The sequence below is a fragment of the Panthera leo genome, chromosome B3 (assembly GCF_018350215.1).
Source record: "Panthera leo isolate Ple1 chromosome B3, P.leo_Ple1_pat1.1, whole genome shotgun sequence".
NCBI classification, from domain to species: Eukaryota; Metazoa; Chordata; class Mammalia; order Carnivora; family Felidae; genus Panthera; species Panthera leo.
This window is the reverse complement of record NC_056684.1, coordinates 86,975,642-87,119,820: the sequence shown is the minus strand read 5'-3', so window position 1 is coordinate 87,119,820 and position 144,179 is coordinate 86,975,642. Positions and strand designations below refer to the sequence as shown.

General features: G+C 37.0%; 2 protein-coding genes and 1 long non-coding RNA gene across 3 annotated transcripts; all 3 read left to right on the top strand.

The window, feature by feature from the left end:
* The first annotated feature begins 24,502 nt into the window (after positions 1-24,502).
* LOC122222633 lies at positions 24,503-79,238 on the top strand. Its single transcript, XM_042943203.1, has 4 exons — positions 24,503-24,529; positions 39,159-39,431; positions 45,587-45,730; positions 79,026-79,238. Exons 2-4 carry the CDS (start codon positions 39,162-39,164, stop codon positions 79,236-79,238), a joined length of 627 nt encoding a protein of 208 aa, XP_042799137.1. The 5' UTR covers positions 24,503-24,529; positions 39,159-39,161.
* A 6,648-nt stretch (positions 79,239-85,886) lies between these two features.
* LOC122221307 lies at positions 85,887-97,154 on the top strand. Its single transcript, XR_006203152.1, has 3 exons — positions 85,887-85,981; positions 95,656-95,734; positions 97,084-97,154. It is a non-coding gene; the product is annotated as an uncharacterized LOC122221307 (long non-coding RNA).
* A 42,698-nt stretch (positions 97,155-139,852) lies between these two features.
* On the top strand, positions 139,853-142,144 carry CLEC14A (C-type lectin domain containing 14A). The gene has a single exon (XM_042943021.1). It carries the CDS (start codon positions 140,123-140,125, stop codon positions 141,713-141,715), a length of 1,593 nt encoding a protein of 530 aa, XP_042798955.1. The 5' UTR covers positions 139,853-140,122; the 3' UTR covers positions 141,716-142,144.
* Positions 142,145-144,179: the final 2,035 nt, after the last annotated feature.

Sequence of the window (144,179 nt, the reverse complement as noted above, 5' to 3'; positions counted from 1 at the left end):
GCACTCTATTTTATGGAATTGGTACAATGGAGTTGAAAAAGGAATCTGGCATAACTAATTTATGAAATAAACATTCTAATATTAAGATCAAAGTTCTAAGTGGTTTAAATTTACAAAAGTAATTAATCAAACGAACAAATATAGTATACACATACAAACTTAAAAATTTAATGGCATTTCTTTATATAATCTTCAAGAGGGTTTTGTTACATGTATATACACAATGCAATAAAAATCAGACTCCTAATTTTAAGGACTCTGGATATTTATTTAAGTGTTCTTATCACTTGTAATTCACTTTGAAAATATGCCAAACTCCATCAAATCCTCTAAAATTAAGACCATGAAGTAATAAATAAAAATCAAATCACTTTGTGAAATTGTATTATATGGGTATAATTGGATACACCTAGCTGCCTCATACTGATACTTAATAAACATTTTTTCAACTGCAATATAATTATCAGTCCTCACTGAACTATGTATGCAAAATTGATGAAACAGTTGAGCCTTAATGAACAGAGATATTTGCATTTCATTACTAGGTTGTATAATTCTGCTCATAAACTTTATGAAATATTTTTAATGTTCAATTCATTTCAGATGAAAGTAAAAAAAAAAATTTAAATATATATATCCTGAAGTCTTTTATTCCTCAGTAATGTCCTTTTACTAATATTCTTTCATTTCAATAAAATGGATTGAACCAGGATAAGATTATAACTTTAAAGTTCCATAACTTTATGAATTACTCTCTAAGGTCCATGAAATGTTTATCAGTCAGTTGGATCAGGGCAACACTTTACAATATGCACATCTTTAAGTAACTTTAAGGGTAGTGGGCCTTAACTATTTTGATTGGTATTAACTAATCTAATAAAGACTGATATTATTTACCACTCTGGGTCTTACCGTTCCATGACAGTATTGCTGAATATTGAAATATTAACAATGACTACTACTGTTATTATTAATACTACTAATATTATTTTAATATTTTTTTGTTGTCATTGAATTTTTTTCTGTTGTTACTTTGATTTTTTATTTCAGGGACAACTCAAACCTCCTGTTTGTTCTCATGATGCTCTCCAAGGAAGAGAAGTGTCAAGACACTCTCATTAGACCTTATTTCCTAGGAATGGAATTCCTTCTCTAGATTAAAGGTCAGCACATTTTTAATGAAATCCCCTTTCTTTTTCTACTCCTGAAGAGAAGTAGGTAATCTCTATTTTGGGGTAATTCCTAATCCTAAATAGGTCAGCCTAGGCAAGCAGAGTTTTAGAAACTAGGACAAGTTTTATTTCTCAGTCCTTTGTCTTTTGATAGTAGAAGGCATGCTTTCAGTGGATCTTTTCTTGTTTTGGAGACATAAGCTGCCAAGTAGGGATAGCACTGAAAGGAGCAGACATCCAACCTCATCATGCCTTAAGTGTTGTTACCATTGAAAAAAGTGAGTCTTCCTCTAAGTCTGAACACAGTCAGAACACCTTTCATTGGAATATGAGGCTCAGCTTCTAATTGGTCATCTAATATTTATTTGCCTTGTTCTGTTGGATAATGTCTTATTCTCTCAGGAACATGATAGAGCTTTTCTTTCTATCTTACTTAAAGTACCCAACCTCCCTTTCTCTCTATATCCTTGTATTGCTGTACTTCCTTCATAACACTTATTACATCTAGAAGTTATATATGTATGTGTATATATGTTCTTTTATCTATCTCCCATAATTGAACATATCCTATGTGAGATCAAGAACTTTGTTGTGTCTCAGTCACATGGAACAGAATGGGAACTCAATAAATACTCATTGAACAAGAGGTACACCCTACGATGACTCCCAATGAGTCATGCCTTTGTGTAATTGCCTCTCCTTGAGTGTAGACAGATCTTGTGATTTTCTTTTATGCAATAGAATATGGAAAAGATGAAAGGAGTTTTTAGATTTAGTTAAGGTCTCAAATCAGTTGACTATGAGGTACAAGAAAGATTATCCTGGATGGATCTGACTTAATGAGGTGAAGTTCTTAAAAATTTCTAAGCCTTATTAACATCACTATTTAATAGCACCCTGTTTCATTACTCTACCCCAGGTATTTATGGATGTAAAACAAGGAAACAAGATTAACAAGCTTTCTTTATACACGCATTTACACTTTTAATTTTTAAGATTTAATTTATGGTTATTGTAAACTTCTTCAAAAAGTGACCATCTAATTAGTGTGGTAAAACTTTTGAACAAGATTGAAAGACACTTTCTCTCTTTTAAATTAATTAATTTATTTTAATGTTTATTTTTGAGAGAGAGAGAGAGAGAGAGAAAGCATGAGTGGGGTAGGGGCAGAGAGAGTGGGAGACACAGAACTTGAAGCAGACTCCAGACTCCAAGTGCTGTCACCACAGAGCCCCATGCAGGGCTCAAACTCACAAACTGTGAGATCATAACCTGAGCCGAAGTCAGATACTTAACTGACTGAGCCACCCAGGCTCCCTGAAAAACAGTTTCAAAGCTACATATGAGCAAATGCAAGAGTAGAGAGCAAACTGAATTGATGATGAGTGATTGGACAGATTTAAAGTAGAAATAAAAGTTAAAGGATAACAATTTTACCTTTTTCCCCAAGTCTTATTATCTCTGCAGAATTATTACTACTTACATTCTATCTTGTGTATGTACTGTATATAATTTGTTTTCATGCTATATAATGTACACTTTCATTGAAACTTTTGGCCATAGATGCTATGTATATGAAGATGACTCCAAATACTTTTTTCTATCCCAGATCTCTTTCCTGATCTCTAGTCTCATAGACATAACTCTTTGCAGGACTCATATCCTTGGGTATTCTATACTTCCTGATGGTCTCAGAAAGACCTTTTTCTAGTATTAATCTGCTCATGCCCAAATCCTTTAGTGCCTGCAAGACTATCCATCTATTATGTGTTGTTTTGTAATGTTTCAATCTTATCTCACATTTCTCTATCCTATACTCCAGCTGCATTTAACCTCTTGCAGATCTAGCCTGCACCAGGCAATTTTATCCCTTGTCTTGTGTCAATCCTTATACATGGAAATAACCTCTGTCTACTTAGTTCAAGTATGGCTTCCTCTGTGATGACTTGTAGAAGTGATATCATTTTGATGATCCACCCACATCTTCCACAAATGTGTATACTAATGGCTGTCACCATAGGCTTCATGTCTATGTATTTAACTTGATTTTAAATGCCTTTGGAGTAGAAACTGTGTCTGGACATCTCTGTAAGCTCAGCACATACCACCATATACATGATAAGTTCTCATTAAATATATGACAAATGAATGATTGAACAAGGAAGGTGCGCCTTCCTTTTTGAAGGAGTTTGAAACAGTTACCTGTGTTTGTCAAAAACATTTTTTAACTAAAATATATTTCCACTCTTAAGTAGACTGTTTCAGTCATTCTAGAAAAACATCTGGGGTAGTCAAATGAATACATGTGTACCTTGGACTCCAACAGCCTCTTTCCTGGTTACATATCATAGGGACATTCACACACAGGCCTATGAGGAGACATGTAGAATCTTCATTAGTCTTATGAAGAACTTCCAGTCCATTAGTCTTCCAGGACTTGGAAGCCATATAGTTGTCCATTGCTAGGGGAATGCATAAGGAGCATAATGTTAAATGCTCATTATGGATATGATGTTAAGCACATTATGGATAATTATGCAACATTCGGAAACAATGGATGTATGTCCAGAAATATATCTATATCTTTTAAAATATAGTGCTGAGTTAAAAAGTAATACTCAGAATGGTTTCTACAGACTGATATTGTTTATTTAAATTAAAATGCATGCATAAAACAAGACTCACAATAATGCATACATGTAAAGGGTATACAACAAACATATAGAGTATCTTCCTGTGAGAGGAAGAGAAAGGGGAAGGTGAGGGAATGCAATGGATTAAATAAATCAATAATTCAAATTGGAGAAACAGACTAATAAGTGTAGTACATCATGAAATGAGGATTATGATTAACTCAATATTCTGAACGTTAGGTACCTCTACTCACAAACATAAAAAGAAAACTTAGAAAATAGGAAAGTAGTATAAAGGAAAACTTACATTGCTATTTGAAAATATAAATGGCCTAGGGGTGCCTGGATAGCTCAGTCAGTTAAGTGTCTGATTCTTGGTTTCGGCTCTGGTCTCGATCTCATGATTTTGTGAGTTCAGGCTCTGCCATCAGGCTTTGTGATGACAATGTGGAGCCTGCTTGGGATTCTCTCTCTCCCTCTCTCTCTCTGCCCCTCCCCCACTCACACTGTCTCTGTCTCTCTCAAAATAAAGAGATAAACTTTGATAAAAATATATATAAATGACCTAAATAAAATCATCTGGAATATATAACATTATAAAAATTGACCTAAGTGGAAATGGAAGTCAAGAAAGAATGTCAGTAACCTTAGAAAACATTGAAGTGTCAGGGAATTAGCTGTAAAAATGACTCATAAGGTCTTTTGTGTAAGTTCTAGCAAATCTTTGGGGACTAGATAATTCACATACTCATTAAATGATGCTACAGAATAGAAAAATGTAGAAATCTTCCAAAATCATGTTTCCTCACTTTATACAACACTGATCTTAAAATCTAACAATGATGGGACAAAAAGAAAAACAAATGCTGCAGTAGAGACTATGACTCCATTTTTAATGTCTGACAGATGATGGCTTTTGGGCCCTGTCCCTTCCTTTCTGCTGTTGCCTCCTGTCTGGGCAAGCTGATAAGAAACTGGAGCTCTTCCTCCCCTGGCACTGAAGAAGTTCAATCCAGGCAAACCCTGACCCAGGCCCCACACCCTAATGGCAATAAGAACCAAAGCCGCCTGTGCCTTCCTTCACTCGAGTCATTTTGGATCTGCTTTGGTGCCTGCCTTCCTCTCCCCAAAAAAGGCCCCTTATATGAGTCATAAATCTTTTCATACCTTCTTTATCTGTACCAGTTTGAGGTCAGGGATTGATCATACGCTTTGAAGGGCAACTACAAAACAGTTGGCATTGTGAGGTCTTTCTTGTCTTGTTTTTGGCTTGCTGATGGCCTGTCCTGCCTGCTGATGAGCATGGAGATTGAGCTGCTGCCTGCTGGCTAGCATATGTTTTGAGTTGTATTGCTCTGTGCTGGTAAGCTTGCATTCTGTTGTATTGTGAGTTGTGCTGTGCTGTGATGAATTTGCTGAGTCCTACCAAACATCTGTTACAAACATAATGAATCAAGTTGGAAGTTTTGATAAGTATTTGGGGACAGGAGTATGGGATTTGACGCCTTCTTTAAAGTGGCCCTGGGTTGTGTGTTTTAACCTGGACCTATTTATATGTATCATTTACAGCATAAACCATGGCTGACTCTAGATTCAGGGGAGTAACTCTTACCCTGTCACCACTGATTGTGTGTCTCAACTAGGCATTGACCCCTGTGCAATGTATGGACCCTTTAGTTGGTTACTTGTGTGGGGAAGAGTAGTCACTATATTGCATGCCCAGATCCACATTCCTAACTTCAGAGGGCTCAGTAGGACTCTTAAATGCCTTAAAATGCCTCTGCTGCTGCTGCCCATGCCTCTGTTGCCATAAAGATCTTAATCCTCAAGGTTATAGGGGAAGAAATCCCATGGCATCCAATGGCATGGACCATCATTTTATTGGGTAACTACAAACTGATAAAAACTGTAGATTTAATTGAATACCAAACCTTATCAACACATCAAGTGGTTAAAACTCACCTTAATTTCAAGGTCCCTCAACCCAAAAAAATAACATTCACTTTGGGAGAGGCCCTAAGCCCAATGTTACTGCTTTGGTTTATTTTGGATAGAGACATAATAAATACTGTCAAGATAGAGAGGACTCCCCTCTCCTCCAGTATATACAGCAACCAAAAACTAAAACAAAACAAAATAAAACAAAATGATCTCTCTATGCAGTGGGAAGAAACAGGAACTGTAGCAGGGGTCTGTGATTTGACCTAATTGGAAATTCATTACTAAAAGAATTTAGGCAAAATAAATGATAAAAAGGGTACCCACTGGCTGTAGTGTCTCTATAATATAGGTTCTAAATTAACTTTAACATCTGCTGAGATGCACTAATTGACCAACTTTTGTGGCCTAAATTGATACTGGGGTTTGAGTAGTAGTTATGCCTATTAAATTTAAACTCTTTTAGGGGAGTTACTGAATATAAAATGGAGGACATACAGTTATGCCTCATCTTTACAGAATTATTATCTTGCCTAAATTTCTCATGGTCAGAGTGTCCAGTGCCCTAAAATATCCATAGTGGGCATGGATGTTCTGGCCCAAAAAGTTATAAAATAAAATTAAGCCTTTGACACTTAAAATTTGCTTGATAAAATGCAACTCCTTGGACTACCCCTTCCCACACTCCCAGGTTAAATAGTTAATTACAGTTAAGTAGTTAAATACAGTCCTGTATTTAAGCAAGACCTACAGAAATTAAAACCCACCACACAGGACCTACTGAGGGAAGGGGTCATCATTCCTATTGCCTGATTTTGCTAATGCTAATTCTGATAAAAGTGAATGGCACCTAACAGTGGATCACCTCAAGCAGCTCATTTCAGTGTACTAAGAACAGATTATGTAATGGGGGAAAATAGTTAGATCTCTATCTCACATTCTGCACCAAAATAAATTCAAAGTGAAGTAAAGAGTTTATTATAAAAATGAAGTGATGAAAGTTCTAGAAGATCATGTAGTCTTGTTTTGAGGAAAGACTTTCTTAGGAGGACACTAAACCAGAGACTGTAAAGGAGAGAAATGTTGGATTTGCATACCTAAATAAAATGTCCTTATAAGATAATAAAATATAAACCAAATTAAGAGAAAGATTAAAAACCTGAGAACATTTGTGATATATATAGTGTATATGACAAAAAAAAAAACTAGTCTCTGTTACTTATAAAGCCTCTTTACAAAGTAATTATACAAAAATAGAAAAATATAGACAAATCACATTGGAGAAAAAAATGCAAATAGCATTAAGGATATAACAATATCTATTTTTAACTAATAAAAGTATAAATTAAAATAACAATGTGATAGTATTTTTATTCTATCAAATTGGTAAGTACAGAGAATTTGGAACACATAGCATTGGCCTTGGTGCCGGCAGATGGGAACTTTGATATGTACCTGATGACAGCATAAATTTATATGCCCTTCTTAAAGTCTATCTATTAGTCTAAGTTCTCTAGAGAAACAAAACTAATAGGATGAATATCTATATATAAAAAGAGGTTTATTATAAAACAATTGGCTCCCAAGATTATAAAGGCTGATAAATCTAAAGATCTGTAAAGGCAAGCTGGAGACCCAGGAGAACTGATGATATAGTTCCGCTCAGAAGGCTGGCAGGCCTTTGGCCCAGGGAGAGCTTATTTCAGTTCAAGTCTGAAGGCATGAAAAAGCCAGTTTCAGCTTGATGTTTCAGTCCCAGCTTGAAGGCAGTCAGCCATAAGGAGTTCCCTCTTATTCAGGCAATGGCCAACATTTTTGTTCTATTCAGGCCTTAAACTGATTGGATGAGGCCCCATTAGAGAGGCAATCTATTTTACTAAGTCTCTTTATTTAAATGTTAAGCTCATCCAAAAACACCCTCACAGAAACACCCAGAATTTTGTTTGATCAAATATCTGGGCCCACTGTGGCCCAGTTAAGTAAGTTGACCCATAAAGTTAAATGTGTGTGTGTGTGTGTGTGTGTGTGTGTGTGTGTGTGCGTGCGCACGTGCGTGTGTGTATAATGTATTTATATATAAATGTGTGCATAGTTTGAACCACGAAATCTACTTGTAAGAATTTATTTTAAGGAAATAATTAATAATAAATGCAAAAAACTAGTTCAACATACTACTATTTATAATAAAAAATTGGAAAATATAAAAAATAAGGTTGAAAAGTATATGCAGCATAATATAATTTTTATTAAAAATACATATACATAGGATTATGTCCAAAAGTAGGTATACATTACCTGTTAATATTGTTCTTCTCTCTTTTTTAGACTTAGAGGTAATTTTCTTTCTTAAATCAATCTTTATTTCTGCTTAACTGTTTTCTGATTATTATTAAACAAATATGAACTAGATGCATAAAAAAATATTTTTAAATTCTTTTTTTATTTTAACGTTTATTTTTGAGACAGAGTGAGACAGAGCATGAACAGGGGAGGGTCGGAGAGAGAGGGAGACACAGAATATGAAACAGGCTCCAGGCTCTGAGCGGTCAGCACAGACCCCGACACGGGGCTCGAACTCACAGACCGTGAGATCATAACCCGAGCCAGAGTCGGACGCCCAACTGACTGAGCCACCCAGGCGCCCCTAAAATATTTTTAAAAAATCGATTAACTGTCACCTTTTGATGTATCTATATTTACACAACAAATTGGGTAAGTATGGTGTTTGTTCACTGCTTTGTTCCTGTTACTATTTTAATTACACATTACATTTTGCCATACTATTTAAACCATTTGAAAGCATAGTTTTAAATATCTGCACAATGCTTCATTATTTGTATGAAGCATACTCCATTTAGTCATATTCTATTGTTAAACAATGGAAGTATTTATAATAGTGAAAAATTGGAGCCACTTGTGTATATATTTTGATCCATAGTTCTGAATATCTTCTTAGGACAGATCTCTAAAAGTGGGACTAGTTAATCAGTTTAAATTATTGAGGTTTTTTTTTTTTTAATGTTTATTTGTTTTGAGAGAGAGAGTGAGAGAGAGCGAGTGAGCCAGGGACAGGCAGAGAGAGGAAGAGAGAGAATCTCAGGCAGGCTCCGTCCGCACTGTCAGCACAGCCTGATCTAGGGCTCAATCTCATGAACTGCAAGATCATGACCTGAGCCGAAATCAAGAGTCAGATGCTTAACCAACTGAGCCACCCAGGTGGCCCCAAATTTTTGACGTTTTTGATACATATTGTAAAATTGTCTCAACCAAGATGAATGAACTTTTCTCCTGCCTTCTACCAAAAATGCTGAGTTCATCACATCTGAGGTAAATATGACTTAAACAAAGAAACACAAAATTTTTGTCAATTTGGCAAAATATAGTATTACATTCGGTTTTTATAATTTTCACATCTTTGTTCTAATTATGTAGTATGCGAGGCTGAATGTTTTTCAAATTTATTAACCATACATATAACCTGTTTTTTCATTTTTTCAAGTTTTTATTTAAATTCCAGTGAACATACAGTGTAATACCTTCTGTGTGTTTATTCCCTTGATTTTTCTGTTTATATAAGGTAGGAGAGGGGAATCCCATTCAGTAGGACTCTTTACATTGTAACAATTTAATCCTTCAAATATTTGTAGCTAATGCTTGTTCCCAATTTGTGGTTTGTGAGTATTCCTTCAAAAATAACTAATATTTACTTAGAGTACACTACCTGCCAAGAATTAGATGCTTTGATATGATTTCATTAGGTTTCATAATCACTTTAGGCTTAAATGTTATTATCCCCACTTTGTAAATAAAGAAAGTAAGGTATAGAGATGGTGTTTTGTCTGATGCCACAGACCCTGGCATTTTACCGCCTAGATATAATCCTGGCCCCACAAATTGAGAAGCTGTTGGCTTCCCATTGTCCCAAGATCTCAGAGTGGGTGGACAACAGGAAAGAGCCACATACAGGTGTATCTGGGCACATGATACCAATAATAATGGTATCACCATGTTGAATTTAATCTGCTTCAAAGATCTGCATCTCCATTGAGTTTGCTGTAACCCTGTGCTAAAACAAATTGAGGTTGCTATCATTTGGACATGTTTTCTTAGGTCTTTACTCATTATGCACTTGGAAAAGGCTATGAATATTTACATACCTCAGAGTTAGTAGTATACCAAATAAATCCTCGGGCCCTTCTTGCTTTCACTTGCTCAAGTTTTGAAATTTTAAAATAGTATTTGTAGTTCATTTTGTGACTTTAATGCATGATTTGCATTGATTTATCTCCATCAGAGTAGGGCATAAATTTGCCTGTGTACTCACCACACAGAATTAGCAAATTAAAAAATGATCGTAGTTCATCATTGATCAAGTAAAACACTTGATCGTAGTTGCCACAAGTATACATATTTTCAGTAAGGAGTTGAAATCCATTTTATTATTGCTTTCCAGGGCTAGTCTCCCATCTCTATGAGCAGCCAATTATTAAGAATTTTGTGTGTCTCTTTCTGGGGTTCACTTTTCATTTTCTATTATGAAAATAAATATATGTCTTAAACATATGTGTATATATATATATGCTATATATCAGCATATCTATCTTTGATGCCTTTTATAGTTATGATGTATAGAATTTTATGTTTTTAAAAATTAAATCAATGCCAAAGCAACTGCATGTTTTGTTAAATGCAAGGTATGTTTTGAATGTACCCATATTTCTCATATGTCTTATTTATTCATTTAAGAAAATGGCTATCAGTTATTAAATAAATCTACCCTAACTTATTTATTACCATGATGAGCATTTAGGATTTTTTCACTTTTTTTTCATTATTACAAAAAGACTGTATATGTAGCAGTTCTTCAACTTATTTTGTCTCAAGATGCTTTTACACCCAAATAATATTCAGAGCCCAAACACCTTTTGTTTAGTTTGTTACATCTACCAATATTCATTGTATGAAACTGATAAATTAGAAAATATGGAATTGACACTTGAACAATGCAGGGTTTAGGGGAGCCAATGTTTGTGCACAAACCTCTCGTGGTTTGTGGATTCAAGCCCTGGGTCAGGCTATGTGCTGACAGTGTTCAGCCTGCTTGGGATTCTCTCTCTCTCTCCTCCTCCTGCCTCCCCAAAATAAATAAACTCAAAAAAAAGAAGTTATTGACATAATTACAATTATTATTTTTTGCTGCCAAGTATAATTTAGATTCAAAATCTATTCATTGCTTTCTTTGCACACCATTCCTCCTTGTATCTTGTGTTTCCCTTCTTTCTTTCAATTTTATTATTTATTTATTTATTTATTTATTTATTTATTTTTTATTTTTTTATTTAGAGAAAGAGAGAGAGTGTGTGTGTGTGCATGGGAGTACCAAGGGGCAGAGAGAAAGGGAGAGAGAGAATCCCAAATAGTCTCTGCTTTGTCCGTGCAGAGACTCAATTCAGGGCATTTCTGAGATCATGACCTGAGCCGAAATCAAGAGTGGATGCTTAACTGACTGAGCCATCCAGGCACCCTTTGTGTTTCCCTTCTTGGTTCAATTTTCTTTTTGTAGGTCCTACTTTAACAGTTCTTTCTGTTGGTGTTGTGAGTAATAACCTCATTGTTTGACCAAGAAAATCTTGTTTCCACACTAACTTTTGCCTTGTATTTTATATGGGCAGAATTTTAAGTTGATTTTCATTCCTTTGTTCATATTTTTTCTTTCTGGAGTTTTACAATATTTTTCTCTTCAATTTTTGTAATTCCTGGTGTCCCTATAATTTGTTTTTAAAATTTTTTTTTAATGTTTATTCATTTTTGAGAGACAGAGACAGAGAGCAAGAAGGGGTCTTGCTTCTTCCTCAGAGAGAGAGGGAGACACAGAATCCAAAGCAGGCTCCAGGCTCTGAGCTGTCAGCACAGAACCCAATGCAGGGCTTGAATGCACAAGCTGTGAGATCATGACCTGAGCCGAAGTCAGACGCTTAACGGACTAAGCCACCCAGGCACCCCAACCCTATAATTTGTTTTTGTTTTTTTTAATTTGTTTAAATTAACATGGGGTTTTTTGTTGGTTTTTTTAATTTTGTTCAGGACTTCTTGTATCTCATCAATTTACCCTTTTTCAAGTCTGAAATGTTGTCAGCCACTGAATATTACCTTTCTCCTATTCTTTCTATTCTCATTCTTGATTTCCTATTAGATGTATGTTCAAACTTTTCATCTTAGCATCTATTTCTTATAATTACTTCTTTATATTTTTTATTTCTTTAGATTATCCTCAGTGGTTTATTTATATCTAGATTCTGTTCGACCATTTTTTCTCTTCACTCTTATCTAATATACTGTCAAAATTATCCTTTTTTTTTAGTTTAGGTATTTTTTTTCAAAACAGTTTAATTGAGATATAATTCACACACCATCCTTTTCCCTTCTCAAAGTACAGGTTTAGTGATTTTTAGTATACTCATAAAATTGTACAATATCGTTACTATCTACTCTTAGAACACTTCATTACACCAAAAAGAAACATACCCATTTGCAGTCACTCCCTGTATCTTCCCTCGCCCTCCCCAGGGAACCATTAATTCACCATTTGCCTCTACAGATTTGTTTCTTCTGGGTTATTTCATATAAATGGAATCTTACATACATGGTCTGTTGTGACTGGCTACTTTCACTTAGATTAATGGGGTTTTTAAAAAGTTTTTTTTAATGTTTTTATTTATTTTTGAGAGAGAGACAGAGCAAGTGGGGTAGGGGCAGAGATAGAGAGGGAGACACAGAATCCGAAGCAGGCTCCAGGCTCTAAGCTGTCAGCACAGAGCCCAATGCAGGGCTCGAACTCACAAGCTGTGAGATCATGACCTGAGCCAAAGTTGGACACTCAACCGACTGAGCCACCCAGGCGCCCCTCACTTAGTTTAATGTTTTTAAGATTCATGCATGCCATAACCTTACGAGTACTGCATTTCTTTCTATTGCAAATAATATTCCATCGTGTGGATAAGCCATGTTTTGTTTATGCATTCTCAGTCGATGAACATTTGGATTATTTGCACTTTTTGGCTGTCTTAAACAATGCTGCTATGAACATTAATGTACAAGTAGTTTGTGTGTATGTATGTTTTCATTTCTCTTGGGTATATACTTAGGCATAAAACTGCTTGACTATGGGGTAAACCTATGCTCGATATTTGGACGAATTCCAAACTGTTTTCCACAGTGGCTGTATCATTTTAAATTCATATCAGTAATGAGTGAGGTTTCTAATTTCTCAATACTCAGTACTTACTGGTGTCTTTTGCTTGGAACTATCCTAATGTGTATGTGAAGTGGCATCTCATTGTGATTTTGATTTGCATTTCCCTAGTGATAAAAGATACTGAGCATCATTTCATGTGCTAATTGCCCATCTTTATATGTTCCTTGGAGCAATGCCTAAACAAACCATTTGCCCATTTTTAATTGTATAATTTATCTTTCTATTGTTGAGTTGGTAATTCTTTATATATTATGGATAAAAAAATCTTTGTTAGATATATGATTTGAAAATATCTCTCCAATTGTGTGGGTTATCTTTTTACTCTCTTGATGGTATCCTTTGAAGCACAGAAGTTTTTAATACTGATGAAGTGCAATTTATTTTTTCGTTTGTCGTTTGTACTTTTGGTGTCATATCTAAGAAATCTTACCTATTCCAAAGTTATAAAGACTTAATCCTGTGTTTTTTCTAATATTTTGATAGTTGTAGCTTTTATACTTAGAAATATGATGTATTTTTAGTTAACTTTTATATATGATATGAGGTAGGGATCCAAGTTCATTCTTTTGCATGTGGATATATTTATTAGTCCACATCTTGCTTAAATATATACAAATAGTGGGGCATGATTACACTTACCTAGGATTTATATGTACTTGACACGGGAGAAATAGTTTTCCATGTTAGCCCAATTGCTACTGTGACTCAAAGAAATTCTAAAAACACTGTCTAATATCATGGGAGGTTGTACCAAAATGACAGAACTTATCCATGTGCTAGTATTGGATGTAGCAATCTCAATGATCACAAACCCATTCACTAGAATGATATTTATTAAGTGGATGAATGGTTTTATGTTTAAAATAAATAATACAAAGACTGTAATTTCAATGGTCATTACAAATATTAGCTTTTATGACTTAAAAACATTTTTTTAATGTTTATTTTTGAGAGAGAGAGGCAGAGTGAGAGCAAGGGAGGGGCAGAGAGGGAGGCACATAATTCGAAGCAGGCTCCAGGCTCTGCGCTGTCAGCACAGAGCCCAGTGCAGGGCTCCAACCCATGAACCGTGAGATCATGACCTGAGACAAAGTAAGACACTTAACCAACTGACCCACCGAGGAGCCCCATAGCTTTTATGACTTTAAAACTTGAGTCTAATGAAAGAAAACTGTTTTAAGTCAACTCCTTGCCTGTGCAGAATGAGAACTAATATTCATAAAGATAATCTCTTTATTGTACATGTACCTATTATTTTCTGAATCTTTTCCCTCCTTTTTGATGAGATATAATCAACATACAGCACTGTATAAGTTTAATGATTTGCCTTACATTGTAAAATGATTACCACAGTAGGTTTGGTTAACATCCATCATCTCACATAGATACAAATATTTTCTGAAACTTAAAGGTAAATTTTTTTCTGAAATTTTGATTGAGTTTTACATTGACAAGGGATCTTAAAACTTATAAGTCCTGATACCTTTCTTTCAAGGATCAGAAAACCAAGGTCAAGAGTGCTTAAGTGACTTGTTCAAAGGCATATAACCAGTTAATGAGAGACCACACAGTGAACCCAAATGTGCTGACTTTTTTTGAGATCAGTGCTTTCCCCACTCACATGGTATTCTTCTTCAGAAAATAAGAATAATATAAGCTTGGAGTATACCTGTTGGTTTATGATTGGCCTAGGGAATGCTCACACAGCTGTACTGGAAATAAATTATGAAGGGGCACAAAGACGATCATAAAAATGATCAATGAGGATCCCATAAATGATGAAATCATAAATGAGTACCTAAGAAATTTGATTTTATTTGATATTCTTCCTCTACTACTTATACTTGAGTTTTCTCTTTAAAATTGCCTTCCATAGGCCTAGAAATAAAAAACTGTGTAGGTAGATATTGGATTCCATGTATCTTAATGTCCTCCTCACATTCCTGGAGGCTAATGTGTGAAAAGTGTAGGTTGAACATCTGCCTTTCTTTCAGTTAAATAGCACCTTTTTAGGACAAAATTTAGAATGAAAGGGGTTACTTTCTATTGAGGATTTATTTATCTTGAAATTAATAGAATCTGAAAGAAGCTGTTAGTAAAATTTTGTAGGTGGAAGATGGGTGAGGAAGAGTCTAGAAAACCGGCTACTGAAAATAGAAATGTGTTTTTATAGCTTTGTTGTTCAAAGGTGTTTTTATTTTTGTGTGTATGTTTTTTTTTAATTTTACTGACACATATAGTGAGAAACTAATTAGTAATGTATTGGTGAAAAAAGGTTCAGTTTTGTTCAGAAATGAATAGAAGGAATGTCTACTTATATTACTAGAAACATTTCTTTCTGTTTAATTGCATTATATAGTGATGGGTTTAAATTGCAAGGAAAGAAAATACATCTATGTTGTCCTGAGAATAACTGAATTCTTTTAGTTATTGTCGCTTTTTTTTTAAATCCAAAAGTAATGAACCATCCATATTTTTTTCAAATAAAAACTTAGGACATGTAACCTATACTTTTTTGCATAAAATAAGAACCATAAAAATTTACCTTTGTTTTACAGATTTTTTCCCAAGGAACTTATTGTACCAATCTTCACAAAATCCTTAGGCAAAGAGAATCAGTAATCTATAAGGAAGACGTAGAAATAGCAGGGAAAATTTGGCATCTTTTAAAATACTAAATACTAAAATACTAAATACTAAATAGAGGTAGGTGTTCTGCATTTTATCCTATTTATATGGCAAGGACTGGTTTAGAATTAAGGTAATGCTTCTTGTCTTTTTATCCATTCATTCATTCATTTCAAAATAAGCGCCAACCGGGTATTGGACTATGTGTTTACAGGCACTGGGCAAAGCATCAGTGATATCAAGATAAAAGACAAAACATTTCTGCCCTCAAATTATTCACAGTCTAATGGAGAACAAAGAAAGTTAGATGGATGACTACAGTATAACATAAGTAAACTTTGGAGAATAAAAAACAAATAGAGGGCATCATGTACAGACTAGAAGATTAAAGAAGATGGAAAACCCTCAGTACAGAGTCTAACTCACTGCATTGTCTACCAGTTCCAAGTCATTTTTTAAGATCCTCCAGAGACTTTACCTAGAAGACATCATAAGGTCCAAGATCACGATGTTCTCATTTCATGACTGTTTTTGCACTAGTATTTCACTCATGGCTAAGATGCAGAGTGTAAGGGGGAGAACATGGACCTGGGAGTGATCATTCCAGGGTACAAATCAGGGTTTACCCATTCAATGACATTATGACTTTAGAAAAATGACTGCACTTCTCTGGATCTGTGTTTCCTAATTTTTAAAATGGCAATAATAATGAGGTAATTTGTATGTTTAAATGGGGCAACATTTAATGTGTTGATACAGTTCCTGGCATTTAACAAATGTTTTAAATCCATGAACATTCATTAACATCCATTACTTTAAAATTTTTTTTAATGTTTTATTTTTGAGAGACAGAGAAAGACAGCATGAGTGGGGGAGGAGCAGAGAGAGAGGGAGACACAGAATCCAAAGCAGGCTCCAGGTTCCGAGCTGTCAGCACAGAGCCCGACACAGGGCTCAAACCCACAAACTGTGAGATCATGACATGAGCTGAAGTTGGATGTCCAACCAACTGAGCCACCCAGGCGCCCCTACCATCCATTACTTTTAAAAATAATTCCATAACCAAAATTATTAATAGTAAAATTTTAAACTTTAAACAAATTTAAATAATGTAGTTCTGTTGAGCATTGTTTTAAAGTCGATATGACACCCATGATGGTAAGGGAATTTCTCAAGTAACAAATAGGCTTTATTTTAAAAATTAATGTGTATGTCCATTATTTGGATGTCATAATGACATTTTCACACATAAGCTATTAATCAACATAACCATAATCAAACACTTATTCAATATTATTTTTGTGTCGTGTTTCAGTTTAGAGCACAAAAGCCTACTTAACCCACAATATAAGTGAAAGGGAAGATATTCCTTCCGTTTGCTTCTTCACACATGGCAACTTAAATCACTTGGTGCAGAGGAATTAATGGCCACTTTTACCACTTGTATCCACTCTGGCAAGAGTATTGGCATCGTGGTTTTTGCGTGGTGTGATGCACACAAAAAAGGTACACAAATATATGTACACTGAGCACTTTCACCATACATAACATTTTATTAGTTTTTATATTGGTTCTTTATAATGACTTGGTAATTGGTGTAGTGAATTATCAATAATTTAAGAAATGGTCTGATTTTGTGCCAGTACCATACTGTCTTGGTAATTACACTTTTGTAATACACCTTGAAGTCTAGAATTGTGATGCCTCCAGCTTTGGATTTCTTTTTCAACATTACTTTGGTTATTCGGGGTCTTTTCTGGTTCCATACAAATCTTAGGATGGTTTGTTCTAGCTGTGTGAAAAATGCTGGTGTTATTTTGATAGGTATTTTATTGAATGTGTAGATTGTTTTGGATAGTATAGACTTTTTCACAATATTTATTCTTCTAATCCATGAGCATGGAATGTTTTTCCATTTCTTTGTGTCTTCATCAATTTCTTTCATAAGCTTTTTATAGTTTTTAGCATACAGATCTTTTACTCTTTTGTTAGGTTTATTCCTAGGTATCTTATGGTTTTGGTGCAATTGTAAATGGGATGGATTCCTTGATTTCTCTTTCTCCTGCTTTCATTATTGGTGTATAGAAATACAACCAATTTCTGTATGATGATTTTATATCCTCTGGGTTTGCTGAATTCACATATCAGTTCTAGCAGTTTTTTGGTGGACTCTCTCAGGTATCAATGTCTTGATTCAAACTTTTGTGAGATATTGCTTGAGAGTTTATAAGTTACCCAAATTGTATCTCTCCCAAACCTCTTCTTCTTTTTTTTTACTATTTATTTATTTATTTACTTACTTACTTACTTACTTACTTACTTATTAAATTTGGTTGTTTTTAATTTAATTCAGTACTTTGGCTGTTGATTTTTTTTAAACTTAATCCTTTTTTTAATTAACTTATTTGTTATTTTTTTAAAATCCACATCTAAATTAGTTAGCATATAGTGCAACAATGATTTCAGGAGTAGATTCCTTAGTGCCCCTTACCCATTTAGCCCATCCACCCTCCCACAACCCCTCCAGTAACCCTCAGTTTGTTCTCCATATTTATGAGTCTCTTCTGTTTTGTCCCCCTCCCTGTTTTTATATTATTTTTGTTTCCCTTCCCTTATGTTCATCTGTTTTGTCTCTTAAAGTCCTCATATGAGTGAAGTCATAGGATTTTTGTCTTTCTCTGACTAATTTCACTTAACATAATACCCTCCAGTTCCATCCACGTAGTTGCAAATGGCAAGATTTCATTCTTTTTGATTGCCAAGTAGTACTCCATTGTATATATATACCATATCTTCTTTATCCATTCATCCATTGATGGACATTTGGGTTCTTTCCATACTTTGGCTATTGCAGATAGTGCTGCTATAAACATCGGGGTGCATGTGTCCCTTTGAAACAGCACACCTGTATCTCTTGGATAAATGCCTAGTAGTGCAATTGCTGAGTCTTAGGGTAGTTCTATTTTTATTTTTTTGAGGAACCTCCATACTGTTTTCCAGAGTGGCTGTGCCAGCTTGCATTGCCACCAACAATGCAAAAGAAATCCTCTTTCTCCACATCCTCACCAACATCTGTTGTTGTCTGAATTGTTTATGTTAGCCATTCTGACAGGTGTAAGCTGGTATCCCATTGTGGTTTTGATTTGTATTTCCCTGATGATGAGTGATGTTGAGCATTTTTTCATGTAACGGTTGGCCATCTGGATGTATTCTTTGGAGAAGTATCTATTCATGTCTTTTGCCCATTTCTTCACTGGATTATTTGTTTTTGGATGTTGAGTTTGATAAGTTCTTTGTAGATTTTGAATACTAATCCTTTATCTGATATGTCATTTGCAAATATCTTCTCCCATTCTGCCGGTTGCCTTTTAGTTTTGTTGACTGTTTCCTTCACTGTGCAGAAGCTTTTTATTTTGATGAGGTCCCAGCAGTTCATTTTTGTTTTTGTTCCCCTTGCCTCTGGAGACATGTTGAATAACAAGTTGCTGCGGCCAAGGTCAAAGAGGTTTTTGCCTGCATTCTCCTCGAGGATTTCGATGGCTTCCTGTCTTACGTTTAGGTCTTTCATCCATTTTGAGTTTATTTTTGTGTATGGTATAAGAAAGTGGTCCAGGTTTATTCTTCTGCATGTCGCTGTCCAGTTTTCCTAGCACCACTTGCTGAAGAGACTGTCCTTATTGCATTGGATATTCTTTCCTACTTTGTCAAAGATTAGTTGGCCATACGTTTGTGGGTCCATTTCTGGGTTCTCTATTCTGTTCCATTGATCTGGGTGTCTGTTCTTTTCTGGATGATTACTGCTTTGTAGTGTAGCTTGAAGTCCGGGATTGTGATGCCTCCTGCTTTGATTTTCTTTTTCAAGATTGCTTTCGCTATTCGGGGTCTTTTCTGGTTCCTTACAAATTTTAGGATTGTTTGTTCTAGCTCTGTGAAGAATGCTGGTGTTATTTTGATAGGGATTGCATTGAACATGTAGATTGCTTTGGGTAGTATCGACATTTTAACAATATTTGTTCTTCCTATCCAGGAGCATGGATCTTTTTCCATTTTTTTGTCTTCTTCAATTTCTTGCATAAGCTTTCTATAGTTTTCAGCGTATAGATTTTTCACCTCTTTGGTTAGATTTATTCCTAGGTATTTTATGGTTTTCAGTGCAACTGTAAATGGGATCTATTCCTTGATTTCTCTTTCTGTTGTTTCATTGTTGGCGTATAGGAATGCAACTGATTTCTGTGCATTGATTTTATATTCTGCAACTTTGCTGAATTCATGAATCGGTTCCAGCAGTTTTTTGGTGGAATTTTTTGGGTTTTCCATATACAGTATCATATCATCTGCGAAGAGTGAAAGTTTGACCTCCTCCTGGCTGATTTGGATGCCTTTTATTTCTTTGTTTTGTCTGATTGCAGAAGCTAAGACTTCCAATACTATATTGAATAACAGCAGCAAGAGTGGACATTCCTGTCTTGTTCCTGACCTTAGGGGGAAAGCTCTCAGTTTTTCCCAATTGAGGATGATATTAGCATTGGGTTGCTCATATATGGCTTTTATGATCCCAAGGTATGCTCCTTCTATCCCTACTTTCTTGAGGGTTTTTATCAAGAAAGGATGGTGTATTTTGTCAAATGCTTTCTCTGCATCTATTGAGAGAATCACATGGTTCTTGTCCTTTCTTTTATTGATGTGATGAATCATGTACATTGTTTTGCAGATATTGAATGAACCCTACATCCCAGGTATAAATCCTACTCGGTTGTGGTGAATAATTCTTTTAATGTATTGTTGTATCCAGTTGCCTAATACCTTGTTGAGGATTTTTGCATCCATGTTCATCATGGAAATTGGTCTATAGTTCTCTTTTTCAGTGGGGTGTCTGGTTTTGGAATCAAGGTAATACTGGCTTCATAGAGTTTGGGAGTTTTCCTTCCCTTTCTATTTTTTGGAAGAGCTTCAAGAGAATAGGTGTTAACTCTTCCTTAAGTGTTTGGTAGAATTCCCCTGGAAAGCCATCTGGCCCTGGACTCTGGTTTTTTGGCACATTTTTGATTACTAATTTGATTTCCTTACTGGTTATGGGTCTGTTCAAATGTTCTATTTCTTCCTGTTTCAGTTTTGGTAGTGTATATGTTTCTAGGAATTTGTCCATTTCTTCCAGATTGCCCATTTTATTGGCATATAATTGATCATAATATTCTCTTATTATTGTTTTATTTCTGCTGTGTTGTGGTCTCTCCTCTTTCATTCTTGATTTTATTTATTTGGGTCCTTTACTTTTTTCTTTTTGATCAAACTGGCTAGTGGTTTATCAATTTTGTTAATTCTTTCAAAGAACCAGCTTCTGGTTTCATTGATATCTTCTACTGTTTTTGTTTTGTTTTTTTGTTTGTTTTGATAACATTAATTTCTGCTCTACTCTTTATTATTTCCTGTCTTCTGCTGATTTTGGGTTTTATTTGCTGTTCTTTTTCCAGCTCCTTAAGGCATAAGGTTAGGTTGTGTATCTGAGATCTTTCTTCCTTCTTTAGAAAGGCCTGGATTGCTATATACTTTCCTCTTATGACCACCTTTGCTGCGTTCTAGAGGTTTTGGGTTGTGGTGTTATCATTTTCATTGGCTACCATGTATTTTTTAATTTCCTCTTTAACTTCTTGGTTAGCCCATTCATTCTTTAGTAGGATGTTCTTTAGTCTCCAAGTATTTGTTACCTTTCCAAATTTTTTCTTGTGGTTGATTTCGAGTTTCGTAGGATTGTGGTCTGAAAAGATGCACGGTATGATCTGAATCTTTTTGTACTTACTTAGGGCACATTTGTGTCCCAGTATGTGGTCTATTCTGAACAACATTCCATGTGCACTGGAGAAGAATGTATATCCTGCTGCTTTCGGATGAAATGTTCTGAATCTATCTGTTAAGTCCATCTGGTCCAGTGTGTCATTCAAAGCCGTTGTTTCTTCGTTGTTTCTTTGGTAGATGATCTGTCTATTGCTGTGAGTGGCGTGTTGAAGTCTCCTACTATTATGGTATTATTGTCAATGAGTTTCTTTATGTTTGTGATTAATTGATGTATATATTTGGGTGCTTTTTGGTGCATAGACCCCTTGACTATGATATAATGTCCTTCTGCATCTCTTGATACAGTCTTTATTTTAGAGTCTAGATTGTCTGATATAAGTATGGTTACTCCAGCTTTCTTTTGTTGACCATTAGCATAATAGATGGTTCTCCATCCCCTTATTTTCAATCTGAAGGTGTCTTTAGGTCTAAAGTGGGTGTCTTGTAAACAGCATATAGATGGATCTTGTTTTCTTATCCATTCTGTTACCCTATGTCTTTTGATTGCAGCATTGAGCCCATTGACATTTAGAGTGAGTACTGAAAGATATGAATTTATTGCCATTATTGGCAATATTGGCATTATTGGCCATTATTGCCATTATTGGCAACTCCAACTTGTAGAGTTGGAGTTTCTGGTGGTGTTCTCTGGTCCTTTCTAATCTTGGTTGCTTTTGATATATATATATATTTTCATCTTTTCAGGGAGTCCCCCTTAAAATTTCTTGCAGTGCTGGTTTAGTGGTCACAGACTCCTTTAATTTTTGTTTGTCTGGGAAACTTTTTATCTCTCCTTCTATTTTGAATGACAGCTTGCTGGATAAAGAATTCTTGGCTGCATATTTTTCTGATTCAGCACATTGAATATATCTTGTCACTCTTTTCTGGCCTGCCACATTTCTGTGGATAGGTCTGCTACAAACCTGATCTGTCTTCCCTTGTATGTTAAGGAGTTTTTTTCCTTTGCTGCTTTCATGATTCTCTTCTTGCCTGAGTAGTTTGTGAATTTGACCATGATATGCCTTGTTGATGGTTGGTTTTTGTTGAATCTAATGGGAGTCCTCTGTGCTTCCTGGATTTTGATGTCTGTGTCTTTCCCCAGGTTAGGAAAGATTTTCGCTATGATTTGCTCACACAATACCCTTCTACCCCTATTTCTCTCTCTTCCTCTTCTGGGACCCCTATGATTCTGATGTTGTTCCTTTTTAATGAATCACTGATTTCTCTAATTTTTAAATCATGTTCCTTTGCCTTTATCTCCCTCTTTTCTTCTGCTTCAATATAAGTTTTTCCTCTATATTGCTGATTCTCTGTCTGCCTCATCCATCCTTGCTGCTGCAGCATCCCTTCGTGATTGCAGCTCAGTTATAGTATTTTTATTTCATCCTGACTAGTTTTTATTTCTTTTGTCTCCGCAGAAATGGATTCTAATCTATTTTCAACTCCCACTAGTATTCTTATTATCATGATTCTAAATTCTGGTTCAGACATCTTGCTTGTATCTGTGTGGTTAAATCCCTGGCTGTTGTTTCTTCATGCTCTTTCTTTTGGGGTGAATTCCTTAGGTTCATCATTTTGAAGGGAGAAAAGAATTAATCAGGTAGAAAAAATTAAAATTAAAAAAATTAAAATTAAAAAATATAAAAATTAAAAACACACACACACAAAATCAAATAAATGATGCTAGATCCTAGGTGTGTTTTGGTCTGGGTGTTGAAAGTGGCTTGATAGTTTATATAGAAAAAAGGGGAAAGAAAAAAAAGGAAATCATTTGAAAATTTGAAAAAATGAATATGCTGAAGCAGACTAAAATGAAATGATAGAAGTAAGCTAGAATTTGAAAACATTTACACAAAAGTAAAAATATTGTAGAAAAAAAATAAAAATATTTTTAATAAAAATTAAAAGTAAAAATGAATTTTTTCTCTTTCTGTATTGAAGGAAAAGAAACAAAAAAGAGAAAAAAGAAAAAAGGAAATCGTTTGAAAATTTGAAAAAATGAATACACTGATGTAGACTAAATTAAAACGATGGAAGTAAAATAGAATTTGAATAAAATTACACAAAAGTAAAAAATATAGTAAAAAAATTAAAGAAAAATATTTTTAATAAAAATTAGAAATAAAAATGAATTTTTCTCTTTCTGTATTCAAGGAAAAGAAAAGAAATAGAAAGAAAGAAAAAACAAAAAGGAAAAAAAGAAAGAATGAAAATTGAATAGCTGGACCTGCTAACAGACTGAAATACGACTGAAATTACTTTGTTTTCCCCCTAGAACTCAGACTATGAAGCGCTTTATAATCCATAAACTAAGCAGGCAGTGAGACTTCTGTTCTTGAAGAGCGAGGTTGGCCCATTTGGGCGGGGCTCAGTGTAACGGCTTTGTTCTCCACTAGATGGCGCTGCTAGCCTACTGGGGTGGAGTGTTGTGGTGCTTTTAGGTGCCCATGCGCATGTGTGGGAGCGGTGAAAATGGTGTCACCCAGCTACCCAGTCTCTAGTATGAGAACTCTGTTCTCTGAGATCAGCAATCGCACACCTTTTGTCTTCAGCTTTCATCCACTCCTGATTTTGCACTGTCTGTGACCAAGCCCCAGGCAGTACCTCTCTCTCAAGTTTTGTCTCAGATGCAGCTGTTTTCCCTGGTCTCTTACTTCTGAAGGACTGCGGCTTTGACCCGTTTTGCCCCTCTGCGGGAGAGTCTCACCAAGCAATGGCCAAATGCCGGCTGCACCTAGGAAAGTTCACAGGACTGTGCTGCTGCCAATGTCCAGAGACTGCAGCCAGGTGCCAGCCCACCCCAGAAAAAGTTCACGAGATAGTGGAGCAGCAGCGTTTCAGGGATTATGGAAAATCACAACACACATCTGGCACCAGGCTTCACCTTTGATGACCTTGTTCCAGCACCAGCAAATGTGGTTGTTCTCTGCGGTCTGCTGGACCCAGGTTGCCTCACAGCTTCTACCAAATGTCCTTCCAGCAGTGGAACCGCTTCTCCCTGTGTGGCCTGAGAACCTCCCAGACCCCACTCTGCTCCTGGGGATTCGCCCTTCCCACCAGAGCACCTCCAGGTATTGAACTGTGGAGTTGCAGACTTTGCACTCCCCTCGTTTACAGTCTTAATGTAATTTAAACCCTCTCCTTTCTCCTTTCTCCCTTCTTTAGTTCAGTCCCTACGGCTGTTTCCAATTTTCCACTTTCTCTCCAGCTGCTTTTGGGGAGGGGTGCTTTTCTTGTGTTCTCCCCACCGTCTCTGTCCTCTCTTGGCCTGCAAAAGCATCTCCCTACCCTCTGCAGCTTTTAGCTCCCCAAGTTCACCTCTCTGTGCCATGTACCTGCTGAATTCTATGGTTCAGGTTGTGCAGGTTGTTGTGTTAATCCTCAGATCAGTTTTCTAGGTGTGCAGGATGGTTTAGTGTTGGTCTGGCTGTATTTCATGGGCGCAAGACACAAAAGAGTTCCACGCTGTTCTGCCATCTTGGCTCCCTTCTCCCTTCCAAACCTCATCTAAATGCTGAGAAGCCAAACAAAAGTATTAATATTTACTGTAGGCATTACATTAGTTTTCGGTCAGTTTTATGATATGGTTTGTTTAGTTACATATACATGGGCAGATATAAATACAGATATACTGAGGGCCTTTGTATAATTTTCATATATAGATATAACTATTACATCTTATTTTCATGCCATTTAATATGACTGGAAATACAATTTTACCATTAAAGTGAGCATCTAGTTGTATTTTTGTTGTTTTGACCACTATGAATTTTCTTTATTACTTTGATTTATTAGATGGCATATTCTCCTTCCTATTATGACATTATTCTTCTGGAAACTTATGACCTCCTTCAGGGCAACCTGTCATATGCTGTGATTTCTACACAAACACTGTAATGAAATATGGGACCCTTCTGAAAAGTATCTGTAATAAAAATAGGAAATTATGTTTTTGAAATATTAGTAGTTAAAAAATATTAAAATTATAGTTTTTGGAAACATAGGATGCTGACATTTGAGAGAAAATAATTAACCAACATGTTCTATGGAAGTCATTGTTAAAATAATGAAGAACAGATACACTGAAAAGACCATTTTGTGTGAAAGTCCTGCCTATATGCATTCCTATTTCTTGTAATGCACTGAACATCAGATGGTTATAAATGATAAAAATTTCTCATCAGAAAAACAGGTGAGCTTAGAGACCTGTTACATGTATTCTACACTACATGTGAGCCTGGGAATGTGAGGCTACATAAAGGTGACTGGTACTGCCCATTTGAATGGGGTTTGGGGGTCACATGCCTCAGGTTCTATCACCTGCAGAGTATTTGTTGAGGCACAGATTTCTGTGTTTCCCATGGCATTGTTTTTGTCACTTCTTTGGGTGACACATGAAGGTACATATTTGCTTCTGGATTTACTACAGTAAGGCTACTACTAAGGGCAGGGGATGACCTCAAAGATGGCTTTAAAATCTTGAGGCAAGTCTAAGAAATTTCTCTCCAGAGAAGTTTCATGTTTATCCTCTACAGAAGCAGTAATAAATTTTTGCCTTTCCCCTATCGAGTTGCCTTATCTATACTGACTTATCATATTTACCGTTCCAATCATACAAATATCATTAAATGGCCCAGTACATTTCATTGGAAAGAGGTTTCCTCTCTGACAGTTTTTGTTGTTGTTGTTGTTGTTGTTGTTTATAGCTGTAGGAAATGCCCCTGCAAAGAGTTGTAATTCACAGTTCATGTATATGCATACAGCATTGGAGCATGTTTTAATGGGGCATGGGTTGCACTTCCTTAGTTAGGAACCTTGAACTGTGAGCTCCAAACATGGCACTGATAAAAGATTTGCGAGGTTCCATCCAAAGAGAAGTGTAAATCAGTCAGGTGAGTTTCTATGGAGGGTGAATGGATATATGAAAGGTTTAAATCTTTTCCTGACTGACTATAGAAGCTGTAAATAAAACACCTGGGATATATTAGTTGGGACCAATTCATTTTCCCTCAGCAGCTCTGTGAGAGGCCAGTGCGTAGGGAGGAGAAGAGGAGAAGAGGAGGAGAGGAAGAGATGTGGTACCACAAAGGGATTGCAAAGTTTGTCAGCGCCATATTGCTATGATTTTCATTGAGTGTATTTTTCCAAATTTAAGGACCATTCTGTTATGCAAAACTATAAACAAAAATTAAAAGGGGCAACCAAAAGGATACTTGCCTTAAATAAAACTCAACTACTAAGAGTTTTTCACATATGTGTACAGGAACCAGACAGATAATATAAATGCATGAAGCTGCACACGTGGGGACTATGGTGAACTAAAGTGCAGAGCACAGTTTCCATCTAAAAGTGGCAGCCGCTATCCAGTTCCAGGTGACTGTTGGCTCATAGTCCTGTGGGCCAGGTTGCCAAGTTTGCTGATTTTTTAAAAAGATGTCTTAATGTTTATTTTTGGGAGAGACAGAGACTGTGAGGTGGGGAGAGGCAGAGAGAGAAGGAAATACAGAATCCGAAGCAGTCTCCAGGCTCTGAGCTGTCAGCACAGAGCCTGGCCCAAGGCTTGAACTCATGAACTGTGAGATCATGACCTGAGCTGAAGTCAGATGCTTCACTGACTGAGCCACCCAGGTGCTCCTTTTCTTTAAAAAATTTTTTTTAAATCGGGTTTGCTGACTTTTTAAAGGAACTGAGGAACTTTTTGTTTTCCTGTGAAGTCAACCAATTTTAAAGAGAGGGTCACCACATTTTTAAGTGTGTAGACAAAACATGTCTATGGGTCACCAACTTCTCCGCTCTGAGTTATCTTGAGAAATGTCAAATATTGCCATGTGTATCAGTAAGGATACATTGATCTGCAAACTGATGAATGGCAGGGATGTCAACGGTTCCCTTAACCAATCCAGGGTTGATTGAGTGGCTCAGTGATGTCTTCTACAAGTCAGGCTGTTCCCGTCCTCTGTTCTTCCATTTTCAGCATTTGGCTTTTTATCCTTTGGGCTGTTGCCTCAAGGCTGAAACATTCCCTAGCATCTCATCTTGGCACACCCACATCCGAACAGGTGAGAAAAGAGTTTTCCTGCCATGCCCTCCTTCCTTTAGCAAGGAGGAAGCGTTTTGTTCTCAGAACACCCCGACAGACTAGCTCTCATCTCTAGTCAAGTCTTCAATCCCATGCAAAAGAAGCTGGGAAAGTTGGCCTTTTCGACCTTAAAGTAGAAGGTGGGCAAGATGAAAGTAGGCTGAGAATGGGTGCTGGGAGGGCAACCAGGCTGGTATCTGTTGTATCATGTGGTCGTTATTGATTTGTATTTCTTCCAGTTGTACTCCTGTAGCTGTTAGGACTCATACACTGAATGGCATCAATAAATTTTTCCTTCAGAGAAAGGGAATGTCACTGCTGAGGAAAAGTCACGACTGCAAGATTCTAGAAATTCTTGATGGAAAAGGTCATGGTCACAGCATCCTTGCTGATGTCATTTTATTATGATGGACTGAATTAACTAGGAGGTGGAATCATAACAAAAATGTTTCAAAAGTCTTGAGGGCAATCTGTTAATTTTATCTTTAAAAAGTAAGTGAGTGTTCTAAATATGCACCTTACCTCTGTGGGTTTTTTCCATAAAAACCCTGTTCTTGGCCTAACCATGAGAAAAAAACAGACAAATTCAAATTAAGGACATTCAGAAAAACAAAAACAAAAATAAAGAAAAACCAAAAAGTTCCTCAAAACTATCAAGGTCAGCAAGGACAAGGAAATTCGGAGAAACCATCATAACCAAGAGGAGCCTAAGGAAGCATTATGACTAAGTACAATGTGATATCCTGGATGTAATCCTGGAAAATAAAAAGGACTATTGGGGGGAAACTAGAGAAATCTGGATAAAATATCAAACTTAATTAATTGCAATATGCCAATGTTTTCTTAGATTTAAAAAATGTACTGTGGGAACATAAGATGATAACAACAGAATAAAATAGGTAAAGGGCATGTGGAAATTCTCTGTGAAATCTTTGCAATGTTTCTTAAGTTTTGTAGGAAAAAAACCAGTATGTTTTTCCTCCCAGTTTCCCAATAGAGCTCAATTGTCAGCATCTCTAATGAAAGAGTCTGGCATCAGCTTCATTCTGAGGAAAACTTTTGATCAATGAGTGTTTATGTTTTAGGTCATATTTATTGGTAACTAGTATTTTAGGGCAGCAACTTCTATTATCTGTCTAGATTATTTCATTTTAAGAAGTTTTATTGATATTTTTCTTTCCTACATCTCACTGTATTTTGAATTCCCATAAATCCCTTCAGTGGCTCTGTTCTTTTCAAGCCCAGATAACACACCCTGAATTTTAACTAGTTTGCCTCTTTTTCCTGGGACCTCAGTCCCATTCCCTTGCTCTCCTGATTTGCTTGATAGATTTCAATGATGGTCCAGAAAAGCAAACCCTTTTCCATGATCAGTGTATTTGGAAGCTTATTTGAACAGTAACTTTGGATTCTTGCCTAGAATTCTTAGCTTTCTCTCTCTGGTGTTGAACAAAACAACAGATACTGAAGGAATTACACATTGTGAATCAGTAGGGTAAACTGGAGCTCTAAATAACAAGGCAGCATCAAGATAAGAGGATGACCTGATATTTGAGGAAAAAAAGAATCAATAACCAAGTGAGGGAAGAGGACCTAGGTGCAGAATTAAATACAGCACTTAAGTATTCTGAAGGACTTCGAGTTTTAAAATCTCAATTTCTCCTTTGCCTATGTATTTCATCATTTCTATCTCTCTGAAGGGACATTTCTTATTTTCATCTAATAGGCATAAGTGTACGTCATTGAAATGTGTGGGTAGTCACGGACCTCAGAGTGTAATTAATAGAAATTACTCCTACAGGCTCCTGAGCCCTACATTTTCTTTCAAAGGATACTTTCCAAATGGAAAGACATCACATAAAGAAATCATAGATAAAGCTTTTGGATTTTTAATCAGTATAATCAGATCCAACAAATCTTTTTTCTTTCTTTCTGTCATGCAAAGAAAACAGTGAATGTGTGTTTAGAAGGCACTTTTTCTAAGTTCCCCAAACTGATAAAAATTCTGATTCTGTTGCTCCCTTCTTTCTGGACCACATTGTCAGAGACCACATTTTTACTGTTCTCTTTCCCTTCTGTAGATATAGCTCCTGTTGAAGTAACGAGATCCTCAAGGGAAAGAGTCTTTCTCACATGTTGCATATTAGGAGACTAGAGTATTTTAAACTGCATGGATTCCTTTTCCAGTGCAAGCTTGTGTTGTAATTCTTTGAGGCTACCAAGAAAAGGGCTTTCAAAAGAGTATCTCTTAGGAAAAGCCTATGGGTGGTTAATGATGGGAAACACTGTACACCGTTCTCATTAGCTATAGTGAGTCTTTTGATCTGAGACACATGCACAGACACTTAATATGTTTTGATTCTCTGTGTACTGCACATGCCATTTAGTCGTAGCTTGGAAATTTCTAATCTTTTTGACTATTACTTTGACTTTTTGACCTTTTAAAAATATAATATTGTTTCCTAATAGCAGAAAAACTAGTGGTCTTATGGCCTGTGGAAGAAACATATAAATGAAAGAATCTTTGAGAAGGCAATTTAGCAGGATATATTGAAATTTTTAGAAGTATATACTTTTTGACTCAACAACTTTATATGTAGGAATTTATCCTGAAAAATAATTAAGGGTGTATGTAATATTTAACCATGGGAAAAATGTTTCTAATGGGGTTTATAATAATAAAATGTTGGGCAATCCCTATCAAAATAACACCAGCATTCTTCACAGAGCTAGAAAAAACAATCCTAAAATTTGTATGGAACCAGAAAACACCCCAAATAGCCAAAATGACCTTGAAAGAGAAAACCAAAGCTAGAGGCATCACAATCCTGGACTTCAAGACATTACAAAGCTATAATCATCAAGACAGTATGATACTGGCACAAAAACAGACACTCAGATCAATGGAACAGAATAGAAAACCCAGAAATGGACCCATAAACGTATGGCCAACTAACCTTTGACAAAGCAGGAAAGAATATCCAATGGAATAAAGACAGTCTCTTCAGCAATGGTGTTAGGAAAACTGGACAGAGACATGCAGAAAAATGAAACTGGACCTCTTTCTTACACTGCACACAAAAATAAACTCAAAATGGATGAAAGACCTAAATGTAAGACAGGAAGCCATCCAAATCCTTGAGGAGAAAGCAGGAAAAAACCTCTTTGACCTTAGCCACAGCAACTTCTTACTCAACATGTCTCTGGAGGTAAGGGAAACAAAAGCAAAAATAAACTATTGGGACCTCATCAAAATAAAAAGCTTCTGCACAGAGAAGGAAACAATTAACAAAACTAAAAGGCAACCGGCAGAATGGGAGAAGATTTTTGCAAACGACATGTCAGATAAAGGATTAGTATTCAAAATCTACAAAGAACTTATCAAACTCAACACCCAAAAAACAAATAATCCAGTGAAGACATGGGCAAAAGACATGAATAGACACTTCTCCAAAGAAGACATCCAAATGGCCAACTGACACTTGAAAAAATGCTCAATATCACTCATCATCAGGGAAATACAAATCAAAACCACAATGAGATATCACCTCACACCTGTCAGAATGGCTAACATTAACTACTCAGATAACAACAGATGTCAGTGAGGATGTGGAGAAAGAGGATCTCTTTTGCACTGCTGGTGGGAATGCAAACTGGTGCAGCCACTCTGGAAAACAGTATGGAGGTTCCTCAAAAAACTAAAAATAGAACTACCCAAGACCCAGCAATAGCACCACTAGATATTTATCCAAGGGATACAGATGTGCTGTTTGGAAGGGACACAGGCACCCCAATGTTTATAGCAGTGCTATCGACAATACCCAAAGTATGGAAAGAGCCCAAATGTCCATTGATGGATGAATGGATAAAGAAGATGTGGTATATATATACAATGGAGTATTACTCGGCAATCAAAAAGAATGAAATCTTGCCATTTGCAACTACGTGGATGGAACTGGAGGGTATTATGCTAAACAAAATTAGTCGGAGAAAGACAAATACCATATGACTTCACTCATATGAGGACTTTAAGATACAAAACAGATGAACGCATGGGAAGGGAAGCAAGAATAATGTAAAAACATGGAGGGGGACAAAACATAAGAGACTCTTAAATATGAAGAACAAACAGAGGATTGCTGGAGGGGTTGTGGGAGAGGGGATGGGCTAAATGGGTAAAGGGCATTAAGAAATCTACTCCTGAAATCACTGTTGCACTAGATGCTAACTTGGATGTAAATTTAAAAAATTAATTAGTTAATTAAAAAATAATAAAATATTGGGACAATTTAAATTTTCAATAATAAGGAAACGTTTATAGAATAGAACAAAGTAGTGCTCCTTGTTTTGAAATGATTTGTAAGTTGGATATCTGTTTACATAAAAATATACTCATAGTATATCAACTATGTATGCAGATAAAAACGGCAATATACTGTAATGCATATAATTTCTTTAATCTGAATAAAACAATTAAACGATATGAAATTTCAGTATTCTTTTAATGTAACTGAGAAAATGCAATAGCACTATTGAGTATATTCTTTAGCACTCACCATAGTTTTTGAAAAAGGGTGGTTTGTATTTGTAGGTGATATAACTTATTAACGCTATTGCTTGGGCTCACATTCCATTCATGGATTTCTTGCAATAATTCAATGATCCCTCTAGGGGTCTGAAGTTCTCAGGTTATGAGCTGCTCATTTATTTTAGAAATTGCTGCAGTTCTTATTTCAAGTATCTTGGTTTAATTAATTCATACATATCTCTTAGCTATAAATTCATTTTTAGTATTAAGTTTCCTCCTTTTATGTGGGCAGGCAGGAACCATTGTTTTGCTGGCCTGAAATAGCTGATTCTTCTTAGACTTGCTTGCTTACTCTTTTTCTTCTAGCTGTGGCTCTTAAAATGTGAAGAATACTTCAAGGTCCAGTTTAAGCTCTACCTTCTCCATAAAGTCTTCCCTGATTACACATTCCCTGAATATCCCTTATTAGATGTTATGCTTCTTAAAAGCAAGGGCTGAGCTGTAAACTTCTTTTTATTTTTCACCCTCACATCTATCACAGTATCTTGTACACATTGATTGTTCAATACGTATTGTTTGAATTAATTATTCTATAATGTCAGTGATATAGGAAACCTAAGTGATCAATTTAAAGCAAACCCTTGAAGAGGAGTGTAGTGAATTATAACACTAAGAGTATCAAAATACAGTTGCTGCTACAAAAATGTAATTTTTAAAGTGCAGCATTTTACAGATGCCTTAATTTGAAAAAATCTTTGGGGTTTCCCTGCAGATTGAGGTAGTATTCTGTCTTTTGGGCATTAATTAATTGGCTATTTAGAATGATTTATTCTGCAAGGACCTTATCTTTATAAAGGGTTATGTATTTTTCTTTAAGAAAATAGAGGGGAGTCCTTCAACATTTAATAAAACTATATGCTGTTATTACTTACAGAAGGTCCACTGACTAACTTTACAAACTTTGTTCCAAAATTCTCTATTTCTTATAGCTTCTAGGCTAAAATTACTCATGTCTGAGACCTACTTTTGTATTCATCCACCAAAAATGAAAGTTTTAAAAAAATGGAGTGGTAGAAGCTAGCTCCTTAATCACAAAAGTCCGAAAAATGTGTCCCGATACTACTCTGATTTCCTTTTTTTAAAAAAATAACAGATGCTTAATCACATTTAATTAAGAGAATCCTTTTTGTCTCTCTAAATCCTTTCATCTCCTGCTTTCCTATCTCACACTTATTCTGTCATTTTTAATTTTGTGTTCTTGCCAATAATGTGCAGTTTCCTTATCCACCAATGTCATCTCCCCATTTCCTTCAGGAGAGCACAGCCCAATCCAAGTCTCTCGCTAATAACACCATCTGAACAACCTATTATGAGATTCTTAATTTGGCAGACAGGCTGCATTATTTATGCAGAGCTGATAAGGCACAGAACACATGGTTGAGTTTCCTCAGGAATTTCACTATTTAACACCTCCACAAGGCTGCATCTGAACATAGTTTGTTCTGTTTGTTTCTGAGCTTTCTTTATTCCACTAAAATTTTCAAAAATGGTACAAATAAATGGAAAGCCATTAATATGTTTGTAGCTTTCAAGCATTTAGTATATTCTGTAGGTTCAAGTAATGCAATCAGGTGCTTATGGGTTCATGTCCAATTTTTCTTACAAATCTTTCTTACTCAGAACTAAAAATGAAACAATAATCCATCCCATTTTCCCCCTCTGATCTTTCTGTTCCCTATAGATTGTCCAGGAAAGCTTGAATTCCAAAGATCGTAGACTCTTCATAAGTCATGACTCTTGTATCATTTGTTTGGAAACAGATTTGTCTTAGAATGACCATGATAAGCAAATTATGCTTTAGTATTATTCCCAGAACAATTTTTTTTCTGCAGGGTTTACCAAATCCTGTGAAACAATGGCTGCATCTCTTCCCGTTTTATTTATTTAAACCATTTTTTTAATGTTTATTTATTTTTGAGAGAGAGAGAGCACACGCACAAGTTGGGGAGGGGCAGAGAGAGAGACACACATAGAATCTGAAGCAGGCTCCATGATCTGAGCTGTCAGCACAGAGAGCCTGATGTGGGGTTCCAGCTCACAAACTGTGAGATCATGACCTGAGCTGAAGTCAGACACTTAACTGACTGAGCCACCCAGGCACACCTGTTCCCATTTTAAATGTATGAATTTTAACATTGTATCTTTTAATATAACATGGATATGATATGTTTGATTTTCTTACAAAATATACTTTTTTCTTAGTATGATAATGACCATTTTGCCATTATGTACATGAATCTAATTTTCAATATTGTTATAGTTGATCATTCTGTTGAAGAAGCTATAACCTCCCCAATATAAATGCTTACATTGATACATGGCTTTGTTTAAAACTCTTTTGTTAAGACAAATTTAATTGTGAACTTTCCCATATTAAGATGCTATAATCATTTATCATATTTTTGTGATATTTAAGTTTTTCCTGGTTGAAAGTTAAGCATCTTCTAAAAAAATTTATTTCAGACCATGTAGGTACAATTCATGATGTTTGTGCTAAGAATTATTAGGTTGAATTCTAATAAAATTTAGGCACTGGGAAAATCCAATATTCACCATGAATTTGCTCCCTACTTTTTTAGATGGGGTTGAGAACATCACAAATGGTCTAAGCTAAGGTAATTGTGTTTGATAGTAGTTTTTTCCTCAGGGACAATGATATGAGAAAGCTGAGAATTGCATTCCTTTGGTTGGAAAGGGAGAAATGAAAGAATATATATACTTTATACTGTTACAGCTACATGGTTAATATACTAACAAGATACAACTTGATTCCAGTCCTAATAGGCCTGGAATGATTTTATGATTATATATATAAAATATATGTGAAGGCATTTAATTTCTTTTTCTGTTTAATGTTTAATAAAATATTTCAGACTAATAAAATGATATCCATCCATTTGTTTCCCAAATTTAACAAATTTTAACTGTTTTTATATTTTCATATGATCTCTCTCAAAATAAATGTTTATAGGTACACCTAAATCTAATTTTTTCATCTATTTTAGTTCCCCTGAGGAGATAATCACTATTTAGAAGTTGGGGTGTCATTCCCATGTATATTTTTAAATTTTCTTTAATTTTATTTATTTTGAGAGAGAGAGAGACACAGAGAGAGAGAGAGGTAAGGAGGGACAGAGAGAAAGGGAAGGAGAGAGAATCCCAAGCAGGCTCTGCATTGTCAGTGTGGAGCCCAATGTGGGGCTTGAACTCAACAACTGTGAGATCATGACCTGAGCTGAAATCAAGAGTTGCCCACTTAACCAACTGAGTCACTCAGGCACCTTATATCTTTAATTTTTTAAAATGTTTATTTATTTATTTTGAGAGAGAGCGAGCACACGCATAAACAGGGAAGGAGCAGAAAGTGAGGGAAAGAGAGAATCCCAATTAGGCTCCGTGCTGCCAGCACAGAGCCTGACAAAGGGCTAAATCCCAGGAATAGTGAAATCATGACCTGAGCTGACATCAAGAGTCAGACACTTCACTCACTGAGCCACCCAGACACCCCCCCCATATATATGTTAATACTTTTTCTATTTGTGTTGGCATACTGAAATAATACATACTATTGCTGTGTGCTTTACATATAGTATTCTATATGTGTCTCTTTTTAAATTTTATTGATTTTTTTTACTTCACTTATGTTTTTGAAATTTATCTACACTGATATATTTTAGCTACCATATAGTATTCCAACATGTGAATAAACTCTAATGTATTCCTTACAGATGGGTTATTTCCTTTTTTATTTTTCAGTACTGCAGCAAACAGTTTTGTTCAGACTGATTTAGAGACATTAAGAGCATCAGGGATAGAGAATTTTACTTCAAGAGACAGTGCTATCTGCAGAAAAATTAAACACTATTCTCTGCACACCTGCTTCTGTTTGAATCTCCTACTATAATTTCATCCCATGTATACCTTGGTTCATTATGTCCATATTAAGCTTTGTCTGCTTAAGATGAAGACCATACATTTTTCAATTAAGTGCTGTATTGCTACTCTAAGCACTTAGAATGATAACCATGAAAAATGACTTTTCTAAAAGCTAATGCTTTAGAGGCACTGTAGAAAGGCATTTACTAAGTTAAATTCACTGCTTAGGTAACTTGTGTTTTTATATATCTGTACTTTTCCTAGCTTATTTTATGACTTATAGTGTTGGAAAGAGTGAAGAAGACATTTTTTTCTCTCCTGTTTTAGTTGTGATTTTCTGATATTATGTTGCACCAGTAAAATTTGTTTCTATTTCTTATGATCTGTGATAAAGCAAAGGCATTACATGGTTTACTTAAAATAGAAAGCTATTTGCTTGTGAAGTTCATTTAAAGGGCTTAGAAAAATAAATTAGCTTGAGGTGGTTTTATACCATTTAATTATGGTTGATCCTAACAAGAACAAAAATTAAACTAAACAAATTCTCATTGGATAAATTTAAAATATCTTCAATCCAACTATATTCTCATATATTAGAACATTTTTAAAAATGCATTCCATCTGACCATCATACTGCTGACTGCTGCTGGTATGAGAAGGGCTGCTACAAACCCCAGGAGGATAGACACTGCCCACCCCTTGAGCTCAGAGAGAACACCTCTCTACCCTCATAAGAGCATGGTCCTGGGGTGGCAGCACGCTGTTATTGTTTTACCACTAACCTCTGAACGGCCACTGTGAAAGTTGTGAGTGAGTACAGTTGTCAGCAATGGGGAAGGCTAGCTATAAATGAGAATTTCTCCCCATAAATCTGGCCTTTGAGTGGATGACACGGAACGTTTTGGAAGCCTGTGAATCTGCTACAGACACTCTATCTTTTCCTCTGCGTTTCAGAATGTACTTTTAAGAAGAATGGGAACAGGAGACATTTGGCAGTGTATCCTTAGTTATGTAAAAAGTGGAAAAGTCATTGATGACCTCAGTCCAATCTGAAAGGATAGTTCTTTTAAGACAAATTTTTAATTAAAGGCAATCACTTCTGCCATATGGGAAGATATTCTTTAAGCTGTGGTGCATGTAACCCCTACGGGGCTAAGACGTTATATGGCATAAAATAAATACCACGAGGAAGGAAGGTGCCTGATACTGAGGCACCAACTGGCAAGTTTCCTCTATCCATGGATAACAGTACTGGATTAACTGTGATTTTTAGATTTTAGGAGAGAAGACTCACTGATTAAATCTGTGTTTTCCTAGAAAATACCTAAAGCATAGGGATTCTTCAAAAATGTTCTGGATGTCACCCACTCCCTCCAAAAGGCAAACTAGCTACAAATCCATTGATTTATTAGAATCCCAGTATAATAGGAATTAATTCTTTTATTGCAATATTATTGTATCCAAGCAAAGAATACTTAGTAGGGTGAGACCAATGACTGCCCTCTGGGCAGTGTTTTTTTTATAAAAGCCTTCTTAAGCATATTTTATAAAAAGATTTTTAAGAAACAATATATTGGAATAAAACATGAATACATGTTTAGTTACTAAAATATCTACAGTTTAAATTTTCATGCATATACCATATATAAAATCCCTGCATCAAGACCAATATCACAGCCTTTAGAATAAGTATTACTCTTGCTGATAAGACCAAGTTCAATAGAAGTCATCTGTCATCTTCAAGTATCTTAATTACTCAGCCTCGCTGAGTCTTCAAGGCTTAAGGCTGGATATGTTCTGCCCTCCTGACTTGACAGATGAGCTTTGTTTCTCAGTTTTGCCTCACTTCTGATCATCATAGCAAGAAGTCATGACTGTCAAAGTCCAATTAGTTGTCAGAGTTAAAAAAACTCACCTTGATGGTACCAGGTAAAATCACCCTAGTGAGGACTAAATGAGTAAACATCCATAAATTGCTTAAAACTGCCTGACACTAAGTAAATGTTAGCTATTATTAGAATTATTTGATATTCTGAATGATTCACAAAACAATGAGTCAAATCAATGAAATACATTTTAATAGGAATGTGGGAAAAAATATTCCCCAAACCAATCCTACTACCTCAGAGTGGGTGGGATAACTTTGTAATCCTGGACAACCAATGACTTGGAAATGTTTTTCTTCCTTAAGCTTTAAAACTATGTATGAACTGTTCTGGATACCAAAAAAAAAAAAAAAAAAAACAAAAACAAAAAAACCCAAATGTATTTGTTTGTTCATCCCCACAATGGCTGGCAATCTGTGAGTAGCTAGTGAAGATGTCTTTTGGTTTTGGAAGTTGTAGGAAAATGGGAGTTTCTAGCCCAGCAGTTTTATTTCAGAGAGTCGGTTCGATTTGCACGTGTAAAAATAGTCCTTCTTCTATTGAATCCCAGAGGGGCTTGATTTCAGCAGTACCAGCAGCTCCATAGAAGTGCATAGAGGAGAGATTGTTCTAAGAAATGAGCTGTCTGAAAATGTCACAACATTCTACTGCAGCATGGTCATTTGCTGACTATTTTTCATGTTATATCTAGCCTTCTTAATACCAAGGGTCTTTTTAAAATGCCAAAGATACTCCTCCAAAAATACACATGAATCAGTCATTTGCATTTGCTCATAAAGTTCTTTTGCCTTTTCGAAGAGCACTGGGTTGGAGACAAGGACATTTCTATCTTTTCACTGAGAACCACTTACTCAGAACACCATATAGTTTCCCTAATTTATTAATGTGAGTGCATCATGGAGCACTGCTCCCTCCATACTTTGAGCAACTGAAAATCTATTAAGCCTTAAATATCAGTCATTCTACTCCTTGATATTTTATACAATATGTGGAAGAATATTGTTCTTATCTACTAATACATTCCTGTGGTCAGCCATATACAGTGTTAAATGGGCGTCCATTTTCACTTCAGCTGGTCATTGACTTTCCATGCTTCCCTTAGTTGACTTTTACTAGAGAAAGACTTTATCCCCCATCTCAGTTTTAATCGTCAGTACCACAGCTTTTTTTTTTTTTTATCACCCACCTTGCCCTCTTACCTCTAATTGTTACATTCTTCCTTCTTTCTCAAACTGACTTCTTTCTTGCTTTTTCTCTCCCTTATCTCCTAGTTTATGATTCTTCATTTCTCCATCACAAAAGGCTGCTGCTTTGTGGACCTGGAGAAGAGGAGTTTACCTTCTATTTGTGACTATTCACTGGGCATAACACATTGGGTACAGATCTTCATGGCTGTGGCTTTACTTCCTGAGCATTCAAGACCCTTTGGGGATGTTGCTTCAGGACAAAGCAGTCCTGAAAGCTTGTGTGTTGCACAGGACTGGTGTCGGGATCTCTGCTACTGGGAGCAGAGGTGGTGCAGAGGCTGGAACTTACAGAATTTGGTAAGGTAACAGGCAGATCAGGAGCTGGGATTCCCAGGGTTCAGTCTGAGCTGCACGTATTGACAACTACTTAAATCGAGAGTGAAATGAGGGGAAGTGTGGGATTGAGACTACTTGGGATCTGTGGGCATCCTAGAGCCCCCAGCTGTCAGTAGACTACAGAGTCAGGCAAGTGTCCCACAATTTAAGGGCTTGCTTGTGGAACTATCCCCTCATTCAAGACCTAAGATGAATCTTGCTTTGGGGTAGGCCTCAGTGGCATAGGGATTGCAAGCACAGATAGACTGCCTGTGGGACTGACACTCCTCCCTGTGACATCTTCTGAAATATAAGATCCTGGGCCATGTGTCACCCACACCACAATGGTACAGTGTCAGCAGAGCAAAGCTCAGCATCTTCCTGAGTTCTGGTCCTGAGAAGTGGTCACAGCTCCCTAAAGAGGGCTGGAAGTGACCAATGAATTTTCACTTTCTTCTCACCCATGTTATTCCATACACGTTAACTAGTAAAGCATACTTTGCTGATAGAGCAGGGGAATGATAAAAGTGACACTTACAAAATTTGATTACAAAGACCACACAAAAATTTACTGAATTATGGCCATTCACAAAAGTAAATGCTAAATCTTAAATGTTTAAAATTAAATGGCCACTTGATTTCAGGGATACATCTATGGTAGGAAATGAGACAGATCTGGCCTTTGAAAATAATAATTCAAATTTATGTGTGATTGTACTGTGTCTTTGTATAGTAACTTATAATGTACAGACAGCAAGACTTCTAGAATTCTGTCTCTATACTGAAAGAAGAAGGAAGTGAGACCATTTTTATTTTATTCTTCATCATTTCTGCAGGGTTTTTTTTTCTAGATGGTTCATTTTTCTCAGAGCCCATAATTTTCATTAGGAAAAATGCTTACCTTGGGGAGGTATAAACTCCACACTGAATCTTATGAGACTCTTTTCCTGGGCATAGAATGTTTAAAATGAGCTCAGAAGAGGGATGAGTATTTTGCATTTTACTGCCTTATGCTCTGCATTTCAAGAATAATCCAACTATCTAAAGTACCCCTTGCTACTCACAGTGTCCTTGAATACCACTGAATGTATCATCACTTTTCTAATACCTGTAGCTGAGAAGAAATCTAACAATCATGAGGCTGTAAAACGTAAGTACTCCCCATAGTAATAGTAAGATAAATGCAGATTCATATTAGTAATACTGCCCTAGAGGTAGAACTCTGCTGGAGCTTATCGTGTGGTTAATGAAAGATGCAGTCAGACAAATTACACTCCGTATTTTTATTCCCATCAATGTAATTCTTCTTTTTGTTATGCGTTTCCATGAGAGGTCATGTGGCACCACTGCTGCCCCATGGCCCACCCTGCCCATCCTCTTCCTCATGAACAGGAGCACAGGCAGCCCAGCCCAAAGAACCCAAGGCTAATGGAGCAGTGCTGCTGCCTTGGAGACAGAGAAGTTGACTGTCAGATCACTGTCAGGCTTCTATTTTTCTTTTTTTTCTGGATGTTTATTTTTATTTATTTTTTGAGAGGGTTGGGGAGAAGGGCAGAGAGAGAGAGAGGGAGAGAGAGAATCCCAAGCAGACCCCACACTCAGCACGGAGCCCAACGTGGGGCTCAATCTCACAACCGTGAGATCATGACCTTCTCCGAAATCAAGTCAGATGCTTAACCGACTGAGCCACCCAGGTGCCCCAGGCTTCTTCTGTTTTCCTAAGTCAACCACAAGCATAATGTAGTTCTTGAATCTAGAAATATTGTGGAGCCCTAGTGAGTGGGAAGGCACAGAGATGAGGTCTCGCTGGTCTTTACCTTTGGCTCAATTGTGGGAAGAAAGAAGTCTAAATTTCCCAAAAGAGCATTAGTAGCGAAAGTGGAGAAAAATAGAACATGAGCTTCAATAGATTAATGACAAGCCAAATTCATATCACTAGAAGAATGGAGAGCAGGTCATGGTGTATTCATACAATAGAACATTACTTGGCCCTTAAAAGGAATAAACCATTGATACACACATCAACATGGATGAATTTCACAGATTTCATATGAAGCAAAAGAAGACAAACATAATAATGGTCAAACATAGGCTTTAAGATCTAGAAATCCAAAGATAGATTCCAAGCCTTAGTGTACAACCAGCTTGTGAAACACTGATTTTTGGAGGGGCTTATTTTCATCATCTATAAAAGGAGAAAATTAGATGATACTATTTTCACTTTTTTTGTGATTCTAAAATCCAGAAAATTTAGTCATTTGTAGTCTGCCTGAAAAAAACATTGATCAAGTTTTCCATTCTTTATAATGTGTGAGTTATAATCTCTAACAAGCTTCCAGTTTTAACACAGTGGTTTTTAAACCATCGTGTAGAATTGCTACATAACCTAAAAATGAAGAGTACAGGCTTTTAGTGAATAAGATCACTTGAATAAGATCAAGTCACATCAGAATCACCAATATATTTTATTACTCATTTATTATTAATCATTTCCTCTTCCACTCTAATAATAGCAAAGTTTTTCTTATGGTGTATTTAGTTATTAATTCAGCTAATATGTATTGAATGCCTACCTTGGAACTGTATGCAGGCTCATAAATCTGCTTTATTATTGGTTAGGAAATTGACTTTTATATCTGGTTTCTTGTTAATGAGGCAAGACACATGTGAAAGGTGTGTACTTTTTATGAGTGAACTTAAAGTACCCTCTGATTAATATAATTTCTCTACAAGCTGAATTTTCTTTCCTCCAGTGAGGTCTCTGTTCATAGAAACTGAGACTTGTGGAAAATACAGACCTTAAAGAAGAGAACATGGTAGCAAATATCCCTAAGGATTTTAACGATTTATAGGCAATACACAAAGTCCTCTTTAAAGCCATAATTCAGGTACAGGTTATGGCTACTTGGAAGAATTCTATTTATTTTCTAAAGGAAATTTGCTTCATTCCAACAGGATTCCACTGTTGCCCAGGGGGTCTGAAAAATCGTGGATTTTAGTGCTGCTACTATTGTGTTCTGTAAAACTTAGAGACATGGTCACACTTTGGTTTTCTCACTGCTAGGCAGAGTAGAGCGCACCAATCCCAACATTTCTATATTTGTCAAATTCTAGAAGCTAATCGTCACACAAGGCAACAAATAGAAATCACCATTCTAAATCTCAGGCTAGTTGAACAGAGAAATTTCTCTGCAAGTCAGAAGTCTTTGTTCTGATCTTTGAGTCCCACTTAGAGCTATCTGAGGGTAATGGGACAGTCCTCTTTATTCCTAGTGAAGACAATTGTGACACATAATGAGAAGATCAGAGTTCTCTATTCCTAGAAAGGATTAATTTTTAGGGGAGGCTTCTGAGTCCTTTTCAGAATATTGAAAAGACCTTTGGTGGGAACCTCTTTCTCTATTAGAAGTACACCCTGAGACATCTGGAGGCCTCTTCTAAAGATTTGACTAGAATTAGTGATTCCTTATTTTATTCATGTGAAGTTTCGCCTCCTTCTGTCTGCATGTCATATGCCAGGCTGGCTGTTTCATAAGGGCAGAGACCTCTTCTTACACTCTGTTTTTCTTATCTTCGCCCACAGCTTATACGTCACTGGTGGCTACTAAACATTTGATTAACTGACATTTCCTGCTAACATTTGTGTTTCCTCTAAGTACGAAAAAACTTTACTTGGCATCTTTCTTAAGGATTTCTCACAATAAGGAAAAAACTTATTAAGTATTTTCTTTGGAAATATTTAAGTAAGGATGGAGAGCTTCATGTCTGAAATAATAAGGGTCAAGCCCTCCTTGGATTGGAGAGGATCACAGTGAAATAGATGGATATTTGTTCTGAATCCTCCCACCTTCCCATAATCTCACCCTTCTTCTGATGATTTTGAAGTTCCTCTTTGTAGAAGTGCAGTATATTTCCCATCGCACTGAGTTTGTGAGTTCCTTTGGCCGACACACTGTGGATAGGAATGCCAGTGTGCCAGTTCTGAGGGGGTTCTTAAGAAGCAGTGCAGTGTTTCTGCTCACCCCTCTGGCACCCCTGCCATTGCATGAGAATGGCCCTCAGACAGTGTGCTAGTCCCAGAGCAATGAGAAAGTGTGACGCAGAGGTGCCCCAGTGGCCTGCAGACCAGCAACTGTGATTGTGTTTGCTTATTGTTGTCTGCTGCTGTGTTTTGAGAGTCGTTTATAGCTGAGCATTATGGTGAGAAATGCTGACTGATTCAGGCAAAAAACACAGAAGGCAATGTTATCTCCTAAGGTTCATCGTAACAGAAATTCTTCTCAGATATGATAAACAGGTCAAGCTGATGAAGAACTTTCTAGCGTGTAATAAAGGCATTTGCACTATGCCGTGGTGTTAAGTATTAATTTTCATTTAAGAGTAAGTGGTTGTTTGACCCCTTTTGAGATCTCCTAATTGTTTAGTTCACTCAAAACCAGCAGACAAGGATCCGTGTGTATTTAAGACATACACATTCCGTTCTATTTTCCTATGAAGATACAAAACTGTATAGTCCGTTTTTGTAGACTGTAGATATATGTCTCAGAATTCTCTGTGGGCAATCTAACCATTCTTACTGCAGGATAGCCACAGTACTCAAAGGAGACACATGCAAATAAAATGAATAAAACCTAAAAAGACTTCCCTCTCTTTGGGGCGCTATAGAAAAATATGTGTGTGTGAGAAAGAAAGAGGGGACAGACCGATTTTTAACAGAAGGATACACACAAAGTTCAGCACAATTTAAGAAATATTTCTGGGCAACGAGGCTGCAGAGGCAAAGAAGAATGTAGAAGAAATTGAATAGAAATCATTGACAATCAACAATACACGGACAGGAAAGAAAGAAAAGATGATAGAAGTTGCGAGTAGCTGACTCCCAGTACAGAGACAGCCCAGAAGCTTTCATTCTCTCAAGGCCAAAGGCAGGAAACAAATCAACTTATTTATGCGGAGGAAAAACATCTAAAGGGTCAAATGTGCTTTGATATCCACTTGAAAGAATAAGTGAAGGAAAGGATAAGGTGAAGCATGGGAGAGGCAGAGACATAGAGTACTACAAGGGAGGCATACTGATGGGGAGGGAGAGATGGAACTAAGATAGAGGATGTACACCATGTTCCCTATCTCAGCAAGAAGGACAGTCATTCAGCAGTTTTTATACAGGCAGGGAAGATTACAGAGTCCTGCAGATAAGGGCAAGGGGGAAAAGGTCTTGGTGGGCAGAGGTGAGGACTAGTCAGAGAGCAGGCAAGATGTAAATAGATGTTCAAAGCTTTATAAGAATGGAGGACAAATAAAAAAGGAAGAAAAGCAAAAACAAATGAAGCACAAAACTTTGTTGTTAATAGAAACAATAAAAATATTAACAATTGTGAAGAGTTTGAACTTTTATTTTCCCAGACAGAAGTTTAGTTTTTGAATCTTTAAGGAACATGTATGATACCCTCTTCAAAGGACAACTGTGTTTCTTTTCTTTTCTTTTCTTTTTTAAATTTTTAATTATTTATTTTGAGAGAGAGAGCTTGTGTGATTGGGAGAGTGGCAGAGAGAGAGACAGAGAGAGAGAATCCCAAGCAGGTTCCACACTCAACATAGAGCCTGACACAGGGCTCAATCTCTCAACTGTGAGATCATGACCTTAGCAGAAATCAAGAGTGGGATGCTTAACTGGCTGAGCCACCCAGGCACCCTGTTTCTTTTTTTTAAAAATTTTTGTCTTTTTGACATGTAATAATTGTTACATTTAAAAGAATTTTTGTATCTATACATGCACACTCACACACACACACACACACACACTCACACACACACACGTGAATTACAAAGAGCAATAACAAAATGAATAACCACAGACACACCATCTAGAACAAAGTACTGAAATGTCATAATTATTATGCATATACCAATGTGCTGTGCCCCTTTCCTTTCCCTATGGCTCCCTCTTCCCAGATAATCTTTATCTTGAATTTTCATGTTACTGTTCTGCACAATGTGTAACCAATGAGAGCTTGCAAAGTTCTAGACTTCCCTACCAAGTTGAGTTGAATATATTGAAAAACTTGTTTTCATTTTTTAAATATCATGAAAAAATAAAAATTCTGAGCCAACTCAATATTTTCACATTTCTCAACCAGCTACTCTCATGTGGTCTGTCGAATTCTCCTCACCTCCCGGCCTCCCGAGTGTCAGCAAGTCCTGTTGCCATGGCTGTTCTATTCACGTCAGCAGAAAAGGAGTCCACATTCCAGTGGCCTGACTGGCAGTGCTCAACTTTTCAGGTGAGATTTCCCCCCTCTCCGTCACCCACAGAAAGTGGCCTTGAGAGTCAAGAATATTTCATAATGAAAACAAAATGAAGGCTATTTGTTAAATAGGGCTTCTACTGGAAAAAAGGATGTTTTGCTACTTCTTGTAATATATTTGCCATCCTGTATATGAACACAAGCAGATCCACAGCCCCTTTGTGCCTGGCTATCTGCATTGACTTTGTAAGATGTGCAGATACCTGCATTTAAATCCACCATTATTTCTGCTTTCTGGGACTTAACCCTTATTAAATATTATACATTAAATGCCTAGGTTTAATAGTCATTTAACACTTCAAAACAACAATGACATAGAGCTGGGAAAGAACTTCCTTAATGATTGTGGGGAAAAAAAAGTGGAAAAGGGAGAAAGAGACAGAGACAGGGATGGAGGGGGGTGATCTATGTTATATTTCTCTGTAGATAATTCTTCCATTTCTTTTTTTTTTAAGTTTATTTATTTAATTAGAGAGAGAGAGAGAGAACAAGGAGGGACAGAGAGAGACAGAGAGAGAGAATCCCAAGTAGGCTCCATACTGTCAGTGCAAAGCCTGACACCAGGCCAGATTCAGGGCTCGAACTCACGAACCATGAGGTTGTAACCTGAGCCCAAGTCTAGAGTCACACGTTTAACCAACTGAGCCACCCAGATGCCCCTATTCTTTCATTTCTTAATTCAATTACTTCATATAATGCTACCTATTTTGTGAAAGGTCAAGTCTCCTAACTTGTATGACTCATTCTTCTTGAGCAAAATAAAATAGTTTCTCCTTTTTATTTACAAAATGTCTTCTCCTAGGATAGATCCAAAAAACATTTTTTGCAGGAATTCACATTTGATAAAATTATCACATTTGTTGTATTTAAAAAGAAGTCAAAGTGTACATAATACAGTTAATAAAATGTACTGTTCTTAAATACGAGTGATAGGAAATCTCTAAAAGATACAGTGTGTGTCCCCCATAATGCCTATTAATTCTTGTCCACTGTGCAATGTTCACCTCATCTTCATCTCAATACAGAGAATGTGAGTAATGTAGAGGAGGGAAACTTTTCCTTCTTCCCTTCTAGGTTCTATGGTCTAATAAGACAAATTAACAGGAGAAAAATTTAATTTCATACATGCAATAGCCCCAAAGACACGAGCCAACACAGGAAATATATGTTCCTTCCCACTTCCTTGAAATTTCCTATAGCTACAACAAATCCCTTATTTTGTTAGATTGCAGAATTTTTGTTATTATTTTTAAATGTGTTAAATTACTTGTTCTTTAAATTATGCTCAAGATCATCCAACAGTGAGCTTAAATATCTTAAACTTTACCAAAGGCAATTATCGAATATATTAAATTGAACAATCAATACAACACCAGAAAAATCAGCTCCTGATCTTATTATATAGGAGCTAATGTAATTCAGGATAAAGATCTTTATTATTTGCTTTTGTGCTTTCAAAGCATTATGGAAATTCATAAATATAATAATTACCTTTTAAATAGCTGTTTCATTTTGAAAGCACAAAATCTATGATTGAGTTTTTTCAGATAATCAGTAAAAACTGACATAGAATACTGCTGCTTTTCTGTTTCATTTGTCAGAATGTTTTATCACTTCAGCTTTTCATTCTATATGCAGCATATAATTGAATGAAATGTAGTTTAAAATGAAATCTATTCCCTTTTATGAGAACATTCACTTATTAAAGGTTAAATAAAAGTTGAAGAGCATTTAACTTATCTTGAATACAAATGACTTAGCTTTGACTATTTAAACATTTAAATATTTAATGATCAATTTTCACCAGTAACAAAGATTTTCCATATTCCTAAATATATATGCAGATATTTTTTAAAAAGTTAAGTGATGTGGGATTTACATTGACTTTTTAGTATTTTTAGAATAATTTTAAAAAGTAATTTACATAATCTCTTATTAGTTCAGAAATACTTATGTTCAAATACATATATAAAATGTTAGAAAATCTATTACTCTATTTGGTATTTATACTATTATATTTTAGTTAAGTTTATGAAAGATGGTGTCTTTTTCTTATTTTAAAAACTTAACTGAAGGAAGATTAATGGGTGAGTTTTAGAATTCCTTAGAAAGAAATAGTGGTAACGTTCTTTCGTTGAAAGTTAACATTTTATACTATGAAGAATAAAAATCTGTTTATCTGTGTACCTTATGAATTTTCCCTCTGATAACTTTGCATGAGATGGATTTGGGAAGGATGTGATTAATCATATGTATAATAATACGGAAAAAAATGAATGACATTCACATAGCTGGGTGGTAGAGTGAATTAAAATTGCAGAAGTGGTTTTATTGCTGTGCATCTCTTATAATATGGTGGCCTGAAATAATTTTCACATTTAGTCAAACTACTGCATAAGAGAGTAATAATTAAAACATGTGAATATGTCATCTTTAATTATGCCTATAAACATTGTTGAGATTATCTCAGTTTTGTATTTGTATGTTGCCTAATTTGTATGTTGCCTATAAACATTGTTGAGATTATCTCAGGTGGGATAGAGTAACACATATTGCAAATACTATCCATGATGTCAGACATTTGGGTCTATAATAGTACTTGTGACATAGACAGTATTTACTAACTAGCCTCATTTGTAGAGGAAACATATCAGAATATCAATAAACAATGTGAGAGTTAAGAAATTTTCATCGATCAATAGCAAAGAATCACCTCTTAGATATATTGATATAGAAGATTTTTTTTCACTGATTAATGTAAAATTACTTTGAATTAACATGACATTTTCCTTTTTAAGAACTCAAAAGCCTTGCTGTTTTGTTTCAGTAATCTTGTGAAGAGTACCTAGGGAAATTTTAAATGTGTAGAATTCAACATTTTGTCCATAAGTGACTTAGAATCAGAGCCAGTGTTCAAAGGAAGCTTAAACATTTTCATAGCTGTTATTCTGTCTCAACTTCTCCAGTGGGTAGGCATTCATTGTCTGTTTAACTATGAATTATGATAGGGAAATTACTTCTCTCTAAGGCTGTTCATTCAGTTGTGATGTGGGAGTGATTATAATTACCCTATAAAAACCTCTCTTTGTTGAGACATTATCTACCTCTTCATGATTTTTAACCCATTGATGTTAACTTTGACTTCCAGGGTCATACAAATAAGATTCACCTTCCATTGCCCCTCTAGAAGCTCTGTGCTCTGGTGGAAGGAGAACTAGACTATAACATGGCACACCTAGGATCAGCTCCAGTTTCACCATGTTCAGCCATGGGACATGAGGCAAGCAGCAACTCTGTGCCTCCATTTCTTCATCTGTAGGCTAAGAGTAATAATGCATGCCTACTCTCCCTTCCTAAGCTATACAGCTACTGTGAAAATCAAATAAAATAGTAAATGCTAAGCAAATAGGTTATTATTATTTGCATTAATAGCTCTTTAACTATCATGTTTCGCTCTAAATCTTCCCTTCTTTAGAGCAAGTATTCCGAATATCCTTACCTATACTTATATGGTATGCATTTGTTTCTTCATCATTCTAGACTCTTTCATTAGTCAGTATTTCTTTCTTTCTTGTCCTTTTCTTAAATTTTTTAATGTTTATTTATTTTTGAGAAAGAGAGAGACAGAGTGCAAGTGGGGGAGGGCAGAGAGAGAGGGAGACACAGAATCCAAAGCAGGCTCCAGCCTCTGAGCTGTCAGCACCAAACCCGATGCAGGGCTCAAATGCATGAACCATGAGATCATGACCTGAGCCAAAGTCAGTCACTTAACCAATGGAGTCACCCCGGGGCCCCTCTTTTTTTTTTTTTTTACAAGAAATTTTATTCTAGGTTGGAAGACATGCTGAAGGTCACACAGTTATTATGTGATGGGGCTGGTTTTCTAACTCAAGCCTCACATCAAAACCTGGTGTTCTTAATCCAGCATGATAACCTGTGCATGCCATAGATGTGGGCTTGTCCATTATTCTTTCATTCAGTGTTTGTTCATTGAATACATTGTGCTAGATATTGCAGATACAAAGGTTAATAGGGGCAGAGATTCTGTCCTCAAAGAACTCACAGTGTAGTAGAGAAGAGATAAGGAAATAGACGATTATCAAAAATGCAGTGTGGTAAGTGTCATAATAAGAAATCAACTATTATCTCTATGTCCAGGTGCTCTGTCTACACTGATGCAGCGAAGATTATTTTATTTTGTTTAAAAAATTTTCTTGTCAACCAGCACCTGGCTAACCAAGTCATAGCAGTGTTCACACACAAGGCAGAGTATCCCTTACAGGCACATGGTGGAGGGGACTGGTGAATCATGAAGAAGATTTAACAAGGTGAGCTGTAATGTGCTTTCAAATTTTCAGATTCTATGAGCTTGAGCTAGAGTCAAATAAATCCCGAAGTAATATTTACCTAAACTAATATTCCACAACCCTACACATCTGCAGTAGATTGTTTAGAAGCTAAGTGCAAAATTTGATATTTTTCCCTTATAATATTCCTTCCTGTCAGATATAGTTTGATGTGCTTTTGGAAACTGCTTTTATTATCCAGCATGACTGCTCTCAAGTCCAACCTTGTGTCTTCTGTAAATGTTATCTGCATGCCCTCTCTGTCCTCATTCATCGAACAGAATTTATTAAGCATTCACTCTGGGCCAGGTGCCATGCTGATGCAGGTAGGAGACAGACTCTCAAATCAGTTAATGAAAAAGCACAGCATCATGGCCAATGCCATGATCGAAAGATGCCCAGGGATCTAGGGGAGCACAACCACCACAATCTAGGTGGTGCCCAATCAAGGCTGAGCGTGAAGATGGGGCAAAGAGGGAAGCTTAGCTTAGCTTGGTCTTGAGATACTTAGAAGTGGGGGAGGGGTGAAGCAGAGGGAGCAGCTTGTGCACAGTGAGGAGTGTGGGGAGGATGGAATCTAAGGAAGTGTGGATTCACTCAGCAGGGCTATAGTATGGGATTGTAAGGGAGATATAGTGAAAATGATGCTGGATTGGTCTTTCTAGAGCCACTGAATGGAGAGCACTCAGCAACTGCTATTGAGAACTCACACCAGACTCCCATCGATGAGGCTTTTTGTGAGTTAGACCTGGTCTTTCAGCCAACAGACTAAACTGCTTTCTCATCCTCAGTGTTATTGTATGGGTCAAGGAGAGGGGAAGAAAAGGAGAAAAAAAGGATGAACAAGAGGAGAAGGACAAGGAAAAAAAAGGGACTTCTAGCTATACAGTGTAAACATGCAAAACCACAAGGGAAGAACTTCAGGCAGTAGAAAGAGCGTACCTTAAATGTCAAAATAGAATTATCTGGAAGGATGCCAAACTCTTAATCTTGAAGCAACATCTAAATTCTGCTTCTAAAAAGCCTTACACATTTGTGTATGTTTATTTAAAATTAGGTAAGAAACTAGAAAGAGATCCATTATGGCAACTAATCTACCCCAAGGTAGAAACAAATTCTAAAGATATTCTCTTTTATAGGTGATTTTGCTCAGCTGATGAGATTATAGGATAGCCAGTCCTATGCTAAACCAGTTTTGTTTTTTTTTTGATAAGGAATTATGGGAAAATCTTTAGAAAATGTGTGGAGAAAGCTAGGGACATTTTTTTTTAACATTGACCATTTATCTTAAATTCATTAAATGCTATGTATCTATAACAATAAATTATCACCAAGGCATCTTGGTTTATTTAAGTTTTCCAAGCATTGTGACAGTTGACTAGAACCAAAATTGATTGGATAGTAGTTTAACCACTTTAGTAGATTCATAATGAACCTGGCTTCTACCAGTACATAACTGGCCACAAATTTTTTTCAAATGAAATATAGAAATTCAAAGGCTACAGAAATTCCTTATCTCTTACATATTTGATTCTTTCCAAGGGAATTCCTGAAGGAATTCCCTGCAATTTCACCCTCCACTTAATAATGATATACTTGGCACATTATATCATAAAGACATATATATGTATACGTATTGTGTGTGTGTGTGTGTGTGTGTGTGTGTGTGTGTGTGTGAAGAGACCAAGAGAGAAAGAGAGAAAGGGAGAGGGAGATATATATATTTTTTTTCATCTTGAATATGGACACAGATGTTTTATCTCCCTTTCTAGATTTCAGATTATGGGAAATTGGGCAAACACCCTGGACAGTGTTAAGCCTTTTTTTCTCTGACTGAACGTCAAGCCAGAAGAGGCTGTGCAAAGTACATATGCAGTGAAGTTGAAGTTCTCTTTCTGTAATTAGCTCACACAATGACAGAGCCAGATGTGATCAAACATATCCTTTTCCATGAAGCCTCCCCCTGAAATCCCAGGGGATATGTCTTATGAACTTTGGCCTTCTCACTAGCAGTTCACAGACCCGTTGTTGCCCCCCGTCTTCTCTCTGCTGTTCCCTGGTCAGGTGCCATCATTCCTGAACCACAAGTTTAGATTCATTTTAGCTGGCCTTTTGTTATATAAAGCAGATGTACAGTGGCTCTGCTTTGTCCCAATAATTCTATTTCCAATGGCCTCTTTAAAAAATTACAAAAAAATTCCTTTCTTCTATATTCTGTTTTCATGACTTGCTATCATCCACATTGCCACCTTCTTAAGCACATTCACCTGATAAGTTTTCCTTTATTGTTTTGACTTTTTGGGTGCATAGGAGTACTTCGCACTGATCCATATACTTTTAACAGAGATATATAAGAAAATATTAAGATATATAGAGATAGCAAACATTACCAGCTTGATACATTTTGCACAGTTTTGGAAGATTTAACTTACCATTATCCTAACCTCACCTTCTTCCCCATCAGAGGATCTGATCATTTCATCTTCTATTTTTAAATAATCAGTACAATGGAATCTCCCTTGGTTTCTCCTTCTTCTGGGTTACCTTTTTACTTTCTTGCCTTTTATCTAAATTGCCTGGCATGCACTTACTCCTCTGTCTATCTCCATCCATGTTATATCTGAATGCCACATCCTTTCTGTGTCCCCACTGCATTCTAAATGCACAACAGTTAGCATGTATTATGCTTTCCTACACAAAGAGTGAGCATTGTTCTCACTTGCTTTCCTATCCTAATGACCTATGTATATTACAGTGGCTAGTATATAATATAACTATAATGCATACTTACTGAATAAATGGATAAATTTTTTCATTCTCAACTGGGCCAGGCTTGCGTATAGATTCAAATTTATCCTGAGTCAATTCAGGAGAGTGCCTACTATATTCCTACCCCATGCACTATATATTAGACCTCAGTGAATGCCATCTGGCCTAACTTTATAATGCAGAATCCTCCACAGTGCAAATGACAAGCACATTACCCTTCATTCACATGAGTTTAGTCTCCACAAACTGTATAATATGGATTTTTACATATATTCAGCCATTTTTTTCATGAGAGACAGATTTTCAATGTTTCAACTGTGATTAACAGTAAAATAGATAGCTAAATATTTTACTTAGAATTGATAAAAACAAGTATGTACTGTGCATGGCATATGGAAGCATATATAGCATATAGGACAGGATCTGGAATTGGGCTGGAATCTTTATTGCTTCCTTTATTAGTCATGCAACTGTTGTGGACTGAATTATGTCCCCCTAAAATTCATAGTTGAAGCCCTAACCCCTAATGTGACTGTGTATAGAGACAAGGTCTTTAAAAAAGGTAAAGTCAAATGAGGTCATAAGGGTGGGCCCTAATCCAATAGGACCTGTGTACTTATAAGAAGAAGAGCTACCAGAATGCTCTCTCTCTCTCTCTCTGCACACAGAGGAAAGGCCATGTGAGGACACAAAAAGAAGGCAGCTGTCTACAAGTCAGGAAAAGAGGCCTCATCAGAAACCAATCCAGCTGGCCCCTTAATCTTGGCCTTCTAGCCTCCAGAACTTAGACAAAATAAATTTGTTGTTTAATTCCCCAGTCTGTGACATATTGTTATCATCCTGAGCAGACTAATGCAACAAAAATTAAAATCAGATTACATTTTTTGATCCTTGGTTTTTTTTTTTTTTAATTGCAAAGTGGGTATGATAATACTATACCATATGTCATAAAACTGCAGTGAAGAGATAATCAGATGATACATCTGGCACTTAACACAGTGCCTGACACATTGTAAGTGCTCGGAAACCATTAGCTATTATTGTTACTTCACGCAAAATCATCCACTGTAACCTATATTCTTGAGACTGAGACTGAGAATCATTGAATCACATTTGGGATAATTAGGTCAGGCAGTATTTAGCCAATAAGAATTCTGCAAAGTCCTGGTCAATCCAAGTAGGTACATACACGGTTTAGTCATCCTTGCTAACTATGGAAATTCCAAATACGCTGTAGTAACAACCAGTGAGGCACTTTATAGGCATGTTAACCAATTAAAAAGATAACTTACTACGACTAGGAAGTAATTATTATTAATTAATAATAAGTTAATAAGGTTACAACCATACAAAAAAAAAGAATGAGGAAAACGGTGAAAAAGGCAAAGAATCAGATTTTGCAAAGAATGTGAATCAGAAGGCTCAGTTTGCAAAATGCTAAAAACAGATGACTTTAGAAAAATTCACCTTGCCTCATGCATGATTTTTACCAGATTCTCTTCATATAGAGCTATCTCTGCTTCTTTATGACCCCTGCCTTCATTTCTATACCAAACTTATTAAATGGAGATGGACTTTCTCTGATGGATAGCCACATATATTAACTAGCCCCATTCACTTTGATTCCTCTCTCTCTCTGCTACTTACCTTGGTATATGATGTCCTCAAAGCTCATATGGAACATCTTTATGTATTTTTTGTGAAATCACTGTCTATTGAAAGCTTTTATTCTTGATATAATTATAAGAAACTTCCCTTCACCTCCTCCAGCTCTTAGCTAATGCCTGCCTTTCTGTGTTTCCTTGCAGTGCCCTGTGTTCAGGCCCTTATAACTCAGACTGTGCAGTAGGATTTCTGCAACATGGGTTGGTGTTGGCATTAATTGCATCCTCCACTTCCTAGTATCCCCCATTTCTCCTATTTAGCACATCATGGCTGACAATGTTTTGTTTCGAGAGATTGGTCACTTCTACCTTTCTTCCAAGATGACTTAAAACAACCCAGTGATCTGCTCTCAAAAGTTTTGCTGACAGAAGTTCTAAGGTCATTCAACTCACCCACTCATTCCTTCCTCAGATCAACAAATTAACTGTGTTCACATTATGAACTGTGATGACTAAAGTTAAATCGCATGACTATTCCTTTTGAGAATTGTACCAATGACATTCCTCTCTAAGCATTTCTTTTCCTTAAATTAGCTCAGTAAAAAACACTTTTATTTTCCCACAGTTACTCATTACAGTCAGTGTTGCTTTCACACCAACATCCACCTTCATTTCATCTTCTTGAGCAAGACTGTGACACGTCTGTTCTTTGACTTTCCTTTTCCTCCTTCTGCTTCTTCTTCTCTTCCTTCTCCTCCTCGTCCTCCTCCTCCTTCTCCTCCTTCTTCTAACAATTTGTCTTCTTCTTTTAACAATTCTTCTTCTTTTAACAATTCTGATCATGTCTGTATTGGTGCCACCCATTTACTGAGTCATCATTGTTCTTTTCATTTTTTTAACTTCTTAACTTTTTCCCCTAAATGTCTCTCCATTAATTATACCTGCAAGCAGGGGCATCTGTTTCACTCCTTATAACTTTATACCTTTTTAAGTTGCCCACAGGTCTCTAGAATCTTGAAAGTGGAATAAGGCTCACTTACCATTCATTATCTCTCATATTTTAAACTTTACTCATTTCTAAGAGTATATTCCACACTCTTAGTCTTTGTTCAATATTATGTTATTGTGGACAGTTCTAAATATTTGGTTTATGGTTCAATTGTTTTTAATTACTTCCTAATGCATTCCACATTTTTATAAAGACACTTAAATTCTTTATTTGACATTACCCATCTTAATAAATTCAGCCATGGTGCCAAATTATTTTTTAAACATTTTTTAAATGTTTATTTATTTTTGAGAGGGAGACAGTATTAGCAAGGGAGGGTCAGAGAGAGTGAGGGAGACACAGAATCTGAAGCAGTCTCCAGGCTCCGTGCTGTCAGCATAGAACCTGACACAGGGCTCAAACCCATAAATCGTGAGATCATGACCTGAGCCAAAGTCAGACATTCAACAGACTGAGCCAGCCAGGTGCCCCATGAGGGTGCCAAATTATTGAATACATCTTTCTTTTTATATTTCTTTCAGGATACATCAACTTTCACATATTTGATCTTCCCCAACTTACTTTAATATCTTCAACCCTATATTTCATGAACAAGATCACATATCTTTTACCCATATTCATCACAAGAGTAAAGAAAAATAAATCTTTCTGTGTCTTATCCTTTGAGAAAACGTTTTGCTGTTTTGTTTTTGTTTTCGTTTTGTAGGGAGAAATTCTCATTCTCCTCATTCCTATGTTTTAATGACAGGATTTTCGATTCACTCATTAAGAGAAGGATATATAGAAGAAAACTTTCTATACTGCACCTCTTGTTAAATTGGAGAAAAATTGCAGCTAATTCACTCAATCTCACTGTGGGAGAGGAGTGATCCATCTGCCTGGTGACACTGGGCACTGGGGAGAGCTTGAGATCTACTGAGCCCTAGGAGCCAGGGCTGTGGCTGTACTGAAAACCATTTTTACCCCTTTGGACTTGTTGACTCTCAGATCATGAGCTCCTTTTGCTGCTTCCTTATTTTTCTCCATAAGATGAACATGAGAGGAGTGTTCCCCTGTGTGGAGGGAAGCATGTTGTTCTCTAGCCTCTCTGATGGGCCTGGTATTGAGTGTGGGAGGTAGGTGACCCTAGGCCTGGGCTCAGTGAGGGCTGTGGGAGAGACCCCACTATGTTCTTCAGCCACACTAGTAAGGTTGTGTCAATGAAAGCTTATGAATTAAGTTATCTCTCTGGTTTGCGAGCATGCATTATCAGCCAGCATTCTGGACTAGAAGAGGGATATGTGGTAGTATTAGGCACCAAACTATGTTTGGCTGTGTGTGTGTGTGTGTGTATGTGTGTGTATGTGTGTGATTTGCGTATATTCTTAAGTTTTAAATGACTTTAGGTTTACAGAACACTTGCAGAGATAGTACAAGGAGTTCCCATTTATCCTTACCCAGCCTCTCTTAATTTAATATCTTGCCATAACTGTGATGCATTTATCAAAGCTAAGATACTAACATTGGTACAATACTATTACCTAAACAACAGACTTAATATCACTAATGCCCTTATTCTGCCCCAGTATCCCATCCAATATTCCACACTGCATTAGATATTATGTCTTCTTAGTTGCCTCTGATCTGTGATGGTTTCTCTGTCTTTCCTTGGCTTTCATGACCTTGCTGCTTTGGAAGAATTCTGTTCAGGAGTTTTGTAGAATGTCCCTCATTTTGAATTTGTCTGATGTTTACTCCTATTGCTGGGGATATTAATCTTGATCACTTAATTGCCAAGATGGTTTCTGCCAGGTTTCCCTTTGTAATTAGCAAATGTTGGGAAGAAGACATTTCAGGGCTATGCAAACATCCTGTTTCTCCATAAACTTTCTCTCACTAACTTTAACATTTATTGGTTGATCATGCCTATAGCAGTTATTATTGTGATGTTCTAGTGGTGTTTTCTATTTTCCTCATTTATTCTGGATTTATTCATTGGAATTCTTATATAAGGAACTGCTATCTCTTCTGCCCCATTAATTTGTTGATTCATTTATTTAAGTCAGTATATAATTATGTATACTTATTTTATTGGTTATAATCCAATTCTATCACCTTTTGGCCATTGAAAACTATTTCAGTTGATTCCTGTGTCCTTTTGGCATGTTATCATCTTTTGAAAATAAGCCATTTTAATGTAGAGCGACATTAGATTTACAGAGAAGTTTCAGAGATGCACAGATAGTAGAGTGAGAGCTTATACAGAATACCTTTTACCCTATTTTCCTCATTGTCAGCATTTTACATTGCCATGGTACACTTGTCAAAACTAAAAAACCTATTGGTAGGTTACCATTAATTAACTCTAGTTTTTATTTGTATTTCATCAGTTTTCATTAATATCCTCTTTTTGTTTCAGAATCCAGTCTAGTGTACCACATTGCATTAGTTCTCATGTCTCCAAGTCTCATGTCTCATGTCTCCTGCTCCGTGACAGTTTCTTGACCTTTTTTTGCTTTTCATGACCTTGGCAGTCTTGAGGAGAACTGATCAGGTATCTTGCAGCATGACTCCCATTCTGGGTCTGTCTGATGTTTTTCCTCAGGATTAGAATGAGTAATGGGTTTCTGGAAACAATACCATGGAGGTGATGTGCCCTTCTCATCACATCACATCAGAGGGTACATGATATCTGCATAAAGGTTCCCTAATGACGTCAACCTTTGCCAGCTGCCTAAGGTGGTGTTTGCCAGGTTTCTCCTCCTCTATTCTATGGAAGCAAATCATTAAGCATAGCCCACCCTCAGGGAAGGAGGACTTGGACTTAAAATGGTCCTCTGAGAGGGGGGAGTATCTACATGTATTATTTAGAATTCTTCTATAAGGAATACTTGTTTTCCCCCCATCAGCCTTAGTTTGCACTAAGAATACATCCAATTTCTTTTCTGTAAGAGTCCCATAGGCCATAGTTCTAGCTTTTTGTGTTCTTATTCGTGTGATTTCTTCCTGTTGATTGTCCTTCCTCCAGGTGCGTGTTTCTTTAGTGCTTCATGGTTTCTTTGGAACTGAGTTTCCTTTCCTTATGACTCAGCTCCTTCTCTAGTCTCAACCCCTAATAGGATGCCTGGGCTCTATTACGTATGGCGGGCTGTCTCCATCTGCATGGGGCTGCCGCTGGCTTCTCTTTACTGCTACAATACCTGTAGATACTTTCCTTGTGTCTTTGTTCCTAATCTCAGTGTTTCAGTCCCAGACAGAAGAGTCTCTTCTGACCAAGCTCACCTAGCATTGTCCTGCCATGGTTTTTTGTTTTCGTTTTTGCCCCAGATGTTGTTTTTCTCTAACTCCTTTGTTTTCCTTCCCTTTCTACCCACTCTACTGTCTAGAGATCAATGTATTTATCTTCTCCTCTCTTCTCTTTTCTGGGGGCCTCAAGGTATCTCCTTGAATTCAGTGTGGGTAGATGGTACCTGCTCAATTGTTGGAAGCCCTCCTTTCGTTATGCTGACCTGGCCTCCACCCAGTGCTGCTTGTTTTCCTTAGATTACTATGTGTCAGGTTGAGGCTTCTTTTTCTACACACAGCTTAGATACAGTTAACTTTGTATGACTGTTTTGTTCTTGTATCCAGATTGTAAAACACATAACAATAATTATAATAATTCTGTCAGTAAAAGTAGCTATTATTTATTGAACACCCAACCTATGCCAAACACTGTGCTGTCTGCCTTATATTCATAGACTTACTAAATTCTCACAAGATGTTGTTACCATATCCATTTTATAGATGGGAAAGTGAGACTCAGAAAGATAATTAATTTGCCACATTCACAGAGTTAATTTTAGAATTCCAAAGCCATTTTTCCTTACCATGTAATTTTGAGTCCTTCCCTCATTATTCAGATTAATCTTGAGCTATCTCTATAGCACATACTTGGCTCTCTGGATAGCATTTGAATTTTTGATGATGTTTAAATTAAAAGTACCCCTGTTTGTGGGTAAATGTATTCTCCTCTTGCTGTAAAATTTGAAGCTTCCATCAAAACACTGACCTTGACAATAATGAATGACTGATTGTCTTACATAATCCTCTTTAACTCTTTGTGGTAGGTACAGTATTATCCCCATTATGCATATAAGAAATTGATTTTAAACAATTTTAGTAATCTGCTCAATATAATTACACAAACAAGTTAGTGGCCAAACTAAAATTTGAACTCTGGTAATCCAACTAGAAGTCAATCCTCTACACTAACTCTCCATATACTACAATGTTTCCAGGGGCTAACCCTAGCTATTATTAGCTATTAGGTTGTATTGCTCCCCCTTAGTTACCTGTGCATACATTATCCATTTCCTTACTTTTCATCCATAGTCTTAACTGAAAATTATCATGTGGGAAATAAAATTTTGAGTGGGTCTCCAAGGTTAAATGAAGCATTTCATTTAGAAACCATCATTTAGCATATTCTCAGACTATGATATCATATTTATCTCCAGACCATTGAGAACAGTTAGTCATAATGGAACATTAAGGTTTTAAGCAGGTATTAGTCACAAAAGAAAAGAGATCATAGCATCCTGCTTTGATTCACAGATTCCGGGTAATAGAGAATAGTCACGTTAAGCACTGTAGATTCATTTCTAAATGATATGGTTTTACAGATTTTCAAGTATTAGTAATTTATAGTATGCTTTCTCTTGTTAACCATTTTGAAATTTCATTACTGCAAGTTTTAAGGCATGCTCAAATACTTGCATTTGTTTGGAATATCACTGTGTTCAAAATCAGGTATAATTGAACCAGGGCTTAGAACTTGAAAATCTTTGAGATTACAGAGATATTCATTCTTAAAGAATTGATTATAATGGGATTTAACCTGTTACATCTGACAATTATTCAGCAATTTCAGTTGAATGGAAAGCCACCCATATAAAAAATAAACCCACTTACATTCTGAAAGAAGCACAGTGAATTAGAGAATTTGAAAAAGTAAAAATCTACAGAAGGTGAGGTGAACATATTTTCCAACAGTTTGCTCTTGAATTACACATTGAAGGTATCTAATAGGAAAAAAGGATAATGACAAAATGACTGAAATATAAAGTGTGAGCTATACATTACTCTCTAAAAACCTTCTGAATGATCACTCTTGCATCAAAGAAATGAAGGCCTCAGACTTTCCCTCCCTCAGCTGTTAGCTCTTCTACTACGGTGAAATATGCAGATATCTTTATCTCAGGCCCTGCATACTCTTCTCTTCAAGTCCCTTCATTCTAGGATATCACCACTCAAATATCGTTCCACAGTGTAAAAATGTTTTTTTCTGGAAATAGACAAGGCAGCATTTTTACCTCCCAGACTGTTCTTCCCAAAGACTCCATTACTATTAATGACCTCATTACTCTCAACAGCATCCATGTGTCTCCTAGTTACTGAGAGATGCAAAAGATTTTCGGTTGTTATTTTTTAAATTATGGTGACACCCACATGGTGTGAAATCCAAGGACTATAAGCCATGATACATTAGAGAGGAACTCTTCCCACCTCAGCCCTTTGTGCCAGTTCCCCTCCAGAGGCAACCACTGTTGCCAGTTTTTTTTATATATGCTTTCAGAGGTATTCACCTCTTTTCCATAAGTGGTAGCATTTCAAACAAAGTGCTGTGCAGCCCTTCTGAAAAAAAAGCTTTCATGAGGCATAGTTTACACATTTACAATTCATCTATTTTTAACAGAACATTTGATGATTGTTAGAAAGTGTAGAGTCATGTGACCATTGCCACAGTCCAATTTTTATTATTTTTTTTATTTTTTTAATGTTTATTTTTGGGAGAGAGAGAGAGATTGGACATGTGAGACAGAGACAGAGCTGAGGAGGAGCAGAGAGAGAGGGAGACACAGAATCTGACGCAGGCTCCAGGCCCTGAGCTGTCAGCACTGAGCCCGATGCAGGGCTCGAACTCACGAGCCGTGAGATCATGACCTGAGCGGAAGTCGGACGCTCAACAGACTGAGCATCAGTGCCTCATGACATAGGCACCTCCCAAAGGCCTCACCTCCTAATACCATCACATTGGGCATTAGGATTTCAACATATGAATTTGGTGGAGAGACATACAAATTCAGGCCATAGCATCTCAAAACCCTTACAGAGTTTTATAGTAAATTTTCTTGAAGGAAGCAGAAGAGGGTGCTTATATTACATGCTTCTACCAACCAATTGAACAACCACTAACATGCATTTGTTTTCTCCTAAGACTCTCTTTGGAGCTTCATTCTCTGGGTATTTCATTGCTCAGCACCCAAGCTTTTTAGGTCTCTATCTTTCCTTCTTTATTTCACTTTCCCTTCTCCCTCTCAACAATGTTTTCTCTCTTTTACTTATGCATAGGATTTAATAATTCTTATTTGCTACAGTTCCCCACACTTAGAGATTTACCCTATAATGACTCCTCAATATATTTCCTCCTAACACAAACAATAGCTCCCTATAAAGTGTTTGGTGAATAATCTCTTTTATCCTTGTTGCATTAGTAAGAATGCTCTTAGGAAGCACATGAGAGGAAATGGACTAGATAAAGAAGCTGAGACAAGGTCAAATGTAATTGCTACCTTTTGCAGAAGTGTCCATGCCCATTCTAACATGCCAAGAAGCATGTACATTTTCAATTAGTCCTACCAGACCCCTTTGTATTCAGATACAAGAACACATGGTAATTGAGTGTCTTAATATTTCTGTGGTGAAATCTTGATTAGAAAGAGCAAGAACCCCAGATCCACTAAAAAAAACAAATAAACAAAGAAACAGTAATAATAATACACATGTCATCATGTAAGGATTAAAAGATGAAGTATAAAAAGCACCTAGAACAATGTTTGGCACTAAGTAGATGCTCAATAAGTAGGTGGCTGTTGGTATTTTTACATTTGTAGAAAGAAGAAATAACTGTTTAGTGACAATTTTTTAAAAATCTTTTTCTATCACTATTGGATGAGATATATCTCAAGGCATTCATCAAATAAATTAAACTCTCAGTCTTCCTAGGTAGAATGACTATAGGAACTTTATTCCCTCAACTCAACATAATAATTAAGTTTTGTTTTTAAAGGCCTTGACAGTTTCAACATGAGGACAGTGGAGCCATTATCACCATCAATCACCATAAAAAAATGACAGATGATTAACTCATAGGTTGTGGTTTTATAAAAATAGCACCTACAATGGAATTGAAATAATTTTCATATAATGCTGTATCTATCCTTTGACATTCATAACTGTTCCTTGAGGTAAGTAGAGTTCATGTGGTTATCTCCAGCATGGGTAAGGAAACCAAGGCTCAGACACATGGGTGAAGGCCTTTGGAATCTGAAAGCTGGGCCTTTTTTCTTATTGTAAAACTTTGATTGAATGAAATAATACATGTGAAAAGCTTCTTAAGTTATAAAAGTATTGTGAAAATACAAGTAGTTATGATTATATCTTGGGGTGAAATATCTAACAAATTCTAGAACCTGAAACCTACCATTTCTAGCTCAAACCAGACCATTTAATCCCACTGCCAAAAGCTTCAGAAGGTTGAGTTCTTCCCAAACTATGTTTATCTTGATACTTACTCTAAACTAGGGATCTGCCTTTCTTCTGGGTATATGTAGTGAGGTGGTGGTTAGAAGAGTCCTGGCCTTCAAGACCTTCTCTGGAGGCCTTAGGGAAATGGGTTATCTAAGACCAGGTCTCCAACAGGAATCAGCTAAAAGCTTTGTAAGCAGAAAATACATCTAACCATTAAGCTTTAGGCTATGAATACAGAATTGGACACTGGTATGCTATGGATCACAGGGTCTCTTCTCCCTAATGCCTTTTGTTCAGAGTGGAGCCTCAGAACCTTACAATTCATATGTCTAGTGCCTTGCTACGCTCCTTTCAACTGTGTGATAGATACATCTCCCTACATATTCATTATTCTTCCAATATTCGGGTTGACACAATAGCTTCATCTCCAGGGTTACAGTCACTAGTAGTCATTGAATATTAAAGCATTTCTGAAAGTAACTTGCAAGTTTATTTCACATCATTGTTTTAGTGAAGTTTTTTAAGTCTGTTCCTATAGAATTCCTGAAAAATACACAATGCCTCTTTTCCCTTAGGAAAAGTGTACTCATTTCATTTGTGGAAAGAGTCTAGATTATTTCTGGGTGGGTCTAATCAGCTTTGTATTTCAGAGGATAGAATACTTTATAATCTTGGGGGAATATATTTACATAGAGATTTTTAATAAAAACCTCTAATACCTTTCCATCAATAGACATTTTGAATAATTCTCAATATCTTTCCTATTGACAAAATTGAAGTATCCAATTCAACTTAAAGATAAATCTTATGAAACCAACTTAAAGACATAAAAGCTCAATATCTATATATGTCTGCCAACTTAAATTTAGTCTTAGCCTAAACAATTCAAGAGTTTCAAAAGCAGTTTTTCTTTTCTATCATGTAGTAGAGGGTGGTGAATGGTAAAGTTTTCCTGAACTACTGACAGACTGACTGAATTTTCCTCACTACACACTGTATTGAGAGATTCAGGAGTGAACCAGGTGTTGTTGCTACCTGCTGCCTCTCTTCCCATGTCTGAGACATAGACTGGAAGAGAAAAGGTCATTAGACTCAAAAAGAGAGCCAGGTGGCATCACACTTCTGCCTCTCTGTATCCCTCATGCTGTTGACTTAAGTTTAGAAACTACCTTTAAAGTTGAGTGGGAAAAGATTTTCCAACTTCTGCATTATAAGAAGATTATAAGTAATAACAGTTATGGACTGAATTGTGGTACATCCCTAGAAAATTGATATGTTGCAGTCCTAACCACCCATATGTCAGAATGTGGCTGTATTTGGAGAGGGTCGTTAAAGAGAAAATCAAATCATTAGGATGAGCCTTAACTCAGTATGACAGATGTCCTTTTTTTTAAAACACTTAAAAAATTTTTAATGTTTATTTATTTTTGAAAGAGAAAGAGAGAGAGAGAGAGAGACAGAGCATGAGTGGGGAGGGGCAGAGAGAGAGGGAGACACAGAATCCTAAGCATGCTCTAGGCTCTGAGCTGTTAGCACAGAGCTCGACATGGGGCTTGAACCCACAAACCATGAGATTATGACCTGAGCTGAAGTTGGACACTTAACCAACTGGAGCCACCTAGGTACCCCAACAGGTGTCCTTTCAAGAAGAGATTAGGACACAGACACACACAGATGGAAGACCATGAAGACGGGGAATGTGGCCATCTACAAGCCAAGCAGAGAGGCCTCAGAAGAAATCAGCCTACTGACACTGATCTTGGACTTCTAGCCTCCAAATTGTGAGAAAATAAATTGCTGTTGTTTAGGTCACCCAGTCTGTGGTACTTTGTTACGGCAGTCCTAGCAAATGGACACAGTAAAACTAAACACATACACATACATACATAAACATAAAAACACATACACACACACACACACACACACACACACACACACACACACACACTTAGGTTACTTTAGAATCCATATGCAGAGTTCCCAGAAATAGCAGGCCATTGATTCTATTATTACCCCTGGCCCCTCACCAAAAGTTGAAAGGTGCTATTCTCTATAATCCACTGGCCAAAGAGCTGAGGAAGGAAGAAAGGTTAAAATGCCAGCTCTTACAGTGTGATCTCTAGGAGATGGCAAACCCTTTGATCCTTTGTTTTTTCCCCTATCTGCCTCCTGGGATGACAATACACAGACTTGGAAGCTATGATTGTTTGATTCTATGATTGTTTGATTGTTAAGAGGATTATAAGTCTGTGTGTGTGTGTGTGTGTGTGTGTGTGTGTGTGTGTGACAAGAGAGATACAGCAGTTCAGGATCCATAGTAAGCCTTATGTAAATATTTGCCTTATTGTTATTTTCATCATCATAGACTTCTTGAAAAAATTTAATAAGACAAAAATATGTAAACTATAGCCTTTGCAACATTACAGGTGTCCAATAAATGAAAGCTGGTACACTGGTATTGTAGTTAAGAATTTGCTTTGGAATCAGCAAATCTAGATTCGAACTCTGGCCTTTTGTTTCTTCTTTCCTCCCTCTCTCCTTCCCTACCCGCAAAGTCTGTTTCTGTCATAGTCTTTCCACCTTACTTAATGGTGACTCTCATCTTCCTGTACCTCAGGCTAAATGTCTTATTATCATCCTTGATCATTCTTTTCCTTACAAGCCTTGCAAACAATGTGCCATCAAACTCTGTTGATTCTACCTTCAAAATATATCCAGAAATGAAACACTCCCCCTACTCTCCCCTGCTGCTAACACCATGGTCCCAACCACTCTCATCTCTCACCTGGTTTATTTCAATAGCATCCTAAATAGTTCTATTTCTTTACTTCCCTTCAGTTTGTTCTGAACACAGTGGCAAGAATTCTTTAAAAATATGTTACTCTTCTGCTCAAAACCCTTCAAAGGCTTCTGAAGGTAAGAACCAAACTTACAATGACCTACTAGACTTTATATAATTTGCACACTCCCTTACCCCCACATTACCTATCTGACCTCATGTCCTACTTCTTCCCCTGACCTCACTCCACTTAGGTAACATTGACCTCATTAGCTGCTTTTGAACAGCAGGAATGTTCTTCCCTCAAATAATTCCATACTTCTCTTTTTCACCACCCTCAGGTTTCAGCTGCCCTGCAAACCCTATTTAAATTGTCAGTCGTCACCCACTGTCTTTATCCTCATCTTCCTAGGTCATTTTTTCATAGATTTATAATCTAAAACATTTTATTTTTTACCTGTTAATTATCTGTTATTCTCCACTATAATAGAAGTTCCTTGAGAGAAGGGATTATTATCTCTTGTGTTAACTGCTGTATTGTTACTATTTTGTGAATCCCCAGCTAGTACATAATATGTGCTTAATAAACATGTTAAATGAATGAATAAAAACATTATGTTAAGATACCATTAAGACGAATAATAGTGTTTAGTGTTTAGACATACTAGAAAAGATTAAGAGGCAGACAACAGAAGAATTTTAGGAAATTTAAGAATCTTAAGAAACTCAGTGCTGGATTTTATTATTTTCATACATTCTGACACATGTCAATAGTTCAGAAAAGCCCTTAAAAGCCAATAGTTATGACTTATACTGGAATGTAAATATATAAAGTTTAATGGTTTAACAAGATATTTAGTTATCTTTCTTTGAGGAACTTTCTTCTATTGTTATCATTTATTATATATATATAAATATACCAGAAAATCTTCATATATTTCACCTTACATATATAAGAAGCAAAAATAATAATAGAATCCATTTACTTAACACAGTATATTCAAGAAATATCTTACTAAATCATTTAAAAAATGTTTAATGTATTTCCCACTTCAGAAATGAATGAAAAATCAGAGATCTATATGCAGATTTGGAATCCATATCTAAGACTAACTCCCAGTCCTGGTTTTTATCATTACTCTAATGTATCAGCTAGTTAGTAGTATAGTTATTCCCTTGGAAAATACATAACATGTTCATCATTATTTGAAATAAAATTCCTAGGAAATCATTTTTACAGCAAGGGTGTATTTAATAGAAAGCTTCACATTTATTTTTAGAAACTGGTAACTGTTTCTTGCCTAATTTGAGAATAAATCAATAGACAAGGGCCACCTGTTGGTCTGGTTTAACATTACTTCCCATAAATGTTTCTACTTCCCCTTAAATGTTCAAAATTGATTATAAGATAATTTACTAAGACATAGGATTCCATAGGCTTTGTATAATTAAGAATTTGGCCAGCCTTTGTCCTTGGTTCCTGAGAGTTGACCTGTAAACCCTTGGAATTTCCCAGCTAATACACACTTCTTTGTTAATTATGGTGGGTCTATAGATGGTTTATGTTAACCAGATGACAAAGAATGGGGACTGACCATGCCAGAAAGATCAAACATATGATTGGAAGGTTGGGGTTTTGAACCACATAATATTAGGCCAGTCTCCAGGGAGGAGATGGGAAAAGATTGAGTTCAACTTTGGGGCCAATGATTCAATCAATCATACCTATATAATAGAACTCCAATAAAAACTGTGGACACTGAAGCTCAAGTGAGCTTCTTCAGTTGATAATACTCTGCATTTTGTCACACATTCATTTGCCAGGGGTGTAATGTGAACTGACTCCATGTGGAGACGAAAGTGTAAACTTCATCTCCCATAGCTCATGCTATGTAGTGTTCTCTTTGGCTGCTCCTGGTTTATATCCTCTTGCTATAATGAAACTGTAGTAGTAAGTACATGAGTTCCATGAGTCATGTTAGTGAATTATTGACCTGAGGGGATAGTGGAAACTCCCAAATCTGTAGCCAGCTCATCAGAGTGCATATAGTCTGGGGACCCCTGAGCCTGTAGCTGATACCTGAAGTGAAAGTAGTCTTGTGGAGGACTGTGTCTTAGCCTGTGAAGTTTGGTTGCACTCTGGGTAGTTGGCATCAGAAATCATTACAGGTTGCTTTCCCTACCTCTATCCCAAAAGTTAAATCTGTTTTGGTAGAAGTAACTCCGTTAAATATTGAAGCTTTTTAATGCAAGAAGGCATTTCTACTTTGTTAAAAGGAGATAGTATTTTAACAGTGACAGATTCATTCATGTGATTCATTTTGTGAGATAACTGGATTGTCAGGGTCTCCTTGAGAAGATACAAAAAGCCACATCTTAAATATCTAAGAACTTGGCTTTGAATCTTCAAGTGAATATAAAATAAAAGATCTGATAAGAGTAAATTGTAACTCATGATCATTTCCATAGGAGAGTGAAAAAAATAGGTTGCCATGGTTCTATCGAGAGAGTATAAAACATAAGATCTCTGTGTGTTTCTAAAATATAATTGAATTTCGTTTCTAAATAAATTTAAAATTTAAGGATATTAACATGAAGAAGCCACTCATGACCATTCCTAAACAATGGTAAAAATAAATCTGAACACAGGGTTTTCTTAATCCAGAAGATTCTTTTGCATACATTTGATTAAATAATACATTTGATTAAATATATCTTTGAGAGCCTTAAACCAAAGAATTATGTGCCTTCTTAATATTTTCTTTAAGATGTTTACAACTATAACTGGAAAAATAATCCCATTATTCTTCATTCAATTAAATTACTTTAAAGAAAGAATAATATTTCAAACTTCTTTTTCCTACTGTTGGTATGGTAATGTCAGTGATTTTTAAATGTTACTATTTTATCTACATGGCTCTATTGGACAAATCAAAGGGTATATGGACTTTTTTATTTTTAAAGTTGTTCTGGATTATAGGTTCTAGGTGATGAAGCCATGACATAGATAACCCATATGAATCCTTGAAATGTCTTAGTTCTGGTTGGAGTTACATTGGAAGAGGCTTAGTTTGACAGCCAAAGGTAATTTTAAAAGCATTTCATTTCTTACAGGCAATTGAAAAAGATCCCATTCAAAAACTAGACTAGCACTTATCACCCCCCTTTCATCCATTCCTCAATTTTCTTGCACCCAGGAAAAGCCTCAGAGCTTTTTACACATGTAAACCCGAAATGGTCTACAATACCCAACCTCTAGCAGTCTTTTTCTCCCTCTCCTCCAGCCCCATAGTCCTCTTCTTGATCTCTTAAAATGAAGATCAACCTTATCTCCTACCCTGTTACTGAAAACCCTTCCACTTTAAGAAATGAATAGAAGGCGGGGTGGAGGGGACGCCTGGGTGGCTCAGTCCGTTGAGCGTCTGACTTCAGCTCAGGTCATGATCTCACGGTCCATGGGTTCAAGCCCCGCGTCAGGCTCTGTGCTGACAGCTCAGAGCCTGGAGCCTGCTTCTGATTCTGTGTCTCCCTGTCTCTCTGCCCCTCCCTCATTCATGCTCTGTCTCTCTCTGTCTCAAAAATAAATAAACATTTAAAAAAAAGATATGAATAGAAGGGTTGGGGAATTAGATTTGAGTTTGCAGGGTGCTCTTTTTCAGATTGTTGTAGCAGGAGTAAGCCTGAATTAACCCATTGATGTTCTTTCCTTCATATCTCATCTTTGGTGGAGGACAGAGTAAGAGTACCTGTCTGTTCTAATGTACCCGTTTTTATTGCAAAGCCCATGTGAAGATATCTAATATTCTAAATCACATTGTGCACAATAGGAACACTCAAGTGAGCCAACAGATTGCTGATCTAATGATAAATGTACTTTTAAAAAGAACTGCATGTTTAAGAAGGTTTTTATGACATACTCAACTGGTACATCATCCCCATCACTGACAGGGCACATCTCAAAAAAAAAAAAAAAAGCCACCTTACTAGGCATGCTAGTGACATTATTTCTGCATAAATGTTCAAATAAGCACTTAGATGGCCAGCTGACTAGCTTGCCTGCTGCTTGATTTTGTTTAATTATTTTATGGGATGAAGCTATTAAATGAGAATATTTTGACAGGAAAATGTCCCTCAGTCTGAAAGTAAATGTCTCAGGTTTGCCTTTTTTATAAATACCATGGCATTTTATTAGAGCAGGGGAGATGGATGGCCCATTTCAAAATAGTTTCTTATTGTCATTACTAGTTTAATTAGACTGTATGAAACTGGTATTCACAATTGTAATGCTAGCCAGTGACTCGATTATTGTTGTTGTTGTTTTATCCCACCCAAGTAAACCAACTCCTCACCTGCTGTCAGTGCATTCTGTATTTTCCTCCGAGGTGGTAGAAAATTTTATTCTTTTGTATTTCTGCCTGTTGTCCATTGCATTATTTTTTAAATAAAACTTAACTAGATTTCATCTCTATGAAGATTAGTGTTAGAAGGTTTCTGTTTTTCTTCACTAACATTAGCCTTTTTGGTAATTACTTGGTTCATTACAAAAAAGACAGGCTCTGATACTGCACACTTTTTCTTTTTTAATTTGTTTTTGTATTCAGGGCACTTGAAGGGAACTTTACTCTTCTGGTGTTCTCAGTTACCTGGTGAATTAACATGCAGTTTGTCTACTAAGGATTGTTGGTATCTTCTGTAAATGCAGTCATTAGAATGTATTCTTTGCTACTTAATTGAGTGGAAATTGCACTCCTGTTTTGTTGTTTTTTTTTTAACAGTCTATAGATTACATTTTAATGTAACTTGTAACGTTGTTATTCTGTTTTGTCCTCTTTTAGGGGGTGGAATTACTATATATAATCTGTTCTGCCATGAGGTAAAAGCTGTTCTAGAACTTTGAGACAGCTGGTAAATGAACTCGTGGAATTTCATGGGAATCACAAATACTATTGTCATACAGTACTGCTGAGTAACACAGACATCCTCAAGGTCTAGGTTATGGGTCTGGGTTGCCCAGAATATAGAAAATATGCATTTATCCAATATTCACAAACCCAGTGTAGAACTTTTGGTATATTTATTAGAGATAATTGTATTTGAATTAATAACCTTGAAGCAATTAGAATACTTTGGGAAATAGCAAAGAAAGACTCAATTATTTTTTATGAAATTTTTTAGGATTTTGTTTTATTATATTCCAATTATCTAACTCATACATTGTATTTACAAATATACATATAATATAACATGTTTTATATACTAATTCTTAAATAATGATAGGACTGTATATCTCAGTCACTTGGGATGAATTAGTTTGCTATAATGAATATGTCTGTAATCTAAAGGAGTCTGAAATCAATCTGTTCTACTGAATTTTACACTTTAGAAGATGGCATCTAGAGTGAGTTCCTGTTTACTATATACTCATGCTATGACAACTGTAACAATCATTGCTATTACTATGTATTTTAAGTTCTGATGAATATGCACTGAACTCACTAAAATAGTAGAGGATTCATTGACCTTGTGTTAATTGATTCTTAGAATAGAAATTTCCCATAGCTACAATATATGTCCGCATAGATTGTTTTCTCTTCTCTTGTCCACATGTGATCAATCTCTGGCCCTTTTTGATGGCTAAGTAATACTATCTGCATTGATTCAATAGCTTATACTATGCAATCAGAAGCAGTTAAAATAAGCTAGTTGTATAGGAGAGACCAGCACCTTCAGACTGTGTGGTGTTTTCAGCATGTTTGTAGGTTTCTTCTTTGGACTAGCTACAATCCTGGAGTGACAAGATGGGATTCCAAGTTTATATATATTTATGGGTGTGCATGTGTAGGTATGTGTACCTTTGTGTGTTTTGGGAGGAGGGTCTTAATGTGATAAGTAGCTATTTTAAAAAATATTTTTTCTGTTTAAGTAATCTTAAAACACAAGCACATTTTCAGAAATCTAACGAATACATGATAAATAGTGTGCCACTGCAGGAAAATGTGGCTTCCTTATGAGAAAGTGACATGTTAACCAGACCCAGGCAGCAAAATAATTATTCATTTAACAGCTTTATCCTGAGGAGCAAATAAGCATTTTGTGCTGAGTGATTAGATGAGTACAAAAAAAAAAAAAAAAGATTACCTATCCTGTTACACTTTTCTTAAAATTTTCGAGGTTTAGCTGTATTTGATGAAACTGAACTTGATTAATTAAAAAAAAAAAAATACACCCACCTTTACCAGAAAAGAGTAATATTATCCACTTCTCTTTAAAGTGAAAACTATGAAGACTAAAAGTAATAGGTTTACTACATATGGTCCTAATGAACAGGCACTGAATACGTACTGAATGACTGAGCACGCTTGCAGTCACCAAGTTTGTTCAGACATTAATAGCATTGACAGGTGCCAAGTTCACATGTCCTAGACTTCATAATGTTTTTCTCCAAGGGAGGTGGTCTTTACTGTGGCTAATTTAATTGGTATATCATATTGTTCCTTATCATTTTAGAATCTGTACTAATTTGGTCAGGGAGTGAAATAACGCCCTTTTAGCTTGAGCCATGAGAGGAAGAATTTTCTGAGTCAATTTAAAGTGTATCTTTTGTCCTCTGAGGGGGGCTCAGAAACTCTGCTTTCCTGCATCTCCTCACGCCAGCCCTTTGCCCCCTAAGAAGAGTCCAAGACCCTGACTGTGCTTCATTACGGTTGGTGAAGTTTTCCAAGAGGTTGAGGATGGCTCCTGTTCACACAGTCCAAGCTTAGATGCAAACTCCATTTGAGGTAAGACATGTCACAGGATAAATGCACAAGTCTGCTTTGGTTAGAGGCTGGTACAGGCCTACTTGTTATAATACAATGACTGTTCCCATAGTCCAGTCTAAAATATCTTGGGTTTTTGGGTCCAAATTCTAAATATAAACTACATGTTATTTGAATTTGGACACTTCACAGGAAGACAGGATTATTGGACCAAGTCAGGATTTCAGTGCTCTTGGGCCCCTTGTTCAAATAACATTCTAATTCCACCTTAAACCCACCATAATTTCCTATGAAAACAAATCCAGAGGGATATTTACCTACTTGACAAATACTGTTTTAACTACAAAATTTACCTATTTCTAAACCATATCTAATAATAATAGCTGATTCATGTAGTACTTACTATATGTCAAATGCTGTAAGTATCTTACATGGAATACATTATTTGATCTTCAGAACAGTTCTATAAAGTAAACATTAGTATTCCTATCTTATCATTAAATGAGAAATCTAGATCTGTCTTTGAATACTCACTTTTCCTTACCCTTCATGCAATTCATCGCCACATCCTGGTAATTTTATCTTCAATAGATGTCTTGGCTTTGGTGTCTTTGGCTCCACCTTTGCTAGACCATCTCATACATTGTTGGACCAGACTTCTCACTGGGTCTCTTCATTTCAGTGCTTGCTCCTCTTCAATCCATTCTCTCCTAGCAGCAAAATGTTCTTAAAAAACAAATGAAATCACTTTAATATGTTGCTTAAAATCTTCCTGTGGGCTCCCATAACAATGAAATAAAATCCACACTCTGTACCACAGTCTACAGTTTCTGCATCCTTGTCCCCTGTTTACATCTCCACTTCCACTTTCTTCCCATCTCCCCATCTTCTAATCACAATGGTCATCTTCCAGCCTTTGAATGTGCCACGTACATTCCTGACTCATGAACTCAGCATAAAATCTCTTGTCTGAGTGGAATGCTCTTTTCCCCTTTTGTCATGTGGCTAATTCCCTCTATCCCTGCAGTTCTTCATTTTAAATATTACTTCCCACAGAAATCTGCCCTGATCAAACTACCTAGGCTACATTTCTCCATTCTCATTTCCAATCTTAATCCCATCAAGGGGTGCCTGGGTGGTTCAGTCGGTTAAGACTCTGACTTTGGCTCAGGTCATGATCTCACAGTTCATAGGTTTGAACCCCACATCAGGCTCTGTGCTGACAGCCCAGAGCCTGGAGCCTGCTTCGGATTCTCTGTCTCCCTGTCTTTCTCGGCCCCTCACCTGCTCACACTCTGTCTCTTTCTCTCTCAAAAATAAATGAAAATTTAAAACAATATATTTTTAAAAAAATCCCATCTTTGTTCCTTTCGTAAATTACCACATCAAGTCGCTTTATTCATATACCTACTTGTCATTTTTGACGAGTGTATTGTGTCTTCTCCTAAGACACATATTCCAAAAAGGGCAAGTACTATCATGGTCTCCTTGACTATTGTTCCCTCAGCAAAACCTAGTAGAGAATAAAGCATATTCATTAAACAGGGTATGAACAAATGAAGGTGAGTTGTGAGACCAGTTACTCATATAGTTACTCATAACACTATATACATATGTATATATGTATATACATACATATGTGTGTATATATGTGTGTGTATATATATATATATTACTCATATATAATATGTATATATTATGTACATATATAATATGTATATATATATTACTCATAAGAGTTATGTTCTGTAACGTTGCAAGGAACACTGAATTAGCAGATAATGAACCATTACATCTAGGGGAATTACAAGGTTAGGTTCCTGAGAGCCCTTTGGTCACAACATTTTCATTAATCATACATAACCTGGTTTCATGTGTGTTTTTGTTTAAGGACACCTTACTTAATATATATCGTTGATTTATTAACATTGAACTCATGGCCAACAGCACTATAACTCATGCCTGAACAAAGCTTAGCTAACACACATATTTTCTTCATAAGGCACATAACAGTCTTGAGCCTAAGAACACTAGACAGCACTTGAACACCATGTGTGGAGGCAATTTTAAACAGCAAAATCATTAACAGAAAATGTAAAAAGGCAAAGAATGTGGCACTAAATGAACTGCAAAAAGAACACTTGTTTATGGTATGAGAGCTGAAACAAGGAGGCAGAGCATTGCCTTGTTCACCTCAGTGAGAATGTGCCCATTGGGTGACTCACATTTTTCTTTGTTCTGTGCATTCTATGCATTTAAGCAAGTAGCCAGTTCATGGATATGGAATCCACACATAATGAGGAAGATCTATGTAGTGGGGAGCTACTATCATCACCATTCTTAAAAACAAAGCTTGGAAAGTTAAATGGATTTCTATTTATGTAAGGCTCATCACATTTTTAAAAATTTTTTTCCATTTGATCATGGACCCATAAGAACTTCATCCTGTAGGAATGGGGAAGCATTGCTCTGGGTGAGGCTAACTAGCAACTCATTCTCCCACCAAATTTATCCAAATGTAACAAAAACTTATTTTGGTAATGTTCATGGTAAACACTGATAAATATATAGCGATTTTAAGAGATTGCTATATTCTGAAAGAATAAAACAATACTGACCCAGAGTCCTAAAATCCAGCATCTTTTCCCATCATATCTGGTCCTTGCCCTTAACATTAAAAATGACCACATCACTTGATTAAGTGAATATACCAAACAGAGACCTTTTCTGTCATGTCATAAACATGGTGTAGGCTTTTTTTTTATTACAAAAGCAACATATATTTATCATAGAGAATTTTTAACTTATAGGTAAGCAAAAATATATATATGTATATACAAATATATATATACAAATATATATATATATATATATATATATATATATATATATATATACAAATATATATATACACACACACACACACACACACACACACACACACACACACACACAAATAGCCCCTTTCTACTGTTCAGGGATCATCACTGTTAATTTTTCAGTGCATGTCTCTGTAATTATTTTCCTAAGGCTACACATGCTGGGTTTTTTCCCCCTTAACCATATGTCACTAAAGTCTTTCTATGCTAGACTGGACTTGTGTAACATTTCCCTTTGTTCTAATTAATTCTTTGAGGATATTGCATTGCCTTCTCTTTTCCATGTGTGGTCAGGAGCAGGGACACTTCCTTTTCTTCAACTGTTCACTGTAGGAGAACTCATTGTAGTTCTCTGGGCTGATATGCCTGCCCTCTTGCTGGGGTGAAGTCTTGGGGTTCTGACAAGGAAGAATCAGTCTGGACCACCATTTTCAAGTGGACTCCTAAAAAAAATCAGTGTCATGTGTAAGAGAAAAATACTATATTGTTTTTCCTTAGGGCTAGAGCTCTGATAGCCAGTTTATTTCTTCAGCTTGTGTTTGTTTTTAGTTTACTTCATGATGATGGGTCTGGAGACACAGCTTACATGCACAACTCTGAATAGCTGAAAAAAAGATTATCACTAGACAGTTGAGACCGGAAATCTATTCTCAGAAATGAAGGCCAAACACCAACAAGCTACCAATAGAAGATATAAAGAAAAGTGAGTCAAATATTAATGCAGTTCCTGATTTGGATGATTGAACACTTTCTGATCTCAGAATATGAAATTCATTTAGAGAATGCATGTAATACTCATATGAGTTAGGGTATTTTTCATGTGTCTAACTAGATCTGCTCTAATAAATTTTGTGAAAGTGTGAGGGAGACAAGGCTGCAATTTTACATTCTATTAGGCAGCCCCTTCAGACTCTACAGTGACAATTTTATAGAAGTCGATTACTGAGCTAGAATTAAGCTCTTGAGTGATTTGATGATATTAGCTTCAGGTAAGTCTCATTTTGATATGTCTAATAAGGATATACACACTGAGATACATTCTTGAAGCCTGCTGGAGATATTGATTACACATCAGGAATACATTTAAACTAATTCATGAGATTCTTGTCAAATCCATGGTTGGGCAATTTACATGATAAAAAAATAAATGATGATTGATTAGCAAGAATCACATTTAAATATAGAGTCTCTCCTAAAAGCTTTTCTGTTGTATCATATGGACATGCTGCTTTGATGAAATAGTACATCAACTTGCCCCTAATCATAATGTTTCACTCATACTTAACATAGAGAGGTCTGTTTTACTCCTGTACTATTCACCAATTTGAGCCCAGCTGACCTGATTTATTTATGCTTCATCTACTTTTATTTCTTACAATGGCTATTCATCATCTTACAAAATATGGAAGTGTGGGTAAAGTCCCTGTTGATATGATACTATGATGCTTCACGTATTTCGATTTTATAAGATATTTTCATAATAATTCTTTAATTTTATAAATTTAATAATCCCATGGAGTAGTAGATTCAGATACTGTTTTGGTCATTTTGCATAATTAAAATTGAAGTTCAAAAGGATTCAATGACCTGTCTAAGCTATCATAACTGGTAAGTTAGAAATCCAGATCATATTACTTCTTCATTACTGTATTCCCTCTGTATCATATTTCTCCTTTTTGTGCTTAAGGACTAAAAAATAAAAAGTTAAATTTTGAAAAACTGGAAAATTATACCAAGTTGCCAAATCTCTTATATTCTCAAGGGTAAAATAATTATTAATGCAAAATTTAAAAGATGTCATTGAAATTATTACTTTGAGCCAAATCTTACAGTAAACAGAAACACTATAAATTTACCTGTATTATTATAGTTTTTTTAAAAAAGACAAGAATACCCATTACTAAAATGGCTTTCACACTAAAATAATTGTAAATATGCTGTATAATGATAAATTCTATCCAATTAAAATATAGAATTATCAAGGTGACCCACAAATAACAGAGTCTGGGATTGGTTAAGACAGGAATTACAAAGGCCTGAATAATATAGACAAGGTCTATATGAAGTGGAAAGTGCTATAACAGGAGCTAGAGAAATAGACAAAAGAGAAGTTAAATTAGCAGCTTTTGGTCCTGCCTCTGATACTTTAATTATCTGAAGGGATGCTGCTAGATTCTCAACAAAAATTTCACAACCAATTTTATTTCAAATTACTATAATCATTCCAAGTATACCCATACATACATGTCATGTGTAGTAAGTGTTACAAACTCAAAACAGTGATATATTTTTATCACTCTAGGTGGGTTAGGAAGCATAACTTACTAGCTTGATATGGGACATGGACATTAGCCCTGTTCTACCTCAGCAGCGTCCCATGGACAGAGCTCTTGGATAGTAAAGAAACACGTTGCCTCCTAAAGAGGAATGCTAGGAGAACTCCTTGTTATTTCTCTGAAGATGCCATTGTATCTGCCAGGTCATAGTCCTTCTTAGAGAACCAACCCCTAAGCCCTGCCTGCTGTGTCTGTAGTCGGTGATGTTAAGCCTGCCCAGGGCCATTACTAATTAAATGTGAGCCAATCCGATTCAATTAAGAATTTGAATGACATGGAATCTAAATCAATGGGGTGTGCTAACTTGAAAAAGAGATTATGTAGAACTGGAAAACCATTTTCATTTTTTTGTCGTATAGGCGCTGTGGCAGAGAAAGCTGGACACCAGTGAGAAGCAGGAGAGGAAAGCAAAGATTTCATACCACTTTGACCAAACAAACAAACAGATGGATTTTTGCACTTTGTTGGGACTACCTGACCTGGTGTTCCTTTTGAGTTAGTAAGTTATCTTTGTATTACTTGGATAAGGAATACAAGCTTAAGCTTAAGCTTAAAGCTTATTTAAACAAGCCTCTATTTATTCCAATCAAATGGTCCCTGATATAGTAACCATGACTTGTTGCAAGAGCAGTAGCAGCTCTGTGCCAAGGGGAATCGCTGAATGGCCATGCTGCTTCAGACAGGGTTTGAGTTGAATTCGATTCAGAGTCACCTCTCCCTACAGGAGAAAACCATACAGTTCACTAAACCTGACATCCTTTTAGCAGGGTTTGACCAGCAACACTGGTATGTGTCTTATTCTCTCTTGCTTTTAAAATTGCAGAATTTTCAACCTGATGATCAAATCCAGCATCTTTTTGTGGTAAATGAGAAAACTGAGAAGCAGAGAGGTCAGTTCCCTTATTCAGGGCTCGGGAAATTCCTGGTCTAGATTTCTTCATCTGGTCTGTCTCTGTAGGGCCAGTCTATTGATAGAGAGGTCTTTTAAGTTTTCTTCTCTTGTAAAAAATTGAAAGGTTCTGCTGCCTGTAAAACCTCCACCTAAGTTTATGTATCCAGTTAGAATCGTGATCAGTTGCATATAACAAAAAGCCAGAGATAACAATGGCTTAAACATATGAAGACGTGTTATATTTTATCCCACACAAAATCAGTTCAGAGGTATGCAGTCCAAGGTGATTGTGGCTCCATGGTTTCAGGGATCCAACTTTCATCTTTTTTTCTGTTCTTTCCTTCTTAGTATCCAGCTCCATCTTCAAGGTCATCGCAGTGGTCCAATATGGTGTTTGGAGTTTCATCCATCAAATCTGAATTCCAGGAAGCAGAGTGTAGGAAAGGGGAAGAGGCAAAGTGGCACATCCTAGCTGTCTGTATTCCCCACCTAATAGCTTTTGCTTACAGCTTACTGGTCATAGCTCAGTTAAATGGCCACTTTAGCACCAAAGGAAGCTGAGGAATACATTATTTTAGCTGGGCACATTGCCACTCTGAATAAAATTGGAGCTCTCTTATAAAGAATAAGAGTAAATAAATCTTGGGACCGCAACTAGAAATCTATGCCATACTCTCCTAGAATTTCTGTCACCAGTTCTTCCTCAAAGGGTATCTTTTGTAGATGTCTCAGAATATTTCCATGGTTAGATGACATCTTAAAACTGCAAGGGTCAAAGAAACCCTTCCTGCATTCTCTTCCTTTGCAGTGAGAGCTCCCCAGTGTTGCCTGAGCTTCTGCCTAGTTCTGGTCTCTATCTACTGATTCCTTTCATCTTACCCTGTCAGGGATTTTGCTGCAGTGCATGGTAATACCAACAACCAACAGTACATGGTGATACCCCAGATATGTTCTACCTACTGCTAAAAAATTTTGCATGTAATTACAGAATCCTAAGTAGGAGAAAGACACTAAAGCCATGGCAAAGCAGTCACTACACCTCATCAAAAGATAATCTGTAAAATGGCAGTTAATAGTGGTTTCAACCTCATAGGATTTTAAAGATGATCAAATAAGTTAATACATGTGCAAAACACTTAGGACAATTTTGGGAACAAAATAAGTGACCTATGAATAATTGTTATTCGTCATCATCATCATCGTTGTTGTTGTTACCACATGGCTTTTTTTATAGTGAGAAATATTTAATGAGAGGCTAGGAAGACATTTATGCCCCCAGAACTGAAATTCCTCCCAGGCGAATCACTAATGGGTCTAGATGACAAGAGAGGCATTATGTTCAGGAAGCGACTGTTCAAATGGCTACTGTAATACATAGTTGATCAAGTTGCTTAGTTGGTAAAGTGGTCCCTTTTAGCACAAATGTTGGGAGATATGCTTCCTGTAAAGGAAGTTTCACATCCCTCCATATGGGGGTCCTCTGAGTCACAGATAGAATGAGGTGGCTATGAAGGTGCTTGGAGGAGAACTAAGAGGGAGACATGCTAAACTTGCCTTCTTCACAAGTTTGCATAAACCCATTGCTGGTAAATTGGGTTCCAAATGTCTCTGGATGAAGCTTTTGCCAACTGACAACTGGGCTTCTTAACTACATTCCAATAATGCACATATACTTTTGTGGGCTGGATGGAAATTTAATGTTGTTCTAAATTAAGTAGAGAACAAGAACGTGTTAATTATATGCAATGATGAACCAAGTGTAAAAACTGAAGTCTTTAAGTTTATTCTTTGAAGCACATTCCTAGTTTATTTAAAAGAAATGAAAGTAAGGAATTGATGAAACCACTTTGTGCCTGAAAAACCTGGATCACTGAAAGAACTGTGTTGTGAACACTGTTAATTTAGTAATTATTGAGATACCGATCTGCCCTCAATAGTGATTGTAATTAAAGTCTTTGATTTGGGAGTCTTTTTATTCTTGATATGGCTCTCAGAGTGTGTGAGAAAATTCTGAGGATTGACATTTGGAAAGAAGCAGAGTGACTGTCTGTAGCTGTAGTAAATCATTTCCAATGAACAGTGAGAATTAGAAACAAGGGCAGGAACAAAAGGTCTAAGGGAAGAGGATCCTAAGTGAAAAAGAAACATGTAATTCTATCAAAATGGTTTGTACTGGCTGTTCACCTGGCCTGTTCACCTGGCAATCATTTTTTCCAACAGGTTAGGAGAGGAAAAATTGCAAAGCTTCCATGGACTGAAATTCATTTCAGACACCTCTTTGGGTCTTTTCTATCTGTACTTCATGTGGAGGTGTGCAAAAATAAATCCTTGAGTATGATTTTCCATTCTTCATTGTTGGTTAAATCATAGTGTCTCACATGAGGAATATTAACACTAAGCACTTTTATAGTTGAGGAGAAGGGAGGCAAGGATTATCAAGGAAGATCTCCAAACAGCATGGAATTGGAATTCAGGAAATTAATTTCCCTCCTCCATAACTAACTGCCTTCTTACTAATTCTGTGGCCAAGTTTTTCTCCTGATTTCTTGAAGGCAATTCAGATTTCTTAATGAAAAGTGGGAATGATTCTTACCACCTGTCTCATCTATTTGGCACAAAGGTTCAATACATAGTAGCTGTTTATTTGTTTTATGTGTCAAATTAACAAGAAAATCTGCTGAATTTGCAAATCTGCAGCCCACTCTGGAAGGTAGGAATATGGATATAAATAAAGATAATATAGATGCAGAAATATAGTATGCTTTGCTTTATAATCTGTTGATTATCAAAGTCTGGTATTAACTAGTGATTATTTTTTTGTTAGTAAATATTTTTTGTTAGTAATTTTATTTAATCAGTAAAGACAGTTTAGGGAGGGGTCTGGGTAGTTAAAAAGTAGTTATCTGCTTTGCAAGTGGGGAGAGAAAGACCTGAGAGATGCAGATGGCATCAACAAACTGCATTTGGATTCTGAAACACAGTTGAGGATAAAGAAATGAAGACTCTTTCCAAAGGGAGGGGAGCACTCCATGAAGGAGAAACATGGAGGTTCGTTGGCCTGCAATCTGACTGGGGAGGAGGAAGGCAAACGATAGCCAGATGAATCTATGAAACTAACTTTTATAGAAAGAGCAAGTATCACAAGAGGAAGGAGGAAATTATGGGAGGTCCCTGGTGACTCACCAGGTTAAGAATTGGAAAACTGTTCTGAAATAACACCTAAAATATCCACTGCCTGAATATTAATCACAGAACCTGGGTGATATTAAAATCAGAAAGTATTTGTGATCAAAAGCAAGACAATGTGATTTTATGATCCTGGGTAGGATAGTTTCTGTCTGACCTTGGTTGTTAATTGAGACCCTCTGCCTGGAGAATTAAGCCTCCCAGGGCCCTGGGTTTTGCAAGGTACCTTTTCTTGGAAGCTGGGTCCTTCCCAGTTTCCTCTTGACACATATAGGGGACCCATTTAAATTCTTTTTTTTAAAAATTGGTTTAAAAAACTGTTTTATTATTTTTACGTGCTGTTACAAATGCCTATTGTAGGAGGTCCAATGGATCTGAGGGCTCATGGCTCATCAGTGTAAAATATATGACCATGGGAAATAGCAACACACAGCAAACTTTGCTGGGCAGCACTTGGACAGGGTAGTGAAGGGGGAGTCCTTCACTGCATGAGACCATAGGCAAGAGGACCCCCATCTAGAATAGGAGGATCACAAAAGGACTTCTGGGGGGGGAAGGGCTATCAGAGAGGGACTTTACACATACATCTAGATGATATTTTTCAGCAGCACTGCAATGAGTCTCTGGGTCAGAAAGCTCCCAAGGGCCATAGCAGCTTATAACCACATTGCTATCTGTTAACAATGAGTAATAACTGTGCAGTGAGGTTTCCCAAGGTATGCAAAGCAGATAGGCTTAAATGGTTAAAGAACTTTTTTTTTTTTAATGATTGCTTGGGCTATTTTTCAAACAACTGAATGTGTCAAAATTTGAGTCTGGTACTGGTGGATTTTAGAGCTAACAAGTTTCAGCCTGTAGTAAAGAAATAAACAAACTGGCCTATACACAGAGGTCATCCATCTCTCATTTATATAACACCTGTGATAAATCTTCATACAAAAATTCAAACAATAAATAAATAAAAAGCGGAAAGTAAAAACTACTCCGTAGTTTTCAACCAATAAATCAGTACCGTTAACAATTTGATTTTTACTCACATTTTCATGCACACACACACATGCACACACATACTACAATATAAACAATTTTACATAAGTGGAATCACATTATGGTAGCAAACTATACTAGTCTCTTACTTTTCTTCATTTGACAATTGTAGACATAGGTATAGATCTATATTATAATTTTTATTTTTGCATGGAATTTTACTGTATGTATGTTCATACTACAATTTACTTTCACAAATCCTTATTGGCATATGTTTAGGTTTTATCCATTTTTTCACTAATATAAACAATTTTTCAATTACCAATTTTGTGCATCATTTTCTAATTTTCATAAATTCCTAGAAATGAGATTATTAAATCAAAGTGTATGAACATTTAACATTTTTATACCAATTACCATATTGCTTCCCACATTTTTATCAATTTACACTTCCATGTATATTCATGAACTTTAAATTAGGAGGGACTGCCAGGAAGCTGAAAAAATGAATTGAGACATGTAAAAGTTGCTATGGGTAAAACTATGTTCTTAAAATGGTGTTTGGAACAAGAAGGTGATCACAGAAGGGATATATCCTGTTTCTTTACTCTTGGCAAACGATCCACCTTTAACTTCCATAGAAAGCAGAAGTCAATGGGATTGAAGTCTTCCAGCCTTCAGTTTCTACCCTCAACATCATTTCCATTCCAGTGTCACCTTCTGTATTAGAGGAAGAGGTATCTCTACTTTCTGATGCTCTTGACCTCTCTGTCTCATAGACTGGTCACTCTGTCTCCCTCCATTAAATACTTTAAACCTAGAAACCTGTTTAAAACATCTTTAAAACATTCTAAAAGCTGTACCTTTGACTGTGCCTTCTCTTCCAGTCTTCACCTAGGGCAAAAGAAAAATGTGCCAAGTCCCAAGTATATGAAAGTGCATATAAAAAATATGTAATATGTAGTCCTAAACCCAACAGAACATTTCTGGGACTCTTGAAAACTTTCACATATTTCTGTGACATAAAGCTGGCTAACGACCAATTCCAGGAGACAAATTGTAATCCTCTTCTTAACAAATTCAAATTTAACGCATAGAATCCTTTCTCATGTGGAATCAATTCCCCCTTTGGCCTCATGCCTAGTCCTTCCTCTTTCGGCTTACATAGACCCGCTGAACTCTACCTGAATGGCTTGGCTCTGCTCTGCTTGACAAGGAAACAAATTAAATTCTGATTTTTCTCTGGTGGTCTTTGTATATTCTTTGATTCTGCCTTCCTCCATGTCATTGTAATACTCAAGAGAGGTTTACACATCCTGCCTCTACTTTCTCCATTTCCACTTATTTTTCAACCCACTGAAATATGATTTCTGCTTCCACCAAATTAACTGAATATGCTTTGGCAAAAGTCAACAAAAAAATGGACTTCTAATTTACAAAGTCAGTGGTTTATTTTTACTTTGCATTCTGGGTGATCTCCCTGTAGTCTGACCATTTCTGCCTTGAAATTTTTTTCAATCTTGGTTTCCTCAACACTGTTTTCTCATTATTTCCTTGCTACCACTCTGACTTACTCTTCTTAGTCTACCCTTATGGTTCCTTTTCCTTAACTGATCCCTTAAACATTACTTTTCCTTAAGTCATTAGTCAGTTTTTGCTGTGTAACAAACCACTCCAAAGCTCAGTGGTATAGAACAATGGTTCGTTCTACTATCATGTCTGCAGGTTGGTTGAATGTCAGGTTGTTTAGACAGAGTTCAACTGATCTTACCTAGGTAGGTCTGCTCCATAAGTTTCTCATTCTCTTTTGACTAATAGCCTACCTGAGGCATATATTTTTCATGGGAGTGACAAGAGTACAAGAGAGCAAGCCCAACAATGCATGCATATTTCATACTTTTATACTTACATTAAATCTGCTGACATTTCACCTCCCAAAGCAAATCATATAGTCTAACCCAAAATCAAAGGCTAAGGGAGTATCTTGTTCTTAGCATGAAGGCATGACAAGAGGGGACTGCATCATACTACTGTAGGTGAGTGAAGAATTTTTAATAGTAATTTAACCTATTTAACCTTCTTATTGCCTAGAAGGTTCTGCATGATCTGACTTTAGCTTCTTCTGTAGTCTTGTTTCTTGAAACTTCTCTTCATTGCAAAGTTGCAGACACAAAGCTGCATTTCAGTTTCTCTAGTACCATGCTGTTGTTGTTTTGCCTACACAACCTTCAGGTCTTAGTGTAAATGTTACTCTCCCAGGAAAGTCTTCCCAATCACTCCAGATTAAGTCAGATTCCCTTGTTATATCTCCTTAGAGGTTCACATTTTTCATTGTTATATTTACTCTTTTTGATGGAACAACTTGTTTATTTACTTTATATCTTTCTCCTTCTCTGAATTTACATTCCATTATGGTAAGAACTCTTTGTTTTGTTAACTATTATATTCCTAGTGCTTCTTAGTTATGCATCATATTATAGATGTTCAATAAATGATGGAGTTAACAAACCTATAGGTTCTTCCTGGGCAATTTTAACTATTTATATTACTTAAACTCTCACCAAGTCTAAATCAAGAGTCTCAAAATCATTCCTTGGCTGCAAACAGTATTTCCAACTAGATATTTCATGGCAACTTCATACTGTGCATGTGTAGAAGTCAAATCTTTCTTTTCCTCCTGCTAATGAAAACCTCACAATTCACCTGACTACCTAGGATGTTTAATTTTATGTGTCAACTTGACTGGGCTTTGGGGTACCCAGATATTTGGTTAAACATTATTCTGGATACATCTGTGACAGTGTTTCTGATTGAGATTAACATTTGAATTGGTAGATTGAGTAAAGCAGATTGCCCTCTTCTAAGTGAGTGGGTTTCATCTAGTCTGTTGAAGACCTGAACAGAACAAAAAGGCCAAGCAAGAGAGAATTTGCTCTCTCTGCCTGTCTTTAAGCTGGGTCATTTATCTTCTCCTACCTTTGGGTTTAGACTAGGACTGAGATTTATACTCTGTTTTTCTGGTTCACAGGCCTTCAGAACTGAACTGGAACCATCAGCTAATACCATCTGCTCTCCTAGGTCTCCAGCTTGCTGACTGCAGATCTTGGGATCTCTAAAGCCTCCATAATCATGTAAGCTAATTCCTTATAACCAGCCTCTTTATGTATATAACATTCTATTTGTTTTTACTGGAGAGCTCTGAGTAATACACCAACCCCAATCCTGGAAATTGCCCTCAGCTCCATATTTCCCTAAAACTTTACACATAATTTGTTTCTAAAACCTGCTGCTTTATACTTCTGAAATGTCTTTTTAGTTAGCACTGTGATTTTTTTCTTCTCTATTATGAATTATATTGGCACTAAAAAGTGTAGGAAAACATTGTTAGGGAGGAAAGGAAGTCCAAGATGGAGCAGAACAATCTAAGAAAACACCTGGCTGTTCTAAATGTGCTCCAAGTTTCCAGACCAAGATGAGTCACATCCTAGAGAGTGGAGAACATATACAGATGACACCTCCACAAGGGTTTGACACAAAATGAGATAAAGTAGAAAACTGGAAAACTAGAGATGGAGAGCAGGGGGTTCACAAGTGATTGAACGTCTCATTTGATACTGTGGTATTACAGGGACCTAAGCTACCATGTCCCTCTGTCTGCCTTGGGACCAGATTTCCCAAATATCTCTTTGCAGAAGCAGTGGGAGTGTGAGCACCACAAATTGTGAGCTCTTATAAATAAGTAGACAATGTAAGTAACACTACCCAGGGGTAGTAATAAAGAAGGAGAGTAAAAGAAATATATATATAATATATATTAATATATATATTAATATATATAATATATATTAATATATATTAAATAAATAAGTATATTTTATATATATAATATATATGCATAGTTAACAGAATATACTAATATGGAATACTAGAACATTTACATTTGGACATTTACCTGTTGATCCTTTTGGGGGTAGAGTGGAAGGGATTAGAGGATGACAATACTCCTTCCTCTAATTTGACAATATGTAATCCACTATCACCATCATAACACACTCATAATGTTTGCTTATAATGCATTTGGATAAAACTTATAAACATGTATCTTTATGAACTTTCATTTTCATTTATACAATAATTGGCCTGATTTAAAAATACATTGAAACTAGGGGTGCCTGGATGCCTCAGTCAGTTAAGCATCCGACTTTGGCTCAGGTCATGATCTCATGGTTCCTGAGTTCAAACCCCACACCAGGCTCTGTGCAGACAGCTTGGAGCCTGGAGCCTGCTTCAGATTCTCTCTCTCTCTCTCTCTCTCTCTCTCTCTCTCTCTCTGCCCCTCCCCCACTTGTGTGTGTGCTCTGTCTCTCTCTTAAAAATAAACATTAAAATAATAAAAAAATACATGGAAACTAGATTAGAAGCCATAGCCTTGGAAATACAAAATTTAAGGATGTCAGTGTGCTTAGGTCTACATAATCCCTGTGTGTGTGTGTGTGTGTGTGTGTGTGTGTGTGTGTGTGTGTTGGGGGGCATGTGTAAATATATACCTAGTGCTCTTTTACCTTTCTGGGATGTCAGTGTTCAGTCTACATTGAAATGTTTGAACCGAAAATCCACATAAACCTTTGTCATGTCACATGACTATAAACAGAAGCAGTAAGTGATGATAGGCATAGTTAGAAAGGGACAAAGAGTGAGGTGGCTGGGTGGCTCGGTTGAGCACCTGACTCTTAATTTCAGCTCAGGTCATAAGCCCGGGGTCATAGTTTCAAGTCCTGTGTCAGGAGCCTGCTTAAGATTCTCTCTTTCTCTAAAATAAAATTTAAAAAAAAATTTTTAAGGGGACAAAGGGAGTAAGCACTACTAAGTATGGCAAGGACAAGGGAAAGTTTCAAAAAGAGGTTGAAAATGTATTTCTTTAATATACTGATGGGGATGAAACAGCATCTTTGCAGAATAACTATTATATCAGTTAATTAGTATGAAAGTCCAAAAAGAAATTATTTTCACAGGCAATTCTGTCCAAGATCGAAAAATCAAGCTATAACATCTGTTTCCATTTTTATTAGCAATAACAATAAATACAAATCATTACAAAAATAGCATGTTGGATGATGGAACAATAAAAAGAAAAATCCTTCTTATTTAAAAATTGTATGATTCCATGAAATTAAATGATTATAAATGTATTTTAAAGACCTAGTGTTGTCTAGCACCATTTGGTCCATCTATCTTCCATTATCTCTTTATTTCTTCCTTCATTGTACATTCATTCAACAAATATTTATCAGGTACTCACTGCATATCAAGCACTGTTCCAAGCACAGGGGATAAAGTAATAAACAAAAAAACGTGCAAAATTCCTTGACCCCCTTGGAATTTACTTTCTAGTAGAGAAAAAAAACAAGGCCAGGGATGGCCTCCCTGAGAAGGTCTTTATGTAGAGACTGGAAGGATGTGAGAGTGAGCCTTGTGGGTAGCTGGAGGGAGAATGTTTCAAGGAGAGAAGTAACCACAAAGGCCCTGTGGTGAGAAAATGCATGGTGTACTGGAGAAATAGCAAGGAGTACAGTGACTGGAGAGGAGTGAGCATGGGAGAGAGTAATAGGAGTTGAGATCAGAGAAGTACTGGGGTGTCAGAACATGGAGTGCCTTAGGGGTCTTGTAAGGCCTTTGGCTTTTATTAGGGTGACATGGGAAACAAATGCATGTTTTGTTTCTTTTTAAATAAATAAAGTTTTTATTTTCAAAAAGTTCTAAATATATGGAAAAATTGTCAGGATAATGGCAGAGCTCCTCTATACCCTTTACCCAGCTTCCCCTAATGTTACTATCTTATATGATCATAGTGGATTTTTCCAAAATTAAGAAATTGACATGGTTATAATACTACTAATTAAACTATAGACTCTATTTGAATTTATCAATTTTTTCCTCTCGTGTGCTTTTCCTGTTTTCTATATTCTGCTCCAATTGAGGATATCACGTTGTATTTAGAAGTGGAGGGTTTTGAGTAAAGGGCTGACATGACCTTACCTTCATTTTGCAATATTACTCTGGCTGCTCTATCTGTACTCAGAATGCATTTGCTATAACCAGTATTCCTATTTCATTTATATCAAAACAATGAATACCCATAATAAAAGTACTTACCTTGTGGTAGGTGCTGTACTAGTGCCTTATCCAGTGGTAGATGCTTTTCATTCAATCTGACATTAAGTAGATGCAACCCTTTAATTCCCAGCAGGTATTAAGGTAAATAAGCCATGCATTTGAGAACATATACTTAAAGCCCTTACATGTTAAATAGAAGAAACCAGGCTCATAAACAGGATCATTGTTCAAGAGCGCAATTAGATCAGTTACCCAAACAGGGTCCATTGTACATTGAACATCTTTGGATGTTGCCTTTATATTCATTATAACATTGGTACAATTGGGTCAACTTATTTGGGTTCCAATTAAGTAGCACTATATAGCACTGCATACTGACAAACCGTTTTCACAAGAATTCCCATACCAATAATACACAAAATACACTATATCGGGCATTAGCTAGAATAGATTTTGTTTCTCAGACTTACATGTGCAGAGACAGAAGGTCAGGGTGCCCTGGTTAACATAATGTCAGAATCATGCAATTTAAAATACCATGTGATCCAACCACATGTTTTAAGTAATTACCTATAAATCCAGATACTGATAAATTAAATCTCACCATTCCACAGACACCTTGCTGTCATTTCCATTAGTGTTAATGAGCCATTCCATTTTTCCTGGTAAATTTACTTAGAGACCACATAGTTGTCCAAATAATAGCTCCCATTTTTCCTTAACATTTCACGTTGAGATTTATTAGTCTCTTAATGAATTCCATCATCCGTCAGGGAGACATTTAATGGTGATGTGACAAAAGCACTACCTACTAAAATGACACACATAGTGTCCTATAAAATGTGTTTTAATTCATATTATTTGTTCTTCACATTTTTGGCATTTGTACACTTCTGCTACCAATTTTACAAAATAGTTTTAACAGTATTTAAGGTAAATTCTTATGAAAATAAATTATTTTCCTTTTCATTAGAGTATCTAGTTAGATCCTAGTAGAATGATAGATTTTTATCTTTTTATTTTCATTTTAAAAAATTTTCAGTTTTAATTTATTTTTTAAATGTTTATTTATTCATTTACAGAGAGACAGAGACAGAGACGCAGAGTGTGAGTGGAGGAGGGGCAGAGAGCGAGACATACATACAGAACCTGAACCAGGCTCCAGGCCCTGAGTTGTCAGCACGGAGACCAATGTGGGGCCCAAACCCACAAACTGTGAGATCATGACCCGAGCTGAAGTCAGACACTTAACTGACTGAGCTACCCAGGCACCCCATAATTTTTAGTTTTTATTTAAATTCCAGTTAATTAACATACAGTGTAATATTAGTTTCACGTGTACAACAGAGTGATTTAATACTTCCATACATCACCTGGTGCTCATCACAAGTGCCCTCCTTAATCCCCATCACCCATTTAACCCATCTCCCCACCCACCTCCCTTCTGGCAACCATCGGTTTGTTCTCTACAGTTAAGAGTCTGTTTCTGGGTCTGCCTCTCTCTCTTTTTTTCCCCCTCCCGTATGTTCATCTGTTTTGTTTCTTAAATTCCACATAGCGTGAAATCATATGGTATTGGTCTTTCTCTGATAGATTTATTTCGCTTAGCATAATATTCGCTAGCTCCATCCACATTGTTGCAAATGGCAAGATTTCATTAATTTCTATGGCTGAGTAATATTCCATGGATATATATGCCACCTCTTCTTTGTCCATTCATCAATTGGTTGACATTTGGGCTCTTTCCATACTTTGACTATTGTTTATAATACTGCTGTAAACACCAGAGTTCATGTGTCCCTTTGAATCAGTATTTCCTTATCTTTTAGGTAAATACCTAGTACTGCAATTGCTGGGTCATAGGGTAATTCTATTTGTAACTTTTTGAGGAAACTCCATACTGTTTTCCAGAATGACTGTACCGGTTTGCATTCCCACCAACAGTGTAAGAGGATTCCTCTTTCTCTGCATCCTCATCAAAGCCTGTTGTTTCTTTGTATTGTTAATTTTAGCCATTCTAACAGGTGTTAGGTAATATCTCATCGTAGTTTTGATTTGTATCTCCCTGATAAGTGATGTTAAGCATCTTTTCATGTGTCTGTTGGCCATCTGTATGTCTTTTTGTTTTAAAATTTTTAATGTTTATTTATTTTTTGAGAGACAGAGAAAAACAGAGCATGAGCAGGGGAGGAGCAGAGAGAGAGAGGGAGTTACAGAATCCAAAGCAGGCTCTGAACTGTCTGCACAGAGCCCTATGCAGGGCTCAAACCCATGAACCATGAGAGATCATGACCCGAGCTGAAGTCGGATGCTTAACCAACTGAGCCACCTAGGTGCCCCACATTTTTTGGGGAATAATATCTATTCATATCTTCTGACCATTTTTTTAAGCTAGGTTATTTGTTTTTTGAATGTTGAGGGTTTTTTTAAATTTACTTATTTATTTTGAGAGAGAGAGAGAGAGAGAGAGAGAGAGGGGGGAGGGAAGGGGCAGAGAGAAAGGGAGAGAGAGAGAGAATCTTAGGCTCCACACTGTAAGTGAAGAGCCCAATGGAGGACTTGAACTCACAACCAGCAAGTTCATGAACTGAGCTGAAACCAACAGTCAACGCTTAACCGACTGAGCCACCCAGATGCCCCTGGGTATAGAGTTTTTTTTAATTCTTTGTATATTTTGTATACTAACCCTTTATCAGATATGCCATATGTCATCTTCTCCATTCTGCAGGTTACCTTTTAGTTTTTTTATTGTTTCCGTCTAGTATGAAAATCTCAGAAGTTTCTTCTTGACAGTGAACCTATTAAGTACATTTGCTCCAACTTAAATATTATTTTATTGGTGGATTTACCATTCTGGGATTCATCAAAGTCAAGTCTCCCAAAGAAACAAGGAACAGAATATGGATTTGTATAAGAACTATCAAAAATTGCTTATCATTTCTTAACTTTAGTAAAATTAGAAAATTCTTTAAAATTTAATTCCTTAAAAAAAAGCAATTTTTTTGAAGTTAGTACCACTGGATAAACAGACTGAGAAGTGATGGAAAGAGGGTAATTTAAACAAGCAATAAATCATGTTTATGCAAATTTGACATAGAATTGCAATAAAACTTGATGTTACTTATGGTCAACTGTGGAGGCCAAGGTTCTTATGACAATTGCTGCATTAAAATTTGGTGAGTGTCTCTTTTTGGGTGAATGTTACAAGCTAATATTTTGCAATGCTTACCCAGAAGGCCTTTTCAACTTTGGGTTTGCACAAATCTATTGACCTGAGTGAAATCTCCCTCTCTTGTCATATGTTCACTCTAGTAAAAGGATGATATGAGTTATGTTATCTGCTCTGACAGACAATCTTCGTGCCCTGGGGCTGTCTTTATTTCTTCTTCTGAATAGATACACAGTTTAAATAATTTTCTAATAGAATTTAACTGAAGCTTAGTCCTCTTGTAAGGTTTTAACATTTGAAATTATAGCTATAACTTCTCACAGTAACTTCTACAGCAGAAATACATGCTTAAATTTGTGTGATTTACATTAAAGTACCATCATCCCTTGATAGATATTCGGCACATCTATGAAATATGAAAATAGCAAACAGTCTATTCTTTCCTCTCTGTTATTATAAATACTTCCTTAAGGAAACTATCCATTGAATATGTCACTTCAAGATAGCATTGTCCAATAGGATCATCTCTCCTAGATGTCAAAAAAGAGGAAATGAACAAATGTATTTACCTGCCAACATCTATAATACCTATAAAATTGCAGCCATTTATTATAGTTGTGTGTGGCCCTTCATCTATGAAATTGGTATTAGTTGCTATGAGTAGAATAGTAACTACTGGTTACTGTATAGATAACTTATGCTTATCTTCACAGTAGTCCATTGTATAGTAGTAGTGATAATAATAGCTAATATTTTTGTAACACTTACTATATGCTTAATAACATTCTGATTACTTGTATTTATATGGCTGAAAAATTTTGACACTTTCTTATGTCATCCTTTGTGATCAATGAGCCATCTTAAAAATAGTCAGCCAAATCATAGCATCCAGTGGTGAAGCCCAGAAAGCATTATACATAATTCAATGGTTATTTTGCCTTGTAATATTCCTACCCATGACATAGAACCCATTAGCATTATCCTTTGATTTTAACCACTAACTTAAATCATTAAGAGTCTCAGACTTAAATATATAGATTCATACACATATCATAAAATACATATGCACATTAGGATCTCAATATATCAGTGTGTTTTATACTCTATAAAAGCAGCTTTTGGGATAGAGTTTTAATATCTGAAACAAACCAAAAGTTATCTATTATTTATGCCTATCTAGCTGTAGAACCAATGATTTGAAAATCAATGGCAAATGATCAACTTCATATATACAAATCAGAAACCTACTTAAGTCAGTACAATTCTGACTTTTCCACTTCACTTGCCTTGCACCCCAGCACTTTATTAAATTTTATGGGCTTATTTCCCCTAGAAGTCTAGATTCAGTATTTGCAATCATCTTTCACGATAGTGTCCTTTCAGTAAGTCTCACATATTCCACCCACCAACCAGAAAGTTGAACTAAAGAGCAGTTGTTTCTTGATTACAACCAGGGGATAATACTAACTAAAACGAGAAAATGTTTACACATGAGCAGATTTGAAGCCAAATGAACAATGATTCCCTGGACGTTACACCAAGTTCATATTTACCCACATTTTCAGAACAAATAAATATATTGCTTCTTGTTTAAAACAAGTAATATAAAACTGGAACTAAACGAGAAAATCTGAACGTTGGGCAAGTATAACTGCACAATTTATTTTTAAATATAAATTCTCATTGTGAGAAGCTCCAATATCAGTCCTCCTTCACCACATCCACTATCTCTAAACCTAGACCAAATCATCTCTTTAGATGACTATGGAGAGACTCACCGTCAAGACCAATATTATGCAAAAAGCTAATCTGTGAAAAAATGTATATTGTTTATCATCTTTGGCAAAAATACAGATTCCTCAAGAGTTCTTGCTTCAGGACTGGTTTCGAGCTCCCCATCTCATCTATCCTTACTTTTGAGCAAATAGTTATAATTACTTCTCTTAATTTTACCTTCTTTACCTACTTTTTCTTTCCCTGAGGTAGGAATGCAAATAAAGAATGAAATGGCCAAATATAAATAATAGTAAGAGGAGGATAAAACAATGCTTCCCTAATTTGAAAAGTTTTATATTATACTGAATTATATTGAATTATCCTTATTATACTGGAATTCTATTGGCCTTCATGACAAAAAGGAACCATCTATCCAACACTAAAAAGTAAAGAATGTTCCTAACTGACAGAAACGTGTTGGGTATGCTTAAATCTCATTCTTATGTATTGGTGGTCAGAAGAACACATTGAAATAAATTAGGTAGCAGGATATTTAAAATTAACTTTGGTGTTGGAATCAATATGATCTTAGATCTAACACTTACCTCAAGCTTTTATCTTACTACATAAAAAGCAATAAATATAGGGGATGCCTTATTCACTGACCCTTAACAGATTTCCTTAATGGACATCCTGGACTTTAAAACTTGAATTTTAGTTTTACCCATATTAGACTTTTTACTCATTCCTACTTGTAAAATTTTAAATAAAGTTTTTGGTTTGAAGGGACAGTATGCCATCTTTGAAACTGTGATTACTGGCTTGCTTATGTACAGTTATATTATTGCAATGTTTTAGAAGCAAATGAAGGAATCATAATTGTTCAACAGATGAAATAGTTTTACTTGAATATTCCACTGTTCTGTGTGGTAGCGATGAAAGGTTAGCGTTTAGTCTGACAAGAACACCACATTTCATTTACTATATATCATACTTTCCCTATCAGTAAAATTCATTCAATTATGCAAATATTTACTGAGCCCTTATGATATGCTAGAAGCAGTTCTAGTCTCTAAAATTACAATGCATTTTAAATATCTTATTTGTAAAGACCTGTTTTCATTAGAAAGCCCTATTTTTTTTTACATTTATTTATTTTTGAGAGACAGAGTGAGACAGAGCATGAGTGGGGGAGGGGCAGAGAGCGAGGAAGACACAGAATCCTAAGCAGGCTCCAAGCTCTGAGCTGTTAGCACAGAGCCCAATATGGGGCTCGAACCCATGAACTGTGAGATCATAACCTGAGCTGAAGTCAGATACTTAACCCACTGAGCCACCCAGACGCCCCCTAGAAAGCCCTATTTAACAGTAACTCATCTTCAGCTATTAGTTTTAAAACATTTTCCTTTAATCACCTGTAGATGTTCACCACTTATAGAAAATTACATTATCTACTGGATATAGAAATAGTTTCCCACTTTCAAAAGTCAGAAAGAATTCTATTGTTTGCTTCTCCTATTTCATGCAACAAGGACAATATGATTCAGGATGATGTTTGTTCCTGAAACTTTTCCATTTTTATGTTTGTTTTAACAGCAGTCTAGTGACTCCTTGGGAAATGAATAAAGGTGATAGAAAGAAAGTCCATTTACAAGTGAAATGGTAGTTACTTACCCTAGATTCAGGTTCAAGTCAGAAAGTCAGAGGCTTTTGTTAAAACTCTAAAAAATAATGATTTCTTTTCCAGCATGTTTTTCAGATTATCGATCTCAAGGTCATGTAATAATTTTTACAATTTCTTTTTAGCTTTGTGCCAGCAACAAAAGCTATTCGTCACTGGCCTTGGGAAGGGATCAAGAGGTTGGAAAGGAGGCATGTGGATGTTGTAAGTAATTTGCAAGAACACTAATGATTTCATAGTGTATGTGTGTATGCATTCACCGATCAACTAACAGGAAACTAAAGAATTTACCTTAAATCATATTGAATAGCTATAAGAATAAATTTACAGAGCTGTTTGATTTTTTATGTCTTTTTTGAATTATTTTTCAAGTAATTATTAATATTTGAGCCATTCTGCCTTTGGTTTTTAGTCTCCCAAGGTAAAATGATACAAGATATTGGTATCAATATTAAATATTACCTTTAGGGACAACTCTTTTAACTGATAGTCTTTGTATCTGTAGTCCCCTAGAAATTTCTTTTGTTATGTTCAGATTCCTGGCTGGAGATCTACTAAGAATAGAGTAAGGAGCATATCCAGAACTGTGGATAATCAACAGAAACTTTAAGTCAAAAACGAATACTAGTGTGTGGGATTGCACTTTCAAGGAAGCAGCTTTTTGTATTAAGGCATTTCACTAATTCATTTATCTTCCTTAAGTTTGCTGATATTCATTCTGTCAAAATTCAGTTACCCAGAGTTTGGAATATGGTCCAGAAATATGTGGTATTTGTACTAAAGAAAGGGCATTGGATACTTATGGAGAGGTTGGGGAAAAGGCTGTAAAGATAAGCTTGGTTGCCATGGTCTTTGGGTTCTTACTTTCTGAAATCACCAATGTTACCTCCTTTTAACCTACCTTATCTAATACCCCCTGCATTTTAGAAGAGATTGCTTGAATGGCATTGTCCAGTGGCCTGCAAACCCCAAGTTAGACCTATGCATGGATTGGCTTGGCTTCTTGACCTCTCCCATTCCAAGCTTTGGTTCTACAGACTTTTACAGTCTCTTTTGTCCTAGATTGTAGATAGGGCAATAACTAGACTCCAGTGAAAGATATAAAGGTGGCTTGGTGATCTGTGAGTTAACATGGTTATCTAGACTGTACTCAATGGTACCTCTCAACTGTCTTTCCTGACCGTTTGTGGCCAACCTCAAGAGGCTGAAGCTCCATAGTTCAATAAGATATTTAGAAACAGGAGTCCCTAGGGGCCTCTGTAGTCTGACTGCTGATGTTACCCCTGTCATCTGGAGTCAGGAGCTCTGGCAGATCCTCAGACTCCAGCCCAGATTCTCTACAAATGAGAGGCCTGAAGAAATATTAATTTACTACGTTCAAAGCTTTCTAAAACTATACTTTTAGTATCACTACAACCTCTAGCTATTAGTGCCATTTGTCCTCTACTGTCAGATCTGTTATCTGATGTGCAGCTTGGAGGCCTGGCTGTTGTGTACACACAAAGGAAAACTCAGAAGTTATGTAGAACTATTGATTTTTTTTCTCATCCTAGAAAAAATTGTTTTTCCTGGAAATTCGGCTGTATGGTACCGCAGGGATGGAAGGTAAGAAAGAGCCTAGCCAAACAAAAATATGACTTTTCATTTTTGTCCTGAGCACTTTCACTTACTTCATGTGTAAAAATCATTTAATTCAACAAATATTTATCAAACCCCTATTATGTGGCAGACACTGTTCTAAGTACTAGATATTATCAGTGAACAAGACTAACTACTTATTGTCATCAAGCTTATAGTGACTTCACAGGGTTGTTGTAGTAATTTAGACATGCAATATATTTGGCATAGTTCCTGGCATATAAAAACTATGTTAGATGCAGATTATGTTTAATAGAAAATAGGACAAATGGCAATGTTCCAGGCAGAGCTTAATTTAATCATCATTTGTCATTGCTGTGATGAATATTGTAAAAATGAAAGATTTAGATTGATACTTTCTAAGTCAAAACATGACAAAATATATCCTTAGAGTCAGTTGTAAAATGACATTAATCTATCAGTTGATATTCTGATTTTCACAGCAATATTCTAGTGCGAGTATTAACTTAATCCTAGCATAATTTACAAAATTTAAATATTAGTTCTGTTACAGCTGCCTTTTTCCATTTTTGAATAATGCTGAGATCTCATCCCAAGGGTAAGTTCTCTTTCCTAAGAAAAGACACACATTTGATGAAAAGGATTCTGTGAAATATTTAAGATGCTTAAAAAGAGAAATTTGCAATACGATTGTCCATTATTAAAATATGCCTCAATCTCTCAAGTAATGGTTCCATTTTTTGCTATGAATGAGACTCAGTTGAAAATCAGGTATTCAATTGCCTTTGATCTTTAGAAATTGAAGATATCTGACAACTTGCAGAATTATAGAGGAATTATAGAGTTCCCTTTTTAAAAGTTTGACCCTTTTAATAATAATCACCTTATTTTATGTTAAAATCTTCAATAGTGTAATAAAAATATTATTATTTATTATGTAAGGAAGGCCTATTGAAACTACAAAGACCAGAAAGTGAATCATAGTTAGGAGAATCATGAGATTAGCAGCACTACCAAACAAGAAGATAAAAAGAAGCCGAATGAAACTTAATTTTTTCCCAATGATTAGAATATTACAACCATAGTGCAGTTATAAGACATGCAATACATACATAATAAGAGACAATCCACATTAAATTTTAATATCTGTTATAATCTTAAGGAAAGGAATTCTTTATCATATATATATATCACATATATATTCATAAATATTTATGAAATAAGCACTGGTACTGTTTGGCAATGGTGGGAAATTTCCTCAAAGTGTTCTTCCTATGAATGGATAATCCTGACCATTAAAATGCAACCTAATACAGAAAATTCATCATAAGAATTGAGACCTTCTAATCATATGTGCTGTTCCTTTTAAGTTCCAAATGATACTTTTCTCAAAGACATCTTTATCTTTCTCTACATGAGTTTAGATTTGTTTTAAAATATTTCAACTAATTACAAATAATCCAGGATGACTCAAGACTTGTGTTAAGGGCAGTATCTTGAATTTTGGTGCCCAGGTTTCTTGACATAGCCACGGTAGACCCTTTTGTGTGTCAGAAACATTGCAAAACCTGCAAAACTTTCCCATTCAATCTATGAACCCTGTGATCATTCAAAATGCATAAATGTGACACATATTTACAATAAAACAGTTATGTTCTTTCTATTTATATCCAAACCCATTTTATGAAGACTATTTTGTAGTAAGTTGCGATGTCTCATTAACCTCATTCTGCAGATGGAGAAGAGGAAGGAATTGTTTGCCTTTTTACTGTCTTCAGGTTGATGTAATGGTTTGTGCTTTGTCTAACAGAATGACTTTAGCAATTTAAATTTTTTTTAACATTCATATTTTGAGAGACAGAGGATGACTGGGGGAGGGGCAGAGAGAGAGGGAGGCAGAATCCGAAGAAGGCTCTAGGCTCTGAACTGATGGCACAGAGCCCGATGCAGGGCTCAGGCTCCCAGACCATGAGATCATGACCTGAGCTGAAGTTGGACACTTAACCAGCTGAGCCACCCAGGCACCCCTGACTTTAGCAATTTAAAATGGAGTATAATCTCTCAGACTACTGTGAGCAAATGAGTATAAGCTGTGGTTAATAAAACTTCCTTCAAGGTAATTTGGGTGATCTAGAAAACTCCTTTAAGGGAGCTAAAAAAAAAAAAAGTCATTTGGAAAAAGACAGTATTATATCTAATACCCTGAGATGTTTTCCGTATGACGCCCTAATGGACGATATGCTAATCAGGAGGGTAGGAGGGGTAATTTAACAGGCCTTTCTAAAGGCCTGCCTAGCTGCATATCATATCATGCTACTTCATGTAGCATAGTACTTATTAACTTTGATTTTTTCTTATTTAATTAATAGTAATTAATGTGTTTATTTATTGTCTGTCCTCCTTTACCAGAATGTAAAATGTAGCTGAGGAGGTGACATTTAAACAGACAAGTATGGGATAAGGAAGAGTCTAGGAAGTATCAGGGAGCAATACTACAGCCAGAGTAATAATAACTCATTCCAAAGCCCTGTATTGAGAATGAGTTTGGTATGTTTGAATAAAAGAGAGGACAGAATATCTAGGCATAACAGAGTAGAATAGTGTAAAAGATTTCAGGGAAGCAAAGGCCAGGTCACATAGATCTTGGTAAATCAGTATTAGGGGTGTTCTGATTGATTTTTCTTTCCCCAACAAAGAGGGTAGAACCCCTGGAGACAGCCCCAGTCTCTCCTTGAGAGTCCTTTCTCCACTAGGTGTTACAAAGCAAGAATAAAACTGAAGCTGTGTGCTGGACAGCATAAGCTTTATTCAGTGTTCAAAGAATGGAGAAACAGATCTGAGTTTACAAATCAACTTTGCTGACTCTAATGGTGCCCCATTGTAACAAGATATCTAGACTTACTAACTTGTAATTTAAACCTTTCCATTGACCCATGTCAATCCCTTTTTCCCACTTCTTCCCTTTTCATAGAATAATTACTCATTATTTTCTCCAGGTAAGCCTTGCTTATTTCCATCTTCTATAACTTCACATATATTAGTTTCCCAATCTAAAATACTTTCTCCTCTTGATTCTACCCATTATTTATGGCCCCAGTTGGCCTTCCACAAAAATACAAGGGTAATCCTCCATTTATCTGAAGTGTGTGGCATCTATGTTGCTTTAACTTCTACAGAGCAGTCTCCTTGTATTTTGCTTTCTTAGGAAGTATTTCTACACACCTATCTCCTCTGTTTTGTTCCTTTATGTATCCATCACCTCTAGCATATACCTGGCACAAGTCTGGTGTTCATTACATATTTGTTTAGTGTGTGATGAAAAGATTAATTAATATGCATTGTTGGTTATCATTTATGTATTTTTTCCATCTTTTCATCTGAATTGTATGCTCTCTACAGCAAAAACCAGGTCTTATATTTCCCATTCTATCATTCATAACATCTAGTGAGGTGACCTAGAGAAAGTAATAGATTAAAAAATTAGCAATTCCTGTTTTCCTAAAATGCATCTCTTTGCCTGTCCTGACTTCTCACTGATTCATGCAGCTTTGACAGGTATGGGCGGAGAGGGGCGGTGGAGGGGTGAAAATAGAAACATTCTCTCTGCTCAAATTTGAGCTGTGGGGGATGTGATCGATGTATCTGGCAAAACCTTCTGGCAAACTCAAACCTAAAGATGCTTTTAAGAAACACTTTCTAAAAAAAAAAAAAAAAAAGAAACACTTTCTGTAATTGTGGAAATTTGCCAACCCTACTCTGGTAAGTAGATCCTATGCCTAGGAGCAATATTGGACTATTCTTAAACACTTCTAATAAATGAGTATGTAATAGACATACAGATAATTTCTATGTAATAAAGAACTTGAGATTAATAATAATCATTCAGTCCTCCCATAAATTTTAATGAGGAAACTGAATTGACCATAAGGCAATTTGATTATTAAAAAAAAAAAAAATCAGTAGTAGGCAGCCATGGTTTAATCTAAAGGCCATCAGAATATGAAATGAAGGACCTGGATTCAAGTTCTAATACATTCCTTAAGTAGATTATGACTTTGGAGAAGTTGCTTAAATTCTCTGAAATGTAATTTCCTTATCTTCAAAGTAGATATGACCAGAAAGACTGTGAGGAAAGAATGAGATAGTGCAGAAGGTCTTTGAAGGTATATATGCCATATGTTAATAAGGTGGCCAAAACATAGTTTAAGAGAAGGAAAATGCGGGGTGCCTGGGTGGGTCAGTTGGTTAAGCGTCTGACTTCAGCTCAGGTCATGATCTCACAGCCTGTGAGTTTGAGCCCCGCGTCGGACTCTGTGCTGACAGCTTGGAGCCTGGAGCCTGCTTCGGATTCTTCCCTCTCTCTCTCTGTCCCTCCCCAGCTCGTGCTCCATCTCTCTCTCTCACTCTCTCAAGAATAAATCAACATTAAAAAAAAATTTTTTTTTTAAAAGAGAGAAGGAAAATGCATATGTAGCTCCAGTAAATCACAGGCATGTTACCTTACTTTTTTCTGTTGCTTATCAGGCATTGTACCCCTCTAAGAAATAATCCATTTCTGGCTGATTCCTTTCACATTGGCGATTTTTGTTATGGTTGTTGTGTCAGACCCCAGAGAGTTATTCTGAATTGTCACTTGTGTTCATATGGGCACCCCTCCATTAGTGTTGGATTCCAGTATTCATAGTACTAGTTTGCCTTTAGTATGGCAGCTGGTAAGCAAATAGCACCCTCAATTATGTCAATAGCTCTTAAAAAAGCAGATTAAAAAATTCATTAGCATCTCTGTATTGTCTTAACAACAAGTGACCAGTGAAAGTCCAGGAAGCCACTTACATCAAATTAGACACCTTTGAGCATCTTTTATAAACGTAGTTATAGTCTTAATATCTCAGCTGTTGCAAATCATACAAAAGTAATTGGAATGTATTCCTTAGAGAAAAAAAATTCAGTAAGTAAATATTTCTTTTAAGTATGTTAGAAAATAAGCTAGCTAGCAGAAAGCTATGACAGAGGATAAAATATGTTATTCAAAGTATTAATTATATGTATTAACTAGTACATACTATAATTCTATTAAGTTTAGAAAGGAGATCAAGGTTAATTTTATTATCAAGTGCCCTTGGCTCTATTCATTTAATAGTAGAGGATACATAATCTATCAAAGTAAAAAAAAAAAGTTTAAAGCAATTTAAAATTGCTTTAACAAGAACATAAATTAAGTTTTTTGGGGTATTCTTTCCAGAGTAAGTGCAGTGTCATCACTTTAATAACAACTAAAACTAAATTTAGACTTTTGAGAAAAATTTTTTTTTCTGAAGAAACACAGACCTTGAAAATACCTTGGGAGACATTACTGACCTCTCTGGAAATTAATGAATCCTTATAATATTCCTAAAGGGTTATGGGAGATTTTCTAATTCTATATTGCAGGTGGGAAACCAAAGAGCTTGGCCAAGTTTCTATTTTTAGGGATGGGCTGACTGGGACTCTTAGAATGCTCTTCCCTTTCAGTTTTTCCATCATTTGGCCTTGTCTTTTTTTCTCTTCTACAGAGTGAGCAGATAACAAATATTTGTTCTTTGTTTTGGACTCTCATTTCAATCACTAAAGCTCCTAAGCATACTCTGGACTGTTTAGAGCTAAATGAAAATCTTAATTTCTAGCATGCAATATTATACTTTCTAATTATTTGAGGCCCAACCTGTTGGATTATACATGCCTGCGTGCATTCACATGACACTCTGACATCAGTCTGAGCCATGTGACTCTTAGGCCAGTGGAATACAAGTGGAAGTGGCATACACCATGTATGTCCAAGCAGAAGCTTTGAGAACCATAGTGTGCTTCAGCTACCTTCCCTTCCTCTGTGATGACAAGGGAATAGCCAGATAGGAACTGCTCCTTTTAGCTTGGGTCTTAGAAGGAGAAGATAGGTAGAATGGAGCTGCAACTGATCCACAGATGACTCATAACATGAATAAGAAATAAGTCTTTATCATTGTAAATCATTGAGATTTTACAGTTGTTTGTTAATGCAAATAACCAACCAGATTTTGGTAACACACAGTCCTCACCACATTGTGATAGATTTTAAAAAGGACTGTTTTAGGTCTAACACATAGAAAGAGGTATTCAGTTAGAAATTTTCATAAAAGCTTGATATATGTATTTGGTTCGTTGTCACTGGATTTTCATCGTCTTAATTATAGTTTTGTCCAGGCACTCGAATAAAAGAATTATGTGTCCTTTAGAAAGGACACAAAGGTTATGCTTCAGCGTGGCACTCTGCTATACAAAAGCAGATAAATTTCAGTAGATACTTTGCATTTATAGGTGTAAAGCTGACCACATACAAGTGATTGTTTAATTTGTAACTTGGGGTGATTTGTACTTTTGCTGAGGCATCTCTTTGAATGGTCTTGGTGAGGGTGCCTGGCTGGCTCAGTTGGTTAAGTGTCTGACTCTTGATTTTGGCTCAGTCATGATCTCATGGTTTCTGAGACTGAGCCCCGCATCGGGCTGGCAGCATGAAGTCTACTTGGGATTCTGTCTCCTCTCTCTCTAGCCCCCCCTAACCCCTACACATGCACACACTCTCTCAAAATAAATAAATAAACATTAAAAGAAGAAGTTTATGAGTGGTGTTCTTGGTGAACTTGTGAGTCTGGCACTATGCATGTCACTGAACTTGGGGGAAGGCCTAGTTCAGTGTCCTTCAAAGCATAGTCCTTGGACCAGCAGTATCAGAATAACTTATGACTTTGTTAGACATGCAAATTCTCAGATTTTACCACAAACCTACTGAATCAGAAACTCTTGGGTTAAAGCCTAACAATCTGTTTTAACCAGGCCTCCTGGTGATTCTGGTGCTGGTTAAAATCTGAGAACCACTGGCCTTACCATTTTCTATAAATGCCTTTGCTACTCCTTCTATCACATGGTGGGACAGGATCTAGAAATCAAACCTTTAAAAGCACCCTTGTTATTCTGGATACTGGTGGCTCATTTTCACTGGCTTACATTTTAAGAGATAAAATAATAGCGTTATTCAGAATATAACTTCACAGTATTTAAGTGGACATTTGGAAAGAACTTAGAATACAGCAATTATCAAGGGTCTCATGTGTATGCAATTTAAAGTATTAATTGATGTCCAAATAATCACTATAATAATGAATATTGGCTTCTATAAAAGAGCAAAACCATAAATGTGGTCCCAGAGTGTCTCTTCTGACATCCACAACAAGGAGTTAGGCTTGCAAAGAACACAAAGCATGAAGTACCAGTCCCTGCTTTTCTCTACCTCACATTTTACCTGCCTGCTCACCCTTTGGGGCTGGAGGCTCTGAGGAGGAAGACAGGAGACTAGGAGCCCAAAGTTTGGAAAATAGCTTCTTAGGGGCAGATGCCTTAAATTGAAACATGAAAGCAGAAATCAGGGTCAGGTTTGGAAAGGTAGCTCTGACTGGGTTCTGGCCAGGATGAAGAAGGATTTGAATTGGAATCTCCCCGCTCAAACAACAGTCAACAAGAAAGAAAAAGGAAAGAAAAGGCAGAAAGGAAGAAAGAAGGAAGCAAGGAGACAGGGAAGAGAATGAGTTGTCAATCACAGTCTGTTGGAAGGAAAGAAGGAAGGGAATGAGTTGTCAATCACAGCCTGTTAGATGGCTAACTTCCCATCTTTTATGCCAACATTATGCGAGTATTAAATCAGCACTGAAGACCATGACCTGCTGCTGGTCTTAATGCAGCAGAATATTTCCTGTGCTGTGAATGCAAGCACCGTGGGAGCAGGAAACTTGTCAGTCTAGTTGCCACTCTACTCCAAAGCCCTGACTAATCAGTGAAGCCAAAGACAGCTTTCCTGTGAAGCTAAGCCTCAGGCCTCTTGCCTTGCACAGGTCACTTTCGATATACATGATTTTATTTTTGTGATTTTGTATTATTTTTCTTAAAGAGGATGCCACAAATTGTATAAGCTTCAGATCTTCTCAAACACGGGCCTGCCTCTGGTTTGGAGGTAATGAGTAGAGGTGAAATATGCTTGGACAAAGGTGGGAGCATGGAAGGAGAAAAGAATAGATCAACGTGTTAGAAGACAATCAGCTGTACCTGCTGACTGACTGGATTGTGGAAGGAGAAAAAGGAATTAAAAAATAATTCTATTTCTTTCTTTGATGGTATTATTAAGTTCACAGATTAAATCATCTGTAACAGGCAAGATATCTGGGTATCAACTAATATAAAATAGGCATCACAATGATACATTTCTTGCCAAAGTGGAGAAATAGGTACATTCTACTATAATTCAAGAGTAAAAACTTGTTAAGTCACTGTATCAATTACACTGATTGAAGATTTAACTAAATCTAGAGGTTTCTAAGTTATGTCAAACGCTTAGGTCTTTATACCTCTTCTTTTCAATATATTTGTCAATGGTTTGTACCAAATTATAAGTATATGCTCAATGCATTAACATATGTGATGTGATTTTGAAAAGACCAGAAGATTAAACTGAAAACTGAAAAGGAGGCAGAAATGGATTCTAAATCATTTTAATTAGGGTATATGACCTGACAGCAATATTGTTAAAACTGAGTTCACTTTGTGTCAAGTGTGTGATGTCCACCTATAAAGGCTAATGTCATCTAGGCCACATTAATAGAAGTGGTTTCTAGACTCTAGAATAAAGGAGTGGTAAGGACACCTTAGTGGTGTTAGGTATCTGACTTCAGCTCAGGTCATGATCTCATGGTTTGTGGGTTTGAGCCCCTTTTCGGGCTCTGTGCTGACAGCTCAGAGCCTGGCACCTGCTTTGGATTGTGTGTCTTTCTTTTCTTTCTGCCCCTCCCCTGCTTGTGCGCTCTCTCTCTCTCAAAAATAAACACTAAAAAAAAAATTTGAATAAAGGGTTGGTAGCCTCATTTGGCTCTGCAAAGTTCACTACTATCTTTAAAGAGTGGGTTGTTGATATGTTCTGTCTGATACTTCAGGTTCTATTTAAGCCCCACAAATATAATTAGGATGAATATCAGCAGGTTTAATTTTTATTACGATAATTTTTTAGTAAGAGATATAAAATATAGAAGCATGGGCGTGAATTATCCGTTGTATATGTTCAATCATAGGCTAAAGACAACCAGTTGACAGGCATTTTTAGGGGAGATAAGCATTAGATAGTTGGTTATTTCATGTAATTTAAAGTACCTATTTTTAAGGTAGCTCAGAGTTTTCAAGATTCTATCACTCTATGACTCCTTGATAATTTTTATTTAAGTTCCAGGTTGTTGGTCCAACTCCTTCTAAGTTGTTCTTTTGACTCCTAATTGAATTGGCAGGAATTCACAGCATTTTCCTTTCTGTATTTTCAGTTTCATTTCATGAATCTTAAAGATAAATTCTTATTGAAAACTGATCTACTACTTATTCTTCTGTTGAAGTAGAATTCAGTTTATTTACCCGTAGTAAAGCTCAGTAAAGTGAAGTTTCTGGCATAATTAAAAAGTTTAAATAAGATATCGTTACAAAAAAAGACAATGTATAGACACTCATGGTGAAAGTCCCATTCAGCTTATAAACTATAACCTTATCATTCTAGAGTTTTCAGCTCAAGTTTTCAGTCTTTCCTTGAGAAAGACTCTGTAGTCATAGCTACCAAAGTTCTCAGCCAAGAAACCGTCCATCTAGCATTAATAAATCCTAAGATCAACCATCTTTTGCCCAGAATTATTCTAGAAAATATTCTTTTAAGAATTATTTTTCCAGGGGCTCCTGGGTGGCTCAGTTGGTTAGGCAACTGACTTTGGCTCAGGTCATTATCTCACAGTTGGTGAGTTCAAGCCCCAGTTCGGGCTCTGTGCTGACGGCTCGGAGCCTGGAGCCTGCTTCACATTGTGTGTCTCCCCTCTCTCTACCCCTCTCCTCCTCACACTCTGTCTCTCTGTCTCTCAATAATAAATAAACGTTAAAAAAATAAAAAAAATAATTATTCTTCCATTTGAGATGCATAAGCCAAATTTTCACAGCAAAAGCATTTAGGGTCTTGTATTACTTGGACTAGTAGCACTTACTTAATTCTCTTAAAAGTCAGTAAATAAAAAGGACATTTAATAATAAAAGAGACAGTAATAATTAACTTTAATAAGCGGTTAGTATTAACAAACCAGTCTTTCATAAATAAAAAATGGATGACCTAATTTAGTTTTAATTTTATTGTTTCTATGAAAGAGATTAATTCTTCAATATAATCACCATAATTAAAAGGGAAAAATGTCTATCGATTAGTTGAAGTTATTTAAATATCATGTACAGCCATGGGAAATGGTGAAAAAAAAAAGTTAAGATGAGCAATCAATAATCATGTTCAGAAAATAACCAAATCAAATAGTAAGTCTAACTGAATACAACCATTATAAAGACCAAAGAGAGATAAAAGATAAAAGCATTTATAATATATTCATGATAGCATTTATAATGTATTTGTTTTTTTATCCCTGTAAATCAGGGTTTTCCCTATTACTTCACCAAAGTCTTCATAAGAAACTTGGAAATGGAAGAGTACATTTGACCTCTAGATTATAACTGGCAGTTTACTCTTTGAAACTAAAACTGTCATCACACTATCGAGGAATACTTGCAATCTAAATGCTACCTTCAAAAGAATCAGTAGAGAAAGACATATTCATTAAAAAGCAATAAGGTTGTAGTAAAATGACCACCTTTAAATCACTCATTATATGTATTGTAGGCTGTAACTGAATAGTGGTCTACCATTATTCTGTTATAATTAACATGTGAAAACTCTGAAGCAATCATCAATATTTACTTTTATAGAATCAATAGTAGGTAAATATGTGGAACATTAGGGCCTAGTGAAGTATTTAAAACAAGAACAAATTGTGTACTTATCATAAATTCAAAATTTTATTTTAAGGGTATTATTAGACATTATCATCATCATCATCATCTACTATTATATTTAATTACTACCTTGGAGCTGAATGTTTACCTCACAACTCACCTATGGTGTTGCAAATCCAATAGTGTCTCAGTAATAGAAAGAAATTCTTAATAAGTAGTTGGTAGACTCCTATTCAGACATGGATTTTATGTTCACTGTAATACCATTAGCAGGGCTCAAGCATAACAAATAATTAAGAGCTGTAGACTTTAGTGACTCATTAGAGAAGAAACCACAAATTAATTGAAGCATAAACCAGTGTCTCTGCACAAATGCCATCTTCTTTGAGAAGTCTTTCCTGATCACTTTTTAAAACTAGCCTCTTCTGTGGTGTTGGTTGTTATTTCTCCTCTCTCACTTGTAATTTTATTTATTTGGGTCCTTTCTCTTTTCTTTTTGATAAGTCGGACTATCAGGCTACAGTTTTCTAAGTTTTAATTTTTTCAAAGAACCAGCTCCTGATTTCATTGATCTGTTCAATTGTTACTTTAGTTACTATATCATTTATTTCTGCTCTAATCTTTATTATTTCCTTCCTTCTGTTGGCTTTAGGCTTCAGTTGTTGTTCTATTTCTAGCTTTTGGGTGTAAAGTTAGGTTGTTTATTTGAGATTTTTAGTGATGAAAGAAATTGAAGACGACACAAAGAAATGGAAAGACATTCCATGCTCATAGATTGAAAGAACAAATATCATGAGAATGTCTATATGATCCAAAGCAATCTACACATTTAATGTAATCCCTATCAAAATACCAACAACATTTATCATAGAGCTGGAACAAACAATCCTAAAAATGTATGTGGAACCACAAAAGACCCTGAATGGCCAAAGTAATCTTGAAAAAGAAAAGCAACATCACAAGCATCACAATTTCAGAATTCAAGGTATATTACAAAGCTGTAGGGATCAAAATAGTATGGTATTGTCACAAAAATAGATACACTGATCACTAGAATAGAGAACCCAGAAAAAAACCCACAACTATATGGTCATTTAATCTTTGACAAATCAGGAAAGAATATCCAATGGGATAAAGTCTCTTCAACAAATGGTGCTGGGAGAATTGGACAGTAACATGCAACAGAATGAAAGTGGACCACTTTCTTACACCATACACAAAAATAAATTCAAGATGTATTAAAGACCTAAATATGAGACAGGAAACCGTCAAATCCTAGAGAAGAACCCAGGCAGTAACTTCTTTGACACTGGCTGTAGCAACTTCTTTCTAGATATGTCTCCTGAGGCAAGAGAAGCAAAAGCAAAAATAAACTATTGGCACTTCATCAAAATAAAAAGTTTCTGCACAGTGAAGGAAACAATCAACAAAACTGAAGGGCAACTTACATAATGGGAGAATATATTTTCAAAAGACATATCTGATAAAGGGTTAGGATAAAAAATATATAAAGAACTTCTAAAACGCAACACCTATAAAATAAGTAATCCAGTTTAAAAACAGGCAGAAGACATGAATACACATTTTTCCAAATAAGACAGGCAAATGGCCAACAGACACATGAAAAGATAACTAACATCACTCATCATCAGGATACAAATCAAAATTACAATGAGATATCACCTCACACCTTTCAGAATGGCTAAAATCAACAACACAAGAAACAACAGGTGTCAGCAAAGATGGAGAGAAAGGGGAACCCTCTTGCACTGTTGGTGGGAGTGCAAACTGGTGCAGCCACAGTAGAAAAAACTATAGAGGTTCCTCAAAAAGTTAAAAATAGAACTACCGTACAATCCAGCAATTGCACTACTAGATATTTACCCAAAGAAAACCAAAATACTAATTCAAAGAGATACATGCAACCCAATGTTTATAGCAGCATTATCTACAAGAGCCAAATTATGGAAACAGCCCAAGTGTCCATATATGGATGAATGGATAAAGAAGAGGTGGTATATGAATAAAATGGAATATTACTCAGCCATAAAAAGAATGAAATCTTGCCACTTTCGATGAAGTGGATGGAGCTAGAAAGTATTATGCCAAATGAAATGTTAGAGAAAGACAAATACTGTATGATTTCACTCATATGTGAAATCTAAGAAACAAAACAATCAAGCAAAAGGGAAAAAAGGGGAAAGAAAGGCAAACCAAGAAACAGACTCTTAACTATAGAGAAGAAACTCATGGTTACCATAGGGGAGGTGGGTGGAGGGTTGAGTTAAATAAGTGATGGGGATTAAGGAGTGCAGCTGTTGTGATAAGCACTGAATGTTATATGGAAGTGTTAAATTACTATATTGTACACCTGAAACTAATACTACACTGTATGTACACTGTATATTAACTACCTGGAATCCAACTAAAAACTCGAATAAAAGAAAATAACCCCTTCATAGTCTAGTTGCTTACTATGTTTTTTTTCATAGCATTCATCACTATCTGATACTGTGTAGCATGTTGATTGGGTTATAGTCTCTCTTTCCTTCTAGATCGTAAACTCCCCAAGGATTGAGATGTTGTTTCAGTTGTTCGTGGTCCTGGAAACTGAAACAATGCCTAAAAAGTTGGCGACTTCCAATAAATATTTGTTAAGTGAATGAAACCCAGGGGAGGTAGAATATCTGTCAATGAACGAGAAGTGAAATCCTTTGGTGAAATCCTTCTGTCTTGTAGACCTTTGGGATGCTGAACATCATTTACTCAAACATTGCTAAAAGCATGTGAAAAATAATACAAATTTCCTTGAACTCAATTTTGTCGTGTGATAGTAGGAGACATGAAGACTCAAAAAAAAAAAAAAACTATAAAACTTCCTTATGAAAAACAATGATACGTTCCCCCTCACTATCCAAAAGTAAAGCCTTCCTGTGAAACCTTTCATAAATCAAAATGGCATAAAGCAAAAGAGCAATTACCATTCATTTATATGTAAAATGTTTGGAGCACTCCCAGACCCCCAAATTACCTCTCTTAGGCTTTTGGATATTTTAGGATACATCTTGCTGACAGATATACAAGATAAATCAAGATAAAGCACAGATGCTCACAGACACAGTTCAAAGCTATGGTGGCTTGATGCTCAGTGGCCAAATGTAGTTTCCCAGGGAAGGAGCTGGTGATGCATGCTTGCTGCTCAGAGTGCTGCCCTCTACAAGGGCTCCCTGCAACACAAATGCTGAACAGTATTTCATCTTTCTCCTTTTTGTGTGTGGTTAAAAGTGAAAATCTTCTTCGCATTTCTTTCAGATGGCAAAAACGGGTATTAACATAGGTTTTTCTGTAAAGGCGAAGTGGTGTAACTCGAACTTTGAAAAGATGGGGGATATGGGTATAGTCCATATTCTGTACATAAAAGTGAGTTCAGATTTTTTTGGAGTCTCCCTCTTCTATTGAACTGATTATAAGAGCACAATCACCAATGTTGAAAGAACTGGATACACACAATTAGAGGTATATAAGTAGAATATTCTAAGCAATTACAAATGCAGTTATAGTTGGCTGATCTCAAGAGTGAATTGAAAAACAAATTCAGAAACATTCTGGGGATAATTAGTACCAGAGAAGTCGAGCTGAATATACAACGAAAACATTTATAATACATGAGATACTTTTAATATGTTCATGGAATTTTCAGCATTTATGATTGTGTTGGGGTTATTTATTTTGGCAATGGAAAGGATTTGAGTACTGTAGCCATAAAATCAGTAAGCCACAGGAAACTGTTTACTCCATTACTTAGGGTTTTCAGTGAGTTTACACAGTACTCACGGGAGTAGCAAGCTTCAGAGATTTATCTCATGGGGTCCAGAACTGCTGGGAGAATCCACTGAGGAGAACTGTTGATTCTCACATCCTGTGTGGGAGGGAACAAAAAACAAAAAAAAAAGACATTTATTGAAAGTAGACATTTCATCAAACGCTGAAAGATTATCTGATGACAACTGAGGCAAAACCGGAGATAGCCTTGCATTGAAAGCAGTTGTGTTTTTGGTAGCAGCCAGTTTGAATTCAGACATGGAACTATCTGTACTTTCTTTCTGTGAAGGTAATGGTACCGTTTTTGTTTTTCTTTCCTATTAGTCAGGCATTCCTAAAGCACTAGTTGTTGGGGGGAACTTGGTAATAACCCTACCCTCTTAATTTTATTTGTGAAGACAAATCACAAGTAATATGTCCTTTAAAAAAAAAAAAAACTTTGATGGACTTTTTTTAATGTACAGATGATGGCAGTTCCCGGAGAAAAGGAATGTTTTCTCCTGAGCAGTCAAAGACCTTTAATGGCAACATTACAGGACTCTGACACTGTGACTCATTTTGAAATTTGATGAAAATGGCAAGTAAGTTTGGGGAATGTAGATACCCTGTTTGTTTCTGTTTACTTAGGCCTTTTAGTTCTGCTGCTTTTAAAGCACTGGTATCTTCGTCGTTTCTTAGTTCCATTTAATTTATTCAGCAGTGTGCCCTTTTATGTGCAAGAAATTCTCATTTCCCCTCTGTATCCTATTTGCTTTGCTGTCAACAAACAGCTTTGTCTATAAAAGCAGTAACCCGAATCAACATTTGACATGCAATAGGCAGTTGCTGAGTTCAGATGTCCAACATTTACTTCTAACATGTTTTTCTTAATAACATTCCTTACTTTATAAAAAATAAGCTCATATTTAATATCTAATGGGAAAAGAAAACCATAGTATGATATAGCAATATTAGGATAAGGCACTATTATAAAAAGACATCATTCTTAGAGTTTTAATTAGAAAGTACTAATTCTGCCCATTTTCAAAACCAAATCCTGAGAAATATTCACACGTTCAAAGAACATAGTAACAAAGCTCTCGCTTTGATTTTTCTCCTTGCCTAATTTCTCAACATATTCTAACTAGATTTTAGCATATTTTGCTTTCATTTTGGGAGAGTTATTTTAGCCCAGTCTTTTATTTGACCTCATACTTCATTCTTTTCCTCCCTTTTCATTTTCCTGATTGAAAATTGATATGCTCGAAGCAGGAAATGAATAAGAATAGCCTTCCAGGTTATTTCCTGAAGATAAAATTCAGCTTCAAATCCAAGGAAAATAAAACTGAGTTTCAATCTCCAGTTAAGGATTTGGAACAATAGAGCAATTTGAGATTTTTTCTTTTTTTTTTTTTTAATCAAGCCATTCTATAATGCCTGATTGTTCTTCAAGATGTGGTATCTGGCTACTTGCTAATGCTGCACATTCTTCAGATCACTAAATGATTTGCAATTTATCAACTGGAAGTTGATAAAAGTTTTGGGCATTGTAATTTTTCTACAACACTAACACTTTGGATTACCTGAACAGCGTGATTTGTTTTGCCATGGATTTCAAAACGCACCTTCCTTGCATGTTCATCAGGCTGCACACATCTTTATGATATCATGCTTCTAAGCCTGGGTCAGCAAGACATTGCTGGCTTTCTTCCCTTCCTCCCTAGCCTCAACTCCTCCCAATTCTTTACTCTCCCTCTCAGTTCCTCAGCAACATCCCCCACATGCTTACAAAGCAGGGATTTGATATGTAGTCCTTCGATTTTGGTTAAAAACCATAACTTCTTGCTGTTGACTGCAATATTTAGCCTGCTCACACAGTGACATTGGGCTTCCTAACATCTTGCAGACTCCACAGGATGAGAGAGAGAGACGGCAGAGACAAGGAATATTAAGAACTCTTTTCCACAGCTGCTCTATGAAAAGGGTAGATTTTTAAGGACAAAATATTTCCTTTCCAAGTCAGGTAGAAAGCGTTTTAGTAAGTGAAGTGGTAGATAGAGGCTATGGGGCAACAGATAAAATATAAAAATAAAGGCTCAGAAGAATGGGGAATGGCAGAACGCTAGTTACTACTACTGTGTAACAAATGATCCCAAACTTAGTGGCTTAAAAATAGTTTTATATTGTAATAGGGATGCTTGCCTCTTCTACAATAGCTAGGGCCTCAGCTGGGAAGATTCAGTGCCTGGGGTGACTCAGTAGGTGGGGCTGGAATCTTCTGAATGTTTCCTCAAAGGATTTCCTTTAGTAGAAGATACTCCCAAAGTTAGCAGCTCTATGCTTCATATTTGGGGTTCCTACCTCCAACATATCTACATATCAGTTTAAGATTTTTCCTACTGCCATTAAAAAACTAGGCCGTAAAAACCTGACTTAACAATACATTGTGGTGGCCATTTGCAGCAGAAGTCACAGAGTAAAGTCCAAACAATGGACTTAGAGTTTTCTAGTATTTTCCAGGACAGAGTGGTTCCTGATTTCTGCTCCAAACAAGTTCTCTTGCCCATGTTGTTTTTTTTTAAATATATGTTTGTTTGAGAGAGAGAGAGAGAATGAGCAGGGAGGAGCAGAGAAAGAGGAGAGAATCTCAAGCAGGCTCCACACTGTCAGCGTGGAGCCCAATGTGGGGCTCAATCTCAGGAACTGTGAGATCATGACCTGAGCCGAAATCAAGAGTCAGACACAACCGACTGAGCTACCCAGGTGCCTCTCTTGCTCCTGGTTTTTAACAAGGAACTCTTCACCTAACGTTTGTCATAAAAATTAGCCTCATAAAATGCTTGCACATCTTGCCTTTTCTAAAAACATCTCTCTCTTGAGGTGCCTGGGTGGCTCAGTCGGTTGAGTGTACAACTTCGGCTCAGGTCATGATCTCTCAGTTCATGAGTTCGAGCCCCACGTCGGGCTCTGCGCTGACAGCTCAGAGCCTGGGGCCTGTTTCAGATTCTGTGTCTCCCTCTCTCTCTGACCCTCCCCCATTCATGCTCTGTCTCTCTCTGTCTCAAAAATAAAAATAAACGTTAAAAAAAAACCCGTCTCTCTCCTTTTTAGTTTTTTGTTTCCTATCTGTAGAAGACTGTCATAGAGCAGGTATGCACCTTAGAAATTGTGAAGAGAGGGGCGCCTGGGTGGCGCAGTCGGTTAAGCGTCCGACTTCATCCAGGTCACGATCTCGCGGTCCGTTAGTTCGAACCCCGCGTCAGGCTCTGGGCTGATGGCTCGGAGCCTGGAGCCTGTTTCCGATTCTGTGTCTCCCTCTATCTCTGCCCCTCCCCCGTTCATGCTCTGTCTCTCTCTGTCCCAAAAATAAATAAAAAACGTTGAAAAAAAAAAAAAAGAAATTGTGAAGAGAGGCACAGCCTCATTCGGGAGTTTTATGGTCTTAGATTCCTGTAACAAAGAGTGTAATCTCTCATGCAGGATGCACTTAGAAAAGCTGTCATCCAAGGCAAGGAAAAATTCCTTGAAATAAAAATTAGAGGACATGAACACTTTGGAACTCTTGTATAATTGCCCTTCTAAAAAGCTGTTTCTATTACCATTTCTATTTGTAGGTCTCATTTTCCCAGGGACAGGTATTTAAAGCAGAGCATGATTATTTTAAGATGGGCCATGCTGCCATTTTTTCAAGGAGAAAAAAGCATAAAAAAATCCTGCGCAGAAAAGTCTCCGAAGACTAAAAGCTCATCTCATTCATCCCATTGTTACACATTGTTTTGATATAAAAAATCTAAAGGAACAATCCAGGTACTGCTTAACTTAATACAAGTATAAATTTGGGCCTTGTATCATAAATCAATATATACTCTGATGATTTTGAAAACAACTTATACTCACATTGACATGATAGCCCAAGACAGTATCCCAAGATGATTATTCAAGAAACTTGTAAGAGTTTCAGTTATACAATTTACACCAGCACATGCTTAGTTAGCACACTCCTATGTATGCAGTGAAAAAGTTATTTCCTGAGGATATCCTTAATTCTTTCCCAAATCACTTTGTTCCAAGATTGGTATTTTCCTAAGTATCGTATCAGAACCTTTGCCGTCATCATGAACCAATGTGTTTATTCAGTCTTTGTGTGAACAGTTTTGATCTGAGAGTACCAAGATAAGCTTCCTGGAGTCTTAACCTTCTCTCCTTAAGGAAAAAAAATATTTTCCAGTAAACACTGAGAGTGTTTTGGAGCATGATGTAAACTGCTTTCCTCTTAGAAATTCTGTGCTTTGACTCAGAACACTCAAACTGAAATTTAAACAATTAGGAAAGTTTTATGAATTTCAAATAGTCCAGTTAGAGGTCTTAGGCAAATCTACAATCATTAAATATTCTTCATTTAGTGCAATTTCTGTCCTGATGTCCCATCAAATAAGAGGCAATGTGCTGGAAAAGTGATTTGTTTTCCTTTCTAATACATTTTCTCTAACTGGGTTAATGACAGAATTACACCTATTAAAGTGGTGGGTTGACCATATGCATTAGCTTCTAGTCCTTGCTCAAATCATATAAACACTGCGGTAAAGGGATTTTTTTTAAGTAGCAAAACAAGGACAAAGATAAGAGAATACAATGGTGGCAAATTTTTGGATACTGGAAAGTACCTAGATTAGAAAGTTAAATCCTAAATTGGCAGTGGGCATCTGAGGAGCAACTTAAATTTATACCGAAGAATCCTCAGAAGATTCAAATTAATGATGCCACTGGAGTGCCTGGGGGCTCAGTGCATCAGACTCTTGATTTCAGCTCAGGTCATGATCTCACAGTTTGTGGGATTGAGCCCCATGTTAGGCTCTGTGCTGACAGCACAGAACCTGCTTGGGATTCTCTCTCTCTCCCTCTCTCTCTGCCCCTTCCTAACTCGTGTGCTCTCTCGCTCTCTCTCTCTCAAAATAAATTTAAAAACCTTAAAAAATTAATGATGCCACTAACCTCTGAGGGAAGATTGGGACTAAAAACTAAATTATACCTGAAAGTCTTTTAATTTTTTTAATGCTTATTTATTTTTGAGAGAGAGAGACAGAGACAGAGTGCAAGCAGGGGAGGGGCAGAGAGAGAGGGAGATAGAGAACCCGAAGCAGGCTCTGGGCTCTGACCTATCAGCACAGATCCCTAGGCGGGGCTTGAACTCTTGGACTGTGCGATCATGACCTGAGCGGAAGTTGGATGCTCAACTGACTGAATCACCCAGGTGCCCCTAACTGAAAGTCTTTTTAAAAAGCACTTAGATTCTCAGGGCCTCTCCCCTTCTCAGTACAGCTGAATGACAGCTCCTTCCTCATCTCAGGAGTGTTAGTCTCTGCAAAATATAAAATATATCTCTAGACTCAAGAACTGGACATTAAAATAGGGGATGTGCAGCCAGGCTTTTGTTCTACAGGCAGGAAATTAGAAGCAGCTTCTTGGAGGACTCCCAGAGTCTAGTCTAACAGCCAAGAGGAAAGAGCATGTAACTCTGGCTGTCACTGGAGATTCTGTAGAAAGGCCCTTAGACAATAGACTCCCATTTGCACACAGAGCTTTCAAGACACTGTTCAGTGCATTGCTCTTAAATCCAAAAGAGCAGACAACATTCTTGTAGTATTCAGAGAAGAGAGCAGAGATTTTAGAAGACAGCTTGGAGACAAGGAAGATTTTTCAAGTATCAAGAAAGAAAAAACAAGTTTCATAAAAGAATTTAAGAAGAAGAACGGCTTGGATATAAAACAATATGGGATATCGTAAGGACAACACTGGAATATAGAAAACAATCAAGTAATGCCTCACGATAGTAAGGAAAAATTACTGCCTTCTAAAATTCCTGACCCAACAAATATCCACTAAACACAAGAGTCAAATAAAGTCATTGTCAGACATGCAAAGTCTCCTTGGAGGATATACTCTACGGAAATGAGGGGAGTAAACAAACAAAAATGAGAGATGAGAGAGACAGAGAGGATAGAGAGAGAGGGAGAGAGAGAGCGAGAGAGAGAGAGAGAGACACAAAGGGTCCAGGAAGCAAGGAAACAGCACAAGAGACAAAGGTGACTGCAGTTCCCAAGACTCCAGAGCTCAGCAGCCCCAGAGATGAATCTACACTGGAGCACTTTTAGACCTCTTCAAGAAGGAAAGAATAGGACAACGGTGTGTTTAATGAACAAAGAGGAGATTTGATAATATGGGAAACTGGGTACAGGGTACGCTCAAACTTTCTGTACTATCCTTGGAACTTTTCTGTAAATCTAAAATTATTCTAAATTAAAAATATTTAAAAAACAGAACGATGTTGGCAGATTAGAATCGGGGAGGGAAGTATGAATGTGGTGGTGACTGAAAAAGAATTAAGCCCGAATGTTTCTTCAGTCTAAAAATGGAACATCAAGAAGTTAAAATATAAACATGTTCTCTAAAGGTGTGGAGGTCAATTTCAAAATACAAATACATGGGGAGTAGGAAGTGAATAGGGAGCAGTGGTCAGGGGAGGACTGTTTTAGTGCCAGGCCTTGTTATGCTGTTTGATGCTAAGTCATGTACATGTATAACTTGATAAAAATAGAAAATTAAAAGGACAAGATGTGGTCCCCATATATTATCCAGATTTTGCAGGGAAATTTTAATGTCCAATAATCTCTCCCATTGCCCCTTCATGTTACCTTGTCAAACCATATCTATGCTTCAAGAAATAATTTGATTTGGGAAATTCAGCCACTCAAAGAGGGGAAACCAGGAACAGGTCTGTCATCTGCATATTTATCATTTGGATATAAATGACACTCCTGAAATTGTGTCCAAAAAATACCATAATTCATCCTTAGACTAAAGAAGAGTGTTCATTGTTTACACCAAGGACTTCTATTTTCCACAAGTGCATGTTAAACTACCTCCTATTTTGTAAAAGCAAGGCAAAGTACATATTAAAGAAGTCTTCATGTATCTTCTTTATTTAACCAGATATTTCAGGAAGCAGGATGTAACTTGTGTTTATACTTTCCCAAATAAATATAAATATTTTGAAAATACTTGAAAATGGATAAAAGAAATGTTTACTGTAAGAGTATCCATTCTGTGGCTGTTCCTTTGACTATCATTTAATTATTTCCATGTTGGTGAAAGTAAGGATCTGTTTATGTCATTTCTCCTTCATAAATAGCAGAGCATATAGTTAAAAAGCCCTTTCTCATCTTTAAATTATTTTAACTATGGTGCTTCTAGAAAAAATCAAGTTATCATCTCTATATATTGCAATTAGAGTTTTTTCTTTGGTATAACTTGTTGTGTCTTTGTCCCTTTCGTCCCAGAAAACAAGATGTCCCTGTTGAAGTGCCACTCCTCTATGCCAATAGTTTCCTTGACCTATACAATGGGGCTGTGACAATATGCACATTTCTTCCCTTGATTCAAATGTGTTTCAATAATTGTGCCCTCAGAATGTTTTTGCATTGCCTCCAGCATGTCTGTGCCCTTCAGCTCACACCACCCTGCATCTGCCTAGATATCCTGTTGTCTTCCACCCGCCTCACATGACTAAACCAGCAAGACTGAATTGTAATGGGTAGACGGAACCTGGTGGGAGAGAATGGAAGTGAATTTCAAGTCAAGATTAAATTTCATTCTAGGCTTCCAAAGGAATCAATATGTCTATGACCTTGAGATTTTTTCAGGCACCTGCAAATGAACTATTTTGATTAAACTACAAACGACTTTTAAGTTTGTGCATAAGCTTGTGGGTAATTTTTGAAAATGAATTTTTGTTCAAATGATAATTAGCAAGAGGATTTTGTGAATTAATTTATTTTTCCAATTGTTTGTCATCAATAAAAATTTCACGATACCTGAAAAAAACTGCCATCTGACTCATTTCTAGGCCTCCTAGGATTAAAATAATATCCAAATGATTATGGATTGCCCTTACTATTCCCTTTATTATTAAGGAGATTTATCATGAATCTGGATCACATTTAAGCAAATCCTGGTACTGTCCCAAAAGTATAGCTTCTGGTGAAAAAAATAAAGGTATTAAGTCTAGTCATCTTGTTCTAGGGCTATAGATGAATGGAATCATGTAGAAGGTGGCATCTAAGTGAAGCCTACCCAAAATTCCACCTTTAGATACAGACTTTCAAACTCCTACCACTGCCTTTTCCCACAGTCAGCCCAGGTCTTTCCCTCCATACTGTTAGCTTACACTCTATTAACCTCAATGCTATGACCTGTAGAGGAGCACTCATTTTTTCCCAAAAAAATTATCCTATATTCTTAATGTTTCTCACTTATATCCTTTTAAAATGGCAGTCAAAAATAATAGGTACAATTGATTAGGTCCTTACTTGTATGTATTATCTGAATTTGTTATAGCCCTAGGAGTACTATTATTATTCTATTTTACAAGTTGAGGAAATTGGGTCTTGAGAAGTTATGTAAATTGTCCAAAGTCAGATCCTATCACATCACATCTAATATGTTTGCTATATTATTTGAGAATATTCAATTCTGCTATAAAAACTACAAAACAAGATGGATGAAATACATAAGAAGTGTTAACCATAGATAGTAATTTTGTGGCTTACAACACGCAGGCAAAACTCACGGCCTATCTTAAGTATAGATAATAACTAAATAGGTCTTGTGAGACAGAGGCAGAATGCATGAGTAAGTTAGTAACCTGTAACACGTATTGATGATGGTGTTAAAGGAATATATAACAGAACAAATAAGAATGTTACTTATAACCAAAAGGGATGGGAAAGCCAAGTCATGATCGTGCCCTACCCCCAACCACAGCAGAAGTACTGAGATTCTCCTGAAGGCTTTTACCATTTTGTTTGAACTTCCCATATGCTACCATTTCCTTCCATGCACACATCTTATCTCCACAGACTGAAAGCCTCCAGAGAGCAGGCATACTAACACAGGCATCTTTCATTCCTGGGAGCATTTGGTACCCAGAGCTGCTGCCTCATACAGTTGAATGGATGATGGCATAATGTGGGCATCTTAGCTAGAAGTTAACTCCTTCTTTTTCACTGTCATTTTTATAAAGCTGTTCATCTGAGAAATAACTGATATTTTTAAAATTCGGCATTTTATCAAAACTTAATGTTCTCCACTTCTCTCAGTAGTTAAAACATGTATCACTCAGCTTAGAAGAGTCATTTTTTTTTTGACTGAAAACAAACAGCTAAAAATAATCTGTACACGCATGTGCTGGTATGTGACACTTTATTTTTAATATGATAGCAATATGTAATATAGAGATAGTACAGTATAGCCAGTAAAAGCATTGACTTTGAAGTCCAGTGTCAGGTTTAAAGACCTGGATTTGAAACTTACTATCTTGGCAACGTTGAGTAAGTTTATTTTTTACTTAACTTCTCCAGTGTCCTCATCTATAAGTGGTAGGGAAGTAGAAATGGTACCTAGTGCATAGGGCTATTGTATAATATAAACGAATGAAAGCAGGCAAAAAGTGCTTAGAACAGTGCCTGGCGAGTGGTGAACTGTCAGGACTTTTTAGCTCTTATTATAAAAAGCTACAAATCCTGAAAAGCCATTTTAAAACAGATTTCTTTCTCTCTACTCTGTCTGAATAGCCTTCCAGCCAGAATTGTTTGCCTTTCAGAACCATCCTCCCTAGATAAAGCAAATACAAACACATGGATTATCAAGGCCAAGAAAAGCTGAAATTAATGTTGATGGTCATTAACTCTAATAATACTCCCTTTATATTTGTTTTGTCCTGTTGAGTTTATGAGCCATTTTCACATTCATTGCATCACTGGATTTTCACAACACCTCTGTAACCAAAGTGGCCAGTGTTATTTCTCATTTTTGAAAGACAAGGCAACTAAAGCACAAGGTTTGCCTTAAAAAAAAAAAAAAAAAAGTGGTTCGCCTTTGCCACCTCGAGGTTGACCATGAACTCGGGGCACTGCAGCTCCTGACAAGAGACCTTCTTTCTGCCTAACAGTAGAAAGGGTTCTACTGACATATTTTAAGAGCTGAAATTGTTTCAAGCCAATAGTCTCTGACTAGCCTTCCCCTATACCCTTTTTCTTTTTAAAATTCCCAGTAAGGTGGCGCCTGGATGGTTCAGTCAGTTACGCATCTGACTCTTGATTTGGGCTCTCTCTTGAGAGATCATTGTGTGGGTTCAAGCGCCGCATCACACTCTGCCCTGACAGCACAGAACCTGCTTGGGATTCTCTCTCTCCCTCTCTATCTGCTCCTCCCCCCGCTTATGCTCTCTCTCTCTTTCAAAATAAATAAACTTAAAAAAAAAAATAAAATTTCTACTAGGGAGAAGTACCTTAATATTTGTTCCACTCAAGGGTTTTGCTACTAGGATCTTCCCTCCATTCAAGATGATCTTTAAGTTCTGAGGAAATGCAAAGTAAAAACTTCTTACAAAAACTGTTGTATTTCCCTCATTCATACCATGCTGCTTTTGTCAAGCTGAGTGGCAGCATAGCATGGGTTAGACCAGCACGGTCTCAGAGATAGATTGGGTTTAATTCCTATTTGCCACTTACCAGTTACATGACCTTAAGAAAATTATTTAACTTCCCTGTGCCTCAGTTGCCCCATCTATAAAGAGGGAGAATAATACTACCACCTCCTTGTGTTTTCTTGCAAAGATTGTAAAGAATAATATGTGCCAAGTATTCAAGAGAGCACCTGATGAAATAGGGGTGGGCTCCTGTTATTATTATGTGTGGGAAAATAGTCTTAATTCCTTCTCACTTTCTCAACTAGTATAGCTCAGCCACTTAATGTGGAAATTGTCACTGTGTGAGCCATATCCCATAATGGTCAAGTGCTTGAACTAAACATATCCCATAATGATCAAGTGCTTGAACTAAAACACAGCATTGCACCTCTCACCTAAGATCTTTGACTCTCCCAGAACTTCTTTCCCTCACATACCTTGAATGAAGATATCTGTTATCTCATATTGCCCCAAAATATATCTCAATGAGTCAGTTTCCTGACTTTTACCCTTGTCACCATGATCACCCTCCAGTTTCAGCTAAGGAATAGGTTGCTATGGCAACACTCACCACCCACAGTCAATAGTCAAATTTCATTTCTCAGATACAACTATTAGAAAATAAATGACCCATGTAACATTCTTTGTGTTTGTTTCTCTGTTCATTTGCAAAATCTCTTACCTGTTTGAAGCACTCATAAATGTAATAAAAAAAGCCTTTTAAAAAATTTGAACAATAATTTGTTAATTCAGACAAAAGCAGTACTTGAGTTTTCAGTGTTTTAAAAATAGCTTTCTGTCAACATAAGTTAAAAAAAAAAGCACCATCATAAGCTACTTTAGTCTCAGATTTTGTTTAGTCAAACTGCTTATTGTATAATAGGAACATCAAATGAATTGTAACATGTTATTTGCTGAAAAGAATTTTCCCTCTTTTATTTTTACACTCTGCAAAAAATGATTTACTCAACTCTTCCAGAAAAAAGAAGAGGGTTGGAGAATTGCCACCCTTCTTCAATAGCCTTCTCACCAAATCCATCTTTATGCCCCCCCATCTAGCACATGCTATGCATACCGGCAGTGCCCAACACCACACATTTCTGGGATACTTTTCCAAGTGCATGGTCAGGGAAAACCTAGTCCAGGCCCCAACATTGGGACAGGTGTCAACGGCAACCACGTTGATTCCTTTTCATACCTGACTCCTTGAACTTCTCCTGGCGATTCTGTAATAAGCTATGGTTATGGTTGAGTTTCCCCAATGGTGGAGGCATGGAAATGGTGGTAAGAAGGAAGCCCTACTCCATCGACTCCATCTCTCTACTCTGTTGGGAAATGGAGATGAACAAGCAGAAGCTTCCCACCCTTGCTCCCTTCCTTCTATCTTCCCATCTTTCCCTATCTGACGCCCCCCACCACCTCCCCCATCTCTCATAATACACTTCAATGATGATTATTAATCATATTCAAAACAGAATTTAAAAGGAATATAAATGGATATAATAACACTGTAGGTTTAACAAAAGAGTAAAGCCAAGAAAGATTTAGGACAATGATCATGTAAGAACTTCTTGGAATGAACACTTGGGAATTTTGATCAAGTGCCATTAAAAATCAGTGTATATAGGGGTGCCTGGGTGGCTCAGTTGGTTGAGACTCTGACTTTGGCTCAGGTCATGATCTCACAACTCATGAGTTCAAACCCTGTGTCAGGCTCTGTGCTGACAGCTCAGAGCCTGGAAACTGCTTCAGATTCTGTGACACTATCTCTCTGCCCCTCCCCTGCTCATGCTCTGTCTGTATGTCTCTCTCTCTCTCTCTCAAATAAATAAAAATTAAACAAAAATCAGTGTATATAGGGGCACCTGGGTGGCTCAGTCAATTAAGTGTCTGAGTCTTGATTTTGGCTCAGGTCATGATCTCACAGTTTGTGAATTCAAGCTCTACATGGGGCAGTGCAGAGCCTGTTTGGGATTCTCTCTCTCCCTCTCTCTCTGCCTCTCTTCTGCTTTCTCTCTCTCTCTCTCTCTCTCAAAATAAATAAATAAAATAAACAAAAAATAGACAGAAAATCAATGTATATAAATATAATAATTGATTTTCATTTTCCAAACCAGTAGGCCTCCTTAGTTAACTTTCTTAGGCTCTCAGTTGATTCATTTAAAACAATAAAGACTCATTTACATGTGTAGACAAAGGAGACAAGCACAACTTGTAAGAGCATGCAAATTAGAAGGCATTTTACTTATTTTTTTATTTTTTTAAAGAGTGCAAGTGGAGAAGGGATAGAAGGAGAGAGAGAGAGAGAGGGAGAGGGAGAGAGAGAGAATCTTAAGCAGGCTCCACACTCAGCATGGAGCCCATTGCAGGGTTTGATCCCACATCCCTGGGATCATGACGTGAGTCGAAATCAAGAGTTGGACACTCAACCAACTGAGTCACCCATGGCGCCTCAGAAGGTGTTTTAAAAACATGTCTTTATAATGTGGTATGTAGCAATAATTGTGAGATTTAACCTCACTTTGTGTTAAGACAGGCACTCTGAAATTTCAAAGATGAAATTTTTTTAATTCAGAAAAAATATGACAGATTCTTACAAAAATTCTAAATATCAGACAAGTCCTTTCTGCTATACTGACATTTTCTATTCAAGGTGAGTAAATATTACAGCCAAAAATCAATGAAGTAATTCGTTTTGGAGAAACAATGTGGGTAGGTGGTAGAAAGTTGACAGATGTAGATCAGGAAAACCAAAATCACAATAGGCAGCAAGGGGCCTGAAGTACATGGAATGAGACAACTCCCCATTGTGGAAAGTCTAGCTTTCCAGGAAAGGAGATTAGTGGAGAGTTTCACTATAGTTGGAAAGGGATGAAAAGATTTATCTTATTAAAAGTTTTTCCAAGTCAATTTTTAAAATACTAGATGAACATAACTGTCGACCAGTAATAACTATTTCTTTCTCGTGTAGCTAATGCATTAGACCCTCTGGTAATTTTAATTTTAAACAAGTTAAATAGCAGTTAAAAGAAATTAGATTTCAACATAATGAAAAAAAAAAACAAAAAAAAAAAAAACCAAAAACATTGCTTACATCCCTTGTATTTTTGATGAGAAGAAGCTGAAGCAATTTCCTGAGAAGAGGTGGTCCATCTACAAATCAAAGGGAATTTCCTGCTGGTGAAATGGAGACCAAGCCAAATCTCAACAAGGAGCTTCTTGATTGTTATCCTAATGAGGCTCAGGTGGAGATAGTTGTTGCCAATTTTGGTTGTTTCTAGTATTTTGCTATCTTCATTTAAGACTTCAGAATATTTGAAATTAATAAGAGGTATTAGTGCAACATACCCTGATGACTATTCAAGACAGCATGGAAATTCACCACAAGCTTTACAGGCTTGGAATTAAGCTCTCAGAGTAGGTTAATGGAAAGACGAAAGAAAGCAATTCTCTCTCATCATGTCAATAGAGGATGTGTTTTCCAGACATTTCTTCTTGTGTCCAGTACTAATAAGAAGGACTTCCACTTGAATTCCTTTGAAAGCATACACAATTTAAACCTGTAAGCATGCTTAACTTGTCCACTTTATACTTAAGGAACTAAAAGATTTGCACCTTGGCCCTATTTTCTCTCCAACTGCTTTGAAAGGAGAGCACATCAGTGCGCTAAACTGTGTGAGCAGCGTCTGATGTAATGAATGGATGACTTAAAGTGGGTTGCACACTCGCAAAATGCCCTTGCAAAAATGACCTCCAGGATGTAGAGACCAGGGCCCCAAAGCAAAGAAAGCTAGCTTTCACAGGCAACCAGGCATTCTGATTGGTCAAATAAAGCATAGGTTTATTTTAACTATGGAAAAGTAAGTTGTGGTTTCAACTGGCCTCTAGCAATAAAACAGGACACCCATGGACTTCATTTATTGTTATCAAACAATCGCTTTTTGCTATTCTGGTTGCTCTGGAAGATACTGATATAGTCCCATTACAAAGTACAATAGTTTAAGAAGTGTAGTTAGGGAACCAGGACTATGACACAGGAAACAATAGCAAATAATACAAGGTGGTACGTTCATAGAGCAAAGGTTTCTAGTTCTGTTGCCGGGTGAACTGGGGAGACCCTGGGCCCTGAAGCCTCCACCTAGTCCATCCCTAAGATGTTGCAGAAGGCTCTTGGAATCATCACCACAAAGAACTCAAGGACAGACACGATGCAGTGGACGATTGACATAAGTGGGAAAGTTTATTAAAGCAAAAGTATACCGTAGAGATGTGAGAACAGGCGAGCTCAATACAGAGCGAGCTGCATGTCCTGGGGTGTGGTCTCTATCTTTTATTGATAGTTGTTAACAAATGAGTGGAATATCATTACTTGGGTCAGGGTTTTCTTGGAAGCAGGGTTTCATGCCTTTTCCTACTTATTTGGTCAGGGGTTTCTGGCCTAGTTTGTCAGCCATCTTGGGCCTGTCTGGTTTGATCTGGCTTCTTCTGACTTTGTTTTGGATTGCTGCCAGGACAGGCCTCTGACTTTCCTCACACCTAGCCATGACTTTCTCTTTGTTGGCTTCTAGGCATCCTGTTAGAACCTAAGTAACTGCCTACTCTAACAGTGCTGTGAGAGGGAATGAGAAGCCATGTGTAATTTTGTTAAATTGGAAGCAAGAGTGGGGAGAGAAAGGAAGAGGACGGTGTCCTAAGTGGATATGTGCTTTATAATCCCGTGGAGGTGGTGTGGAGGGCAGAGTGTGCAGGGTGGGAGGGGCAGTGGAGAGTTGCAGGAGGCTGATTTGGAGGCAATTATAAGAGGCTTAAGTGACTTAAGGCAGAGGTGGTAGGAGCAGAAAGGCCACAACAGGTACATTCAAGAGACATGTCTCTTGACAAGGTGGAGCCACAGCAAAGAGTGGCCAGTTGCTCATGGAAGAGAGAAAGAGAAGAATTCAAGACTATCTCTGGTTTCTCCTTTGGAGAAGGATCTTAACTTGAAATATGTAATTTGGGCATGAAATGACGAAACTTCAGTCTAAAGGCAGGATGCCTTTGATGTTGGAAAACCCGTGTAAATAACTGTGACTGTAGTTCACGCTTCTGATAGAACTCAGGGCTCAATTGACCAGAGGTGATAACCATTTAAAACTGAAAAGCAGGTTGCTGTCTGCAGTGTTCTCACCATCCAAAACCCCTGAAAAGGGAGCCCTAACATTCCCTTTCTAGTGGTTCACAAACTAGATCTCAAGCTACCATTCTTACTCCTTCAGTAGGATTTGATCCTGTTTCTAGTTTTTTTTTTTAATTTTTAAATGTTTATTTATTTTTGAGACAGACCATGAATGGGGGAGGGTCAGAGAGAGGGAGACACACAGTCTGAAGCAGGCCCCAGGCTCCGAGCTGTCAGCACAGAGCCCGACGCAGGGCTCAAACTCACTGACTGTGAGATCATGACCTGAGCCGAAGTCAGATGCTTAACCGATTGGGCAAGCAGGTGCCCCAATCCTGTTTCTACTTTTACAACAGCTACCCAGCCTTGAAATTCTGCTTAAATGATGCATCCTCCCCTTCCCAGGACCAGCGAGTCTAAGTGTATGCTCTCTGAATCCTCTTCTAGCTCCCTCATACTTTCCTTCATAGTGCTTGCCACACTTGGTTGCTATCCACCTGTTAACTTACTTATTGTCTTTCACAAGATCATAGATTCCTTTAAAGCATAGAGGTATTTCTATTTATCACTGTATTCCCAGTATGGGGCTCAGTGTCAAGGATGTGGAAGATGCTTAATGATATAGGTTGAATAAATGGATGAATTTTCAGTTCCATTGTCCTTGATGCTTTGGGTACCTCACACACATTGTCTCCATGAGCAGGAATTTGATAGTCAATCTCATGTGACTGAAGAGAAAATGAATGGGAATATATAAATGGATTTGATGTTGAATTAGATATCGGAGATGGAGAAGATAATGCCAGTGACTTACGCCTGGGTGACTAGAAGCTTTCTCTCTCTAATCTCATGCTTTGGGGAATGCTACACTACAGGCCACAAAAAATATTCTATTTTGGCAGTTAAGTCAGAGTTTTACTCATACTCAGATTACAAAGTGCTCAATTATATGATAATGTTATTCTTACTTTTTTGATGAACCTCCATACTGTTTTACATAGTAGCTGTACAATTTTATATTACCACCAATGGTGTGTAGCAACATGAATATGCTTAACACTACTAAACCAAATACTGAAAAGTGGTTACGATGGTAAATCTTATGTGTTTTTTACCACCAATAAAAAAAAAAAAATTGATGTGTTCATTGGACACCTACTGGGTACTGCCAGGCACACTGGTGGCATCTCAGCTGACAGATTCCTTCGATGATAACACCTCTAAAGCCAAGTGTTTCAGCCAGGAGCCAGAGGGGAGAAGTTGGAGAGTTTGATAATAAATCCACGCTAACTTTATCACCACCCTGAATTTTTATCCAGATGGACTAAAGTATTCCCAGTGTTTCTAAAAGCCTAAATATCAGGTTTTTCTTTTTTTATTGAAGAATGATTGACATACAATATTGTATCTGTTTCAGGTATACACCACAGCGACTCAATATTTATATATATGTTACAAAATGGTCACCACAGTAAGTCCAGTTACCATATGTCACTATACAAAGTTGTTACAATATTGTTGACCATATTCTCAAATACCAGTATTAACATTGGCTGTGAAGTAAAATGAAAAAATAATTAAGCAATTTCATAAATTTCATTTGGCCTTTCTTCATTTACCATTTTGTTTTCATTAAGCCTTCCCAGGCTGGACATGAGATGATTTCATCCTCTTTCATCACTTGATTTTCCCCTAAATCCTCCAATACCCTAATTATTAATACTGATGGGGATGCCAGTGACTTAAAATATCCAAAGGGTATTGGCCTCTGACATGCCCCTCATATTTCTGGGCTCTTTTGAGAACCCAGAGTATTCTCTTTAACAGTTTTAAAAATTGTCGGGAACAAATTTCCTGAACATGAACAAACTCTCAACAATAAACATAGTACACTTATCCCCTGTTGACGTGTGTGTGTGTGTGTGTGTGTGTGTGTGTGTGTGTGTGTGTGGCTTCCCAGGTGGAGACGATCTGGAGAATGAAGACTGGGAAAGAGTCCATTCAAGGTTGAGAAGTAGCAAAGGTAAAGGTTGTTTATTCTAAGAGGCCAGCAAATTGATTTCTTATCCCTCATCTTCAAAGAGGGATAAGATGGAGCTTATTTAGTGTCATGAAGAGAGAGTCAGAGAAGGACCAGGGGAATTGCCCTCTCACTCCTGGGTTGAGATTGCTGGGTGTAGCAGAATCTCAGTGTGTGCATCTGTCACTTAACAAAGGAGACCTGGCAGAGCCTTTTCTGAATTCTGTCAATACAGAGAGGGAAAGAGGATTTCCTGCTCTGCTGGTGAAGCCTTCTTTGTGCTGAAATCAGCTTTCTCCACAGTCCTGCTATTCCTCAAGGAGGGTCTAGGAGTGAGTGAGGAGGGATTCTTACAGCCTACCCCCACCCCTGCGTGTTTGTGCTGGTTTTCCACGCCACTGAGCAGAAGACCCAAAGCACACAAGAGGCACACCACACTCGACGCCGTATCTCCCCACCTTGTCCTGAATATACATTTAGATACCATGCCAAGAAAGCTGCAGTAGTTCAAGATACCCCAGGTTGTACCAGGCCGTGTGTTTCTAAGCTCCTTTCTTGCTCTCTACCTCCATCTCTTATGACTCAGGGTGACCTTGTCAATAGAAAACCAGGAAAACTGTATGTCTCCGGAGGATTTCCCAGTGAGATTTCCAGTTAGCACACGCCGGCTCACACAGTGTGTGTGGAAGGGCTGTGATTAAACAATGGCATATTCATAAATACATTTAAAACTGTGAATTCCTATGCTAACTATGAGGTAATGAGAGACAGTTGGTACAAAATATTCCAACCTGTCGGTAACTGCAAAATCAAATCCACAGTAAGACCATTCACAAAAGGGGTAATTCAGCAAAAATACAGTAATAATGATCTTCAGTTTTCACAGATAGATGTATGTGTACTCTAACTATAGTATAGCAAGTAGCACTTTTCCCTCTCTCCCCACTATAATAAATCATGTCATATTATGTGAATTTGGTATAAAACAAAGAGGTAGTGTACCAAAAAGATATATGGCATTGATTTTATTGAGTAGGCTTACCTAAATCACTGCTATTTTAAAATAAAAATTCCTGATGCTAAATCTGAAGGTTAAACCAAAATCTTCTGAATGTATCGGATTTGAAATACTGTATAATAGTAAGGATAAATCACAGTACTGGAATAGACAAGCCAATTTAGAATCTGTTGGGCAGGGGTGTGTGAATTTATCAGAATCATAGGCCTTAAAATAGTCCAGATATTAAGTCTGACTAATAATAATTTCAAGGTTCCCACTACCTCTACAAGGTAAATGCTAAGGTCACTGCAGATCATCCCCAGGACTTAGAAAGTGATAACAGATAAGCCTAATAGGATTTGAATTTAAGCGGCTGCGATTTTTTTCCCTCCCTCTTCCAGCTTTGTGAAGTGGAAATTGTACAGGCTCCAAGAGAAAATGCGCACTTTCAGACTTAAGGCGTGCCCTGATGATCAGCCACATCCACCGTACAAATCCTCCAAGACCAAATCATAGCATGAAACTAGGGTTGCATCAGGCAACACAGCATACGCTAAATAAAAATGCTGTTGACATTGTTACAATAAGAATTTCTTAAAGTTTATTTATTTATTTTGAGAGAGAGAGAGCACATGTACAAGTGGGGGAGGAGCAGAGAGAGAGAGAGAGAGAGAGAGAGAGAGAGGGAGAGAGAGAATCCCAAGCAGGCTCAACGCTGTCAGTGCAGAGCTCAACACAGGGCTTGACTTCATGAACTGTGAGATCATGACCTGAGCCCACAACAGTCAGAAGCTTAACAGACTGAGCCACCCAGACACGCCAAGAATTCCTTAACAGTAGTTTCTAAAGCAGTATTTCAGATCAATTTATTAGGAGACACACTAGCCAATGAGCCTAGAACAGCTGGCCCCGTGGAAAAATTATCCTATTCTTAAAAAAAAGGCTAGAAAATCCTATGTGTTCAATTACTAACATACTGCATTTTTGCTAAATCACTGGACTTTATCATATTTATCATATTTGTTTGTACTATATATGTGTGTGCGCTGTGTATGTGTGTTCAGTCAAATGTCATGCCTTAAGTGCTTATTATATACCAGCTACATTACTGTGGACCTGGGATAAGAGCTTGAAAGAGAGACACAATCACCACCCCAGGAAAACATAGCCTAGCAGAGCTGTGCTTCTCAAACTTTTAATGTGCATACAAATCACCTAGGGATCTCATTAGTATGCAAATTCCGAATCAGTGTGTCTAGGGGAAGGCTGAGATTCTGCATTTCTAATATACTCCCTTTTAATGCTGATGTTGCTGGCATTTACGTAGCAAATGTTGGAGGACACAAACATTAAATCACACAAATAACTATATGCTTACATTTGTGGTAAGTGCTATAAAGAAACAAACACAAGGATCTATGAGATCAAATAAAGTGGGGGACCCAATCTATACCTCAGGAGGGGATATTTAAGCCAAAAGCTGAAGAATGGGATGGGGCGGGGGAGGAATATGTCATGCTAAATTATTGAGGCCAAATGTAGTCAATGCCACACGTACCTTTGGTGTCTTTCTGCCTGAAGGTGTTCTCCAGACACCAGAGTGTCTTGACCTGTGCTCAGGGATTGCCCAAAGTACCTAAAGCCAAATACCCTAGAGCTATTTGCTTCAGGGACAGAAATTTATAAATAAACATCCCAGCTTCACCATGCCTTAGTGAGACACACTTAGGTTTCACAGTCTTTCAGAGAGTTCCCAGCAGGATTGTGCCCTAGTGACCCACAGTGATAACTCTTATATTAACTTTGACTTTCCTGTTTTCCCTGTATCAGATCCCTACTCCAGCCCAATGACTCTGGTCTCACCTCCAAATAAATTACTTTCTTCTAAATCCTTGTTTCAGAGTTTGCTTTTGAGGGAACTCAGATTAAGAAACCAACCCAGTCAGAGAGGACAACAATCACACACACACACACACACACACACACACACACCCCAGATAGAAATTGAAGGGGAAGAAAGACAGAGAAACCTGAAGTGAAGGCTACTTCTGCTCTTGGACATTTGCCTCCAATCCTGGTGATCTTGAATTTCTGTTTTGAAGACCTCACGGGGAAAGAGGAACAAGTTGTAAACTGACTTTATTTCCTGAATTGGATGGTGGCTTCATGGTTGTTTGGAAAACTGTATATAAGTGGTTTAGGCACTTTACTATATGTATATTACACTTCACAACATTTAAAAATGTAATTTAAAAAAGTCTGACAAGAGAGGGATGATTTAGGTAAAGGGAAATGATGTAAGAATTATGTAGATGTTTTGGAAGAACAGGCAAGTATGGCTGGAGCATGATGAACAACAGGGAGAATGGTGGAAGATTCATTCATACATTCATTACTCATTTGTGACAAGTACAACCTCTTTTTTTTTTTTTTTAAGAGAGAGAGCACATGCGCAGAGGGAGAGAATCTCAAGAAGGCTCCACGTTCAGTGCGGAGCCCCATGCACGGCTCAATCTCATGAACCATGAGATCATGATCTGAGCAGAAGTCAAGAGTTGGACACTCATCTGACTGAGCTATCCAGGTGTCCCATGTATGACCTCTTTTAATGGAACTTTCGTTAAGTGGAAGACAGGCAAAAAAAAAAAAAAAAAACCCCACAAATAAATGAGCAAGATAATTTCAGAGATTAGTAATTACTATGAAGAAAACAAAATAGGTTGATACCATAGAAAAACACTGTGGATAGAGGGTTGCTTGGTGGAGTAATGGAGACTGGGTCACCTAGAAAGACCATACTGAGGTGCTGGCAATTGAACTGAGACCAGAGAGACAAGAAGATAAAACTAGACAGGGGCATAAAAGCCCCTGGGTGGTTCAGTCAGTTAAGCATCTGACACTTAGTTTGCGCTCAGGTTATGATCTCACAGTTTGTGAGTTTGAGCCCTGCATGTTGGGCTTTGCACTGACAGTGCAGAGCCTGCTTGGGATTCTCTCTGTGCCTCTCTGTCCCCCCCCCCCCACCCCGCTCGTGCTTTCTCTCTCTCTCAAAATAAACAAGTAAACTTAAAAAAATAGGGAAGTGCCTATAGGTCTCAGTAAAAAAATTGAGCTTTATTTTAGGAACAGTGGAAAATCATTAAAGGTATTTACACAGAAGAGACAAATAATCGTACTAAGGTTCTTAAAGATCATTCTGATGATTCTATGATGAATGGTTTCTGTGGGTTCAGAACGATGCAGGTAGCCCAGTGAGAAGACATATGATAGGGGCTAACTAGGATGCTAAAGTAGAGACATACAGCTGGATATATTCAGGTTATACTGTAGACTTAGAATTGAATATTCCTTACATATATTTCTCATACAGACTCTACCCCCCCAAAGGAAATCATTAATCCCTGGGCCCTATCTTTTTAGCTATAGTGATTGAGCCGATGACTGACAAATGGCTAAAGCTGGATCAATCAGAATCCTTTCGTGGGATATTCCTAGTGGAGCTAGAGGGTAAGACTCTCCTTCTTTAGTAGAATGTTGTAATGCCATGAGAACTGCCAGTGGTCTGTTCAAGATTGTTTGGAGAAAGGCAGAAGGAAGTAGGAGAGGATGCAACCATGAAGAGAGAGAAGAAAGGGAGAGAGGCTGAGACAAATCCTTGTGTGATAGAATCTCCCAGCTGCTGTGGTTTTAACAGCATTTTATTTGACTATTGGAATTATTCCAGAATTTTTCCCAGTTCCACAAATCATATTAATTCCCTTTTGCATTTAGCTAGTTCAAATTGGCTTTCTTTCAATTACAACTGAAAAAAACCTGAGCAGTGTAAAAGGTGAAGGAGCTGGAGGTGAGCACCTTGGGGGATAGGTATGCCATTTACCAAATAGATGAAGGCTAGATGAGAAGCTGGCTCAGGAAGGAAGAGCCAAAGTATTGTTGATATAATGAGAATTTGAAATACTGGTGGGATATCAAAGTGGAAACATTAAATAGATAGTGGAAATTAGAATTTAGAGCTCAGCCAAGAGGAATGGAGTGTGGATATAAGTTAGGCATCACTAGCAAAGAGTTAATACCCAAACCTGTGGGATGATATGAGATGAATTAAATGAGGTAGAGAATGTCCAGTGGAAAGAGAACAGAATCCAGGACTAGGTCCTGAAGAACTCCGAGATCCATGGACCTCATGCCATAGATGAGATAGATACCAAACTTTCACAAAGGAGGTCTGCAAGCTGCCCATTGTGTTCCCACCACCATACAGCTGTAGTTTGTTTGCTGGATGATGATAACTAACCCTACAAGTTTCACCTTCATTGTTATCTGTAAAAAAAAAAAAAAAGCTGGGTGAGGAATGTATGAGTGTGTGTAACGGTGTCACTTTAAAGTAATGAGACTGAAAATAAACATTAAAAAAAATAATGAGACTGATATTCAAGGGTGGCTCATAAACTGGCTCTGTAGGCAATCTTGAGAAAAATATCTGAGTAGTAAGATAAACATTTATACTTTAGAACTTGCTAGGCATTTGGATTATAGCAAGCCTTTTGTGTGCATGAGTCATTTCTCCATTATTTCTTGATTATAAACTTGGCAATGGGGAAGGGTACTAATTCTGTAATGGTCATTGGAGAATAATTTTTTTTATATTACCTCCAGTGTACATGGAATGAGGTCAGCACTGCCTGTTTAGAAAGCAGTTTGAATGAAGTTTTTTTTAAGTTTTTTATTTCTGTATTTAGTCACATTGTTCACTAATCCAGAAGAGTCCCTATCATTGTGACATACATTTCTGAGATGACTGACTATATGTAGATGAATGCAGATGTCATAAATACAACACTATCTAAAAGAACTCTTTATCTAGTCAGGTATATATGAATTTCTTACGTTATAAGCCTGTATGATCTGTTGGATTAAGAGTCAGACCATATATCCTGGTTAAGTCGTAATGACGATTAGATGTGTTTTCAGCAAATACAACTACCAGATTTTATCATTTGTTCAACATTTCATGGACACTTGGGACAGAAAATTTTAAATTTTCTCAGTTAAAAATATAAAAATGCTGATCACTGATCATTTTGTTACAGTTCTAACAATTACAATACAGTTCTAAAAGGCTACATATAAATCTTCACAATTCTTAGTCTGTAGCTCAGATTAGCTTCTTAATGCCATGTTCTCCTAATGGAATGTTGTCTCCTTCTCAATGTTCTCTGCAGTATTTTTATATATCTTAAGTGAACTGAAAAATATGCTAAGACCCAGATGTTGTTTTATTTCAACAGTTATAGAACTTACACAGTGAGGATCAGTAACTTTATAAATTTATGAGATTATTTAAAATGTGATTAGTGAAATGTTATCTGCATTTTTGTTTCCAATATTTTAAATTAAATCAAATTGAAAACATTGGACTAAATTTACTTTCCTTATGTGTTCTCTCTAGTTTTTTGGATGGCATTGTTTAAATGAATGCACCAATAAATATCATACATGATTCTTACTAATAAAACATAGATTGTCTGAAAAGTCTAGAAGCATAGGAAAAACATTTTATTTATTATGCTTTTTTCTGGTTAATAATTGGCTTAAATTTAGAAATGTGTTACCTGAAAAAAGAATGTGGGGATGAAAGGAAAATATATTTTGAAAATGTAACTAACATCGTGATTTTACATTTTGAAACTCAGATGCTCAGAAACAGATTAATTATAATTTTTAATTCATTTCATTCATCATTCATCCAGACATAACCACTTTTATTTTGTTAATTACTTTTAATAATGGAATGATCACCCACAAAGTCACTATCCAAAACAAAAGCTGAGCCTCTAACAACAGCTCACATCAAATCCTGTTACCCATTATCCCAAACAGTCCACCCCCCTCTTCTCTCCTATCCTAAGGATCCACCACCCAGAATCTTATAATCCTTGTTCCTTTTATCTCATTGTATTATAATTGTATTATAACTATTTTTTTCCTAAAACATACACAAACATATATTTAGTAGTTTTTTTTTTTTTTTTTTTAATTTACAAAAAGAATGTCAGACTTTGTATTATCTTTTGGAACTTCTGTCATTTAGTGTTGTATTGATAAGATTAATTCTTATGGTTACTTGCAGTTACATTGTATTCATTTTCATTGCCTCCATATTCATCGAGTGACTGTATCTTGGTTTATTTTATCTACCATCTATTGCTGGACATTTGGATTCGTTCTGGTGTTTGTTAGTATGAACAGTGCTGCTATAAACATCCTTTTATGTGTCTTCTCTTATACATGTGCAAGGGTTTCTGTTGAGTATATACCTGGATATAGAAGTACTGGGGTATAGAGAAGATAAATGTTTGATTTTAAGAAAAAAGTGCGGGGCGCCTGGGTGGTGCAGTCGGTTAAGCGTCCGACTTCAGCCAGGTCACGATCTCGCGGTCAGTGAGTTCGAGCCCCGCGTCAGGCTCTGGGCTGATGGCTCGGAGCCTGGAGCCTGTTTCCGATTCTGTGTCTCCCTCTCTCTCTGCCCCTCCCCCGTTCATGCTCTGTCTCTCTCTGTCCCAAAAATAAATAAAAAATGTTGAAAAAAAAAAATTAAAAAAAAAAAAGAAAAAAGTGGCAAGCTTTTCCAGAGTTGTTGCCCTCATCTGTAGCATGTGAGAGAAGCTATGGAGCCATACTTGGCATTATCAGAATTTTAAATATTTAGAATCCAGTGGAGGTAAAATGGTATCCTATTGTGATCTTAATAAACATTATTTTAAAATAAAAACATTCCAACATTCCTTCATTTCTAGTTTTTTCAAGAATACTGTGCATTTCAAAATATGGTAGTGGTGTATAGATCAATACAAAGTAATTAATTACAAAATGACCTATGTCTTACTTGGGGCTAATTTTATTTTATTTTTTTGCAACTCTTCTTTCACATTACTACAGACATAGCCAGGACTATGATATATAGTCATTTTGGCCATTATATTCTCTTCTGGTATCCCACCTCCCGAGGCAGAATGCCAAGGAGTGAGATCATGTATTTGCTATAAGCTTTTCAGTCATTCATTCTTTCTCACTCTAGAAGCTTCACCTCATTCCAAGTGATTTAAAAAATATCTGAGAGATTTCCATTGCCTACTCAGGTTTATAAAAGGTTTTATTTTATTAAAATATATAGCGCTACACGGACACATTTATGAACACACAGTCATTTGATTGCAAAGGTATATAGAATTGGCCCACATGATTAAGTATTTTTAAAATCCATTCAATTAGATTTCTAGATGTTCATGTTCCTTTCTCATTAGACATTAAGTCACTTAATTTAAATGCAAAGTCATGTTTAAGGTGACATGGACATCTGAAATGAAGGACTAATGAATGTCCTTTAAATTGGAAAGCAGCGAGGGTAGGAGAGAAATCCTGCTGCAAAACTCCACAGTCAGCAAAAGCAAGTAAGTGTGATGATGATTCATGGTGTTTACTATAGCTTGTTAACACACATAGAATTTCCAAGAGGAAAATAAGAGTGAGAGTAGTGGTAAGAAAGAAGTAAGGACATACAGATGTGATCCTGAGGACTTCCTTTCCACCCCTCCTCACTAATCTGAACCATCTAATCTACCACAAGAAAGTGAGTTTAAAAGCGTGGTATGCATTATTCATGGAATGGTAACTTTCGTTCTGATTATAGATATTTAAAAGCATCATGCATGTTAAGTGGGCTTAGTGGAAACTCTGTGCTTCTGTTGCAATGTATCTGGTCACTGAGTCAAGATGGATAATAGATCTCCTAAAATGATGTAGAATTGCCTATGTTGCTAACAAGAAAATCTTTTCATACACAGTGAAGTGTTTAAACTTTTCTTCCTTTACTTATCTTTAATTCCTTCCCACTTCCAATTGAGTTGTTTATATTTTTAAAAAACTGGACCTCTGAAGAAACTGACTCACTCATTTTTAAGTCACAGGGCATTTTTTTGCAGAATATAATATGCATTGTAATGTAATAAATAATTTGATTTCTTAGGAATATTGAACTCTTGGGGTTTCTGGGTGGTGTAGTCAGTTGAGCATCCCACTTAGGCTCAGATCATGATCCCATGGTGGGCAAACCTGCATCTGGCTCCTGGCTGACAGTGCAGAGCCTGCTTTGGATCCTCTACCTCCCTCTCTCTCTGCCCCTCCCCCCCCTCAAAAATAAACATTGAAAAAAAAAAAGAATATTGGGCGCCTGGGTGGCTCAGTCAGTTAAGCATCCGACTTCGGCTCAGGTCATGATCTCATTTTTGTGAGTTCAAGCCCTGCGTCGGTCTCTGTGCTGACAGCTCAGAGCCTGGAGCCTGCTTTGGATTCTGTGTCTCCTCCTCTGTCTGCCCCTCCCATGCTCATGCTCTGTTTCGCTCTCTCAATAATAAATAAATGTTAAAAAAAATTAAAAAAAAAAGAAGAATATTGAATTCTTGTGTCCCTTAAAGGGGACTTTTACAACTTACTAATACAAATATTGGCACTCAAGGGGCACCTGGGTGGCTCTGTCGGTTAAGCCTCTGACTTCAGCTCAGGTCATGATTTCCAGGTTTGTGAGTTCAAGCCCCAGTGGGGCTCTGGGCTGACAGTTCAGAGCCTGGAGCCTGCTTCAGATTCTGTGTTTCCCCCCTTTCTCTGCCCCTCCCATGCTCATGCTTTGTCTCTCTCTCTCTCAATGATAAATAAACGTTAAAAGAATTCAAATATTGGCAACTCAATCGCAGGTGAAAATATTAAAATAGTTCAAGGATAAAATTACACATGGGGTAGTTGTTCCCAAACATTAATAAGACCACGATCTCATTTTTATATAACGTATATGCCAGAAGAAGTTATGAACCAATACAGTGGTAAGGAAAGGTAACTACACAACAGTTAAGATCTATGGCCATTGTTTTCCATTTAGGCTTAGAAGTACATTTCCTTTCCTGAGCGACCAATAAGGCCATTTCAAAGAGAAACAAATAGAAGCAAAAAATAGACTGTAAGACAAGCTCTGATTGAAGAAGCAGTATTACCCATTGAAAACACCCAAAAGGAACTCTCTAAATTCTTTGTCTAGCAATTAGCGTGCAGAAATCTCCTTGGACAGGAGAGAGAAGCAGTGCCCAGAAAGAGATTGGCACTTAAATAGTGCTGCCTCTGGTGGTGAAGGGATATGCTTATATTTCTCACAAGATTCTTTCCCCCTCCAGTCTAGAGCCTCGTAAACACTGGAGCCGTCTACACATTGTTGTGAAGCCAACTCCACAGTCCTGGACGAAGCACAATGGGTGGGTGTGGGCTGTGAGCGAGTTCCTCGTCTCCAGTCCTTCCTGTTAATGTTCACCAGCGTTTTGGGATCTGAGTTCCTGAAACTTTCTAACGGGGGGGTAGGGAAACGTTACGTTTCTTCCCTGTAGCGACTTTGTTTCTTTTTCTCCTGCTCTAAGCAGGGTGTTTGACCTGGTCGACTGTGTTCCCTGTACCTCTCGCACCAGCTGTGTCCCCGACCCCAGAATAAATCAGGGCTGCGAGAGGCCTGGCATAGCTCCGGACACATTTCCTGTAGGGGCCTAAGGAAGGCTGTTTGCAGCCAGGGCGGCGGTGGGGATTCTTGGCCGTTGATGGGGCGGGGAAGTGGGGGAGAGCCAGCTGTAGGGGGCGGTGACCACGCTCTTGGGACAGCTCCGCGCCCTCGGGCGGGACAGATCCAAGTTGGGAACAGCTGTGGGCGCAGGGCCTTCAAGATGAGGCCGGCACTAGCTCTGTGCCTCCTCTGGCAGGCGTTCTGGCCTCGACCTGGCCGGAGCGAGCACCCCACCGCAGACCGCGCGGGCTGCTCGGCCTCGGGGGCCTGCTACAGCCTGCACCACGCTACCATCAAGAGGCTGGCGGCCGAGGAGGCCTGCAGTCTGCGCGGCGGGGCGCTCAGCACGGTGAGCGGGGGCGCAGAGCTCCGGGCGGTGCTTGCGCTCCTGCGGGCAGGCCCGGGGCCCGGAGGGGGCTCCAAAGACCTTCTGTTCTGGGTGGCGCTGGAACGCGGGCGATCGCACTGCACTCTGGAGAAAGAGCCGTTGCGGGGTTTCTCCTGGCTCTCCCCCGACGTCAGCGTGTCCGAAAGCGAGACGCTGCAGTGGGTGGAGGAGCCTCAACGCTCCTGCACTTCTCGGAGTTGCGCAGGACTCCAGGCCACCCGGGGGGTTGAGCCCGCAGGCTGGAAGGAGATGCGATGCCATGCGCGCGCCAATGGCTACTTGTGCAAATACCAGTTTGAGGGCTTGTGCCCGGCGCCGCGCCCTGGGGCCGCCTCTAACTTGAGCTACCGTGCGCCCTTCCAGCTGTACAGCGCGGCTCTGGACTTCAGTCCCCCAGGGACCAAGGTGAGTGCGCTCTGCCCTGGGCAGCTCTCCATCACAGCCACCTGCATCGTGGACGAGGTCGGCGCGCGCTGGGACGGGATACCCTCCGGGGCTGTGCTCTGTCCCTGCCCCGGGAGGTACCTCCGTGCTGGCAAATGCGCAGAGCACTCTAACTGTGTAGATGACTTGGGAGGCTTTGCCTGCGAATGCGCGGCGGGCTTCGTGCTGGGGAAAGACGGACAGTCTTGTGTAATCAGTGGGGAAGGACAGCCGGTCTCTGAGGGGACCGAGGTGCCCACCAGGTCAGCCACTGCAGCCAGCCCCGATCAGAAGAGAACGTGGACACCCAGGGTACCTGAAAAGCCAAGGGAGGTACCACATGTCCTTGGACAAGGCAGTTCAGCAACATCTATTGCCGAGATTCCTCAGTGGGGAGCACAGAGCACGATGTCCACTCTTCAGATGTCCTCTCAAGCTAATTCAAAGGCCGCCATCACCTCTTCAGGAAGCGTGACTCCCAAGTTTAATTCCACGTCTTCCCCTGCCATTCCCCAGGCTTTCAACTCCTCCTCCACCGTGGTCTTCATACTTGTGAGCATAGCGGTCATAGTGTTGGTTATCTTGACTGTGACAGTGCTGGGTCTTTTCAAACTCTGCTTCCACAAAAGCTCTTCTTCCCAGTCAAGAAAGGAGCCTTTGGCCCAGCCAGGCATGGAGAGTGGTACCGAGGCCGCTGCTCTGCGCTCCAGTTCTGTACATTGCACAGACAATGGGGTGAAGGTAGGGGACTGTGGTCTGCGGGACAGAGCGGAGGGCGCCTCACTGACAGGGTCCTCTCTTGGGTCAGGTGACACATAGGGAAAAGGCACTCCCTCTGAGCAGAGTTTTTCATTGTCAATGAAAGGGGAAAGAAAATGAACTTATTTAGGGACTGACTATTCCTATAGAAAATTCTCTTCCCCCAAATTCTCTCTACTCTACTGAGGAGATAAATCTGAACTGGACGCTGGATCCCTGAAGAAGACAGAGGTGATTGAAATGGAAGTGGCTTATGGTGGTAGTGGGGGCTGGGATCCTACTGTGGAGAGGTTTTCCCTTGTGTTTATTCTGGGGGATTTGGAGAAGGGCTTGAATTTGTTAAGACATTGGAAGCAAATAGAAAACAACACAATTAAAAAAATTTTTTTAAACCAAAATGGAAAGGAAACTTACTGTCTGCATTGTTCAGCCTGGACATATAATGGTTTGAAATTCCCAGGCAAAAAATAAAGGATTGTTGATAACCCACACTCAAATATCATTGGTTTCCTGGAGGAGTAATTATTTAGGAAAAACAGCATAGGGGCATGCTGGGAATAGCAATAAGAGCATCCTGCTTTCAGATTGAAGGGGAAATCTTCAAGTCCTTGTAATGAGGAGTAGATCTTTAACAACTAGCAACTTTTTTTCTTGGTTCTTTTATACTTTGCTTTCAAAGTCACTGCTACTATGTGCTCTGCTATAAATCCAAACTGTAGTGTTGCCAGAGTAGCTGGCTCTAGAAGGAAATTATAGTTGACCACCAATTCAAGTGTTTACTGTGTGTCCTTGCTCAAGGAAACAAATGATTTGTGTTTTCCGTTTCCAACGTTTGTGCTGTCCAGTGTAATGACCTTCCCAACCAAATAGCCCTCTCCTAAACATTAGGATGCTGAGCCTCACTTCCAATTATGGTGATGTTAATTTTCAATTAAAACGTTAATGCTAAGTATTGATTTGAAATCTTTTGGGTGCATTAAAGCAAAAATGAGCTGGATTTCTGCCAAAGTTGCTAGGTTCTTACGTACTGTTTAATCCAATGAAAAATGCTGAATTCCAAACTATTTCCTTATCCTCCTTAAAAAAGTGTGTGTAAAAAAAAAAAAAAAGTGTGTGCAATGATTGTACATGCCCATCTTCAAATGTTTATAATTTAACAACAGGCATGGTAACAGCTCTCCATAAGATTGATAGTATAAGAAATAAGTGAAAAATACAAATATCTATCATCTTGTTGTGACTTGGGGCATTAGAAAGTAATCTAAGTAAAGCATTCCTCTAAAAAATAATTGAGAAGTTATAATAATCACTATCTAGTGGAATTGAAACCCCTAAAAAATCCCACTTCTATTAGTATGCTAAGACTTAATATTTTTTAAAATATTTATTTTTGAGAGACAGAGAGGCAGAACACAAGTGGGGGAGGGGCAAAGAGAGAATGAGATACAGAATCCGAAGCAAGCTCCAAGCTGTCAGCACAGAGCCTGACAGGAGGCTCAAACTCATGAACCTCGAGATCATGACCTCAGCCGAAGTTGGATGCTTAACCCACTGAGCCACCCAGGGGCCCCTAGTATGCTAAAACTTTAACACTAAGTGTGTGGGTGTTGTTATACAGAGAGAGAGAAAGACAAACAAGCTTAGTAATCAGGAAGAATGAAAACAAGAAGTTTGCACTATATTTTCATAGAACCATTTTGATGCTCTCAAGTGTACTTTGTATTTTATATATATATATATATATATATATATATATATATATGGTATTTTAACATTAAAGGAATAAAGTAATAGGCAATTTGCTTCATATACTAAATATATATCTAAATAGTTATAAAATAAAATCACAAGTGAATTAGATTTAAGATGTGAAGGAATTTTAAATAAAATCATTTCACAAGAGAACTAAAATCAGGTAAGTAATGGCTTACTCAGTGTCTCTAACTTGTCAGAGTGTCTCAGTTCTCCTCAATAGTGGTGTTTTATCTTTCCTCTTTACTACATGACCTCTGTGTAGAGAAGGTAACTGTGTGAATAGAATATATGATCCTTTCTTTTGTAACTTGAAAAATAGGTCCCTCTATCACTGAACTGAACTGTAAATTATCTATGTCTATAATTATCAATATATCTAAAATTATCTATATCTTTGTGTGTACACAAGCTTTGTCTTAAAGTAGATTGCTTTTGTATCATTGCTATAATACAATGGAGTATGTATCATTAACTTATTATGCAACATGACACTGGTGGCATTACAAATCTTGGAGTCCAAATGCCATATGTGAAAAATAAATAGGTTTGAGCTTCGTTACTCAACTATAACCTGCTATTATTTCCCCCTTGTAAGTAGATCAGGCAAAAATTACAGAAAACTATGTTGTTTTCATATTTGATTTCCTGACAGATAGCAATTGCAGACCAAGCTTCATATGACTCTCTTAAGCTTTGGCTATGAAATCTTCCCTAAAATTTCGAATCCATGGCAGAATCAGGCCAGTCAAACTTGATCTCTTGTGAACTA

What these genes read in the sequence shown, in the direction of transcription:
- LOC122222633 (XM_042943203.1), top strand. Translation starts at nt 39,162, where the DNA reads ATGATTCTTCATTTCTCCATCACAAAAGGCTGCTGCTTTGTGGACCTG. An exon ending in GCTGGAACTTACAGAATTTG is followed by an intron (nt 39,432 to 45,586) that starts GTAAGGTAACAG and finishes TTTCTCAACCAG; the next exon opens with CTACTCTCATGTGGTCTGTC. An exon ending in GGCAGTGCTCAACTTTTCAG is followed by an intron (nt 45,731 to 79,025) that starts GTGAGATTTCCC and finishes TTTCCTTCTTAG; the next exon opens with TATCCAGCTCCATCTTCAAG.
- CLEC14A (XM_042943021.1), top strand. Translation starts at nt 140,123, where the DNA reads ATGGGGCGGGGAAGTGGGGGAGAGCCAGCTGTAGGGGGCGGTGACCAC.